The sequence below is a fragment of the Natrix helvetica genome (assembly GCF_964273705.1).
Source record: "Natrix helvetica genome assembly, chromosome: 2".
Lineage (NCBI taxonomy): Eukaryota > Metazoa > Chordata > Lepidosauria > Squamata > Natricidae > Natrix > Natrix helvetica.
The window spans coordinates 35,570,517-35,692,412 of NC_138552.1; the positions used below are offsets into that span (position 1 = coordinate 35,570,517).

At 40.7% G+C, this 121,896-nt stretch overlaps 2 protein-coding genes across 27 annotated transcripts; one reads left to right on the plus strand and one right to left on the minus strand.

Annotated features, from left to right (window-relative positions):
* Positions 1-64,219: 64,219 nt before the first annotated feature.
* On the plus strand, positions 64,220-96,498 carry POC5 (POC5 centriolar protein). Of its 25 annotated transcripts, XM_081944246.1 has the most exons (27): positions 64,317-64,373; positions 64,546-64,690; positions 67,939-68,040; positions 69,935-70,037; positions 75,277-75,387; positions 76,541-76,737; positions 78,077-78,253; positions 78,464-78,580; positions 79,123-79,302; positions 82,651-82,813; positions 83,554-83,631; positions 83,758-83,835; positions 83,950-84,006; positions 84,126-84,203; positions 84,317-84,394; positions 84,514-84,594; positions 84,714-84,791; positions 84,910-84,987; positions 85,196-85,276; positions 85,400-85,474; positions 85,590-85,667; positions 85,784-85,858; positions 85,960-86,037; positions 90,078-90,238; positions 90,466-90,576; positions 92,444-92,620; positions 96,050-96,498. In XM_081944246.1, the coding sequence occupies exons 3-27, from the start codon at positions 67,957-67,959 to the stop codon at positions 96,191-96,193; spliced, it is 2,718 nt and encodes a 905-aa protein (XP_081800372.1). In that variant the 5' UTR covers positions 64,317-64,373; positions 64,546-64,690; positions 67,939-67,956; the 3' UTR covers positions 96,194-96,498. The 25 variants fall into 25 exon arrangements, with proteins under 25 accessions (XP_081800366.1, XP_081800370.1, XP_081800371.1 ...); XM_081944228.1 differs by lacking the exon at positions 64,546-64,690 and having other exon boundaries at positions 64,221-64,373; XM_081944239.1 differs by lacking the exon at positions 64,546-64,690 and having other exon boundaries at positions 64,307-64,460.
* A 1,790-nt stretch (positions 96,499-98,288) lies between these two features.
* Positions 98,289-121,320, minus strand: ANKDD1B (ankyrin repeat and death domain containing 1B). 2 transcript variants are annotated; one of them, XM_081944874.1, is made up of 15 exons: positions 121,106-121,319; positions 119,498-119,601; positions 118,632-118,730; positions 117,326-117,424; positions 117,130-117,234; positions 115,432-115,530; positions 112,315-112,413; positions 111,330-111,428; positions 110,208-110,306; positions 108,788-108,886; positions 107,684-107,782; positions 106,283-106,378; positions 104,062-104,254; positions 100,457-100,588; positions 98,289-98,897 (listed from the first exon to the last, which is right to left on the minus strand). In XM_081944874.1, exons 1-15 carry the CDS (start codon positions 121,230-121,232, stop codon positions 98,839-98,841), a joined length of 1,608 nt encoding a protein of 535 aa, XP_081801000.1. In that variant the 5' UTR covers positions 121,233-121,319; the 3' UTR covers positions 98,289-98,838. The 2 variants fall into 2 exon arrangements, with proteins under 2 accessions (XP_081801000.1, XP_081800999.1); XM_081944873.1 differs by lacking the exon at positions 106,283-106,378 and having other exon boundaries at positions 121,106-121,320.
* Between the last annotated feature and the right edge of the window lie 576 nt (positions 121,321-121,896).

Consider the following 121,896-nt stretch of genomic DNA (forward strand, 5'->3'; position numbering starts at 1 on the left):
ATGCGCAGGGGAGTGTAAGGGGATCATGTGCATGAACTGGGGGGCGGGGGAGCACAGGGGGTCATGCGCGCATGTGCAGGGGGCAGGGCATATTGCATTATGGGTGTGGGCAGTGCATGTGCAATTTCGGCACGCAAGGGGGAAAAGATTAGCCATCATTGGTCTGGACCAACAGAGAGAGAAAATATCTTTAGCGCCTGGCCAAGCATACAAGGAGAAAGTTGCTTCTTCAGGTAGGCTTATTTTAAGATTGGAGGTTTGAAGGTCAAGAGATAAAAGTTCAGTAGGACTAGCTTCATAATAAATGAGCCGATGTTGCATCACTATTTGCAAGGAAATTCTGAAATCAGTGACTGCTCAGTATATATTATCAGGACTGGACTTCTACTTAGAAGTTGGAGCAATTAATCTGTAGAACGACTTACCTCCAAAAGTTGTAGATGCTCCAACACTGGAAGTTTTTAAGAAGAAATTGTACAACCATTTGTCTGAAATAGTATAGGATTTCCTGCTTGAGAAGGGGTTTGAAGTAAAAGACTTCCAAGGTCCCTACCAACTCTGTTATTCTGTTATTTCTATGAAAAGAGCATATTTTTCTTCCAAATAAATTAGGATTATGATACTAATTCACTTCTATCACAAATGTGATAGCAGAATGTAATCTTCAAGTGGAAGCAATCCAGGATTCCAATGATGATTGACTTCAGGATTTCTTGGAAGACAGTAATGTATGTTTTGCAAACTGAAACCCTTTGGGAGCTGCCTATTTAATTTTCATTTCAACAGAGCTGAACTTCAGATCATTTCCTCTGACAGGCTTGTTGTCAAAAATGATTCACAAGCACCAGATCTGGCTAAAGGCAATTTTATGAAGTTTATGAAGCTCAAAGCATCAGATGGAGAGGAAGTCTATGCAGCATGTAGCCGCATAGAAGTAGCTATACTTTATTTGAATTTGATTTGAATATCCATAAGCATGAAAGTAGGAGGAGATCCTATTCCTGAAACTGTGCACATTGTCAAGAAAACTACAAAGACTTGTCCAGGTGGGCACCAAGAGTCCATACTGACTCAAAGGCACACACACACAAACATAAATTAAAAGGCAGTTTAATGTATTGATCAAGACATCAGGTTAGAAACCAAGAGATTGTCAGTTGTAGTCCTGCCTTAGACACAAAGCCAGCTGGATAACCTTGGACTAGTCGACCCTTCTCTATCCTAGGAAGTAGGCAATGGCAAACCACTTCCAAAATCTTGCCAAGAAAACTGCAGGGACTTATTCAGGCACTTGCCAGGAGCCAAGTCTAATTCAAAGATACCCCCTACTCCTTCCCCCCATGAGCACACTAAAACTTCACTAATAGTTCACTTCAAGGATCTTCTTGTTTTATGAATGGAAGGGCAGGAGGAGTACTGATGCAGCAGCCTGTTGGTGGATATCTGCTGAGTACTCATCTTATGGCAATAGCACTTAGACTTATATACTGCTCCACAGTGCTTTAAAGCCCTCTCTAAGCAGTTTGCAGAGTCAGCATATTGCCCCCAACAATCTGGGTCCTCATTTTACTCACCTCAGAAGGATGGAAGGCTGAGTCAATCTTGAGCCTGGTGAGATTTGATCTGCCAAACTGCTGGCAGCCAGTGATCAGCAGAAGTAGCCTGCAGTACTGCACTCTAACCACTGCGCCACCATGGCAAAATATAGTTTTGAGACTTACATCTGTATTTAGAGATATGGGTACCCTCACAGTACCTGCTGGTTAGGCCAGTTACTTCAAAAACCAAAGAGCAATGGAGACAATATTACAGGTTTGTAGGATCTACTGATAAAAAGAAGGGTCTCAAGTAAACATTCTGCCAATGGAAAATCTTTTAAAAATAAACCCTGATTTAATCTCATCTGCTGAGGAGGGGGAGGGGTTTCTCCGGAGCATTTGTACCACCACTTTGGACCTTGGTAATTCCTCCTCCTGTCTATATTGAGCAGCAAGTTGATTAATTTCTATCGCAGCTTTGCTCCATCTGAAATCACTGAAGCTGTGAAGCTGACGGGTAGACGGTTTTTGCAGAGTTCTTGCCTCTCTCCACTGCACAGCCCCAGGGCTCTGGCTTCAGCAGCTCATTTCCAGCAGTAATCACTCTAGGGTTTTTGCCTACAGTCAGACAAATGATCCTGACATGAACAAAAAAGCAGAGGGGTAGGGGAGGGAAATATCCTCTTTCTCTGTTGTGTGTGATAGGAGTAAGGAGATTTGGAGGATCAGTGATAGGTTGGGGAACCAACAATTGATCTCCCGTTTTTGCACTATCCTCTGCATCGACTGGAGAGTACGTTGATTGGGTTATTTTTCTTTTGCATTGAGAGGTTGATGGATGTAAAGGAAATTGCAAGCCAAGTTCAAAAATCTTCTACAAAGCACTGTGGAAATACAATGTCTTTTCCCAGTAGGATGCATTGTATATACAATAAACTGAGCTACTTCCTTTCCATTTAACTTCTCTTCCCCCTTTTCTCTCTTTCTTATACTTGAATTCCAAGTTCTTTCCCTATCTTATTTTTTAGGTCTTTTTCTTCATGGTTCCTCTTGGGCTGGTGGTGTCATAAACAGATCATGACAAAACTATTCCTGAAATAAAACGTGAAGTTTAATTTATTTGTATCCCACCATTGTTATTTTTATAAATAACTCAAGACAGCAAACATATCTAACATAAATGACCCAATATAGGGAAACAGAGAGGACATATAGGATAACTGTATAGGTACATTATTTTAATGGGAACAGTTCACTGTTCCCGAATTACAGTTAACTAATATTATGGTGACTTAATACTAAGTCAACTATATTAGCTTCATACCATGTTGTGCTGGCAATGCACTGATGCATTATTTGTTATTATGAGAATTAATGTAATCATGCACAGCTGGATCTCAATGGCATGAAAGCAACTGTAATGCAATCAAACAAAATAATAGGTTGGGCAGCCTCCACTTATCATTTTCTAAATTACCACTTTATCCAAAGTCAAGCATTTATTAATGGTGCCATAAAACTAATCAAATGCTACAGTTCCATAATTTTGGTGACTTTGTAAAAGATATTTTAAAATGAAAACTGTGTAATAACAACAAAATTTGTTTTCTTTGGCCCAATTAACACAAGAATTCAAAGTTTAATTTCTTAAATATTAAATATCAAGGCTTTGTCTTTGTATTAATGTTTGGTAATTTCATCTGAAAACAAAATAAAATAATGCAGCATTTAAAATATACCCATCATAGTTGTTTGTGAACCTTAAAATAACTAAACAACATTTTTAAGAATAGCCTATCATATGCGTCCGTTGTAAGAATTCTGCCTGTTTCAGTACCCACATAAGAGATCAAGCTTTTTACAAGCATTTAAGGAGCAATTTCTCCACTGAACAGATGATCAGAAGAAGGAATAAAATGAATGCCAAAATCAGAAGGGATGATGCTAAGTCAATGGTTGGCTCCTACAGCATGCTCAGTTATAAACCTGGAAACTTCCAGATTTGGGTTAATGTTAGGGTTCCAAGTAACATCCCCAACGAAAGAAGACTCCGAGGCTTGAGTTTCCTCAAAGTTCCATTTTATTAGAGATGTCATATTGGCACATCTGGGAAACCCCGAATCTGAAAATTTCCAGGTTTTCCCCACCCAAATGAAAATTCAAGTCCCTGCCCAGCACCCGCAGGTCCATCACATGATCCAATCACCATCCAAAACTGGAGATGCCTCCCAGTCACACCATCGCAGCTGCAGGGCAAGGTGTCCTTGACTCTCTGAAAAAAAATTGTTATTTTGACTATATATCACCCATAGTCCATATAATCCCCCGCCCATTTTCCCACAGTAGAAAATGTTGTAGGCCTGAAGGCCCAATGTAAAAGATGGCTTCCAGGCCTGACACTATATGTCTACCCTTAGCATGCATAGACCATGGTTGGGTTGCTCCCGCCATTATTGCCTGTTCGGTGCACGCAAAAATTTTGAAAACCCTTGAACTTATAAAGTTCTTTTTAAATCTTTCCTTCCACAATTCTCTTATCTTGTATTATATCTCTATTCAATATTTCAAGAACTAAAATAAATAAGAGTGGGCTTCCCTGCCTTGTTCCTTTTTGTGTCTCAATTTCCATTAACAACTATTTGTGCTTTCTGTGAAATATAAATTGATTTTACCCATTTTATAGCTTTCTCTTCCAAAACTTTGAACAAGAAAACCTAGTGTCAAAGGCCTCTCTGCACTTAAGAACATTAGTGGGGCTTGTTTTTCTTTAAGTTGCTCAAAATATTCCAAAATGTCCAACACATTTCTAATATTGTCCTTTAACTTTATTATAGGTAAAAATCCACATTGATCCTTACGAATAACTTCTTGCAAATTTATTTCAGTCTAGCTGAAATAAACAGAGTCATTATTCAATAATGATATTGGCCTATATCCGGGGTGTCAAACACAATTTCATTGAGGGCCGCATTAGGATTGTGTTTGACCTTGGGGGCTGGGGTGGGCATGGCCAGGGTGTTCCTAAAATATTCAGCGATCATTTAAGTAAGTAAGTTAAGAAACCATAAAAATATCATAGTTTTCAGTGAAATATTTTGAAAAAACTTCCTTGAACTTTCTCTTGTAATAATTTGTTAGTTTTATTTTTCTGAGCTAATTTACATGTTGCAAAAATTGTTTTCATCCAGTCTCTTATTATCTTTGTACATTTTTTTAAAAAAAATGTATATAATTGAGTAATATGTTCTTTCTGGAGAGACCATGTTGTTTATTAATCAATGACAAATGTAAGAAATAAGACTGATATCTTTGATAGCATAAAGGACTGCAAGAAGAAGTTCTAAGGACCTCAGTAAGTTTAATTTGATTCCAGTGTCACTGTCTGAAAGGCTTTGATTGAGAAATAGAAGCTATCTGAATATTCCAGAATTAGCTTGACCAGTTATGATCAATCCTATACACACACACACAAAAAAGCATCTATCGTCATAAATTCTGCAACCTCTAACAGACCCTATTAAACTGTGTCACATTTTATTCTAATTCTATGGCCTATAAAGATCTTAAAATGCTTTAGTAGAAAATAGAAATCTTTGAAAAAGGTATCCACAACTCTTAAAACAATCCATTTTATGTACAGATGATAAAATCTATCACTTTTCTTTCTGTTTCTAATTTTTTTCAGTTTAATTTATCTCTTCTAGTTTTGCCTCATTGTGAATTTTCTTGCACGTTTTCTTGCATATCTTTCATAGCATGCCTTTTGTGCCTGTTTTTGTGTAAAATGTGTAAACTTTCCCTTAAAACATACATGTTTAGTGCATACTTTTTTTGATACACAGAGTTTTGATACAGAATTTTCAATACCTAGGCAAGTACATATCAACATACATAGGTCGGTTTGCCTATTTACATTCAGGAAGGATTAATGAGGAAAGCACACATTAAAATGTGGGTTGTATTTCCTCATCCCTCATTTAACATATCAAACAAACCCAGATCCAAGAACCTAAAATACCTAAGATCCTGTTTAAATGCTTCAAGCTAGAGTGTGTTGTATTATTAGGTAAATTGACAGAGGTAGAGCAGCTGGTGAATTAGCTGTTCTCATTAACCTACAACTGACAATCAACTATAAACAGATAAGCTTTGGAAATCACTCATTTTTGGCAGTTAAGGTTTGGCTGGAAAACTGCTTTTGCAGATAGTGGATAATGATGATGTCTAGAAACTCCAGAAACTCTAATCAGCTAATGCTGAAATCTCTCTGGTATGATAGTCTCTCAGTTGTTGAATTATTGGAACTCATGTGTTACATACAATGACCGAAGTGGCTTAGAGCCTTAATGTATCATGGGTCACAATAATAAGCTTGTCACCTGTACCCTGATTTACATTAAAATATTGTGAAAAATATTTATTCAAGGGATTTTAACACCAACCATGCTGATGCCCAAATGTAAATCAGATTTTTATAAAGAAAGTGTCTATATAAAGTTAGTTTAGCAGATAGATTAAAAATCTACTAATTTTGAAACGCTCAGTGCTGATGACACCCTGTCGGTGAGTTCTAGGCTGCCTAGGCACAAAGCCAGTTGAAGGACCTTAGGCCAGTCACTGGAAAAAAGGCAATGTCAAGGAACCACTTCTGAGATATCTTATCTTATCTCCAAGATATCTTATCTCCAAGGCACCCGAGGGTAGAACAAGAAGCAATGGGTGCAAACTAATCAAGGAGAGAAGCAACTTAGAACTGAGGAGAAATTTCCTGACAGTTAGAACAATTAATCAGTGGAACAGCTTGCCTCCAGAAGTTGTGAATGCCCCAACACTGGAAGTCTTTAAGAAGATGTTGGATAGCCATCTGTCTGAAACGGTATAGGGTTTCCTGCCTAGGCAGGGGGTTGGACTAGAAGACCTCCAAGGTCCCTTCCAACTCTGCTATTGTATTGTATTGTATTGTATTGTATTGTATTGTATTGTATAGTAAATAAATGAATACAAAAAGGTTCTAAATCTCCACGTGTACTATTTTCAATCTTCTGTCTCTTCTGGCAATAGTTAGTATGGAACAAGTACAATTTGTTGATATGGTCAATGAAGTAAAAAAGATATTCAGGCACCAGTCAGATCTTTTAAGGCAGCCTTCCCTTCTGATTTAGGCTCTGATTTAGGCTCTGATTTCTGTTAATATGGTTGAGCTTCTTTGCAAATATATTTTTGAATATATTTGTGATTTAGCATCATATTTTTTAAAAGATCCTCTTTAAAACAATCCTTTAATTCGTAGGCTATCTATTAGAAAGACTATATGCAAAGTCAATGGGGAAGCCAGCCAGAAGTCAGAAGTTGCTCCAGCTCACAGTGCATTGTGTACTGCAACAATTTTTTTCAGTCACACTACCTCAAATCTGCTAAGAATATCCTTAAAAATTACCATTATGAAATTTCTACACTGTTCAGACCAGTTTTCATTACAATATTCTGGCTGTTGATGTGTTCTTGTAATTATGTGATATCCATTGAAGCATGTATTTTCAACCTTAGGTTTTAGTAAAGTTCATATAAATGTAGAGCAATCCATATCAGTTCAATAAGCATGTGCTTTTGTATCTTCCTTGCAGCCATTGCAAACAATGTGATGTGACCAACATATTCTTCTGAAAGAATAACAGGGCCATCCAGCATTGGGGTAAAAAAAAACATGGTCAGTCTAATTATGCTGTATAAAAAGATGTCAGGGCAGGAAACCAAAGCAATAGCAATAAAATCCAGGGAAATTTAATATTCATTCTGCTCACATCAGACTGTGCTTTTTCTCTCTCTCAAAGGATAACCCAACAGGTCACAGGTTGTCTAGTTATCAACAACTGTCATAATTCACCTTTTGCTATGCCAAAACCATGATTATAGTCTAAGCATTGAAGTGAATCTTAGCATTCTGTCAAAATCTAGGCAAACAGACTTTATATTGCCGGTCAATCATGTGAAATATAATCTAACTACATTGAGAATGAAAAATGGCTAAAACTCACAAATGCAAACAATGTGAGAAGATTTGCCATGTTATTTTAGAAGGGGAAGCAAACTTCCTCCCCACCCTCCAGATCAGGAGGTCAGTTTTCATTAGATCTGGTAATGAATTAGTTAATTTTGTAATCAGTTAACATTTCTACTTCACTCACTGACAATCTCAGCGTTTTCCTATCCTACCTTCTAGAAAATCTGCCATAAACTAGGAACTGAACTCTAAAGGCCAAGGAAGCTGTGGGCATTCAGCATTCAGCCTGCCATTTGTATCTTAGTGGACCATATTGTAGGCGTAGGTTGCAAGTCCTGTAGATCTATGGGTATAAATTAAAAATAGCAAAAAATGGATGATCTTTAATTAGAGCAGAAACAATGTTGGCATTTGATTTGGCATTAAATGTAGTATCATTTATCCACTATATGTAGGTACTCCTATGGAGATATCTTTATAGACAGGTGTCCTGATTTCTGGCTGGGATTTAGTTTAGGTCAGGGGGATCAAACTCAACCGCATCACGTTTTTGCGACATATCACAATCGTTTTTTGCCTTTGCGGAGCTAGGGTGGGCATGGCCTGCATGTGAAGGCATCCGCCCCACGAGCTACCAATTTGACATCCCTGGTTTAGGTAGTTTCTGAGTGATGCAAGTTGATGAGAACTTGTCTCAAAACCAATCTGTTTAGCTAAAGACCAACCAGAAGTCAGGACACCTGGCTGTAAACACAGGCATACAGTCAGTCCCTGTCAGTTGCCTGTGGTCTGTGTAGTAGATCACTTTACCTCTGATGATGCCAGCCACAGTTGCTGGCAAAATGTTGGGAAATCTGTTGTTTAGATCATAGTCACTAAACCCTGAAGCCCAACGTTGCCTAACAGATATTGACCAAGAAAGACTGTACCAATAAACAGCTCTCTTTCCTACTTATTTTTCCATTGTTGTTGTGAATTTTTTAATAGTATGCCAATTTGTCATTAGAAATGCTGAAGGTTGTTTTTCCTTAAACTCAGCCCCGGGTAAATGCAGTGATAAGTCCCTTGCAAGTACTTACTCATTTGGCTCATTTGGGAACTGCAATACAACCCTTTCAACTCAAGTGAGTAGAGAAACAATTAAATGGTGCACTGGGAAACTGATTTTAAAAATTAGCATTACATGGGTAGCTCCAGGAAAGGAAAACTGTAATTAAAGGAAAAAATGTATTAGGGTTTGAACCAGTGTTGCCCTGCATGACAAGCAAATATTACAGCTGCTACACTACAGAAACAGCATCGTATTAGGCACAGCAGAAGGGCAAAGGCAAAGTCAAGAAAATATAAGAATGGGTCTTGGCTTTGAAGCTGGTGGCTGGAGCCACCTGCGAGTGCATTTTGATGCGTTAACTTTGTAAACAGTATTGCACGTTTCAAAAAAAAGATATTTCTCCAGTAAAACACCATAGAAAGGAAAGGAAAGGAAACAGCACTGAAAATTGGGACAGTACATCAGCAGAAGAATTGCTCAGTGGTGATAGGGATTTTGGGTGTGCGGCAGCTGGCAAACTGACTGAACTGCAGCAAGATGCTGCTGAGGCATCCCAATCTGGAGAGAATGTTCTTAAACTAGTTTAGATAAGATCATAGTAGAAACAGCTTGTGATAGTGCATTGCAAATGTGTTCTCCGTGCTGATATTCCAGGGCTGGGATGTCCTACCTTGGCAGTCTTAAGACCTCTGGACTTCAACTCCCAGAATTCCACGAGTCTAAAAGTTGCCAAGAATGGGCACTCCTGTTCTTGGATTTCTGTTGGGAATGTACATTTCCATATTCTCCCTCTTGATCTGTGCCATTGGGCTTTCAAAGGCCTTGATCTGGTATGAGTGCAGGTAATTCTCCACTTACAACTGGTTGCTTAAGGACCATATGACATTACAGACTCAAAAAATGTTTCTTACAACCAATCCCGAAGTTATGACTGCCCCTTAGTTACAGGATTGTATTTCAGGCACTTGGCAACCAGCTCACATTTACGACCAGTTGCAGCATCCTGCGGTCATGTGGTTGGATTTTGTGACTTCTTTGCTACTTTCCAGCAGAAAATGACCACTGGATAAGCTGGATTCATATTTACAACCACATGATTTGCTTCACAACCATTGTAGAAACAATTGTAAAATTGAGCCTGGTCACATGGTGACTTGACTTACAATTGCAATTGATTATGACTAAAATTCGGGCCTCATCTGTGGTCATAAGTTGAGGACTACCTATACCAATGATTCTAATGTATTTTTGTTTGAGTCAGTGATTCTGCTAATTAGTTTTGTGATGCAAATAGACTCTCCTGGATTACATCATTTGTCATACAAAAATGATTAAATCTATTTAGACAAGACATTTCTGATTAACCATTGTTAATCAGTCATTGTTCAATGATCATTTCATTTTTCTGTTTGGGGAATTAAAAATGCACTGAAATGAGAAGCAGAGCAAGGTTTTTGAAATAACAATATTGTCCACCAGTCGCGTGCTCTGAATGGTCTGAAGAACTTAGACGCTTTGATACTGCAGATTGTACTTTAAACCTGTGGTGAAATTCAATTTTTTTACTACCGCTTCTGTGGGCATGGCTTGGTGGGCGTGGTGTGGCTTGGTGGGTGTGGCAGGGGAAGGATACTGTAAAATCTGCATTCCCACCCCACTTTGGGCCAGCCAGAGGTGGAATTTGCCAGTTCTCCAAACTATTCAAAATTTCCGCTACCGGTTCTCCACAATCTGTCAGACCCTGCTGGATTTCACCCCTGCTTTAAACACACAACACTCCAGACCGCAAGGCAAGAGTAACAACTCAGATTCAAAAATACAGAGAAATAATGGCAGCTGTTTATCAAGTGATGAAAAGCAATCCATGACATAACTCCTTTCCTAGATTTTATCCTTTGACACTAATATAAATCTTTTTTCAGCCATTATTACACCATCCTTCCGCTGATGCTATAATAATTAAAGCAAAAACAAAAGGTTATCCTTATATTCTGTAGATTCATGGAAACATTTTAGCAAGAAAGATCAGATGATTCAGCTTCACAGAAACAAAACAGTTTACACTGAATTTTAAGTCCAACCTATCTATGATGCCGTTGTAAGATTGTGCAGGAGGAACGTGAAGGAAAGGGAAGGAAAGATCTGCAGTATTGGGGGCTGGGGGTGGGAATGCAAAGGAAACATGCTTCACCCAGAGCTTAGGCAGAAATTGTCCCCTGGGAGTTGTAAGAGCTGAATGGAGCAATGACCTTCGGTGGAGTAGGGCAAACCCAGAGCATAGAAAAGTCATTGGCTTAATGGGCCGTGTTTGATCAACCACAAGGTAATTAAGAAATGGCATCTGCCAGCCAGTGGGGGACATAAGAGCCCAGCAGTCTAGGATGAAATGACTCTAGGATAGCAATCAGCCCCTGGAGGGGAGAGGGCAAGTCAGGGGTGTAGCCAGTGGAAACCAGGGCTATTACTAGATTGGAAAGAAGTGGTGTGGGTTTCTGCTTGGAAGGCTTAAAGGTAAAGGTAAAGGTTCCCCTCGCACATATGTGCTAGTCGTTCCTGACTCTAGGGGACAGTGCTCATCTCAGTTTCAAAGCCAAAGAGCCATCATTGTCCGAAGACGTCTCCGTGGTCATGTGGCTGGCATGACTAAATGCCAAAGGCACACGGAACGCTGCTACCTTCCATCAAAGGTGGTTCCTATTTTTCTACTTGCATTTTTTACATGCTTTCAAACTGCTAGGTTGGCAGAAGCTGGGACAAGTAACAGGAGCTCACTTCGTTACGCGGCGCTAGGGATTCAAACCGCCGAACTGCCAGCCTTTCTGATTGACAAGCTCAGCATCTTAGCCACTGAGCCACCGCATCCCTTTTTGGAAGGCTTAAGATGGCTTACAGCAGCAATTTTGAAGGTGATTAAAAAGGGGTGTCAAACTCACAGCCCCAGGGCCGGATGCATCATGTGCTGACCCCACCCACCCCGGTTTAGCAAAGCGGGGAAAGTTGTGATATGTCATGTGATGACAACATGACACCGCGAGTTTGACACCCCTGTGATAAAACATGAGTAAGGGGCATATTTATGTTGGGCTGGATATAGATAGGAGGTGATGTCATCCATTACTCCACTCAATAAGCTGCGCATGTCCCCTACTGGCAATTGAGCAAGGACATTTATGGGTCATGATAAAACTGCATATTCTTGCTAATAAGAAGAGTTTGAAGAAGAGTTGTGCTTAAATTCACAGCTTAGATTGTATTTTCCAAGAACATGCTTGATGCGCATTGCACGCACATGTGCAGTACAACAAAAAATTGATCTGCGCATGCGCAGAAGCCAGAAACAATAATTGGTTCATGAGCGTGGCAGGCCTGGGTCACTGCCGGTTCCAGCGACTACTGGTTCAACCGAATTGGTCCATACCGGTAGGAACCCACCATTGCCTAAGGCTTACTTGCCTTATTATTTTGTAGTATGCACCATAGAGAATGCATATGCCTCTTTTTATAAATATCTCTCCCTAGCTTTCCCCCCACCCTTTCTCCTTTTTGTGCTATCTTTGGTGGATAGCAGGGGTGTCAAACCCGCGGTCTGCAGGCCAGATGCATCAAGTGCTGGCCCCGCCACCTGGTTTAGCGAAGGGGAGGAAAGTCCCGATTCGTCACCTGATGCCGCTGTGACAACGCAAGTTTGACACCCCTGATGTATAGGAACCCTTGCTTCTGCAGTAACACTTTTCCTTTTTAAATAAGTAATAAGAACACCCTAAGGGGACAACAAAATTTAGGGCAGTATAATTTCATTCTGTTTGCTTTAGGATTGGACAACAGCATGGCAAGGCAGTTGTGTGGATGTGGGCAGAACCATTGAAATAAACCCTTCTCCATTGGGCCATGTTAATTATTCTTCATATTCATGAGCATCATAAATATTAGATGTACATAAAACTTCAAAGGGGCACCCTGATTGGCAGGGATCTTTCCTCTCTTGGAAACATATTGTACTCTCATATAAAGGTGACAGTGTTGTTTTCACTTAATATGTCATGTGAACGTAGCTATCATAGTTTGTAGACCCAGATCAGTAATTTCTGAACCAAGTATTTAAAAGTTTTCAAAACCAAGCTTCTAACATACTATTCATTCCACTGGGACAAAGACCTGCTGTAGTGAGTTCTGGTCTTCCATACCTACATTATATCTATCATATTGTGTTAGAAGCAGAAGATTCTCAGAGCAGGGTGAGGAGAATGTAAATCCACAACAGCTTCAATGAGTAGTCCAAAGGAGTATGGAAAAATGGTGGGCAAAGCAGTTTTATACAGCGGGAGGCTTGGAAAAGGACATAAAAGAGGAGGTATGGTTATAGAAGAGACTCTACATAAACTTCTATTTGGTCCCAGACTGTAAATTGATTTTAGTAGCCTCCTTTCCTGAATTGCAGTAAAGTTCCTATCCAGGCTCATCCATGTTCTCTGTAAGTTTATTGCTTACCTCCTGCTGCAATATCCATTCCGTTGTTAGTTGTGTCCTACCCATCGCGATCCCATGGACAACATTCCTCCGGGCCTTCCTGTCCTCTACCATCCTCTGGAATCCATTTAATCTCACACCTACTGCTTCGGTGACTCCATCCAGCCACCTCATTCTCTGTCGTCCCCTTCTTTTGCCCTCAATCTTTCCCAGCATTAGGCTCTTCTCCAGTGAGTCATTCCTTCTCGTTAGGTGGCCAAAGTGTTTCATCTTCAGGATCTGGCCTTCTAAAGAGCAGTCAGGGTTGATCTCCTCTAGGACTGATCGGTTTGTTCGCCTAGAGTTATTTTATTGTTCACTGGGAAAGAATAAGCAGATACAGAGGAGAGAGTAAACTGTAGGGAAGCTTAATAAGAGATGCCAGGTATTACTATTTATTTATTTGATATATTAACCACCTTTCATAAAGGAGTTCAAGGTACCCCTTCTCCTATTTTTGCTCATAATAACACCTCCATGAGTAAAGTAAAGTAAAGAACTAACACTGATCAAAGCCATTGATAAATTTACATGGTATTGCTGAAACAAACAATTCACTGCTAGTAGATGAATAGTGTCAAAATGGTCATCAATATCTCAGCAAATGTAATTGTTTTAGTACTTTAGCATTTATACCTATTGGGGAAAGGTTTGTTGCATATTACAGTCTGAAAAAAATATGTCATTAACTTACGTTTTTAGGACCTAATACTGTAAAGTTATTTTAACATCCATCTTAACTAAAATGTGTGTTTTTCCCAAAGTTGCCACCACAATAAACAATGCAAAAATTGGTGGGTTTTTTTTGAATGACAGAAATGATAAAGGCCTAAAAGCATCTGATAGTTTTGCCTTCATTCAGCAAGCATCCTCCCTATTGCCCCACTTGGAGTCTACTCAAGAGCATTGCAAGGAGTCTTCCTGCTTGCTTTGTTTCTAATTATTATAAAGTGCAATGGGAACAATGTGCAGCTCACAGTCCATGTTACTTCAGAAAATGGGACAGCTTGAGGACCCGTGGAGTTTATTGCCTCAAGGAACTCTGAATGACAGGAGAGGTTTCTTATTGATTCCAAATAACGCCAGCTGCAACCCAAGGAAAATTTCAGTTTAATCAAACTGCAAAGGAATAGGGCTCCATCACATGTTCCTTCTGTCAGTCTTGTGTTATTAGTTCTGATGCTTTATCTAGTGAAAATTAAAATGATTCACTCCCCCCCTCTCTTCATTACCCCATTAAGTAGTTTTAGGCATATTTCAAAACCTCCTGCTTGCCTATATAAATATTAATATTACTAAATATGTAATGGCAACAAATAAGTAATAAGATATGGTACAAAAGACTATTGTTCATAGGAATACCTATGCTGTAACACTCTATGCCAGTGATAGAGAACCTTTTCGGCACCGAGTGCCCAAACTGGAACACATGTGCATGTGCGCCAGCCAGCTGGTCTTTGTGGGTGCCAGAGCACCAGAAAACAGCCTGAAAATGGCTAACAACCATGCTGTTTTTCAGCTCATTTTCAGGCTGTTTTTCAGGCCGTTTTCAGGCTGTGTTTCAGGCCAAAAATGGCTGAAAAGGCCCCCAAGATGGCCTGAAAATGGCCTGGGTTTTGGACATTTTTCGGGTCATTTTCTGGCACTCCGATGCCCGCAAAGACCAGCTGGCCAAAAACCAGAAAAGCAGCTGGCATGCATGCCATAGGTTCACCATCACAGCCTTATGCCATGCCCAATTTACTTTCAGATTGGATTACTGCAGTATTTTATATGATATAGAAGCTCTTGAGGGCGACACTAAAGTTCTGTTGGTAATAAATCCAATTAGAGATAGGGACAATTGGTAAGTAATCCTGCTTTAAATATTCTTGTCATGGAATTGCGATGCCTGGCATACGAAAGCATGAAAGCCCAATTCAAAACAAAAGAAAAGCTTGCATAACCCACCCACCACCCTTTACCACCACATTATGTGTGTGTTTTTCTGTGAAGAGTCGAACTTTCAAATAACCGAAAATATATGCTGATATGCTGCAGTGTCTGTCAGAGTACAGAGCGAAATAATAGTACATATAATTAAACTCAGTTTAATGGTTGTTAATTCCACCCACAAGCAGCCTCTAGGGAGGATCTTTCTGTGTTGTCATCCCAAATGCAATCAGTTTCCAACTGGGACTTGTTTCTGAAAGAATCCACCCACTTTATGCAGAATCTCTGCAGCACTTTCTAGACAAAAGTTGGCAGCTTCAAAAAGAATTTTGCAAAGGATGGAAGCTCAGAGAAATGTTCCAGCAGACTGCAAGTGTTAGATACTTGTTCTAACTACAGTGGTTTCCACCAAGGTCCTCTGTTTCGGCGGGAACAGAGGTTTAATCCTATTGGTGGAAGGGTTTGACAGCTCCCTTTAAAAGGGCTGCTGTCAGATTCAACCTTTGCTGGATTGTTCTCACTTGTTGTACTAAATAAAGAGCTGTTGTTACCCTTAAACCTCTGTGTGCCTATCCATTACCCAATCTAACAGCAAGCACTGATCACGACAAATGAAATTCAAGAATAATGTGAATAATTGCTATGTGCAACCAAACCTTGGGGTTTTGTTTGTTTTTGTTTTTCTAGACACAGAGATGGAAATCTTAGAAAAAGACAGAGCAACTCTGAGATGGATTGTCTGGATGCCGGAATCCTTTTCCATCTGAAAGCGACTATTGCAATTACACCATTTTGTTCCATTGTTGGTCAGTGGGGGTATGGCAAGTCATCTAGGGAAACATACACTGTACTTGCAGTACAAACATTGACACATCAAGTTATAGCAATGTCAATGGAAGTAAAATAGAGGTTTTCAATAACTATATAGTACTGCTTCTGATAACTTCCATCTCTCTTCATTTTTGCCCACTGTAAATTAAATCTGCAGATTCTTAGTAATAGAAGTTGTACAAGATTTCAGAAGAGATTTGCCATTGCCTGCTTCCTAGGGCTGAGAGAATGACTTGCCCGGGGTCAAGTAGGCTTTGTGTCTAAAGTGGAACTAGAACTCATAGTCTCCTAGTTCTAGCCTGCTTCCTTAACCATTAGACCAAACTAGCTTTCTCTATGGTGTATGCAAGTACAGAAAAAGGCTGTATCACAGTGGTAGCATATTTTCTCTCATGCTGCATCCAAGCATTTGCTATATAGCCTATCCAGAGGAAAGGAATAGCTGGTTACCAGAATGAGAAAAAATTATGGCTTGTATCCAGCATGTGTTTCAATATGTTTGCAACTTTAATTGATCATAAATCTCCCTTGTCTTGCACTTATGATTCATCTTGTCCACAGTAATGTAGAAGAGCAATGATACAATGTCAAATCTCTTCCTTTGTTCTAGTAAGAAAGAAAAACAGTTCGGGAAGGATAGGTATATAGATATAAATACATAGATCCTCAATTATTCTGATGATAATGTATGACTGACAATGAAATTTCATTTAAGAACAGTTTATTTCATGGTATTCCAGATATGACTTGGGCTTTTGATATTATACTACCGTACATTACCTGGAATACCTAGAATCTTGTTGAGCCCAAGGGAACTTATTTCTTTAAAAAAACTTGTACTATATGGTGACTTTTACAAAAATGTAGCAGACGAAAATACATTTAACATTTATATTTACATTTTAAAACCTGAGCAGTATTGAAAAGACATTCATCATACTGTCCTTTTTTATCAGGATTAACTCAATAACAAATATGTTGTGTCCTGAATTGTATAGCAGTAAATATAGCTCTGTGTTTTTCATATCTGTCTCTCTATCTTTTTTCATCCATCCATCCAGTCATCCATTGATCATCTCGTGTCATGATTCAGCATCAGCATCAGGTTCTCTCATACCATCACTTCCTGCTGAAGATATCCCATGATAAAATTTGAAGTCATGATATACATGGGGTTACATCATCTTGGATCAATCACGGTTATTAATCCAAGATGATTCAGAAAGCGGAGTTTTGAATATGGATCAAACAGGTGGACTAGCTAAGTACTACTTGAATAGCTGTTTAACTAACAATTCTAATGTGGCATTCCAGTGGCTACAAAATGGACAGGGTTATGCAAATTCTCCAACTTCAGGTGACATTTTTAAAAAAAAATCTGAGCCTGCATGACCAAGTTTTCAAATGGAAAAACATCGGACAAGAGGTGAGCACGTTTTTGCGGCTTCTATCTGCATAGAGCAGGGGTGTCCAAACTTGGGAACTTTAAGACTTGTGGACTTCAACTCCCAGAATTCTGGGAGTTGAAGTCCACAAGTCTTAAAGTTCCCAAGTTTGGACACCCCTGGCATAGAGTGATGCATGCAAAAGCTGAGCTTTGATCATATGGTTGTGGCCCGTGGTGGGATTCAAATAATGTAACAGTCGGTTCTCTGCCCTAATAATTTCTTCCAACAACCAGTTCACCAAACTACTTAGAAAGTTAACAACCAGTTCTCCCGAAGTGGTATGAACTGGCTGAATCTCGCCTTCACTTTCACTAAACATAAGGGACTGATTTTCTTCAAACAAAGCTAAGTATAACTGCAGACCACTCTGAAAATTAAATAATTTTGAACAAGGCACTCTCTATTTGATTTATTGAAATTCTCAGAAACATTAAGTGAAAATGTGTTGCCTTAACTTAACATTAAGGGAAACTTAACTGATCAATGCTTTTCTGGCACAGAGGCAATTACAATTAAGAAAGTTTTAAAAGCTGGTTACCAAGCAACTGTATCCAGCCTGCACGTATTGTCTTTTCATAATCTTTGGAAAATAACAGAAAATGACAGGCTGTCATTACAGAACAGAGGCCCACTAAATTATTACATTCTTGCTCCTACAGGCAAAAGGATCAATTATAATCTTCTATGTAATGATTGGACTAAACACTGTTGTAAGTATAAAATGTTAGGCTGCTCCAGATAAAGGCATGAAGAGCAGAGAAAAGTGACATTATCAAAACTCTGATATTATGAAGGGTCCGTGTTCAAGACTCATTTTTCCCTCAAAACAGACTCCACAATAATGTGAGAGGAGGGTTAATTGTCCATTTTGGAGCATTGTGTTGGTTAAACTTGTTGTGTAGTGAGATGCAGTAGACAAGAACAGACCAGCATAGATACTACAGCATTTATTGACTCAATGTGGAACTGTGGAACAACAGGCAAGAACCCACCCAAATATGAATGTTCTAAGTTTCCCTCCAAAACAATTGAAGTTAACAGTTAGGGTCATCTAAAGATTGGATTCACTTTAGCAGGACTATAACTATATGTATTCAATACATAACAACTCTGACAACTAAAACAGAGCCAATACCAGCATTTCTTGGCGGCTGGTTCATAGTATATGTTATCCAGGAGTGATTAAGCAAACATCACATCTGTTCCTGATATAACTTACTAAGAGCTGATTTTTTAAGAATAGCTGAGCAACTATTTGACCACATCAGCAAATTACACAACATTTTCTAGGTATTTGGACTATTGTTCAGTAAACAAGCCTCAGTTTGCTTATTTCCTTCTGCTAACCATGTTTGTTTTCTCCCTTTCTGTTTAATCATGTCTGATTCTCGGAGAATTATCCTGATACACAAAGCCGAGTTATCTTTTTTTAATTAAAAAAAAACCTGCCACATTGTTAGCAATTTTTTTAAAATGCAACTTTTTACAAGTTTCACCTGCCTGTGATACCTGTCTATTGCATTACATAAAAAAACACCTGTCCATCAATAATTGTGCTATCTCAAAAATGATACCATTACAATATTCTGAAAAAACATCCAGAGCTTGAACAAATTCCATTTTACACACACACACACACACACCATTGAATAATGCATTCATATTCTAATTGATGACTTCTTGTCCCAAAAGCTCCGAAAACTCCATGAATTTGCCTTATAGGGGAACTAAAAATCACTACGTTTCCTCCCCATAACTGGGTGCTGCATCTTTGATTTATTGCTGCTGTAGAACAAATGTGTTAGTGTCCCCGTTAGCTTATCCTCAATAAGGTTACCTTTTGTTTTTCTTATACATATACATTCAACTTTTATTTTTGTTAAGAGAGAGAGACAAAGCTGAAACCTGTATCAGGCGGCATTCTTTTTTTTCCTGCCTATAGTTCTGTGGATAGTCATTAATAAGAAATTTTTAAAATGCTCCCAGTAACAGCTGCCATTGATACACACCACTGACTTGCACAGAATGCCGGGAAAATGCTTTCTCCGTAATTGAAAATCTGCAGCAACCTTTAAGAAGAAAAGATCAGCACAGAGGGAACAAAAGGCTTACTCAGTGTGTGCTATCTGTTCTCTCTCCCTGAGCAAAAGAGATTTGGGGAAATGGTACCCTTCTTTAGCTATTTTGCTGTCTATCCATTCTTCAGGATTGATGTCCTGTATCATAGTCGCTTGGGAGCCAGGTATTGTAAACCAGGAGTTGCAGGGAAGAAAATGGATGGGTTAAACTATTTCCCATATCCTGCAGCCTTCAGATCTGATAACCAAAAACTTCAATAATTCTCAGTAAGAGTCAGGAATGTCCATAGGGTATGAGTTTTTTTTTTTAATGCACAATGGCAGCCAAGATGGTGTGGCTCTGCCTGGGTTTTATGTGCAATGAATCTGATGCCAAAATCTTGACGTCACCAGTTTGGGGGAAGGTTTGATTAGAGTAATACTTCCTCTTCCTTGCACGGTTTTTCTAATGAATATTAGTTAAACTCAGTATTATCCTCTTAAGTACCTTAACACAATGCTTCAAATTCCCATTAACATCCCCTAAGAATGAGGATAACCATTTGCATGTTTGAATGTAACTAAACTTAGCAAGATATATTTAGCATCCAAAGCAGGGGTGTCAAACTCAAGGCCCAGGGGCCAAATCCGGCCCGTGGGGTGCTTAGATCTGGCCTGCGGGACTGCTCTGGAAACGGCAAAGGACTGGCCCGTGGTGCTTCGGTGACTGAAAATGGAGCTCAGGAGGGCCACCTGTGGTCCTTCCAAGCTCTGTTTTCACTGGCAGAGGGTTGCAGGAGGCTATGGCAGCTGAAAACGGAGCTTGGAAGCCTGTTTTCTCTAGCAGAGTATGCGGGCCTCCAAAGGCACCCTCGACATGAGTGACGTCGAGCTGGCCACACCCACTCTGGCCACGCCCACTCTGGCCCTCCAAGGTCAAACACAACCCTGATGCAGCCCTCAATTGAAATTGAGTTTGACACCCCTGATCTAAATGAAAAGCGATCCTGGACCTTTATCTACGTACAGTATAAGGGAAAAGGTAGTTGAAATGCTACACGGAGATGAAGAGTTCCATTTTTCTGAACTCTGAAAGAAATTGACTTAATTTGTAGCTTTAAATTAGTATGTACTGTACATCAGGAGGTTATCAAACTTTGGATTTTGCACTGGTGTATTTTGCAATGCAGTGTTCGAGTCAAAATCGTATTAAAGTATGTTTTACACAGTGTTTATGTTATACTAACATTGTACGGTATGAACCATAAAATATTTGTGAAATGTCTATTGTCAGATTAAAATGGATTAAAAGTATATATTTAATGCACAGGAAACTACTGTACGTAGAATTATAAATGAAATGAGAATTTGAGAAGGACTAGAAACTTGCTATCATCTATGTCTACAGACATAGAGCTGGCAACACTTCTTATCTGCAAGGGCTAAGTCTTTAATTTATAGTAACACCATCCACCCCGGGAGTCAACTAATTTCGACAGGGGACTCATTAGACTCCACACGGAGAATGTCTTCCTCTGCAGCTTCATTTAGTAATTATTTGTAGTTGCAGAACATCTGCAAAATGCAAGGACCACCTAAGTTTCTATTCCTCTTCTTCTTGTACCATATCCATCATCAGATGTTGGTGATCATGCTGGCAATTCTATTTTTATCAGCAGCCGCACGAAAAAGTGCTGCTGAGTTTTGCCCCAACCGGTTCCTTAGATTTTGAAGCCACGATGTTCTTCTTCTGCCCGGACCACATTTGCCTTCAATTTTTCCCTGGAGGATTAAGTGAAGGATGCCATATTTTTCCGGGTGTCACATCACATGTCCAAAATCAGTAATGGCGAACCTTTTTGGCACCAAGTGCTCAAACCGGCACATGCATGCATATGCGTGAAAGTATGTGCATGCGCATGTTGGGGCACCAGAAACTTGAAGACGAGCTGGCCGGCACATGCATGCCTGTTTTTTGGGCTTTTTTGGCTGTTTTTAGGCCATTTTTCAGGCCATTTTGGGCCATTTTTAGCCTGAAAATGGCCCCCAAAAGACTGTGAAAACAACCTGAAAATGGCCCCCAAACAGCCCAGAAAATGGCCTGGAAAATGCTCTGTTTTGTGGCTGGTTTTGGTCATTTTGGGGGCTGTTTTCAGCTTGTTTTCCACTGCTACAGCGCCCACGAAGACCAGCTGGCCGGCGCACATATGCACACCGGAAACCAGAAGAGTAGCTGTAGATGGCACGCGTGCTCACAGAGAAGACTTTGCGTGCCATCTCTGGCGCATGTGCCATAGGTTCACCATCACAGTCCAAAATATTCTTTCACTTTTTTATGGTTTTGATGATTTCCCTTGGCTTTCCCAGGTGACTTATCCCCACCCCATTTCTGATTTCTGATCTCATTTCTACGTTTCTATGGAAGGAGAGAATTTACAAGCAATAATCTTATAATCTTATTGCTTATAATCTTCAATCTTCAACGTATGACCGCAATTGAGCACAAAATTTCCATTGCTAAGCAAGACAGTTTAAGTGAGTTTTGCTCCATTTGACAACCTTTTTTTGTCACAGTTGTTAAATGAATCCCTGTTGTTGTTAAGTGAATCATGCAGTCATTAAGTGAATCTAGCTCCCCCCCATTGACTTTGCTTGTGAGAAGCCAGCTGGGAAGGTTACAAATAGTGATCGCATGACCCCAGGACAGGGCAACTGTCATAAATATTCCATTCCAGTTACAACGCGTCTGAATTTTGGTCACATGACTGTGGGGATGCTACGACGGTCGTAAGTGTGGGGAAATGGTCAGAAGTCACTTTTTTCACTGCTGTTATAACTTCCAGTAGTCGCAAAACAAATGGTTTAAATTGAGGACTACCTGTAAAATCCTCATTGAGAAAGGGCACTGGATTGAATGGACCCTAGTGTGGTTTTATTTTTTCTATTCTAAAAAATGCTGTATCTAGATCAGTGGTGGGTTTCAAAAAATTTTGGAACCTCTTCTGTAGGTGGGGCCTGCTTTGTGGGAGTGGCTGGCTGGCCATGTGACCAGGCGGGAATGGCTTGCTGGCCATGTGACTGGGTGGGCGTAGCCAAGTTGTAAAATGTGGTGAAACTCACTTAACAACGCTCTTGCTTAGCAACCAAAATGTTGGCTCAGAAACTCTAGTATTTGAAGCACACAAGTCTTAAAGCTGTTAAGTTACAAGACCCTTGCATCCCTAACCCTTTAGAAACCCCCCCAGGGGTGTTCAAACTTGACAGCTTTAAGACTTGTGGACTTCAACTCCCAGAATTCCTCCTCCAGTCATGTTGGCTCAGGAACTCTGGCATTGAAGTGTGCAAGTCTTAAAGCTGTCAAGTTACAAGATTCTTGCACCCCTAACCCTTTAGGAAAAAAAAACCCCAGGGGTGTTCAAAGCTGACAGCTTTAAGACTTGTGGACTTCAACTCCCAGAATTCCTCCTCTCGCTCTTCATCTTGATGATGTCCGGATGGGCGGGGGAAGGGAGCTGGAACCGGTTCTAAACGGCATGGTAGAGTTGTGGAACCTCTTCTATAGAAGAGATTAGAACTGGCAGGAACCCTCCCCTGATCTAGATGTCTTAAGCCTTATCAATATTTTCTTCTTCAGGAATTCAGGAAACCAGAATAAGAAAGACTAGTTACTGACTAATGGTGCAATGTGTAAGAAGACTGGTAAAAATCTGTTTTTGACTCCAGACCATAAACACATGAATTCATACTTTTATTATATAGTGCTACACTGGGTAGACTTGATGCTGCCTGCAAATCTGGAAAACAGTGCAGAGTTTCTATAGCCATGATGGTGAACCTATGGCACATGTGCCAGAGGTGGCATGCAAAGTCCTCTCTGTGGGTATGTGCGCTGTTGCCAGCTGCTCTTCTGGTTTCAGCAAACTGATCTTCACACGTGCTGAAGCCCCAGAAACCCGAAGACCAGGTGGCCAGCATGCACATGCGCACTGCCCAGCTAGTATTCGGGTTTCCGGTGCTCCGGTGCACATGAAGATCAGCTGGCCGACGTGCATGTACGTGCCTGAAACCACAAGACCAGGTGGCCCACATGTGCATGCACGTCAGGCAGCTGGTCTTTGAGTTTCTGGGGCTCCAGTGCATTCACGCATATACATTCCGGTTAGGGTGCTGAAAAGGTTCACCATCACTGTTCTATAGAATAATGCCATCCAGTAAAGGATTCATATAAAGACATTTTGGTGTTTCTCGCATCCTTCAAAACAAGGACAAGGCTTTGTCGATGTCCAAAAGGCATTTGATCGGGTCTCCTGGGACTTTATGATAGTCCAGATGGAATATATGGATTTTGGCACAAAATTCCTTGGGGCAATTCAGGCCATATATCAAAAACAAACAGCAAAGGTATTGATTGAGGGAGATCAAACAGGGAAGATTGAGATTCATAGAGGTACAAGACAGGGCTGCCCCTTATCCCCGCTCCTATTTGTCTTGACTTTGGAACCTCTACTGAGAGAAGTAAGACGGAAAAGCGAGATACTCAGCTGTACATTTCCACCCCGAACCACCCCAACGAGGCCGTCGAAGTGATGTCCCGGTGTGTGGAAGCCGTACGGGTCTGGATGGATGACAACCGACTCAGGCTCAACCCTTCCAAGACGGAGTGGCTGTGGGTTCCGGCTCCCCGGTTCAACCAGATAATTCCATCTCTGGCCATTGGGGGCATTCAACTCGCCCCCGTGGAGCGGGCGCGCAATTTGGGCGTCCTCCTGGATGCCAAGCTGTCCATGGATGAACATGTGACAGCCGTGGCCAGGGGGGCGTTCCATCAGGTTCGCCTGGTGCGCCAATTGCGCCCCCTATTGGACCGGGACGCTCTACGCACAGTCACCCATGCGCTGGTGACGTCTCGCCTGGACTACTGTAACGCTCTCTACATGGGGCTTCCCTTGAAATGCACTCGGAGACTACAGTTGGTCCAGAATGCGGCCGCGCGGGTGATTATGGGGAGCACCAGGTACTCCCATGTGACACCACACCTGCGCGAGCTGCACTGGCTTCCTGTGGTCTATCGAGTGCGTTTCAAGGTTTTGATTACGATCTTTAAAGCGCTCCATGGCTCAGGACCTAGTTACCTGCGGGACCGTATTCTGCCCCATACATCCCTACGACCTATTCGCTCGCACAGAGAGGGACTTCTCCAGGTGCCGTCCACTAGACAATGCCATGGGGCGGTGCCTAGGAGCAGAGCCTTCTCTGTGGCGGGCCCAGCCCTGTGGAATGACCTCCCCCCGGATATTAGGACCACTACAGACCTCCGCTCCTTCCGTGTTAAGCTCAAGACCCACCTTTTTCAAATATCTGGCCTGGCCCAACCATAACTTCGTTACGCTCCTGAGGGGTTTTTAATTTAGCAATTTTATTTAGGGGATTTTAAACTGTGTTTTAACTGTGTTTTTAGCTGTGTTTATTGTCTTTCACTTACAAGTCTACTCTCCTCCATGCACAAATGTAATTGTCCTTGTTTTTTCGTATGTATGTGTGTCCTATGTGTATTTTATCCTTTTGATTGTACGCTGCCCCGAGTCCTTCGGGAGAGGGTTGCGGCTAATCAAATAAAATTTGATTTGATTTGATTTGATAAAGGGAATGAGGATTAGACGGGAGGAGGTTAAGGTGCAAGCCTATGCTGATGATCTGGCCTTCATTCTAGAGGAACCAAGGGATTCAGGACCGCATTTGTTAGAACTAATTAGGGAATTTGGGAGTGTTGCAGGTCTACTCCTTAATGAAGATAAGACCAAAATGTTGGTCAAAAACATGACCACAAGACAGAACCATCAACTTGAACATCTAGTGGGTCTGAAGTCCGTTAAAAAAATCAAATACTTAGGAATATGGCTGACAGGGAGATGTAGCTCCATAAAGGAGGACAATTATGTTCACCTTTACAAACAGATGGTCCAAGATTTCGGCAGATGGAAGAACCTACAACTCTCCCTTATGGGGAGAATAGCAGTTATTAAAATGTGTACTCTCCCCAAATGGTTATTTTTATTTCAATCGGCTCCTGTAAGATTGGAAAAGAAATTCTTTGATGAAATTAATAGAGCCGTCTCAAAATTTATTTGGCAAGGTAAAAAACCTAGAATCAAACTGAAAATGATGCAGGAACCTAGAATTAGAGGGGGATTTGGTCTCCCCAATTGGCAGCTTTATTATCAGGCGGCTTTATTAATTTGGATTAAAGAATGGATGACCCTGAGAAGAACACGGCTCCTGACTATTGAAGGCTGGGGCCTACAGTATGGTTGGCACTATTATATTTGGCCCGGTTCAGAGCAACCCAAACACTTTAACGATTATCTGGTGCGTAGGACCTTGAGCCACTCTTGGGAGAAGTTGAGGAGGAAGTTATACTTGAAGGTGCCATGCTGGATCTCTACTCAGGAAGCCCTTGTTTATCCAACACGATACAGAGGGGAGAAGATCTTGACATATGAAGAGATCTTAGACTCACAGGGGAATTTGAAGACCAGGGAAGCACTAGCTTCGCAAGGGTACCATATCGACTGGTGGCCATATTCCCAGATATTCTCAAGGTATAAAAAAGATCAGAAGACTGAAGGTATATATCCCTATAAACAAGAAATGGACAAGGTTCTTTTTGGAACAGAGAAAGGGATGCTTTCCAAGTGTTACGGATATCTATTGCTATTGGACGTAGGGGAAGAAGTGGTCAAAGACTGCATGATTGCTTGGGGACGGAATATAGGACGCACATTGGACTTTCAAAGTTGGGAAGAAATTTGGTTTAAAAATATGAAATTGACTATGGCAGCCTCATATAAGGAAAATACATATAAAATGATATATCGGTGGCACCTACCACCGGCAAGACTTGCCAGAATGTTCCCTGGGATCATGCCTAATTGCTGGAAATGTGGTCACAGAGAGAGGACCTATTTCCATCAGTGGTGGACCTGCCCAATGGCGATTAAATACTGGAAAAAATTAGGCGGTGGTTAATAGAAATCACCCAACATCAATTAGAGTTGAAACCTGAAACCTTCCTGTTAGGACTCAAACCCCCAGATATCAACATCGAGATATGGTTCTTGGTGTTGCACATAATCATTGCGGCAAGATTGGCATTTGCCCAGGAATGGAAGAGCGATCAAATACCAATGGATAGGGCAGTAATAAATAAAATTAATGAATGCGCAGAATCGGATAGACTAACAAAATTAATTAAAGGAAAAAAGGACTCAGAATTCTATAACTCGTGGAAGAGGTGGTACAATTGGGTACGGGAACGACCGAATAATAACAACTGAAGCAATAATATATGTTTAAATCAGATACTGGTAAATAATATTAATTAGAAATTAAAGGACAAACAAGAATTGATGATGTAGGTACGCTGACTAGTTGGCCTGCATATAGTGTAAATGTTGGTGCTAAATATTAGGCCTATTATTAGGATGGTAATGTCAAGTTTAGTTATTTAAACGTTATGATTTCTTGCGCTGTGACGGCAATATGTTTGAAATTATGTTTGTATGACTTTATTTTTATAAGAATAAATAAATAAATAATAATAATAAAAAAAACAAGGACAAGGCTGTTGCCCCTTTATTTTGGCTGCAAAAATCTAGCATGACGGTTTTCCATTTTTCTTTGCTCCCATTTGGTGATCATCTGGATTTTGGCAGCCAAGCCTTTCTTTTATTTTTTTTACTCCCCTTTTTTGTGTCTCATAAATTTAAGGGATTGTTGGTTCAATTTAAAGGTGCAATGCTACCTTCCAAGATGGGGTGAAGAGATGCTGCCTAGGAATCGTCAGATCAGAGAAACCTTGGCCTGCTGCTGGATAGTGGGCAAAGCAAGGGGCTCAAAGGGACCCTCTCTAGTTCCTTGTGTTGCAAAGGAGATGGCAGAGATTTCTACTTTCCGACTTGCAAAATTCTATTAATGCAGCTTTACAATAAAGCAGAATTCGTTTATCTGGTCATGTTTCCTGTCTGGTCTACATGGAAAGGCTGCCAAAAGGTCTTTTCATTCCAGCATTCTATTTACCACACTGACAACCAAATATATATATAGGAAGTATTCAAAGAGGAATTCAAATAGCAGCCGTCTCCAGCAACAGGTGGCTGGATTCACAAAGCACAGTATTCAAATCAATGCTAGGAGCACATCATGTAGCTTCACCACCCCAGTATGCCCTAGGACAATACAAGTTCAATGTTAATTGCGACTCCAATTTTCTCCTGGTCAGCCATGTTGTCCAAACCTCCGAACCAGGGGTAAAATCAACTTACCTTCGCTACCAGTTCGCAAATGTTTTGTTTCCCCAATGTACAGATCTATACAATACAATACAATACAAAACAATACAATACAATACAATACAATACAATACAATACAATAGTAGAGTTGGAAGGGACCTTGGAGGTCTTCTAGTCCAACCCCCTGCCTAGGCAGAAAACCCTATACCGTTTCAGACATATAGCTATCCAACATCTTCTTAAAGACTTCCGGTGTTGGGGCATTCACAACTTCTGGAGGCAAGCTGTTCCACTGATTAATTGTTCTCACTGTCAGGAAATTTCTCCTCAGTTCTAAGTTGCTTCTCTCCTTGATCAGTTTCCACCCATTGCTTCTTGTTCTACCCTCAGGTGCCTTGGAGAATAGTTTGACTCCCATCTGCACAGTCCAGAAAGACTAGATTATTTTCCTTAACATCTTCCTTTGTGAATTTGATGTATCTGTCCGCAGAGTGTATATGTTTAGTGAACTCTTCCAATTCCTGTGTTTTGATCTTTACCCAAGTATCATCCCCATACCTGTACCAGTGAGTGGGTGGAATTCCTGTGAAGAAGTTTAGGGATTTGGTTTCTATCTCTTCCATTGGAGAGCTTGGCCACAATGGGGGACACAGGTGATCTCATGGTGCAGCCGTGTTTTTGTCTGTAGAAACTTTCTTTGTATTTAAAATAGGTAGTGTTTAGGCAGAGGTCCAGCATGGCACATATGTGACCTGGGCTCAGGTTGGTTCTGTCACCTAACCAGGGACATGCGGTCAGGGGAGGCAGGGGAGGCAGAGCCTCACCTCTCATCATGAAATAATAATATATAATAATAATATCCACAAGGGAGTTTCATATATATAAGAGGAAGAGGAGGGAGGAGGAGGAGCGCGCTCGGGGCGGTGCCAGCTGGGCAACCGGCGGAGGCAGGAGGGTTCTCAGAAGCACCAATAACCTTCCTGCCTCTGCTGTACTTTGCGCGCTCCTCGTGACTGCAATAGACATCCAGAAGTGGCAGGGGCTTGATGATGTTACCGCAGCTGCCATGCGCGGATGGACGGAAGTAGCCAGAGTGGCGCCGAGGCAGTCCGGTGGACGAGCTCGCTCGCTCTTTCGTCCGCCCGGACCCCTCGGCGCCACTCTGGTTACCTCCGTCCGTCCGCGCCCAGCAGCGACGTCGGTGATGTCATCAAGACAAAGTGGCTTGGAGGCGAAGTGCTTTTCAGTGCTTTTCTGTGCATCTGGTGTTTAGGTAGATAGCCGGATGTCCTAAATGCCAGACGCACAGAAAAGCACTGAAAAGCAGCTGCTGTTGGGGATCGCGGAGCGCGAGCCAGCGGAGCGCGCTCAGGAAGGCGGGGAATGGGATCACCTGTGCTGGAGGCTGAGGCAGCCTCAGCCTCCAGCACATGTGGTCCCATTCCCCGCCTTCCTGATGACATCACCAGCCTCACCAGCCATAAACCTCACCGCACGTCACTGCACCTAACAGTAGTAGTCGTTTCCTCACTTCAATTCTGATCTGTTCACAAAGCTGTAATTACACGAGTCACATATATTTTATGCCTTAAATTTACAAACCATATCAATTTACAAACTAATCTAAATAAACCATAAATATGGCTTACTGCAGTGTATCAATCCAGCCTTTAACTGTAATCTTTCCTATGGACATTACTTTAAAATGATTAATTTTCTATGTGCTCTTTCATCAAATTGATAGATCTGACTTTTATGCCTTGCCTAAAGTATTTCACCTTGTACAATCTCATCTTGCTGAATAGACAAAGAATTAGCTTGATATATTTAAAGCTGTGTGATTCATACACTTCTTGAGAAGAATGTCAACTTAACGAATACACAAAAGAGAGGATTAATGTCCTTTTTAGTCCTTGAGGAAGTCACTGATCATAGAAAACAATTCACTTGACAAGAAAAGCAAAATTGTATCTTGCAGTAAGATGGCAAACCTGATTAACTAAAGAAATACCATGTCAACTCACTGCAAAGCTGTTATTGGGTACTTTTAAATAAGACTATAGAACTCAGACAATATGAAAAGATAGAAAAAACATTTCAGATTTCTTCTGAAGAGAATTAAAAGAATTCATTAAAACAGAAGTGATTGTAATTTGTGAAATCTGTAATAGAAATCTTGCAAGTACTTTATATATATTTCATAATATTCCCTATCACAGATACTTGGATGTATGAATGGGGCATTTCTATTGCAAAGAATTCTGGGAATTGTAGTCCACATTTCAGGACATCCTCAGGTTGGGGAATGCTAAACAAAAAGTTGAAACTAATTAAACTAGAACAGGGGTGCCAAACGGACGTCGTCATGGTGGTGTCACGTGACATATTGGGACTCCCCCCGTTCGCTAAATTGGGCGTGGGCATGGGTGTGACCAGTGGGTGACGCATCTGGCCCGTGGGGCAGGAGTTTGACAGCTCTGATCTAGAGTTTGATTGTTAGAAGAGTCTAGAACATTCGTTTTCAGCTGGGGTTCTAGAGAACCCTAGGTATTTGTGAGAGATCATTGGGAGTTATACAACAGACTATGACTGGAAAGAAAAACATTGTTGTTTTGAATTTCATATGCAGTGCAATGTTATAGTTCTTGTTTCATAGGTTCCTCTAAGGTAAAAAGACTGAGAAAGGCTGATCTAGAAAAAATATATCTAACCAGCCTGAAAGTACTGTAATCATTTGCCAAAAATAATGGACATACTCAGTCCTCTTACATGGCCATCCCTTTATATTGCAATTTAACATTACATTATAGGATAATGGATAAGCAATGAGCCAACTTACTTAAAACCTTGGAATTCTATTTCAGGAATCTATTCTGTTAGTACAGTTCTGGTGTTTCAAGTCAAAATGAAAGTACCATTACTTACTTATATAGAAAGTCAGCACTCACCCACCCTCCTAGAGAATGAAATATTTTGGAGAATATTAAAAAGGCAGGATATAATATTTCCCCTAAAGGAGAAAATGGGGAAAAATCTTAAGGGAGGTAGAAACCAGCCCCAGTCTCCCTGCCCCAAGCAGAAACTGAGGAGGCCAGTTTTTAGAAATGCAGATTTGGTAATCCATTCAGAAAGACTGGGTCAGACAGAAACTCCAGATAAGCAACACAATTAGGCAAGCCAAAGATTGACAAGATTAGTTCAGACAAACACCTATGATTTACATTTCCCCTTTTGCCTATAGAGCCAGCCATGACCCCTAACTGACCCCATAGGAATCAAGAAAATATTTTAAACCCCATCCACTCTCCATTTTGTCAGCTGTCCCAGAACTGCATGCTCCTGGTGTGTGTGTGTGTGTGTGTGTGTGTGTGTGTGTGTGTTGGTTCTGCTCATCAATAAACAGAACCTTTCCTTCCAATCAGCCTCCATTTTATTCCCAGCTTGGAACTGGACCTTGAATTTTTCTTCCAACACTTATGTGGAATTGTATGGTATTGGACCAGGTACTTCAAGAATGTTTTCTCTCATATCAGCTTACGCAGTGCTTCTGCAGATATCCATGATATATATAGTAAGCATATTCCAAGTGCCTTGTAACATATTTGCTTCTGATACCTGTTTATTGCTTATTATGTGCACTAACTACAACAAAAGATAGATTAAAACCTTCATTAAAACAACAAGCTGTAATATTAAGTGAAAAGCTATAGCAGCTAAAAAAAATTGGCAGTGCAGTAGGAGCCTTTAAGACCCAGATCCATTGGTTTCCTTCTATGATTGTCGAGATCTAGACTATTCCATCAATATTGACAGACACCGACAGACAGAAAGAAGAGTAAAAATATTAGTTGAGCTTGATTCACAGTAGAAAAATTTGCCAGGCTGAAGATTCAAATCAATGATTGAAGAATTATATGCATATTGTCATCATTGTGAATAAAAGTTTCTTAAATGCTATGAAAATCAATTTGTCAGTGTATAAAAGCATGATGTTGAAGTCCATCTCTTCAAAATATTACATGTCATATAGGATAATGTCTTACACCAACCTTTCATTTCCTGGATAAAAATTAAAAGTATATTGCCAACGTATCAATAACATATTTTCCACAGTGAAACAGTCTGACAATACAGGAAGAAGCCAAAGGCTTTAAACAAAACTATAAATTCAATGATAGATTCTTATTTACCTGATTGAACTTGAAATTTGGCTTCTAAATTTAGCAGATATGATTCAGGAAGACAAATGGGATTTGGTAAAAATGGGAACATTGGTAAAGATGATGCAAAACACTACAAGAATGGCAGCCCACTGAAATCTAATTATAAAGCCGGCACGTGTGACAATGCATATAGGATGTTAGATTTGACAGTAACTAGCTACTTTTGTTACCAGAATATGAAAAAAAATGTATTTTTCAATATGAACAAATAATAAATATCATAAAGAGAGGCCAGTAAGGAAAAACGCAAGTTTATTGGGCAGGGACAATCATACACTGAAGATTATGGCTGCCATGTATCCTAGAATGATGGCCTTCAATTTTGCTATAAGCTAAAGTCTACCTCTTAGCCAGTACAACATTTCAACTATAAGGAGACATGGACTAAAGATAACAACTACAGTGAGTTGAAGATCATCACTTGCATACTTCCCATGTAGATATGAAGATTAATTTTAAAGTTGTTGTGGCTGCCCCTTCCGATAGACTCTGGGCAGCTTGCAAAAACAAAAATCAGTTGAAAATGCAAGCATTGAAAGCACCAGTAACAATACAAGCATGACAAGGGCCACAGAAATATATTAATCACTAATAATACATTAATCCCAAACCTGGGAATAAGGCAAATCTTCCAGAATCCTAGGAGAAAAGACCCTGTCCATAATCCTAGAAAGATGTTCTTCCAGAGGGAGGACAGACAGATATACTTCTGCAATCCTGTAAGATGACAATGTTTAGCAGAGATAACCCGAAGTAAATCCACTTTGTTGCATGTTCTGGATGCATATAAACAATTGGGGAAAGGCAGTCTTCAGACCTATGCAAGATGGAAGGCCACTAGCAGGATTCTGTTATGCCTAATTTTTATTTAGCCCCTTATCAAATGAATATTTGGGAAATATTTGGAATATTTCTAGATTGTGGCTGTTTAGAAAAACATTGTCATGCTAATATTATGGCTTATTAGTTTATTACAACATAAGAAATTAAAAGCAGCTGTTCAGATTTGAGTGGAAAAGAATATAAATAATTCTTTATTCCGTCTTTCTACTCAACTGCTTACTGCAAGCCAGCTGATGATTTTTCTGAGAAAGAAGTAACACTTATCCACAGAATCTGACACTTATTAATGCATACCAAGTTTTAAGGAAAGCTTAATTTTTCAAGACAGTTTATATCCAGTTATTCTCAGCCATTTTGAGAAAGGCATGTAGTTCTTTTCATGCTAGCATGGTACACATAAATCAGATTATGGGCTCAATTTCAAAATCAAATAATATTGTTAGACTGGGTAATGGATAAGGCACACACAGGCTTAAGGGTAACAACAGCTCTTTATTAAGTACAACAAGTGAGAACAATCCAGCGAGGGTTGAGTCTAACAGCAGCCTTTTTATAGGGAGCTGTCAGACCCTTCGACCAATAGGATTAAACCTCTGTTCCCGCCGGAACAGAGGACCTTGGTGGAAACCACTATAGTTAGAACAAGTATCTAACACCCCTCCCCTCTTGGATGGAATAATCCTACTTGTACGTAGTCACGCAGGTAGGCGGGCTTTTGGGTAGCTCTGCCAGACTTGTGCAGTTCAGTAGGAGGGGTTTCCTTGGACAGGTGGGATGGACCTGTTTGCTCCACAGCTCCGCTTGGTGGAAGCTCCTGAAACCTTTCACAGGCCGTGGCTGGAGCTTCTGGAGTTGGTTCGCTCGGAGCTCACTGCGGGCCTGCAATATAACCAGATAAGTTCCCCGGTACCCTCGGGCTTGAGCTGGCCATGGAAGGAGTGAGTGTTTGCTCCGTTTGGGTAGGGCTTTGGCTAATTCATGCAGGAGTTACCTCTGGTTGTCTAAGAGTGGAGTTGGAGAGGCGGCCACTGAGTTGGTCAATATGCCTTCTCCAATTCCTACCGTCCTCGAGCTCTAGGAGGTAAGAGCGAGGGCCGGTGATGCCTATCATTGTGGCAGGAATCCACACAGTTCCCCCTGCGTAGTTGTGGGCGTATACCAAATCCCCTATGCTAAATTCTGAATCTTACTTTTTTTTTTTGTAATAAAATTTTTATTGGTTTTTCAAAATTTATAGGGAAAAGGGTAAATGGACAGGTATACAAATTTTGGCAGTTGCAAAATGTGAGAGGCATCCCTCCCTCCATACCCGTAACATACATTTATATATAATGCATTAGTATATAATTGATTATAATCAGCATATTAGTTCTATTATTAAATTCGATCAAATTAAACATTACAATATAAAATCCAAATATAATTCCATTTTCACTTTCGGTCAATTTATAATAATATGATTTTCTTATTTATTTCTGTGATCTGAGTCTTCTTGCTATTGCCCCATCTCCCTCCACTGGCAGAGCTCTGGCCCCTCCCGTGTCCTGCGTGTCCGTTGTGGTGTCTGGTGGTTTCTCTAGGAGTGTTTTATTTTTTTCCATAAAGGCCTGCGCCTCTATGGGTGAATTAATTCTAATTCTTGTCTCCTCCCAGAATATCAGCATACCTTCAGGCATCAACCATCTAAACCACACCCCTTTCTGGTATAATTTATTCGCTAATTGCGAATAATTTTTTCTTTTTTCTCTAATCTTCTTAGGGATCTGCTTCAGAATGGTTATCTCCATATCATGATATGTCAATGCTTGCCCCCTTTGTACACCCAGAATTTCATCTCTTGTGCTTTTTCTAAGGAATTTAATGTGAACCTCCCTGGGTACATTGTGTGTTCTAGCGTAAGCTGAGTTCACTCTATAAACCAGGTCTATATCCCACCCCATCTGTTGTTTTTCTTTGTGTGTGTAGTCAGCCAGAATATTTGTCATGATGTCCCTTATATTTTCCCCATCTTCTTCTATAACATTTTGAAATCTAAGATAATAGGACATTCTCTCAAATTCTAATTTCATCTGTTGGATGTCAAGATCTTTGTTCCCTTTCTGCACAGCTTCCACCCCCCCCCCTCACCTCCTCCACCCCCCCTTCCACAAGATTCAGTCTTTGTGAGTTCTTATATATTTGGGCTTGATTTTCTTTAATTTCATCTTTCATTTCCCTTAGCTGTTTCTTGATTTCCTCCTGGCCCTGTAGAATTTGTTGAAGCATTTGTTGAAAGTCCATCTCTGTAGTCTTATGTTGCATCAGTTCTGTTATCTTTGACTGTGTGGCTGGACTGGATGTTGCGGATGTTGGAGCAGAAGTGGCAAAGCCAGGTTTTCCAGGAGGGGGTCTTTTAGATGCCATCCTTTATAACGTTAGAAGTTCAGTCCAAATATGAAGTAAGCAGTTAGAAAAGAAGGGTAGCCAGGTGAATCCGGGAGCAGAAGAACCGGGCAGAAGAGAATCTCTCCAATAAGTCTGGCAATAGATAGAAAATTTCCCCTAGAAGGTTGAAAAAAATACCAATCCACAAGAGATTCCTCTGGGAGACACGGAGACAAAGACCGGAAGCCTGAATTTTAAAGGTGGAATCAGGTTTCAGAGTTCATAAAGACAACGGAAGTGTGCCATCTTGCCCTGCCAGTTTTGGGCACAGAGGCGTAACAAAGTTTTTAAAAAGTTCCAAAAGTCCTCAAATCATTGTAATATATAAGATTAAATTGAAAAGAAAATCATCTCAGCCTAAGTGAGGCTTCATTCGTTGGCTCTCCCCCCTCCTCCTTCCCCGGGGGCTGAGAGCAAAATTGTTTCTCACCGCTTGTCCAAGGGGGGGGGAAAACCCCCCTCCCTCCAGCCGCACCTCCAAAATGCTCCGAAAGTTATTTTAAAGTTTTAAAAGCTGAGTAAAACTTCATGCAAAGTAAGGGATGAAGAGAGAAGCAACCTCACCGCACCGCAGCTGCTTCCTTCAATTGTAGCATTCTCCAGTCGGCTTATAGCGAGGCGCGAGGCGTAGGAACGCGAAGCGCCCTCCGAGCTTGCTCCCCGGTGCCTTGGGCGCGCGAGAGAGCTCCCGCCGGCTGCCGCCGCTGCAGGAGTCCTCCGCGATGCCGCCCCTCCGGCAGGACCCCTCTGCGGGGTGTCCTGTGCCCCCCAAGGAGTGGGGAAGCCCACCGGGGAGCCGGAGCGGGCAAAGAGCTGCCCGTCGCCGCCGCCGCCGGAACCGGAACCAATTCTGAATCTTACTTGTGGAGTCTGGGGGCAATGAGGCAGAATAATTGGGGTGTAGCTGGTCTAAGTGGGACCTTAGCCGGCGACCCATGAGAAGCTTGGAGGGGCTTCTCCCTGTAGTGGCACTGGGTGTGATGTGCTGAATTAGCAAATAGTGGTCAATCCGTGTTTGCCAATCTCCTGGGTCCAACCTAGAGAGGGCCTCTTTTGCAGATCTCAGATTGGAGGCCAGATGGAATGACGCGACCAGGGCATGCCTGATTCCCTGAGCTGCTAAGAGGGTCTCAAATTGCATGGCCATGAATTGGGGCCCATTGTCAGAGATCAAGACATCAGGCAGGCCATGCGTGGAGAAAAGTCTCCATAGCACCTTGTGACCACTTCTGCCGTAGTGGAGGTCATCAGGACTACCTCTAACCTTTTCAAGTAGGCGTCTACAACTACGAGAAATGTCTGGCCGTGAACTGGGCTATCAAAGTCAATGTGCATCCTAGACCATGGTACTTGAGGTCTCTCCCACTTCTTAGTGGGCGCCTCTGGGGGTGCTGGTCTGCACTCCTGGCATGATGTGCAGGTAGCCACCCATTCTTCGATCTCTCTGTCCATGTTAGGCCATCATACGTAACTCCTAGCCAAAGACTTCATCCTGACAATTCCAGGATGCCCTACATGTAAAGCCTCTAATAATGCAATGCGCAGTTTGGTTGGAACAACGACCCAGTCCCCCCACAGTAAATAGCCATTTACAACCGATAACTCATCGCGTTTGGCAAAATACATTTTGAAATCAGCCCCACCAGGCCCCTTGGGCCACCCTCTCCACACCCAGTTCAAAATTTGCTTGATAGTGGAGTCCTTTGCAGAGTGACGGACAATGTCACTGGACGAGACAGGCCCAGTCTCAAGGCAGTCAATGAGGAGGACTGGCATCTCGGGGGTAGGGTCAGTGAGAAGTTCAGGCAGTGGGCAGTGGCTTAGAGTGTCAGTGTGCCCCAAAGTGGAGCCTGGTCAGTGGATGAGATGGTAGGAATAGGAAGCTAGGAAGATGGTCCATCTTGTCATGTGAGATGATAATGACACTGGGGTAGGTCGGTCCCCAGCCAGTAAGCCCAACAACGGCTTGTGGTCCATAACCAGTTCAAAGTCCCAGCCATATGGATACTCATGGAACCTCTTTACTCCGGCCAGTGCAGCCAAAGCCTCACGGTCCAGCTGGCTGTAGTTCCGCGTTGCAGCAGACAAGGTCCTGGAGTAAAATACAATAGGGGCTTCGATTCCGTTGGGCATGCCGTGGCTGAAGACAGTGCCAATGCCAAACCGGGAAGCATCACAGGTCAGCACCAATGGCAGGGTCTGGCTGTATTGTACCAGAAAGGAGTCCGCTGACAGGAGTCATTTTACCACAGCAAATGCAGCAGCCTCGGCTCTGCCCCAGGACCAATTTTCTGCTGAACTGCTTGAACTTCATCTGGAAGGTGCCTTGGCCCACGATGGGGACCCGGTTCCCCTGGTAATCTCGTAGGCGGATGTCAGGGGTGCGAAGATGCTGCTTCTTTAGCCTAGGGATAGCCTGCTTTAAGGTAGACCATGGCATGATGGTCAGTGATGACCTGGTGTCGATCTCCATCTCACATGGAGAGTCCTCGATGAGGACTGTGACCTTCAGCTTTTTTGGCCGCCTAGTGCAGACTTGGCCGATTGACTTATGGTAGGTGACTCTATTGTCGCCCTCTGAGCACCGTAGTGGCTTCTGCCAGCCCCTTGGTTGGGCCTCTGTTGGTGGTTTGGTGCGCTTCTAGGCTGCCAGTTAGTGGCAGGGAATTTGCTCCGGCACACTTTGGCGATGTGCCCCTTTTGCTCGCAGCGCTGGCGGGTTACGTCGCGGAAATTGCAAGCCGATCTGGCATGGTCTCCTCCGCAGCTAGCGCAAGGCAGGAGACGTGGTTTTTAATTTGCATGCTGGCTGGGCATGGCTACTGCACATGCAGCAGCTGTCATCTTCCTTGACCTCTGATCTCTCAGGCTCTGCAGCCTCGCGATGTATGCATGTACTCTTTCATGCGTCTTATGGAGTGCTTTGGTGCTGCAGAGTCTCAGTAGATTTGACAGCTGATTTGGACTCCCTGGCTTCGTCCAAGGCGATCTGCAGAGTGAGGTTAGATTTAGCGAATAACCTCCTCTATAGGTTATGCGGTCCAGAATCAGCTCGTCCAGGTCTCGGAATTCGCAATACGCTGCGGCCTTGCGAAGCGCTGCAACAAACTCATTAATCGACTCGCCCTCTTTTTGGTTCCTGATGTTAAACTCATGCCAGTGAACATGCTCCGACAGCTTGGGGGCATAATGGGTCCTCAGCATCTGCTGGAGCACGGACCAGGCGACTGATTGTAACGGTGTCAGCTCAGAAAGGTCTTTCGCTGTCTTGAACACTTCCCGGCCACAGTATCCAAGGAACATATTCTTCTTGCGGCCTTCAGAAAGGCCCATGAGGTCGTCTGCCTTGAGGAAGCAGTCAAATCGTAGCATGTACGAGTCCCAGTGCTCGGTGACTGGATCATACGGAGTCGGTGGGGCGTGCATGGCCATTTTGTGTTCAGAGGGCGTTTTGAGTTTGCTGCTCAAAAATGGCTGCTCGAAGCCACGCTGAGCTCCGGGCTGGATGTACTTGCTGGATTGCTACGCTCTTTTTGGTTCACCTAGTTGCCTTCCAATCCCACCCTCATCACCAGTGTTAGATTGAGTAATGGATAGGCACACACAGGCTTAATGGTAACAACAGCTCTTTATTAAGTACAACAAATGAGAACAATTCAGCGAAGGTTGAGTCTGACAGCAGCCCTTTTATAGGGAGCTGTCAGACCCTTCGACCAATAGGATTAAACCTCTGTTCCCACCGGAACAGAGGATCTTGGTGGAAACCACTATAGTTAGAACAAGTATCTAACAAATATCTTATGGGGAACTAAAGGCATTAACACTTTGAATATTATAACTTCAACTGAGAACAATTTCTCCTTGTATTTGAGGCAGGAATCCTTTTCCTGACTTCTTTGATTTTTTTCCCCCTCAGAACCTTCTCTTCCAGGCCTCCATCACTGTTATTACACTTCTTTCGTCAGCAACTAAGAAAATGTTTTGCTTCAAGAAAATAAAAAAGTCAGAAACAAGAGTTATAAGTGTTTTAAAAGCTAATAAATAAACTCCAAGTATCTGAATGCAAATTAGGAAAATGTTTGAATTTATATCTATAATGCTCTCAATCCTTGTTTGTAAAACAAGCTTTCCTACTGATTGAAACTGCCTATTTTATTATCTTTATTATTGGTTTAGATCTGACCTTCAGAACAGTATTTATGTTAGAGACAGAGAAAGTGAAGCTTGAAAGTCCATTTTTTAATCTTCTGGCTGCGTCAGTGAATGTGGCAGCAATAGAAAAATGAAGATGGCTCCATAGAGATCTATCATGATGAAACAAGGAGCAGGCACATGAACCATCTTTTCATAATTTCTCTCAGAACAAGGAAAGGAGACAGGATCACCCTCATGCCCATTTAAAGAAGTAACTTCCCACCTTTACAATAAGAATAAACAATTTTTTTCTTCTAATGTATCACCACTTCTTAAAAATACAGCAAACAATCTCTTCTTCCATGTCCCATGTCGCCATAATACACAAAGCATGATTTCAATCCTGATGTCAGCAAAAGTCCATTGTTACCAGAGATAACAACATAGCTAGTTTAACTTTGATCAAATAAACTAACTTTATATTCCTGCCTTTTACTTCTATCAATCTTTACTCCCTTCAAATAACATTATAGAACTTGATTTTTAAAATGTTTTCTCTTTGTCACTTTTCACAAAAAAAATTCAAAATGTTAACAAGCTTCTTTTTTAAATCTAATATAGGAAAATTATCAAGATCACTCTGATGGTGTAGTGGAATCTGGCACTGAGTTACGGGAAGGCGAGATAAAGAGACTTGAATTGTTGTTATGCAAGATCCTCCCTAATTCATCATAGCATTCATCATATAGTTATGCAGACTGTCCTTCAGTCTAGCAAGATTCTGTCTATTAGGCAAACAGCAATAAATAAAATACTATGGAACTATTAGTCATCTTGATCTTGGTTTCCTGCAACTGTCAGTTGGTGTGTTGTTTGTATGTTCCTTTTAATTATTAGGGCATCAGTTAGGGTTTTTTTGCATAACCATGCAACATTGTTTTCTATGTCTTTTCCATAGCCTGCTATTTTTAAATCCACTTCCAACTCATTTTCAATCTTATCAGGTAGAATCTGTTCATCTTCCATAACATCTTTTAAATATAATTTACCTACAAGGAGCAGATAATTGTTAAAATTAACCTTTTGGTGCATTGGTCAAAATATCTTTCAATATATTTAATATTAAAATATTTTGCTTCATGATGTAACTGTAAATCAAGTTTAAGTGTTTTCTTCCTTTAACTATAATCTTTAGTTCCCTGTAGTTCCCTCTAGTGTCCAGTCTTTAAAATAATATATTGTTTGTTTTGTTTTAAATCAAAACCAAAGTACTTTTCCATGGGAAGATTCTTAATAATTAATTCCAAAATCTTCAAATTTATCTGGACCCCTAGTTCATGTGTAACATTCTAAAATCAAAATTTTAATCACCCTTTTGTGTTAATTCCAATTTTCTACAGTTCTTAAACTTGTACTTAAAACTTGTTTCACTAATGATTGAAGGAAACTCACCCAATGCTGTAAAACATGTTGACCTAAAGGTTTCTTATTACAGAAAAGGAAGTGCACAAATATGTTTTTTCAAAGGTACTAACAGCAGTTTAAGCAAGATTGTTATTCCCTTGTCTCCCAAAGCTCTAAAAAGCTATAAATCCTCCAGACATCACTAACTTGTGTCTCCTCACTCACTCTTATTCCACTACAGTCATTGGTTCCACTTGTTGCTCAGCCATCTTCAGTCTGCCATTTCTTCCCAGCGGTCCAGCATCCAAATATTCCTGTACAGCCATCCCCAACCTGATGCCCTCCTCAACCTCTTTCAACTGTCAACCTGGTTAGGGTAACAGATCCAGTTTCCTTTTTCTATCTGTTAGATTATTCCTCTCATCCAGGAATACAAAAGTTGGGAATACAAGGACCATATTTGACTCTGTGTGATGGCTGATATTGGACTAATTGTTGGAGGGGTGAGTTTTTTTAAAGTTTCAACTTCACAATAATTAAGGTACTTGTTTTGCACTTTAAACCACCCAAACCACAAAAAAACAGAAAAGAGGGCCCAAACTGTTTAGCCGACCTATTTTAGAGAGATCTGGAGGCTGCAAAAGAATTTGCTTCTGCAGATCACCTGCTGTCCTCGAACCATTCTTTAACATCTTCTCAAATAAAAAAATCCAGCACAAAACAACGTCCCCAAACTGTCATCATCTATATAATCCTTAAGCAGAAAGTCCATTTTTCTCTCTTAAGGAATACCAGTATTCCCCATTTGCTACCTTCTATAGAAATTAAGATCCAAAGGACTGTACTAACATCTGAAGAAAAGCTGTGCAAAACTTGTACATGTAACAAATATTTCCTACCTTACAGTGCAATATTTCATTGCCAGCAAGGGCTTGAAGGCCTAATATAGGAGACTTCTGCAAAACCACTCTCTTACTGTGTGCCTGTCTTTCTGGTCAGTTTTCCAGCCAGCCAGCTTGTACTGTTTCTCTTCACCTATCCCATTCACTGGCCTAGAGTGAATAGTTTTCATACATGTCTGTTACATGTATAAGTTTCCACTATAGAGTTTCATGCTGCCAATCGTCATGTTGGCTTGGGATTGGAGGAAGTATTCCAATACAGCTGGAGAGCAATAGGTGGCTTTACTATACGTTCAAACAGTAGATTATGGAGAAGATTAGAAGGCTACTATTTAAAAAGAAAAATCCTGATTAGAACTGTGGGCTTAGTTAAGAGATAAGCCTCTGCTGCTGCAATCCATCTCACTCGTGAGATTTTGTGGGTTAAATAGCTTTTCTTTATAGGGATGTTAACTTCAGAAACAGAAACTTGCAAGCAGTGGGAAGGCAGCTTTTGTTCTTTCAGACTGATTCATGCTGTGCCAATCAGTAACAGGATTCATCGTAACTCATACAATATGCAATCACTGTTGTGAAGAAAAACACTTTGCATTCTCTTATGACTCAGGAGCAAACCAAACCTGTCTCTGAGTGAAGTTAGATTTCAAACAGTTTTCTTTGTCACTAGAAAGTTAGGGAACAATTTACCAAATGTAAAATGAAACTTCTGTAATTATTATTCGGTAATTTCCCAAAATGGAATTCATTTAGGGCAGAGGTGTAAAACTTGATTTCATTGAGGGTTACATCAGGGTTGTATTTGACCTGGGGGGGGGGGTGTTAAGCGTGGCCAGGATGGGCATGGCCAGCTCAACTTCACTAACGTCAGGGCTCTGAGCTCTGTTTTCGCTGGCAGACGCACCACGGGCCAAACGTTTGCTGTTTCCAGTGAGGCCCCATGGGCTAGATCTAAGCATCCATGGGCCGGATTCGGCCCACAGGCCTTGAGTTTGACAGCCCTGATTTAGGGCTACTAGATTTGGGCTGCAAAAATGTCCATAAAATGGCAATGAGGAGTAGAGTTTGGGGGGGGGGGGTTCTGCCATCTAGTTGTTGGCCAATTTTCTGCAGGGGTGGGTTCCTGCCAGTTCTAACCTCTTCTATAGAAGAGGTTCCACAAATCTACTGTGCCATTTAGAACCAGTTCCAGCTCCCTCCCCCTGCCCATCCGCACCACACTTGCCCCGCCCGGCGCTGACTGATTAGCTGGCTCACCAATTGCCCTGCCCACCTCTAAGAGTCCTATCTAAACCTTAAAGTCTTAAAGCTGTCAAGTTTGAACACCCCTGGGTTTTTTTTTTCTAAAGGGTTAGGGGTGCAAGGGTCTTGTAACTTGACAGCTTTAAGACTTGTGTGCTTCAAATGCCAGAGTTTCTGAGCCAACATTTTGGTTGTTAAGCAAGAGCATTGTTAAGTGAGTTTCACCACATTTTACAAGTTGGCCACGCCCACCCATTCACATGGCTGGCAAACCACTCCCAGCCATGATATCATTTATTTGGTTAAGCTTATATGTAATGCAAAGCCATCTGTAGAAGTTTGTAAACAATGCTTTGACTTAGCATGCCAAGTTAACCCAGCCTGTTTAGTTTTCTTCAACACAATACAATTCAGTGAACTGTATCCTAGTATGAGGAGTGAATCCAATCTGAAGTTATGAGTGACACCAAATCCATAGGACTTCGGTATTTGGAAAATGCCTCTACATAGGTTTTCACATAAATCTTTGATTCTCCTGCTGAAGATCTAGAGAAAATCCGCACTCTTATCTGACTATGCAGGGTGGTTCACATAAAAGTATTGTCTGATAGGATGCACAAAATTGTGGCCATCTACACGTAAACTTTGGACTTGATGGTTACAGCTGATAGAATTGGAATTCAACAATACATGGAAGGCCTGACTTGTTTGGTCCATTCCTTACTTGCATTTCTCCATCTGTGATATGAAGAATTCCAATTTTGCTCTCCAACAGGAGAGGGGAAAAGGCAAAACAATATAACAAGTGGGTATTTCACAGCCCACAGGCCCACATCTGGCTCTTTGACTGTCCCTGTCAGACCCGTGGCATTGGCAGTGGTGGAGAGGCAGCATTGGCAAAGGCAAGGCATTGGGGCAGGGTGTTGGAGGTGGGGTAGGCAGGGCATCAGCAGGGAGTGGGAGCATCTGCAGCCCTCCATAACTATCACATAATTACTCATGTGGTCCCTTGGGAAAATTAATTGTCCAACTCTGATGCAGACAGAAAAAAAGTAGAATAGTTCTAGGAAGTATCCTATTACGTAGATATCTTGGCATTCAGGATGCTATTAGACTTATGATTCATGCTTGTACCAGTCATTGGACACTATATTTATTTTCCTGAAACAATAATACAGAGCAGAATTATTAGAAAAATATAGGAGCAGTAGTGTTTGAACCCCACTCAATTCTCTTGAGCAAGATAGTTGCTATCCTATTTTAAAGGTTTTAGCTTATGAATAGTCAGTCAAAGTCAAACAGCATAATTTTCAGCCTGTTAACCAGTGTGTGTGTGTGTGTGTGTGTGTGTGTGTGTGCTATCTGTCTGTCTGTCTGTCTGAGCTTGTCAATCAGAAGGTTGGCAGTTGAGCGGTTTGAATCTCTAGCACTGCGTAACGGAGTGAGCTCCTGTTACTTGTCCCAGCTTCCGCCAACGTAGCAGTTCGAAAGCACGTAAAATTGCAAGTAGAAAAATAGGGACCACTTTGGTGAGAAGGTAACAGTGCTCTGTGTGCCTTCAGCGTTTAGTCATGCTGGCCATATAACCACGGAGATGTCTCTGGACAGCGCTGGCTCCTCAATTTGGAAACAGAGATGAGTACTGCCCCCAGAGTCAAGAACGACTAGCACATATGTGCGGGGGAAGCTTTACCTTTTAAACCATAAATATTGTGGTTGACTGACATCACACGGTGAATTAGATTTAACTTGAAACCTGTTTTTTTCTTCTTTTTTCTAGTTGATCCAATACAATGGAATTAATACACTATGGCACACCATGATGTAGCCTGTCACTTACTAAGTATTGTTTGCAAACAATGATTTATGGCCAGTTGGAGTTTATTCAATTAAAAATAGTTAAACCAATTATAGGTTAGTATGATATATGAATCAAATCCATGCTTGAGATCACACATGCTTCTTTTATTTTCCCAGAAACAGCTGGTGCACTACTGTAATAAATGATTGAAGTATTTTTTTTTTGTATACCTACTTCATGGCTGAATAGAATCCCGTATGGTAAAAGGAAAAAAGAAAGTCATAATCAGGACTTAGAAAGTATTCAAGTTCACAGTATGGAAGAATCACAAATTAAACTGCTTTGAAGTCAAAGCTTTAATTTAAAGAAATGCAATCAAAGTACTATTTCTCTTCTTTTAACATTGGCCAATTATAGTCAGAACTGAAATAGTTATAGTATATTTTATAATAGGTATGATAGAAGCACAGTTGTAAGACTTTGGCAAAGATACACATGAAACCAGTCTTCTATTGTGAAAATAGTACTGAAAATGGCTGAAAAATGGCACGAAAATAATGGTTTATACGTTGCTTATACACCATGTTGGGCTCAGTCCTACTGTATACGTGGCCCCTTCTACTCCTTCTGCTGAATGAGGCCTGAGGGTCCCTTCTGAGAACAACATTCTTAATATGCAAAGGTTTTTTTTTTCAGAGGTCTAGTTCCATCATTCACATTGACCTTAATCCAATCAGAGCTTTTTCTCAATGGTTTTTTAGCAAAACATAATGACATTAATTGGGTCAAAAGTTCCCAATTATTTTTTCTAGGAATTGTGTAATATCTCATCAGCTATTTTACCAGTAAAAGCCTGGTAAGATCAGTCTTCCCCACTGATCGAACAAAATATAAGCTTTTCTGCTGCTGGCTTTGCTGAAACTTCTAAAAGAACTAATTCTAATGAGTCTAATGAGCTGTCCAAAATAATTGAGTAACAATATACATTTGTAGTCATGCTTAATCAACTACTAACAACAATAACCTGGTTCGGTATGCTAGACTCCTCCATACCAAGATGCAGAGCCCGTTATATCTAGTATGCTTTTGCCTTTGTATTTTAAAGAAATGCCATGGTGGCTTTTGTATGAAAATAGGATAAAATAGGTTTGTCACTGCAAATAGGAATACTTGGTGCATGTGGAGGTACTGAAGACTATGAAACATTCACCATTTAGGTATCTACTTTAGGGAGAAATGCTATTAGAGATAACCCAAATATTAAATTTAAAGGTCCAAACCATATCAGGTACTATTTATTTAATCTGATGTGGATTTTTCACATTTTTTTACTCTCCAACAACAAACAAAGCAACTAGCCTATTTGTTTGACCATATTCCTTTTGAACATTATTCGTAGCTTTGCCTTTGTAGGAAGTTTCTAAACACAAACTCAGAGCCTCAGCTCTCTGCTCCCTCCCCCCAAGATATTTTGGTGCCAACCTATCTACAAGAGAAAGGCTGGGTCAGTTTATCTACAATACAAAAGAAATGGCCGTCAGGACATGATAGGATTAGCCCTCACTCAAGATCCAAACCAGGACAAAGCCATTAAGCTATAATGGGAATTGCCCAAAACCTCTTCATTACCATTACCCAGCAAGATTCAACCAGACTCAAGACAAAGTTATTCCTGCGTGGCCCCATGGGAGTCTGACAACCAATCAGAGTACATTTCTTACATAGGAACAGGAAGCTCCAAGATGGGGCCCAAGATAGGGTAAAAATCTATTGCCCATGTGCTCACTTTGCTCAGGATCTCAAACCATGTGGTCCTGTCCACCATTAAACCATCTTTCCAAACAGCCTCCATGTTTCCAGTATCTTTCTCCCCACTTGGAACTGAACCCAGATGGACATTTCTTCCAACACCTTCAAAAAATACCGAAAGCCTAATATGGTATATTTGAGCAGATGGTGTAAGCAGAATATCTTTTTGTGGATTAAATATGGACTGTAGTAGATGAGAGTAAACTACTTTCTCTTCATGCATTTAACACTCAAAGCAAACCTCAGCTTCTATTTGATGCATTATTTTTCTTCTTAGTGGCCATTCACTGCTATCTTTCACAATGTGCCTTAAGTGTCATATAGTGAGACATCACAATTCCACTGTTAAGTGGTTGATTGTAACAAGAGAGTACTGTGTCTGATGTCACTTTTTTTCTTTTGCTTTCTGGGAAAGCTTTTTTGCATCGTTTTGTACATTGCTGTTGAAAGAAATGTCCTTCTGGGTTTGGCTCCAAGTGGGAAAAAGACACTGGAGACATGGAGGATCACCAGAAAAGGTGATCACATGCTTCAGTGTTGGTGGAGAAAAAGAGAAGGAAGGGCTGAGATGCTGAGTTCCTGGTTTTATGCCCTTTCTGGCCTTTAATCTGAGCTTGTATTCTGATTGGTTTGCAGACTCCCATGGGGCCATGCAGGGGCAACTTTCTAGGCTGTGTTTTGAATCCAGGTTTGGTTGAGTTCTCAGATGCCATGTGGTGAGTTGGGTAAAGAGCCAATACTAGCATGCCTTGATTCCATCACCTGGAGCTGAAGGGGAGAACTCTTTATTATGTAAAGCGAATGGCTTGGGAAGTTAAAACCCATCCCTGGGAGAGGGATTGGTTTTAACTTCCTACAATTCCTTTTTTTTTCATCTTGTATCATCTTTCAGCAAAGCCCATTTGCCACAGTTTCCTTGCTCTCCATGCCAACCAAGATAGGCATGTGCCTGGTGTGCCAGGCTTCAAGGAAATCTCCAAGGGAAATTTCCGTCACCCACGAGCTAACACTTCCCATGATCCTTTACATGTAGGACTCACTTTGGCCTAGTCAGGTGACCCATTGTAAGTTTCCGGGGGGGGAAATTCCGGGAAGGACTTCAATTCCCTCAACAAAGTATTTGGCCCCTTTCCTCATAAGGAATTCCGTTAAGGTTTTCCGGATCTGACAAGGTGATCCGGGGAGGACCTCTGCCCTTCTGCAGTGAGTACCAACACTCCCTTCTCTCTTTACGCACCATGGGCCTTTGCTTTTTTTGCTTTCACAGGTTAAAAGCAACAACAACAACAAAAATTTCATTCACTTTTCCATCCATTTTCACACACACACTCTCCTTTCCCTAACAGAAGGTCCTGTGCTCTGGCCTGACCTTACTACTTTTTTTTAATTCTTTTTTTAAAAATTCTTTTAGGGGTTTAGGGGTTGGGGGTGGGTGGGTCAGATCAGGAGCGATGACAGAGCCAGGTCACCAGGTGGGGTCACGAGCAGAAGGAGCGGAGAGGAGGAGGGGGGTGAGGATATCATTCTTATACAGGGCTCCTTGATTCCAACAGTCGTAGGGAGGGGCAGATACGAGGACAGATTAACGACTCGCAGTCGGTTGGGAGACCGTGGGTTCTGGTTACACCCGGTCGCTTGTACCAACCCCCACGTTCTAGGTGGTCAGGATCTGTAGGCCCAGGGCCTGAGGCTGTTGTTATGCAATGTGAGGTCCGTTGTCAATAAGGCCCCCCTCATTCATGATCTAATTTTGGAGGGGGAGCCGGACCTCGCAGGAATAACGGAAACCTGGTTGGGCCACGAGGGAGGTTTACCACTCGTGGAAATGTGCCCACCAGGTTACCAAGCATTTCACCAGCCCCGGGTCCGGGGAAGGGGCGGTGGGGTAGCAGTGATTATCCGGGAGGACTTAGAGCCGAGGGAGTCCACTGTGCTACAGATGTCCGGATGTGAATCCCTTGTTGTGAAATGGGGCCCTGGGAGGCAGTTGGGTCTGCTGATAGTATACCTGGCTCCCCGCCATACATCAGCGACCCTGCCTGAGCTCCTCGAGCTGATCGCATTGGTGGCGGTTGAGACCCCCAAACTTCTAGTGATGGGGGATTTTAACCTGCCATCGGTGGGAGAAGCATCAGAGGGGGTTCGGGAGTTCATGGCTTCCATGATAGCCATGGACCTGACTCAAATGATTCAGGGCCCGACACACGAGGGAGGTCACACCTTGGACCTTGTTTTTGTCTCTCGCCAGTGGTTGAGTGATCTGGGAGGAGTGACTTCAACCATCACTCCTCTGTCATGGTCAGATCACTCACTCCTCCGACTTGACTTCCCTGGTGCTACCCCTCGCTGCGGGGAGGCGGAACCGGAAAATACTAGATGGTTCCGCCCCAGGCGCTTGATGGAACCAGATAGGTTCCAGATGGAGCTTGGGCCACCACCTGCAGCCCTGACCCGCCCTGGGGTAGAGGACCTGGTGGCTGCGTGGAATAATGCGACTACCGGGGCCTTGAACCGGGTGGCGCCTTTGCGGCCTCTCCGGCAGCAACGATCCACCCTGGCTCCTTGGTTTACCGAGGAGCTAAGGGTGATGAAGCGCCGCAAGAGATGCCTAGAGAGTCGTTGGAGATCCTCCCGATCCGAATTTGACCGAGCACAGGTACGAGCCCATTTAAGGACGTACCTAGTGGCATTGAGAACGGCCAAACGCCAATATTGTGCCGCTCTCATTGCATCTGCAGAGAACCGCCCTGCCGCCCTGTTTCAGGTGTCCCGCTCCCTTCTGTTTCAGAGGCCGCGGGAGGCCCCTTTACAGGGTAGGGCAGAGGAATTTGGGAAATATCTGCAGGATAAAGTCGCTCAAATCCGGAAGGATTGGGTCCCCTTCAGTGGCCCAGTCGAGACGCCAGTAGCGAGTCTTGAGAAACCTTTTTGGGAGGAGTTTGACTTGGTTGTCATCTAGGATTTGGACAGATTGCGTGGACGACTGCAACCTACCACATGTTTACTGGACCCGTGTCCCTCCTGGCTTGTACTGGCATCCTGGGAGGTTACACGCGACTGGCTCCTGGGCCTAGTGAACGCTTCGCTGGGTGAGGGGTCTCTTCTGGCCGCCTTGAAAGAGGCGGTGGTGAGACCCTTGCTCAAGAAGCCTTCCCTGGGCCCCATGGAGCTGGCCAATTATCGTCCTGTCTCCAACCTTCCCTTTTTGGCGAAGGTTGTAGAGAGTGTGGTGGCTTCTCAGTTCCCACGACATCTGGAGGAGAATGATTATCTAGACCCGCGCCAGTCCGGCTTTCGCCCCGGGCACAGCACAGAGACGGCCTTGGTCGCGTTGGTAGATGATCTCTGGAGGGCCAGAGATAGGGGTTGTTCCTCTATCCTGGTCCTATTAGACCTCTCGGCGGCTTTTGATACCATCGACCATGGTATCCTGTTGCACCGACTGGAGGGGTTGGGGGTCCGGGGCACCGTTTTGCGGTGGTTCGGCTCCTACCTCTCTGGCCGGACGCTATGTGTGTTGGCAGGGGAGCAGAGGTCGACCCTAAGCCCCCTTACTTGTGGGGTGCCACAGGGGTCGGTCCTCTCGCCACTCCTGTTCAACACATACATGAAGCCGCTGGGTGAGATCATCCGTGGCTTCGGGGTGGGATATCATCTGTACGCTGATGATACTCAGCTGTACATTTCCACCCCGAACCACCCCAACGAGGCCGTCGAAGTGATGTCCCGGTGTGTGGAAGCCGTACGGGTCTGGATGGATGACAACCGACTCAGGCTCAATCCTTCCAAGACGGAGTGGCTGTGGGTTCCGGCCCCCCGGTTCAACCAGATAATTCCATCTCTGGCCATTGGGGGCATTCAACTCACCCCCGTGGAGTGGGCGCGCAATTTGGGCGTCCTCCTGGATGCCAGGCTGTCCATGGATGAACATGTGACAGCCGTGGCCAGGGGGGCGTTCCACCAGGTTCGCCTGGTGTGCCAATTGCGCCCCCTATTGGACCGGGACGCCCTATGCACAGTCACCCATGCGCTGGTGACGTCTCGCCTGGACTACTGTAACGCTCTCTACATGGGGCTTCCCTTGAAATGCACTCGGAGACTGCAGTTGGTCCAGAATGCGGCCGCGCGGGTGATTATGGGGAGTACTAAGTACTCCCATGTGACACCTCTCCTGCGCGAGCTGCACTGGCTTCCTGTGGTCTATCGGGTGCGTTTCAAGGTCTTGATTACGATCTTTAAAGCGCTCCATGGCTCAGGACCTAGTTATCTGCGGGATCGTATTCTGCCCCATACATCCCTACGACCCATTCGCTCGCACAGAGAGGGACTTCTCCAGGTGCCGTCCACCAGACAGTGCCATGGGGCGGCGCCTAGGAGCAGAGCCTTCTCTGTGGCGGGCCCAGCCCTGTGGAATGACCTCCCCCCGGATTTTAGGACCACTACTGACCTCCGCTCCTTCCGTGTAAAGCTCAAGACCCACCTTTTCCAAATAGCTGGCCTGGCTCAACCATAACTTCATAACGCTCCTGATGGGTTTTTTAATTCAGTAATTTTATTTAATGGGATTTTAAATTGTGTTTTTTAATTGTCTTTCACCTTTGAGTCTACCTCCTTCCATGCACATGTATATGTCCTGTTTTTATGTATGTATGTTTGTCTTTATCTCTATTTTATCTGTTTTTGATTGTACGCCGCCCCGAGTCCTTCGGGAGAGGGTTGCGGCTAATCAAATAAAATTATTATTATTATTATTATTATTATTATTATTATTATTATTATTATTATTATTATTATTATTATTATTATTATTATTATTATTATTATTATTATTACTTTCCAGGCTCTCTTGGTAAAACACACAGAGAAACCAACATCCAGATGTGATTGGGAGAAAGATTTTATCACTCACACACATGCAGGCATACACACATTTCCCATGCTTTGTCATGCTTTAAAATTAACTTTTAGAGAATTAAAATTTAGAGGTACTCACCTTCTTTCCAGGCAGCCTTTGAGCTCAAACTCAAAACCCCTTTAAAACCTACTTCCAAATGGCTACGGCCAAGATAAAGTCCACGCAGAGACTCAATGGGGTCTGCGCCGGCATGGAGGCTTACCTGGGCCATATCCATTGGTTAGGCTAGCTTGGAGTCCCATCTCTGGGGTGCCAATCGTTGAAAGAAATGTCCTTCTGGGTTCGGCTCCAAGTGGGAAAAGACACTGGAGACCTGGAGGCTGCTTGGAAAGATGGTTTAATAGTGGACAGGACCACATGGCTTGAGTCCTGTACAGAAAAGGTGATCACATGCTTCAACTGTATTAAAGGGTCGTGGCATTAGGAAGGTTGAGACCCATTGTTATAGAGAGAAACACTGTAGAATTTTCCTCTATTTCTATGCATGAGGTAACAAAAACACCTCAATGCCATTCTGTTGTATGTCTAGCAGCAGTTACCTTGGAGATAACCATTTTAAATGATACATTTATCTCTATTAAGAATCTATTTTTAATGCTTTCTTTCAAAACTCCACAAACTAGTCAAACTCTTAATATATCATTTAACTTTTCACCAAATTTGTAATGTTTGGACAGTTTTTAAAATTTGGTTGCATATGCTGCAAATGAACTTTCCCTCTTTTGGCTTACACTTATGAAATCTGAAAAATGCTCTGTAATCAATAGAGGTTTTGTTGTCAAATGTCCCTGCATTCTTTTTCCTAGTTCTAAAAAGCTGAAGTATTATAATTTTAATGAAAGAGTTAAGTATTTTAATAAAGCTATGCCTTTCCTTCAATACATCTCAGTAAAACAAGCACTTTTCAACAACCATCTCTTTTCCTTAAAAAATATTCAATTCTGTGTGTATATATTGTCAAGTTATCAGCGGCATTATCAAAACACATTCATCTTCCCAATAAGGAAAGATATTGCCCTATGCTCTTTCCCCCTTTGTCTTCATCTACTATGGTCAGCTCAGTGATGGTTTTTTTTCTCCAATTTAACTGCCTTTTTCTCCCTGTCTGAAGGTAAGGGTTCTTTTTATAATTCCATTTGGTTATCACTGTATCTTTTTACAAATGTCAGGCATAGTTTCTGCTGTTTGTGCAAGGGGCCAAGGTAAATCTGTGAGAATACTAGACCTTAAAAACCAATAATCAACTCAATATTCTTACAAGGCTTCACTACAGCACTCACACCAGAGGTGGTATTCAGCAGGTTCTGACCAGTTCTAGGGAACCGGTAGCGAACATTTGGAGTAGTTCGGAGAACTGATAAATACCACCTGACTGGCCCCATCCCCATCTACTCTCTGCTTCCTAAGTCCCTGCTGATAGGGAAGGAATGGGGACCTTCCCCTGGGGTTTGGTGGGAATGAAGATTTTACTGTATCCTTCCCCTGCCACTCCCACCAAGCCACGCCCACAGAACAGGTAGTAACAATTTTTGAATCCCACCACTGATTCACACCTTATCTAGTGGACAAGCAGGCAACAATGTGTCTGATGTTACAAGTAATTAGTCCTAAGCAGGCATGGTTTGAAATTGAGAGGAATTCTGCCAGTGACTTCTATAAATGTCTGTCTGTCTTTTTTTCATACAGTTTATTTGCAGTTCAATTTCTCAGAAGAATGATTACTCATGTTTTAACATTATCCAACTTTGGGCTGAATGATGGTGTTCACAATGCAGACCACTAAGTAAAAGTGGTTTAACCCCCAAACAAAATGAAAATTAATCTTCTCTTGCCCACTGCTGATTGTAATATATTTGCACAATACCTTTGCCCTGCCATTGACCCATTAAGCATATTGTATGTGAACCCAGGCAAAATGAACTTTTTGGCATGTTACCAAGTTTACATCTTCTTGAGGAACTAACTTTACTAAAGTATCATGTTTATCCATTTTTGCTTGTTTTTTCTTTAGTGAGAAGTAAAATCTTTTTAGTTTTTATTAAAATGACTACAGTTAAGCAAAATGTCATGTAAATAGAAGTAAAACCCCTGTAATAATTCTGCCAGCTTCTTATGTGAACATTTGGGAACAAATTTCTGCTTCTGCAGCATGCACACACACACAGATCTACTCTATGAAATGTAACTGGGAGCAAAGACTACAGGGAGTAGAATTTAATGGATTGTGATTACTGTTCTGGAACAGAGCGTACCTCTTTATAGCCCATGAGAAGACAATGTGAACTGAATTCAAACAAAGGACTGATCAGATTCTACTACAAGCTATAAAAATGTTCTCATAATTTATCTTTTTAAAATAGATCCCCAAGTTTTTGCCTTTTAAAGATTTAAGTAGAATAGAACTAATTTTCCTTTACGATTTATTCCCATGCAAGAAATCCTGTATATGACCTTTTGGGGTGAGCTATAATATTTTTATTTTTGGATTTTCTGTTAATTTCACTTCACATTGCTTTTTGAAGGAGTACTTCCTATATACATCACATATTGTTTGATTTCATAATGAGGCAAGTCAATTGTCCCTCAGCCAATGAATTCAAAGAAGACATTGTAACTTGAATGACAGTTCTATCTCGTTACCTATTCTTGTCCAAACTAATCATTCAAAAATACGTCATTACATCATGTTTTCTTCCATTTCAAGGCAGAGAGAAATTCTAGACTAAATAGACCAACTTTCTTGACATGTGCCTTCTAGATATGGAAATATACTTCCCTATTTCTTTATTAGCCTATTGACTGGATGTTCTACAGCTATAGCTGTGAGGACGAACCTATGGCACGCATGCGGGAAGTGGCACATAGAGCCATATCTCTGGGCATGCAAGCCATTGCCCGTTGCTCTTCCGGGTTCCAGCGCACCAGCAGCTGGTCTTTATGCATCTGGGAGCGCCAGAAACTGGAAGAGCAGCCAGCTGGCTGCATGCGCGCCAGGCAGTTACTCTTCCAGTTTCCGGCACGTGCGTGAGCACCGCCCACCTGTCTTCCAGTTTCTGGCACGCATGTGTGCACGAAGATCAGTTGGCCGGTGTGCATGTGCATGCCAGAAACCAGAAGATCATATTTCAAGTGCATGCATGCACACCGGACGTCTGCGTGCATGCTCCTGTTTCGGCACTCGGTGCCAAAAAGGTTCGCCAACACTGAGCTATAGTCTAATACATCAGGTGGACCTAAGATGGAGAAGGACAGAAATGAACCTGGTCTGAGCATGGACTATATTAATACTGAGATCCTTGAAAGGTATAGAAATGGAACAATGCTTGCTTTATTATCACGTGTTATTTGAACAAATACAATCCAATACAAGTTCATCAACAGAATGTATTATGAATTATTTCACTGGAATTTTGTTGTGCAGATCTCTCTAGGATAGAAAGTAGAAATCAAACATGGTGCAACAAGCTTCAGATTTGCAAACATCAAGTCAAGGTTTAGCAATGCCACACCAGAGATCAATAACAAATTGGTTCCAAGGGCAAAGTATAGAAGTAGTATCAGCAGACAGTTCAAAATCAGTAACAAAATAATTACAGAAACTAAGCATCAGTGGGGCCAAGTTATGTGCAAGAAGTATATTTATGACCGTAACTGAGCCCAGAATTATGGTTGTAAGTCTTGGCAGTTGTGGAGCAGGTCACCAATTTTACAACCTTTTTGCAGTGGTAATTAAGTGAACAGGGTGGTTGTTAAGCAAACCTGTTTTCCTCAGTGGGCAGTTTTATTTGCTGGAAATGGGAAGTAAAAACTAGAGACCAACAAAACGCACCAAAAATGGCCATAAATGCCAGCTTTTTGGCAAATGCTCAAAATGTAATTACATGAGTATGAGTGTTGGTGGTGGCCACTGGAACTTTAAAAATGGGTTGTAAGTAACTCTGGGGAGGTCTGGTGTAACTTCAAACAGTTGTTAAGTGACCAGTCATTAAGTGAGGACAACCTCTAGTCTGACTAGAATGAGGCCCAAGATCAGGAGCTAGGCAACAGGAGCAAAATGTAACAATTTGGCTGATATAGTTATTGACAGGATCCCAACAGTGGTTTATAGCATCTTCTGGAGTCACTCAAGCATAACAGTAAGCAGAGTAGGTCTTATATGATCCTAAAATGGCTAGATGTTGCTAAAGTCAATTCACTGATGGTGAAATGGCCATTATTTCAGCATTCCATGTTTTGGTTTTACATGAAGACATCCTACCTCATACATCCCTGCGACCAATTCGCTCTCACAGAGAGGGACTCCTCCGGGTGCCGTCCAGTAAGCAATGCCAGCGGGCGGCGCCCAGGAGTAGGGCCTTCTCTGTGATGGGCCCAACCCTCTGGAATGACCTCCCCGCCGATATTAGAACCACCACTGATCTCTGCTCCTTCCGCAAGAAACTCAAGACCCACCTGTTCCAATTAGACGGCCTGGCCCAATTATAGTTTATTCTTTAATCCTCCTGGCAGTTATTTTAAATTTCTGGGGTAGCTTTTAATGTTGTTTTAATTTCATCATTATTGTACAGTTTTTATGTAATTGGTTTTTATGTGCCTCCTCTATGTATATGTATATGTATATGTATATGTATATGTATATGTATATGTATATGTATATGTATATGGTGTTTTAACTTTTGATTGTACACCGCCCCGAGTCCCTTCGGGGAGAGGGAGCGGTTTATAAATTTAATCAAATCAAATCAAATCAAATGCACCTTTCTTTAGAGATCCACTAATGTTCATCAGAAAGCTCAGCAATTCGGTGGTTCGAATCCCTAGTGCCATGTAACGGAGTGAGCTCCCGTTACTTGTCCCAGCTTCTGCCAACCTAGCAGTTCGAAAGCATGTTAAAATGCAAGTAAAAAAATAGGAACCACCTTTGGTGGGAAGGTAACAGCGTTCTATGCGCCTTCAGCATGTATGCTGGCCACATGACCACAGAGACCAGTGGTGAGATTGAAATTTTTTACTACCGGTTCTGTGGCTGTGACTTGGTGGGCGTGGTGTGACTTGATGAGTGTGGCAGGGGAAGGATACTGTAAAATCTCCATTCCCTCCCTACTCCAGGAGAAGGTTACTGCAAAATCTCCATTCCCTCCCAATCAGCTCAGACTGGGGAGGCAGAGAATAGATGGGGCCTGGGTCAGACATAGGTAATATTTACCGGTTCTCCGAACTACTCAAAATTTCCGCTACCAGTTCTCCAAAACTGGTCAGAACCTGCTGAATATCACCTCTGATGGAAACATCTTCAGACAGTGCTGGCTCTTTGGCTTTGAAGCGGAGATGCACACCGCCCCCTAGAGTTGGGAGCAATTAGCACATATGTGCAAGGGGAACCTTTACCTTTACTAATGTTCATCCATGCCTAAAAATTAATAGTTTAGGCGGGAACAGGGGCTTTCTCTGAAATAGTTCTTTCTGCAAAGTATTTCCTTATAATCAAACACTTTTGGATATCTCTGGATCAGTTTTCCTAAATTTGGCAGGTACTCCATCTTTGAGGCAGAGTTCACTATCTATTTGTACCCTGAACTCTGCTTTACTAAGAGAGTCAAAACAAAGGATAATATGTACCAAATATCCAATTAAGAAACAATCTCTATATTTTTGCTCATTGTGTCATTATTTCTCCAACTGTCTGTTATAGTACTAAAACAGACAGCAAAGATCTTTTACAGATCCTGAGTAACCATCTGGTTTCAGTGAGTTACTAAAACTGAAGAATATTGCCTAATAAATTGATGTATCCCAATGGAGACCACACCACAATGTCTCTGTAGTGTTATCTTATCAAGAAAAAACGGCTTGTGGCAAACCATTTTGTGGGAAGCAATCCAGCGGCATTCAGGAGTGGATTGATGAATTTAAACCATCTGGTTCAGGATAATTACTAGGAATCAGTTCTCTGTTTTGGCTAGCTGTGTCTATTAATAATGTTTACATGATGGCAGCAGATGTAACCTATGTTGATAGCCACATAAAATAGGTTATGACTGACACTGCATAAACATTTATCTAATCTAAGTCCATTAATAGTTTATATTTGCGTAGATATGGATAAACTTGCAGTATAATTACAGACTTTCAGCTGTGTACCTTCAACAGAAAAATAAGTTCACTTTGCTTTCATATAATATATTTATTTATTTATTTTCTTTAAAAAGTCATTTTAAGAATATATATATATATATATATATATATATATATATATATATATATATATACATACACACACACACACACACACACACATACATACATACATATATACACATACATACATACATACACACAGACAGACAGATATAGATATACACATACAAAACCTGTTCTAAATCTAAATATGACAAAAAAATGGCCCCAACACTGGGAAGACAAAAAAATTGAAAGGGGGAGAATTCACCCACAATATGTTTAATTCACATTACACGCATGTACGTGCGCACGCACACACACACACACACACACACGGTACATACATTCTGGTCACAAACACTTCTGACCTTAACCAAATCAGGTTCCGACCAAAACATTCACAAACATTTTTTTTTGCGGCCCATTTCCCTTTCCACACCATTTTTTTATAAGCGTCAAATTTCCAAAATTAGGTTCAGGTCATTACCAAATCGGGAACTTGACTTCAGGTGACTTCAAGGCTATATCCAAGGTTTGTTTGGCTATGAAGATAATTTGTCATTTTCTTTTTCTGTGATGTTTTTCTATTTCCTCCTCTAACTTAAAGCCCTGGTACTTGTTGGTTGGTACTGTGGTCTAATCAAGACCTGGTCCTACTTAACTTTCCAGTCCTGATAAGGTCAGCCAGATACTGTTTCCCTCTTTTCTTACTGTACAGGTAGTGCTTAATTTATGACCAGTTGCTTGGCAATTGGTTGTAGTTACAGTGGCCTCAGAAAGGATGCTCTACAGCCCATAAAGCACTTCTAGAAGCTGTAAAATATTGCACTGCTCCCAATAGTCATGTAACCATATTTTGGGTGATTGGCAACCTGGTTTCATTTATGATGTAAATGGTAACCCCTCTAAAAAGGGAGTCGCTTTAAAGGGGTCTACAGGATCACAAAAATAGTGCCCACTTGCAGAATGGGAGGAGGTAACATCTGTAGAAAAGCTGTGCCTTGCATCAGCTGGGTGCATCCATCAGAAATTACAAAAAAAATGGAAAGGTAAATTGCATGCTGCTGGACCTTGGAGCTGACCAAGGGCACCTATATGTGACTCGAGAGGGAGCAGGCAGAAGGCATCCAGGACCACAGCAGCTTTGTGCATGTTGGTACACCTGAACTGTCTGAAGGCTCCCATGTATGGCAATTGGCTGGGTAGTTAGCATTTAGGGTCACCAGGCTTCCCTCAGCTCGAAGTAACCCATGCTCCACTTAACTACTGCAATCATTGAAGTGGTCATGTGATATCACACTTAACTGTTTTGCTTAATTACCAAGATATATAAAGTTGGCGTGGCAGCTGCCTGGCATCCTAATATTTAGGATGCCGGGCAGCTAATTCTGCTCTCTTCCAAGAAATTGTGTTCCATTTTCTATCTTTTTTGCACCCACTCCTCACTGAAGTCATCCAGTCCTCCGTAGACATTGAACAATTCTCCTGAAGTTTGCAGGGATGATAGACTAGGCTAAAATGGATTTCAGTTGTTTGTGGTTATTCGTGTTATGTGAATCAGGCATCACAATGAGCCATATGTGTTTGGGCATAGCACCTTATGTGAATAGCACTTTCTTTTGTTAATTCAGATTTTTTGTGTTGTGTAAATCTAGCCATGGCACAATATAGGTCTTTCCTTTTCTATTTATGGCCCTTCTAGACTTCTTGAAGTTCTTTCAAGCTTGCAAATACATCTGCCCCAGATGTGAATGGTATTCTTTAGGCATAATACAACCAGCACTTGAAAAATTGAGTTGCTATTATTGTATGATAATTTATCAAATGGGGTTTTTTTAAGTCCTTCCTTCCCTTCCTGTACAAGACTGAGATTTCTCAGAGTTTTTTGTGCTAATAAAACATGACAACCCAAATGATTGCATTTGTCATATACCTAGTCACGTTGAGGTTTTCTCTGTTCCAGGGAGTCTATTTTCTTTTTTACTTAAGCCTGCAGTCTCCCTTACTAATGGCTACTCTTCTTTAGACTTCTTCCCCCATTCTAGCCCAAGAGACATTTATTGAAGAAATACAATTACCTAATGGTGCAGAACAGGCACGACAGTCCCCTTTGATGAGTGCTCCATTTCAACAAGATGTTGCGTATGACTCATAATGAATCAGACCGGAGAAAGAGAACTGCAGTCTCAGAAAGAAAGGATGGCAGCCTACAAGCTACAGCCAGAATGCCGCACTGCCTAATCATCATTACTTGCCAGTCCAATTGTAAACTACATTATGCATCTGTAATAGAATTAGCGTATATACATCAATGGCCATGCTCAGAAAAAGCTGCTAATTAGCAACGGTGAAGCCTAAGTAAGTCATAATCTGTAGTTATTACATTATCTGCATTGTCATTTGAAAGAGTAAATGATAGCAGCAAAATCAAATTTTTGGAGTAAATGGTTCTGAAGAAGCAGGGGAAAACCAGGAGGGGGCAAAGGGAACATTCATGTTCCCATTTGCCACATTTACAATTAGTATGTAAGTTACAGTCCATTGCTCCTTTCATCTGCAACGCTGCAAGTGACACAGGCTAGATTTGCACAACAAACTATGCTAGGGTACAATGGCATTGGGGGGGCTATTCAGTGTATTAGGGGAATCTAGCCATTGTATCACTGTATTGCTGGAACCAAGCTATCACATTTAAAAATGGATTGTTTTGAGTATTGCATGATCTATGAAAACAGCATCAGCCAGGTTTTGATAACCTAGGTTTTTGATTTAGCAAGTTGTGTGAATCCAGGCACTAGTTCCAGGTTTTTTAAGCTGAACTGGGGGGGGGGGGAAGCTAATTAAAAAGACTGTGCCTCAGCTTAATACTGTACAGGGAAGGTATTTATTCTATTTGTATAGCCATTCATCTCAGAGTGAAACTCTGGGCACTGCGCAAGCGCGCGCGCACACACACACACGCACACAAACTCCTAATAAAAACATTGTAAATTAAGAACACCAACCAGAATGTTCTAATGCCATTATTTTCTAGATTATTTAGATGGCCTATTTATATAAACCTCTATCCCTAACAGTGGCTATGAGATGCAAACCTACTAGGGTTTTACTGCAATTATGGCACTGCAGTGTGATACCACTGCTGCTGAACTTTTGGAAGAAGAAAGTATGAGAATTGCCTGAACCCTAGAGGTGGGAGGCAGAGGCAGACAAATCCCCATCAAGTGGGAAATGGTCCACCCATGAGTCTACAGAGCTTTCAATCTTCCAATTTTTTTCAATACTTTTTTTGTTATATGTATGCTGAACTAAATGAGTTTGGTTGCAAAGCACAGCAAGTGCAGAACTATTTCTGAAATGATGCAATGATATGAAGAGAAGCTGGTGTCTTCCAAAAATATTGGTCATGCATGCTGGAAATAGTGGAAGTTCCTGTCTCTTGTGGAACAAGACTGGAGAAAGCTACACTCACTGCAAGAACACACAGGCCAGCTGCTTGTTTTAATGTGAAAGTTCACAATGCATAGGTGTTGCAAATATTTTTAGTGTTTAATTTTCTGTGTAGAGAACCAAAAAGTGTAGAGCAGTTTGCTTTGTTATAGTGATTCCTTAAGAATTTGCTTCTCTCAAATGTACTTATTTGGGAAAGAAATTTGGCACAATCAATAGCACTTGCTACTGTGCTAAGTATTCAGGTAGTCCTCACAGTTCCTGTTGCCATACTTAAGTGAGATTCTTGTGCAGGGGTGGGTTCCTACTGGCGTTGGTACCAGTTCGCTTCACATGTGTGTACGCAGTTCACTGTAAATTGTTCTGCACATGTGTGAAGACCATGAAAGACTAATAAAAAACAATGGCAGCAGAGACCGGGGGACCGGTTCAGGGGCGTGGCCAGCCTGGGTCACTGACGGTTCTGCAACCCAGGCCAAATTACCACTACTGGTTTGCCTGAACGGGTAGAAACCCACCTCTGATCTTGGGTCACTAAGAGAGGACTTCACATGATCACAACTTGCAATTTCCTGTCAGTTCCAAGCAAAATTAATTGGGAAGCCAACAGGAAGTTGCAAGTCCTGGTCACAAGCCTTTTCTTAGGTGGTTCACAAGCAGTGAGTGCTACAGAGTGCAGGTAGGCACAAAGATGGGAACTGTAGGTGAACACTAGTCTAATATGAATGGGGCTGGGCATATGCCTGCTCACCTGGAGAGGTGGGGTCCTCAGGAAAAACAGTGGGAATGTGAGCGACTGCAACTTCCTGCCATCTTCCCCAATGACTTTGCTTGTGGGAAGCTAATAGGGAAAGTCACAAATTGCAATCAAATGACCACAGGATACTGCAGAGGACAGAACCAACAGGAATACAAGGGATAAAAATTCAGACCTACGTTTTCTCCCAGTTTTCCTGGTTTGCAGCCTATAACCTAACCCTAACTCCTTGATGATTTGATAGGCATTTGAGAAAGCCTATTTTATTAGTGGAGCTCTTTCTATTACAAGTATATCAATGCATTAATTCCTATTCATTAGGAACCAATAACATTTATATACAGTAGATTTAAACCTTAAAAATACAACATATCCATATTGTAGGAATGAAGAGAAAAATATCATGATGTATTTATCTGATCACAAACTTCTCAAAGGAGAAGTGATTTATATTTATTGTAATTGTGTGTAGTCTCACTGACATTATATACAGCTGTGCTATTCATTTGCTCCTGTTCTTTGTTATCTTCTGGAACCTCACACTTGCATTATTACAAGAACAAAACCTATTTGATAGTGATACAAAATCTTTATCAACACTGCTTTAGTAACCCTCAGTTTACAATTGCTTTTTCTCAAGGTTGATTATGCATTCCAATCACTTTATTTGCTCCAAGTGATCATCCATCAATTTGCTGGTGCCTTACATTATGATGTGTTGCCACCTGCTGTAGAAATGTTGTAAATTCCTGGCAAAAAAGAAAAATACAACGATCATACAAGTTGTTCAGTTTATTCAGAAGCTGTCTGGCAGTTATCTAGAAAACAAATTCCTTTTCATTTTTAAAGTAATATTTTTTTCCTGTTATTTGGTATATTTATATGCATTGTTTAGCAATGTCAACTACAGTGACCTATGTTTTTGAAATAAATAAACTGTCTTACTGTTAGTTTCTGATTTGGATTATATGCTACCCAAAGCCATTGTTTCTTAACTAAAGGCTTATTACAAAAGTGAGTGTAGTGAGTCTGTTCTCTGCCAAAATGTCTTGCTGGTTTTCACATATCCACACATACACCCAAACAAAACAGTTTGGACTTGCTTTGCTGATAATAAACTGAGTAAAGAAAATAAGAGTTTCTCAGCTTTTTTACGTCATGTTGTTTCTGGGGCGCCTGGTGTTTTTTTCCCCCCCAGGAAAGACGATGATGTGAAAGGTTGCTCTAATAAAACAGCATCAACAGAATTGTATCACAGCAGCCAGTTGTTTCGCCGGATTTGGCATTGATTACTAGTCGGGCCCCACCCAGGGGCCTAGGACGTCGTAACGTATTTTCGTAATATATGTGCAGATCCAAGCAGTGCAGCTTTTTGCACTTGACTGATGGTGATTTTGTAGTTTTAACTGTTTTAAATGTAATTCCAGTGCTTTTGGAATAGCACCCAGTGTGCTGATTACCACTGGAATTACCACTGCTGGTTTGTGCCATAATCGATGAATTTCAATTTTTAAGTCCTGGTATTTCGCGACTTTTTCATGTTCCTTCTCCTCGACCCTGCTATTTTCTGGTATTGCGATGTCTATGATTGTAACCTTATTTTTCTCAACCAGTGTGATGTCTGGTGTGTTATGCGCTAGTATTTTGTCTGTTTGTATATGAAAATCCCACAGGATCTTGACCATCTGATTTTCGCTGACTTTTTCAGGCTTATGTTCCCACCAGTTTGTTGTTGTTTTAATATTATAATTTTGGCACAAATTCCAGTGGATCATTTGTGCTACTGAATTGTGCTGCAATTTATAATCAGTCTGTGCGATTTTTTTACAGCAGCTGAGTATGTGGTCAACAGTTTCATCAACTTCTTTGCAGAGTCTGCATTTGGCATCATCAGAGGATTTTTCGATTTTGGCCTTAATGGCATTTGTTTGGATAGCTTGTTCTTGCGCAGCCAGGATTAGTGACTCTGTTTCTTTCTATTATTATATACCTTATTCATTAAACATGAAACTCAACTGAACACTCAAAAATGCATCATAAATACCATTGACGAGTGCTAATGGTTGATACCGGTTGCTGCCAGCGTCCTAGGTATCAACCAAGTATCTTTTTAAATTTTTGTGTGTGGGGGTGTGGTGTGTGTGTGTGTGTGTGTGTGTAATTATTATTCATTAATCATCATCATATTTCAGCTACCTCCTTCACAGTAATTTCAAAAGTCCCAAATGACTCAAACAAGTCGCCAAACAATGTCTCTGCCGTTATCACGTGACATCCATTAAACTGTCTCCTCACTACCCGCCTCTTGAGCCCGGGCTTCCAACCAACGGACCAATCAGCACGCCCATAGGGCAAATTCTATTACGGCTTCATCTTTGTCCGAGAGTCCTGAAAAATCCCAGTCTGCAGTTGGGGCGTTCTGTAGTTTTTCATTGGCTTCCGTCATCGGCGAAGCCCTGCCTCCGAGTTTCTTGCCGGCTTGTCGATTGGTAAGTCAGCGGCTTTGGAAAGCTTTGTCCTGTCAGGGGGCCTTTAACAAAAGGACTGGGACCAATCGCGGTAGCGCTCTCTTTCGGTCGAGTCGGTTTGAAACTGCCAGGCTTTTGCTGGGGAAAAGAAGAGCGGCGGCTGCTCTTCAGGTGAGCAGGGGGCGTCTGGTTGCGACGTTGGGGAGGTAGGAAGCCCGAATGAGGTGCAGGAGAGAAAACTTAACTGGGGTGCAGAAGGTAGGACAAGAGATCTTCTCCTCTCTTCTAGACTCTCCTGCATTTAGCGTGTATCTTCCGAAACCTGGAATCTTTTTTTTTTCAGCTTCTTTCTTCTTGCACTTCCTCGCAGGCGCCGTTCACTGGTGGAATTGTGCGTCGAACCGAAGGGCGCCGTTGTAGATGTGCTGACCCACAACTACAGTTACGGGTGGGGGGCATCAGTCTGCGAAGGATGGTTTCCTCATCAGGTCAACTTTTCTCTCGTCCCCAACTTAAAACACCCATTCGTTTAGTGACTGATGGTTTGACGTTACAATAGCACTGAAAAAAATAACCTATGACCAGTTTTCACGCTTAATGACCATTGTAGCATCCCCATGGTCATGTGATCAAAATTCGAAAGTTTGGCAACTGGCTTGTACCTATGACGGTCGCAGTGTTATGTGATTTACATTCAGATACTTGACAGCGGGTTCATATTTATGACAGTTGCAGAGTCCCAGAGTCATGTGACCATCTTTTGCACTCTTCTGACAAGCAAAGTCGATGGGGAAACCAGATTCTTTTGACAGCTGTGTTGCTATCTTAAGAACTGCAGTGATTCACTTAACAACTGTGGCAAGAAATGTTGTAAAATGGGGCAAAACTCAACAACTATCTTGCCTAGCAATGGAAATTTTGGGCTCAATTTTGGTCATAAGTTGAGGACTACCTATAGTTGAGGACTAACTGGCACAGCCAAAGACAAAGAAATGATGGGAACTGTAGTCCAGCTATTCATAAGCATATCATTCTCGGCCTCTGGACATATGAGTACGACTGGGAATTCACTTCATCTAAAGTGCAATTCTCAGAACACAGCAAGAAAATATTATATAGTGCAAGTTTGTCACAAGAATATAGACAGGCATATGGTGGTATTGATTGCTTAGGGATTTCAAATTCTCAGACAAAATATGCTGTTTGATAATGTATCAATTCATGTCCAGAATGCCTTTGTAGAATCATGACTTTTTTACATCTGTTGAGACAGGTCCCAAAGTGACCTATCTTACTCAAACACAATTTTCCTTCTTTTCAACTGCCCTTCTTTGAGAGAAGTATTAAGGATATTCATTTAGCTTAGTAAAAATAGTTGATTCAAATTTTATTTCAGATAAGCATCAACATTTATTAATATATACAGGTGAAATTTAAAAAAAAAATAGAATATTGTGCAAAAGTTCATTTATTTCAGTAATGCAACTTAAAAGGTGAAACTAAAATATGAGATAGACTCATTACATGCAAAGCAAGATAGTTCAAGCTGTGATTTGTCATAAATTGATGATTATGGCTTACAGCTCATGAAAAACCCCAAATCCACAATCTCAGAAAATTAGAATATTGTGAAAAAGTGCAATATTTTAGGCTCAATGTGTCACACTCTAATCAGCTAATTAAGCCATAACACCTGCAAAGAGTTCCTGAGCCTTTAAATGGTTTCTCAGTCTGGTTCAGTAGGAATCACAATCATGGGAAAGACTGCTGACCTGACAGTTGTGCAGAAAACCATCATTGACGCCCTCCATAAGGAGGGAAAGCCTCAAAAGGTAATTGCAAAAGAAGTTGGATGTTCCCAAAGTGCTGTATCAAAGCACTTTAATAGAAAGTTATGTGGAAGGGAAAAGTATGGGGGAAAAAAGGTGCACAAGCAGCAGGGATGACTGCAGCCTGGATAGGATTGTCAGGAAAAGGCCGTTCAAAAGTGTTGGGGACTTTCACGAGTGGACTGAGGCTGGAGTCAGTGCATCAAGAGCCACCACACACGGATCCTGGACATGGGCTTCAAATGTCGTATTCCTCTTGTCAAGCCGCTCCTGAACAACAAACGTCAGAAGCGTCTTACCTGGGCTAAAGAAAAACAGACCTGGTCTGTTGTTCAGTGGTCCAAAGTCCTCTTTTCTGATGAGAGCAACTTTTGCATTTCATTTGGAAACCAAGCACCCAGAGACTGGAGGAAGAATGGAGAGGCACACACCGCAAGATGCTTGAAGTCCAGCGTGAAGTTTCCACAGTCTGTGTTGATTTGGGGAGCCATGTCATCTGTTGGTCCACTGCTTCATTAAGTCCAGGGTCAACGCAGCCGTCTACCAGGAGATTTTGGAGCACTTCATGCTTCCTTCCACAGACCAGCTTTATGGGGATGCTGACTTCATTTTCCAGCAGGACTTGGCACCTGCCACACTGCCAAAAGCACCAAAAAACCTGGTTCAATGACTGGGATTACTGTGCTTGATTGGCCAGAAAACTCGCCTGACCTGAACCCCATAGAGAATCTATGGGGCATTGCCAAGAGAAAGATGAGAGACATGAGACTGAACAATGCAGAAGACCTGAAGGCCGCTATTGAAGCATCCTGGTCTTCCATAACACCTCAGCAGTGCCACAGCTTCCATGCCACGCCACATTGAGGCAGTAATTTCTGCAAAAGGGGCCCAAACCAAGTACTGAGTACATATGCATGCTTATACTTTTCAGAGGTCCGATATTCTATGTACAATCCTTGTTTTATTGATTGGATGTAATATTCTAATTTTCTGAGATTGTGGATTTGGATTTCATGAGCTGTAAGCCATAATCATCACAATTATGACAAATCACAACTTGAACTATCTTGCTTTGCATGTAATGAGTCTATCTCTTATATTAGATTCACCTTTCAAGTTGCATTACTGAAATAAATGAACTTTTGCATGGTATTCTAATTTTTCGAGTTTCACCTGTAGTTCAAGTAACATAAATGAATGCTATAGTGAAATGATGCATCACAAAAATCACAAGGACAAAGACCCATCCTAATATAAAAACATTTTAAAAATTGTTAATTGAGTTAACCTTTCCATACTAAAAGCTCGCTTACAGGGTTGTAATTAATGTAAACATTCTGGATTTCTTTTTTGTTTTTAAGTGCTAGATAAAATGTTTTGTATTTCTTTCTCATTTCTCTTTTTCTATACTTGGTTTATATCTATCTTAAGCAATATATAGATAATTAGGCTAAAATTTAAATGAAAGCGAGAAAAGCTGTGGAGTCTGCTTTTGTAGGCTACTAATTATTCTTGCATTTGAGCAGGGCTTCCTTAAGATCAGTGAGTTAGACATTTGTTTAGTCAAAGTCTGCAGATTTTTCTCTTGGGGTTTAGAAGACATTCTTTGCTGTGATAGAGCTACAAAGCACAGCTAAATAGAATTCTCCAGATTTCTAACTTACAGATAACTAGCAGTTTTTGTAGTACCAGCAGGTTTCTAGCTTAGTGGCTAAACATGCCATAGAAACTTTTTTCTGTAGTTAGTTTACTCTGGTGTATAAATTAAGAACAATGGTTTATTCATTACTAGCAAAGCAGATTCAGAAAACAATTGAGTTCCTTTTTCTTGGCTTGATTTGGAAAACACAAGTCAACACCCCAGTTACTGATTGCAAGTAAAGTTCAACTTCTGGAACTTTTTACAGGAAGTACTTTAATGCAAGATGTCATCATCTGAAGAGAAAAGTGCAAGTCCTGTTCTACCAAAAGATTCTGATCGAGGCAGTTCTGTCTCTTCTGATCTTCAGGTAGGACCCAAAATGAATGTTTTTTTCTTGTTTATTTGAAGCTTGTACAATATCTTGTAAATGCTGGTCTTAAAAATTATTTTGTAAGAAGCTGCTATTTTTATCTCACAATGACTTTTGTATAAATCAAATTAACTTGCAAAGTTAATTTGAGGGACCATCTCTTGCCGGCCACATCTACCTGACCCATCAGAGCGGAGAGCCAGGGAATGTTGTGGGTCCCATCCCCTAGGGAGATACACCTGGTGGGACCCAGAAGAAGGGCCTTCTCCATGGTGGCTCCCTCTCTCTGGAACGTCATTCCCCCAGAGATTAGAATGGCTCCCACTCTAATATTCTTCTGGAAGGTGCTGAAGACCTGGTTCTGCCAGCCGGCCTGGGGAACCCAGAACGAGATGGGGCCCATTAAATGGCTTGTGTGATCTGCTGTCACTGGGCCGGGGGATGGGAGGTGGGGGTGATTTTGTTATATTGTATTATATTAATGTGTTTGATTCTTTTTGTTAGTTTTTATTGTTTTAAATGTGGTTTTATATTCTGTAAGCCGCCTTGAGTCGCCATGGGCGAATAGGCAGCAATATAAATTCAATAAATAAAGGCAACAGTATAGAAGAAATGTATAAAAAATAAGACATTAGATAAGCACATTCTTAATAGACCATGGATTTTGAAATCACAGTTGCATTAGCATAACATGCTAATTATAAATCATGGTTAAAAGCCTATATTCTTAGTGCCATGAATGAGCACAATAAGTACTGTGAGAAAAGAGTTCAAAAAAAGGGTATCCTTTCTCTGCAGAATAAGATGTTTTTTCTCTAATGGCTGAACTTAGATAGGTACAATTTAGTTGCTGGATGGTCCCTGCTGCTTACCTGAGTTCACAATCAATCTTCACCCAGGGTTGTTGTTAGGATGAATTATCACCAAGTGGGAAACCTAGCTTGCATTCCACCTGTTTTTTCTCTATACTGCTACTATCATAGCTCCTACTAGGTGTGGATACAAGCCAGATGAAAATTAAAAAGAGCATTTAGGGTTGGTCTTTTCATCTTGTTTGCTTCTAGATTTTCAGCAAGAATAACAACTGAAGTTAAATTTCAGGCTTGGCCTAGCAATGCCTAGTTGCTCAACAACTGTTGCCTTGGAAGCTTTTAATGTGGCTTTTTTTTGAGGCTAGCTCTGCTTATTGTTGACTTACTAACATTCCTGCCTCTTTCTATTTAAACAGTAATAATGGCAAAATAATATAGCAACAATGCAGCTTGTGTATTTTTCCTTCTGTTCATGTCCAGTTCTCAGATGGAAGTAAAGCATATATATATGACCTATGTATGACCTATTTACGTGATGGCGAACCTATGGCACATGTGCCACAGGTGACATACAGAGCCCTCTGCGGGCATGCGAGCCGTCACCCCAGTTCAGCTCCACTGCACATCCGTACGTGCCTTCCACCGGCCTACTGGTTTTTGGGTCTCTGCTGCGCATGCACAGAAGTGGAGTGCATGCAGGAGACACACGCATGCACGGGGGATCGCTGGGGGTCATGCACACATTGCATTATGGGTGCAGGTGCATTGTTGCATGTCTGCTTTCAGCACACGACAACAAAAGGGTTAGCCATCACTGACCTATCTTACTACATATTTGTGTATGTGCATATACTACTATATCCTGACTGTGAGTGTGTGTTTCCGTAAGGTACATTTTCCTATGTACCTATGATGATGGTGGAATCCATGACTACACTTGTTTTTATGTTAGCAAGAAGATGAAAGCGATGAAAACATATCTTATTTTTCCATAAATCTATATTTTTAGTATGGGAAAATAACAATAAAGCATTTGTGTAGTTTTCACTTAGCAACAAATATTTATCTTTTTATTGTAGGATGAATATGAAGAGTTGCTTCGTTATGCAGTAGTTACCCCTAAATTTGAGCCAAGTGGATTACGACAATCAGATCACATGGAGGGTCATCAGATACCTGCAGGTAACATGTTTGAAACTGAGCTTTTTTCAACACATAAAGGCCGGCTTATTTTATAAACAAATTAAAGGTGCAAGACCACCCATGCTGAAATTTGAGAATCCATGTCCCAAAGGCGCTTTTTCAAGAGGCAACTGGAGGTTTTTCTTTGAAGACGTTTCACTTCTCATCCAGAGCTGAAGAAGCTTCTTGGATGAAAAGCAAAACATCTTCAAAGAAAGACCCTAAAGTCCAGTTGCCTCTTGAAAAAGCACCTTTGGGACAACTATGACCTGGATGACTAAGAATCTCCATAGATATTGAGAATCCATGGCAAAAATAGGGTTTCTAATTGAGTAGGCTGAAGGCCTTTTTTATTTTGGTATGTGGATTATGCTATGTAGTTTAGTGCTTGAGAGTTATATATATGCTTTTGAGCTAGCCATTACCCTGAACTATCTATCCACTAGTGAAACCTGCAAAAATTATAGAAAATTAACTTCTAAAATCAAGCACTTAGTTCATCTGGTTCATTTTCATCTGTGATGATTGACTGAAGTTCTTCAGGATTTGGAGAGTCCAGAAAATTGGAATTTGACGAGTCCTGATATTTATTCTGAGATATTTTTTATTTTATCACCCAGCTATAAGTCCTTTCCATAACTTAATTACAATGTTGTTTTCCAATAGAAATATACTCACAATTTCTATACAATTATTTGTAATTTTCCTTTACTAAGTCATCCAAATCAAAATGCTTTGTTAATTTATAGTAAAATTTACATCAAAAAGGTTTTGTGGCATAGTTTGACAGCTTGTGTACGTCCTGTATTTTTTTACAAATATCCTAGATGAAGTATTGTTGGCTAAGCTAGATATAGAATTCTTCATATTGAATCACACTGTGAGTGTGATTTACTTACATGAAATATATTTAGTAACTTGCACAAATCACTGGTTTTTAGCCAGAAAAATATTTTTGAAGCATTTCTAAAAGTATCAGTTCTATGAATATCTACTTTTCTCAAATGTTAAATGCTACTTTAATGCATGCAAAGACATTCAAAATATGTTACATCATTATAGTTCTAATGTTTGTAGGCACCTTTTATTTAAAATAACACTAGTGGTTTTTTTTAAAATTTTGAAAAGAAAAAGCAAAGTTACAATTATTTTCAGTGTCCATACTGGCATAGAATCTAAGATTGTTGTTGTTAGTTGCAAAATCATGTCCGACCCATTGTGACCCCATGGACAACGTTCCTCCAGGTCTTCCTGTCCTCTACCATCCTCTGGAATCCATTTAAGCTCACACCTACTGCTTCAGTGACTCCATCCAGCCACCTCATTCTCATCCCGTTCTTCTATTACCCTCAATCATTCCCAGCATTAGGCTCTTTTCCAGTGAGTTCTTCCTTCTCATTCGGCGGCCAAAGTATTTGAGTTTCATCTTCAGGATCTGGCCTTCTAAAGAGCAGTCAGGGTTGGTGTTCTCTAGGACTGATTGGTCTGATCACCTTGCAGTCAAGGGACTTGCAGGAGTCTAAGAATCTAAGATGTAGTAGGCTTTAATAAAATGTTTGTTTCACATATGTGGTTGTGTAACATCTGCTGTATACTTCAAATGGACATAATGTTTAACATCAGTTTGACCCAGCTGCATAATGGTAGCCCTGGACCCTGGCTGGAATTCCAATTTCTGTTCTTCGTTCACAATTTAGATTTGCATAAAAAGAAAACCTATTTGTTTGTCCAAGTAACAAAAAAAAAAGCTTAAAGAAAAACTCTTCCTCCAAGGAACCTATCTTCTGTAAAAACATTTATGCGCATGGTGATTTATTTATTTATTCTGCAGATTTATACAGCTGCCCATCTTAAATCACTCTAGGTGGTTGACAAAAAATCTAGATAAAAACATAAAAAATGGGAAACATTCCCAATTTAAAAATGATTGTGACATCTTACAACTAGTGCCAACATAATTCTCTGGAACTATGAAACTGTCTTTTATCCATAGAAGGTTAGCTTTTTTGGCTGTTATACTCTAAGTGCCATATATATCTGTTATGAAAACAAGTCTTGATTTGGCAATAATATTTTTTCTGCCCACTAGTAAAATAGTAGGAAGGTGATTACAGATGTCCATTTATAATTAGGGAACCCCAACCTGCAGCCAAAACAAGTCCCATAATCTGGAGCTAAAAAGGAAAGCAAAGAATTGGTTATGACTAACTGTAGAGAAGCAGTATGAAATTAGTGACAAAGGGCTCCATTCATTTACATATCTAATGGAAACAAATGTTCTTTGAACAAGGGAATTCATGTCTAAATATACTATGTAAAAAGGATTGTATTAAGTAGGAAGGGAAAGGACATAGCTGCCACAAATTTTGACCAGCTCAAACTCTTAGTCCTCCTTATAACTAAGTAGTTGCTTCTTATATTATGTTTTATCTCATTTTCTGTTCAAGAAATTTAATTTTTGATACTATTTACCCCACCCAAGCAAAAAAAACATGGGGAGTCTAGGAGAACAAAAGGCAGATGGCCCAAAGTTAACCTGTAACTTTTCATGATTGAACCTATTGAAACCTATCTTCTTCCAGACCTACCTTGCTATTTTGATTTCCACACAAACCTAGTTCCTAGATTGTACCAAATTTTTCACTGTTCCCAGTTCTTCTCCTCTTTACCTACTGAACCTGCAGACATCTCACATTTCTTTGGTGCTTAATATAAAACATAATTATGAGTAAAATATTTTCTTTTGCATTTTTTAAAAAGAACTCTTCAGATTATGTCAGATTAATAATAATGTTCCACATAACTGCATTTATAAAACCTTTAGGAATAGAGTGCTGAATGAGGAACTAGCATGGCTGTTGAAATGCAGCTTCTTAATAGCATATTGCAGAAACTGCTGAGATTCAAATAATGGGAAGATTCTAGAATTTTTAGTATTCTAAGAACAGTGTCAAGACGTCTTGACACTAATGAGAAAAACAGTATTTTGCAAGGCTAGCACTGATCAACTTCGTATTTAAATCCTAACCTATTATGACAAAATACTGCCAAAAAATTATCTATTTCCTCTTCTCTGAAACCTTCTGGAGAGGTAGCTGCAGAATTCTCAAGTATTAGAGGTAACAATACTTCTCTGCTTTAATGGTGATGTTGAGGACCAATTACCATTCTCCTGGATGAGTCTAGCACATCTGTGTTGGTTAAATACTTGTCCAGAGAAGTTTGGACTGGACCTTCTTAAGTGTAGATCAGGGGTGTCAAACGCGATTTCATTGAGGGCCACATCAGGGTTGTATTTTACCTCAGGGGGCGAGGTAGATGTTGCCAGGGTGGATGTGGCCAGCTCGACATCACTCATGTCAGGGGTGCCTATGGTGGCTTGAGTGCTTTGCCAGGGAAAATGGGCTCCTGAGCTCTGTTTTTGGCTTTGACAGCCTCCTGCAACCATCTGCCAGTGAAAATGAAACTCAGGAGGGCTGTGTGCGACCCTCCCGATCTCAGTTACCACTAGCAGAGGCTCTGTAGGCAGGACCTTCGCTGTTTCCAGGGTGGCCCCGCAGGCCAAATCTAAGCACCCCGCGGGCTGGATGCACCCCCCAGGCCTTGAGTTTGACATCCCTGGTGACCCTAGCTGTGCAGCCTATGGTAAATGGAAGGCAGAAAGTCTTTGTATTAAAATGGATATTTTGAGAGGACCAAGTATAGAAAATCATTATATCCATCATGTTTGTTACATGTGTTTTTTGTAGGAGTTGGGGGGGTGTATTTGTTTTTGGAAATGGTAGGATTGAATGCAAAATAGCCTACCATAAAATACATTGACCAAATGTGTGCTGTTACATTCAAACATACAGGATATTAGCTTGTTGATTTTGGTGTCTCCTCTATTTGTGAATGATTCTGAGTGGCATAGTGTTATCCGTCAGTGATAGATTAGGTTCCCAAGAAGGAAAGCCATATTCCCTTATCAGGCATTTATAATATAAAATGCCATTTGTGCTCCCACACAAATGTATGCACAGGAAGGTCCATGAAAAGCTTTAAGAATAGAAAGGAGGAATGTAGACAAGTTGAAAGAAGAATGAAAGTAGAAAGTGATAGTTTTGAAAATATCCCAGCTAGGTAAGTAGATTGCATTATAACTAATTATATTTTTAATTTTAGGAAGCCCTTACATCTCAGGGTATTTTTACCTTTAAAAATGGCTTGGAAAATTGGGATGCCATCATGTTTTGCTGCCTGATTTTCTCTGGTACTTTTCATTTTATGAGGTAAATCATAGATTGTAGACTTTCTAGTTGATTGAGCACATAGCGAAGTTGATATCTGCAAAAAAAAAAAAATTAAATTGAATAAAACAACAGTCTATGGATTAGATGTAGTGCATTTTGAAAGATGGCTCTAGTTACTAGTCAAAAACCTTCCCTTGAATTTAGATTTAAGGACGATTATATTTAAAACAAGTTCTGTTTCTTGATGGGGGAAAATCAGAATAAAGTAGGCCATACTGTTAAATCTTGCATTTGAATGTTTTAGCACAAATTTAATTTCCTGCTCTGTGTTAATCAACATAGTTAACTAAATCTCAAAATGTGTAAGGCTACAGTAGCTACAGTGGAACAGTGGCACATGTATGTATGTTTTGTATTGCTTCTCAGCGAGGTGATGATATTCCAGTAAGGAGCACTTGTGTTTGAATGAATCTGCCCTAAAGCTTGACCACCTTCTGAAGTACTTCATCAAACTTGTGACGGTGCTATTATCTATAAACTGGCACTCATTCAAATGGCTTTTATAAAACTGCAAAATACTATTAGAAAGATGTTCCATTCAGGAAAGACTAGTTGATTTAGAGTCATCATGTGAGAAATGTCTCACATAATCTTGTATCCCCATTTCATATAAACTTAGTAGATAAAATAAGAGACACTTCCTCATGCAAATATTTCTGCCTGATTGCAGTCTTTCTACTTCTTGCTTCTATTCCTGCCTGTATTTCACTCTGACTGCAAGTAATAAAAGTCTGTGCATCTGTTTCCCTAGAGTCGAATTCTTTTTATAGGTAGATTCTCTTCTCTTTTTTTGTACTTATTGATAGGTGACGTAGTCCAGTTAGGTATTACCAATTGCTAGCACTAATATTAAAACAGAAGACTTCGGATCAATGGCGTGAACAGTGCAGAGCTGAGTATTTGATTCTGCCTGTCTAAATATAGCCAGTCTTTTTTATCTGAAATAGGAAAGAGTCCAGGAATGAGTGACTACAGGCATGAAAGTGCAGGAGTGAAATGGAGGTGCCATGGAAGAACCCCAGAACTTGCAGCAACTAGTCGAACAACAAGGATAGAAGGTATAAGTACTAGGATGAGAAAGAGGATAGCCTTAGAAGTTATGTTAGCTTCATATATAAACCTAATCTGGTGGTGATTTCTTTTGGTTTTTACAAATGAATTCCCATAGTTATAACCTGCTTGTACCCACATACACCTGTATTAACGTATGTCTGTTATACCATACTGTCTCGTTTAATCAAGTCCACTATGGTCTTCAGGTGCATTTACTTGTAAATATGTACAATTGTAAATATGAACAATTATTATCTAGTTATTAAGTTACTAATTATTACAGTATATGGAACCCTTTTTATTCAAAAATAGCTTCCCTAATGAATATGAAGCTGCCACTACTTTTTAAAAATAAGTACTTTTTTTTTGAAAGAAAGGAAAAGTAACACCAAAGAAGCTTATTACATATATAGCTTTTCTATTCCATAACACACATGTAAATAACAAAAAGAGTTGGAAGGGACCTTGGAAATCTTCTAGTCCAAACCCTGTTCAGGCAGAAAACCCTATACCATTTCAGATAAATGGTTGTCCAGTCTCTTCTTAAAAACCTCCAGTGTTGCAGCACACACAGCTTCTGGAGGCAAGTTGTTTTATTCATTAATTGTTCTAACTGTCACAAAATGTCTCCTTAATTCTAGGTATGTTCTCTCCTCGATTAGTTTCCATCCATTGCTTCTTGTCCTGCCTTCAGATGCTTTGGAGAATAGGTTGATCCCCTCTTCTTTGTGGCAGCCCCTTACATATTGATATTAGACAAATATTCACATATTATTATTGCTCTCCTTTGTGGCAGAATTTAAAAGACATTTCTCTTATCCAACACAAATTATATATTTAAAAAGATGTGTATTCTTTACAGAAGCTGCCAGGTGTTAAAATGTATTACTTTAAAAAAAAAAAAAGAATTAGTTTTTTAAAATAATTGGAGCTATTCGTGTTAAAGTCTGTTATAGCAAAAAGGATATTTTTAGCCCATTAAAGATTAGCAAATTTGTTGTATCTTAAGTCAGTAAGATGCTACAAGATAGCATTGGTCTTTTGCAGAAGCATTGGATTTTCTATACACTTTTGTTTTCAGTTTATACTCTGCAAATCCAACCAAATCTAGTACAGTAATACAATATTAGAGGCATAGTTGGTTTTCTGTTTTTAAAGTTTCAGCGTCAGTAAAGGAGGCAGGTCATATGGATATGGAACGACTTTGCCCAATCCGTTCAGAAGAAACTACTTCACCAGGGTCCTCATCTAGTCAAAGAGATCTTCATGGGACATACGTAACTGACATAAGTCTTTCAGATGATAGAGTGACCCACATAGAGAGCATTCTTGATCTGTGGAGTGGTAGCCTTAAAGTAAGTAATTTGTGTACTATGTGTTAAATTCTGCTGTGGATAACCTGGTTCATTGTATCTTATTTTCCTCAGTCTTTGCCTGGAATATTATACCCCCAAAGACATCTCCTTTTGACTACGTGGCTATACCGTTGTGTGTGTGTATAAAATAAATCTTTTAAAAATCGAACTTAATATAATTATGTTTAAATTTAAAGCTAGCAAAAAAAAATATGGGTATAAATGTTGCTGAGATCTCATATGACTGATCACAATCTGATTCTTTTAAGAAATAGCAAAAAAATAATAATTCAGGCTATACAAGGTATAGAACAAGGAGGGAGAAGCAACATACTGTTTCTCCATCCATTGCAATTGTGTGCAAAATTGTTGATCTAATTGTTCTTAAATAGTTTGGATGTCAGGTGGCTAAGAAGGTCCCAACCCTTCCTTGTTACTTTTGGAATTCAAAGTGCTTAGAATGCTTTCATTTTAAGTTACATTAAAGTAACTTAAAGTAAAGTAACTTAAAGCTTAGCAGTTACATAAACGACCTGAAACTATACAGAACATAGGAGAAATTTAAATAAATATGTACAGTAAGTCCATACCTTAAACAGAAAATACCGGTATCTTTCTTCTAATTAATTGAATTTCACCTTGCTTTGAATTTGATATAGTAATGTGTAGCAACTATGAAATAGAGCCACCACCTTCATATAAGTGGTAACTTACTATTCTTACTGTAAAGAAGTATTTTGTAACTATTGTAACTTTTCTTCCCATAATTTAAATGCATAACTTGTGCCCAGCATTCTGGAATAAGACAGAACATGTATTTACTTTCTTTTTCACCTGCTTCCTTTCAGATATTTAAAGAGTTCAGTTGTATCTCCCTACAGCTGCTTTGTTCCAAGGCTAAACATACTAGGGCTAGGCCCTTCAGTCTTTCTTCATAAGATACATTACCCTGCTACAGTTACTCTGTACCTTTTCCAATTTCTCTCTCCTTTAAAAAGTGCAGTGCCTGGAACCAGACATAATACATTTAAAGGATGTTGCTACTTAATTGTCATTCATCTTGTTTTGGGACCTAAATATGTTATTTGAATACTTTCCTCACAAACCAGTTGCCAGAGGAAGGCATATATCCTTTTTTTGTTTCTTGCATATTCCTTAGGATAGCATTGATAATTAACATCTGTCGTGGAAACTCAACATTTCAAGTGCAGCACTTTAAACCGTTCTATGTTTTACTAAAAAAACACTTGTGTCCTTAGCCTTTAAAAACTCAGACAGCCTTTAATAACTCAGCCTGATCTTTATTTGTCTACTAAACAACTCCTTCACTTCTTTTAAGACTAATGTTTTGACTGAGCTGAGGAAATGGAAACTTCATTTTATTGAACATCATACCTTAGAGATGAGACAAGAAAGAGAAAAGCATGCAGCCGATGTGAGACAATTGACTAATCAGATGGAGAACTTGAAGGAATTGTTACATACATACGAGATTTCCTTAGGGAGAAAGGATGAGGTAACAAGTTCTAATTTACTGGAGGAATCTTTACATGGTCCTCATTTTCCTTGTTGGTTACTATTAAGAACTGCCTTTGCAGCAAGTAATTGTTTGGAGAGCAATATTTCTCTATCCTTAGTCTATGTACTTAATTTTAATGGCCAAGTTCAAACAAATTAATTTCATAGTTAATGTTCTTTATGCATTTTCTAATTTCTTTTTGTTCAGGTAATTGCAAATCTAACACATGCAATTGAGAAACAAAAGGACAGGATAGAGTTAATGAAAAAATTCACAAAATGGCGACTTCAGCATTTTTTGAACAAACAAAAGGCCAGAGAACAGGTATATATGGATTTGCTCATGTTAATCAATATATATATATATATTTTAATCCTATTTGAAAAACTATATTTTAAAAAACTGATCAAATTACAGTTCTATGTGGAATCCTTTGTCCTTTTCTATAAATAAACTTGTCACAGTAAACTGCATTTGCATTTAGTCTAAAAATAATGTTTTGTGCTTTAGGATCATGTTATGGCTGTTTAGAATTATGTTACAATCATCCCATGAACATAAAAAGTGTTACAACATTATTCATCCCTTCTGGTTTGTAATGCCAACAAAGCATAAAATCTGAATTTTAACATGTCCAATGTCAATTCAAGCTTTTGTTTGATTTCATGCTGAAAGTTAGGGTTTGTTTATAATTGTATTAAGGTTTATACAGTATAAAAGTACTTTACAGATACTGCAGTATATACTTCATACTTTTTATCAAATTCTGGTATGGTACAACTATAGTACAGGTAAAGTCCTGTTTTGGGAAGAGTTAAATAAAGTGTGGTGAAACTCAGACCTGCTTTGCTGACATTCCTTTCCAGTTGTACGCAAACAAACTGGCTGATCGGCTGTATAAATTAGTCTTGCTGAGGAAAGTTTGGGTGATTTGGCGATCCAGCTTTAATATAAAATGTAAAGAAGACATGGAAAAGGCTGTTCAGTCAAGTGTGGAATCTATGCGTGCTGCACTCACCAATGAGTATGAATCCAAACTTCAAACGGTAAGGAGCTTGGAATATTTGAGAAAGTTTAGCCTTGAGGAAAGAAGTCTGATATGATAGCACTCAAGGGTGTTATTTAAATTAGACAAAAACTGGTTTTGACAATATTTGACTTTAGGAGAAAGGACCCATAGGATTTACTTCCAGGAAAATTTAAATAGGGTTATTGTAGGCAAAGGTGACATTCTGATTATCTGCTCCATAAAGCAAAAGGACAAGTAAGTTTAAAAACAGTAAGCGGCCTACACTTCTGGTTTTCTTTTGGGTGCAAGACAGAGCCTCATCCCCAAGTGGGAAAGGGTATACAGCAGCGATGGTGAACCTTTTTTGGCTTGCGTGCCATAAATGGGGGGAGTGCAGGGGGGCCGTGTGCGGGCGTGCCGCACCCATAATGCAATGCGTGACCCCCCCAGTGCGCATGCGCGCACTACAGGCGCGACCCCCCCCCCGTTTTTACATGCTTTTTTCGTCCTCCCCAGGCTCCAGAGGCTTTATAGGAGCCTGGGGAGGGTGAAAACAGCCTCCCCCGCCCCCCCGGACGCCCGGAAGTCACTTCCTGTTTGCTCGGAGATCGTTTTGAGCGCTCCGAAGGCGTCAGGGAAGCTCATGAAGCCTCCAGAGAGCCTGCGGGGGGGCTCTTTTTGCCCTCCCCAGGCTCCTATAAAGCCTCTGGAGCCTGGGGAGGGCGAAAAATGGCTTTAAAAAAGGGTGAACTCAGCTAATGGCAGTGCCTCGCATGCCCTGACAAATGGCTCCACGTGCCTCCTGTGGCACGCGTGCCATAGGTTCGCCATCACTGGTATACAGTTTTAGGAAGGAGCCATTCTGCTTGAACTCATCCCATTTACCATTGTAGTCACACCATTTCTGTAATATACATACTGGTACTGTCTCATCTTTAAAAAATAAAACATTGACTATTGTTCCCTTCCCTTACAGCAGTCAAGAAGCAAAAAATTATTGTAACTCAGTTCTTATTCCATTTTACTTCTTTCTTTTGTGTAAAGGAGCCCCAATTAACTACAATTTCCCCTCATCTCAAAATTGTATCAAATATCCTACCGTGTTTCCCCGAAAATACGACATGTCCTGCTAATAAGCCCACGCCTGGTTTTTGCCTGGTTTTTGAGGTGGGTGTAAATATACGCCCTTCCCCGAAAATAAGCCCAAGTGAAAGGGTGCCATGGCAAGTACAGAAGGAAGCCCTTCCCTTCCCTAGTCACCTCAGCGCTTCTCGGCTCCTTAATCAGATCAGTTGAGCTGATCCGGCTTCCATTCAAAAAACAGCTGATTTGCGGGTGCTGCTCAGGCTGTGGCCTCCGGCATGTGCGGCTGCCTTTGCCATCGATTACGGCCACAAAAGCAGCAGGAGGCCAATAATGCACCCGACGCTCCTCGCCCCGGCCTTCCGAAGGGTACTGTAGCAGCAGCTATCCACAATTTTTAAATCATTATTTCGTCCCGACCCACGTGGCCCAGTGAGCCACGTGGATCGGGACAAAATAAGGGTAAAAAAATTGTGGATAGCTGCTGTTACAGTACCCTTCAGAAGGCCGGCTTGAGTCTCCTGCTGCAAAAGTGGCTCCGCCCGAGACTGCTTTTGGGAGAGGAGGCAAAGGGGAAGCAATCAGTTTCATCTCGCCCTTGCCCTCAACCCCCCCCCTTCGGCTGAGCTCAAGCAGAGAAGTGGCCCGCAGGGTTTCAGGAGCAAAGTTGAGGCTGACAGGAGTCAGGGCAGGGGGGAAAGTCCAGTGCGGCCCCAGCGCTCTTCTTTCCTTGGAAACGGAATCTTGGGAGTGGGAAACGGCATTCCCAGGAAGGGTCGGTATGTCGGTATGTGTATAAAAAACAAAAAGCAAGGGAGCCAACAGCCGCGAATTAAGGAGCTTTGTGAAACGTTACGTCTACACTCAAAGTTTGGCAAGGAAGGAAGAAGAGATACTTCCCTCTCTTGGCAGTGTTTTGCTTGAAAATATATGAGAATCGGCCAAAGAGAAGGAAGAATGAGACCTGCGAGGAGATACTGCTGCCTGCAGAGGCACAGACAGAGCGAATTTCATTGAAGACTTCTCCGGCCAGCCCACAAGACTATCTGAAGGGGGAGGGGGATGAGATTTCCTGCACGTTGGCAGCAGCGTCTTCTCACAAGGCTTCTTCTGACATCCCCAGTTGTATGGATTTCCATGCCTTCCTTTATGGGATGTTGCTTCGCCCCTGGGACATCGGGAGACGCCACTGCCAATGTGCAGGAAATCCCCCCCCCCCGGCAGATCATCCTTTAAAAACGTAGTTTCACCAGGATGAAGAGGTGGCTTGAGGCGGCGTTTGCATCGGGTTGGGCTTTCTTTGCAAGGCAGACAATCTGGGGAGCAAGAGATTTAGGAAGCCTGGGCTGGCGTGTGTCCGTTTCTCCAGTGAAGCATCTGATTCATCCCCAGGGGTGAACGTTTCACCCTTCGTCATCTCTCTGCCCTGGCTTGGAAGCTGCAGAGGAAGCCTGCTATGCCCGGGGAGGGGAGGGAGAAGTGACAGCAAGAGGAGCACATCTCGCTCCACACCTCTCACTTCTCCCCCACCCCACCTGCCACCCGTCTCGCTAAAAAGATGGTGGGGAAAGGAAGCAGCCTAGATTCTGTTAGCATTGGGGCGGGGTGGGAGGAGTTGGGCTGCGAGACATGCGTCCTGCCCGAGACTTGCAGCTCCGTCGTGTTCCTTGCTGTTTTGTCCAGGGAAGTTGAACTCGCGAGATTTTTTTTTACAGGGTGCTTCCCTGTACAAAACAGCGAGAAACACGATGGAGCTGCAAGTCTTGGGTAGGACGCGTATGTCGCAGCCCAACTCCTCCCACCCCGCCCCAATGCTAACAGAATCCAGGCTGCTTCCCTTCCCCACCGTCTCTTTAGCGAGAGGGGTGGAGGAGAAGTGAGGTGTGGAGCGAGACCTGCCTTCTCTTGTCGTCTCTTCTCTCCCCCTCGCCGGGCATGGCAGGCTTCCTCTGCAGCTTCCAAGCCGGGGCAGAGAGGAGGCAAAACTCTCACCCCTGGGGATGAATCAGACGCTTGACTGGAGAAACGGCCCCACGCCAGCCCCGGCTTCCTAACTCTCTCACTCCCCAGATTGTCCCCCTCGCAAAGAAAGCCCAGCCCGACGCAGGGCGGTAACAGGACACATCAGAGCAGTGCCGGCCACTCGCTCGGCTGGCGCAAATAAGACCCCTACCCCACCCACCCCCGATAATAAACCCAAGGCCATATTTCGTGGGTCAAAATAAAATAAGCCCCTGGCGTATTTTCGGGGAAACACGGTATGTGATTGTCATTAATTAAGTGTTTTTATTTCTTGGTTTAGGTAAATAGTGCACTTGAGGAGGCCAGATCTGAAATTATTGAATTGCAGAACCAGAGACAAGATTATGAAGATGCCATGAAGAAGGCTTTCATGCGGGGTGTCTGTGCACTGAATTTAGAGGCAATGAGCATGTTTCAGAGCAAAGATTTCAAACTTGACCAGGGTTTGTATTATGAGGGGAATGAAAGATTGTTTAGCATGCTGGCCTTATGTCAACGAGTAATCTCTGCTGATTTCCCTAATGTGGTAGATGTGATAAGACAACAGTGCCCAGAATTCCTCAGCATGTTGAAAAGACTGAATTGATGTAAATTTTTCAGGTTTTCTAACTGTACTGTACTTTTATGGAGGATTAACAGTGTTGCCTTGGGGTTAAGAGGCCAGTGAAGGAAATAGAAATATGTAAGGTATATTCTAAGTTTCACTTTTGTGCTAGAAATAAATGGATTTTAAAAATTCCACGGGATCTATCTGTAGAGAATTATAACTTCCACAAATAATAATGAGAGACCAAATCAATACTTTGTCCCCCTTTTTAAACCATTTTATCACCTTTTGCTTCCTTGAAAGGAAAAAAAGAAGTGTTTTTTTCCCTCAGTTTCAGAGGAATTACATTCTTTTCAATTATATTGAATTTTTCTCATAGATTTGTGACTGAGTTTATTATGCTGTCAGCATAATTCTAAATACTTTCTGACAATCTCCTTCAAGAACTGAACACTTCGCGCACTGTGGCTTAGGGGGTGCTTTTAGTCGTCCGTCCCCGTCCCCGTCCCCCCCCATTTTGAAATGTGAAACTAGCCCCCACCTGGCCCAGCAGCCAGGCCCAGCAGGGTGAAAAGAGTGTTTTGGTGCACTGAGGCTCAGGGGCTGCTTTTAGCTTTTATTTTTTATTTTTTGCAGTGCGAAGTCAGCTTCAGCCTGGCCCATCAGTTAGATCAAGCACATTTCGTCAGCAGCAGGAGCAAGTAAACAGTGAAGGTCAGCTGGACTGATAGAATTGAAGGGCTGCAGGGGTGTTAAAGTGTAGGATGGCAAAAAAAAAAAAAGCACTTTGGTGCACTGAGGCTCAGGGGCTGTTTTTAGCTTTTATTTTATTTTTTGCAGTGCGAAGTCAGCTTCAGCCTGGCCTATCAACCAGATCGAGCCTGTTTCGTCAGCAGCAGGAGCAAGTAGACAGTGACGGTCAGCTGGGCTGATGAAACTCAGGGGTCTTGGAATGCAGGGTGTCAAAAAAGCACTTTGGTGCACTGAGCTTTACAGGCTGCTTTTAACCTTTTTTTAAAAAACTTCATTCAGGCCCATCAACCAGATCCAGCATATTTCGTCAGCAGCAGGAACAAGCAAACGGGGAAGGTCAGTGGGTTGGTGGAACACAGGGCTGCAGGAATCTTGGAGTGTAGAATAGCTGAAAAAGTGTTTTGGTATAAGTGAGGTTCCTAGGTTGGTTTTAGCTTTTCTTTTACTTGTTGCAGTGAGAAATCAGCTTCATCCTGGCCCGTCAAACAGACCGAGTGTGTTTCGTCAGCAGCAGGAGCAAGTAAACGATGAAGGTCAGCTAGGTTGACGGAATGCAGGGCTGCAGAGGAGTGAAGGATGGCAAAAAAGTATTTTGGTGCACTTGAAGCTCCTAGGCTGGTTTTAGCTTTTCTTTTACTTGTTGCAGTGAGAAATCAGCATGATCCTGGCCCGTCAAACAGACCGAGCTTGTTTCGTCAGCAGCAGGAGCAAGTAAATGATGAAGGTCAGCTAGGTTGACGGGATACAGGGCTGCAGGGATCTTTGGAGGAAAGGATGGCAAAAAAGTGTTTTGATGCACTGAAGCTCCTGTGCTGGTTTTGGCTTTTATTTTATTTTTTGCAGCACGAAATCCGTTTCTGCCTGGCCCATCAGTTAAACCAAGCCTAGTTCAGCAGCAGGAGCAGGAGCAAGTAGATGGGGAAGGTCAGCTGGATTGATGGGATGCAGGGCTGCAGGGATCTTGGAGTGAAGGGTGGCGAAAATGTCTTTTAAGTGCACTGAAGCTCCTAGGCTGGCTTTAGCTTTTCTTTTACTTTTTGCAGTGAGAAATCAGCTTCATCCTGTCCCATCAAACAGACCGAGCGTGTTTCGTCAGCAGCAGGAGAAAGTAAACGGTGAAGGTCAGCTAGGTGGATGGAACGCAGGGCTGCAGGGATCTTGGAGTGAAGGATGGCAGAAAAGTGCTTTGGTGCACTGAAACTCCTAGGCTGGTTTTAGCTTCTATTTTACTTTTTGCAGTGAGAAATCAGCTTCATCCTGGCCCGGCAAACAGACCAAGCATATTTCGTCAGCAGCAGGAGAAAGTAAACGGTGAAGGTCAGCTAGGTTGATGGAATGCCGGGCTGCAGGGATCTTAAAGTGTAGGATGGCAAAAAAAAGCACTGAGGCTCAGGCTGCTTTTAGCTTCTCTTTTTTGCCGTGCAAAGTCAGCTTCAGCCTGTCCCGTCAGTGAAGGGTAACAAAAACATCTTTTATTGCACTGAAACTCCTACACTGGTTTTAACTTTTATTTTATTTTTTGCAGCGAGAAATCCTCTTCAGCCTGGCCCGTCAGTTAGATCAAGCATATTTCAACCGCAGGAGCAGGAGCAAGTAGACGGTGAAGGTCAGCTAGGTTGATGGAACGCATGGCTGCAGAGATTTTTGGAGTGAAGGGTGGCAAAAAAAAAGGTCTTTTGGTGCACTGAAACTCTTACACTGGTTTTAGCTTTTATTTTATTTTTTGCAGCGAGAAATCCTCTTCAGCCTGGCCCGTCAGTTAGATCAAGCATATTTCAGGAGCAGGAGCAAGTAGACGGTGAAGGTCAGCTAGGTTGATGGAACCCAAGGGTGCAGGGAACTTGGAGTGAAGGGTGGCGAAAAAAAGTGTTTTGGTGCACTGAGGCTGATGGGCTGCTTGTCGCTTTTCTTTTTTGCAGTGCGAAATCAGCTTCATCCTGTCCCATCAAACAGACAGAGCAAGTTTCGTCAGCAGCAGGAGCAAGCAAACGGAGAAGGTCAGCTAGGTTGATGGAACGCAGGGCTGCAGGGATCTAGAAGGGTGGCAAAAATAAGTGTTTTGGTGCACTGAAGCGCCTGTGCTGATTTTAGCTTTTATTTTATTTTTTTGCAGCGCGAAATCAGCTTCAGCCGGTCCCATCAGTTAGATCAAGCATATTTCAGCAGCAGGAGCAAGTAGACGGTGAAGGTCAGCTGGGCTGATGGAACGCAGGGCTGCAGGGGTCTTAAAGTGTAGGATAGCAAAAAAGCACTGAAGCTCAGGCTCCTTTTAGCTTCTCTTTTTTGCAGTGCGAAGTCAGCTTCAGCCTGGCCAGTCAGCCAGATCGAGCATGTTTCGTCAGCAGCAGGAGCAAGAAAATGGTGAAGGTCAGCTGGGCTGGTGGAATGCAGGGGTCTTAGAGTGTAGGGGCAGCCAGGGTAACTGGGACTGAGCTAATGCAGTTGCAGCTTCCTGGGATGTGTGGCAAGCAGCCCCAGAGCCACATAGTTTGGGTGCTGCTTGCCGCCTGCAAGGCAGAATGCAGGTTGACCAAAGAGGCTGGGGGTGGCAATAAGTGGATGGGGAATTTGGAGGCACTCACTTCCCTCCCTGAGCTTGATCCCACCCAGCCCCAGGCTCAGATGGCTTATATTGGAGCCCATAATGTGAATCAGTGCTTTTCTTTTTTATTTCTCTTTTTATTTCCGGCTTTTTTAAAAACCTGAAATAATTAATTGACCACAGGGTGGCACTCCAATACTTTATAACATTCAGTGGCAAGAATCCCACAGGTGTATATATACTGTATATAGTCTTCAGCTTAAAGACCACAACTGGGACTGAATTTTTGTCACTAAGCTATGTGATAGTTAAACAAATCACCAGGTGACCGGAATCACATGATCATTAAGTGGATCACACAGTTGTTAGCAAATCCCGCTCCCCCAACTGATTTGCTTGTCAATTCACAATCACATAAGACATTACAGCCCTCAGAAGTACAAGCTCTTTGCCAACCATCACGAGATTGTTGTGGTGCTGCAATGGCTGCAATTTTGGAGACAGGTCATAAGTCACTTTTTCTTAGGCCGTCATGACTGTTAAACAAACAGTCACAAACCAAAGACTACTTGTATATGTTTGGGAACATGGACACTCCTGCTTTCATTAAACCTATGCCTCAAGCTGCTCATTAATGATAGTAGCCAGGGATGGGATTCAGCCAGATGGTAATTTTGCATCTGGTTTGCCGAACCTATAGTTTCAAGGACTGGCTGGCCCTGCTCACCTCACTCCATCTCTCCCAGGGGTCCCCACGCCGCCCTCTAGGAGGTCAAAAAACTGGCCTCCTGGAAGTTCCAGAAGTCCAGAAACAGGTCTGTTTCCAGCCTCTAGAGGGCCTCAGGAGCCCAGGGGAGACCATTTTCACCCTCCCGAAGGCTCGAGGAAAGCCTCCAGAGCCCTAGGAGGGCGAAAATCCTCTCCCTCCCCCCCCCCCGGCCGTGGTGCAGGAGTCCGAGTAGGCCATGCCCCCATGACCACGCCCACTCAGCAACCGGGCAGAGAACCGGTTGCTAAAAATTTCATTCCCACCCCTGATAGCAGCCCCATACTTTACTGTGTCTTTATACGTATGCCATAATTCAGTGATGGCGAACCTATGGCATGCATGCCACAGGTGGCATGCGGAGCCATTTGTCAGGGCATGCGAGGCGCTGCCCTGTCAGCTGGCTAGCGCGCATGTGCGCGCTGGCCATCTGAGTTCACCCTTTTTAAAAGCCATTTTTCGTCCTCCCCAGGCTCCAGAGGCTTTATAGGAGCCTGGGGAGGTTGAAAAGAGCCTCACCCGCTCCCTCCGGAGGCTTCATGAGCTTCCTTGAAGCCTCCGGAGCACAAAAAATCAGCCCTACAGGCAAACCAGAACTTCGGAAATGGACTTCCAGTTTGCTTGGAGGTTCGTTTTGACTGCTCCGGAGGCGTCATGGAAGCGTCCTGAACGTCCCTGAAGTCTTCGGAGCGCTCAAAACGACCCTCTGAACAAACTGGAAGTGATTTCTGGTTTGCTCAGAGGTTCATTTTGACTGCTCCAGAGGCTTCAGGGATGTGTCCTGAAGGTGCCTGAAGCCTCCGGAGGGCTTCCGCGGGGGGGAGGCTGTTTTCGCCCTCCCCAGGCTCCTATAAAGGCTCTGGAGCCTCGGGAGGGCAAAAAAAGCATGCAAAAAATGGGGGGTCACACCTGTAGTGTACGCATGCGCACTGGGGGGGAGTAGCGCATTGCATTATGGGTGCGGCACGCTCGTACACGACCCCCCTGCACTCCCCCCACTTATAGCACGCAAGCCAATAAAGGTTCCCCATCGCTGCCATAGTTGATGCCAGAAGAATAAGAAATACCAAAAGAGAGACAGTTGTTCCCACCAAACATCCTCCTTGTGGGAAAACGACACTTTGTAGACAGAACTTGGAGAGGAGATTATCTTCCTCTCCATAAATTTCAAAGAACCTATGGGACTGAAATGCTAATATTGCTACATATAGTTTAGCCCTGGATTTCTAATTGCTGGAGCATGGAATAAAGTGAAGCGTTTTGAGGAAATAATCCTCTGGAAGCTTGGCTGATTTGCATGAAGCATTATTTTGTCCTAAATCTATTTTATTATTTATTTATCTATTGAACAAATGTATATGGCTGCCCAATTCATACACAGTTTCTGGCCGGCTTACAACATTACACGTTGTAATTTTGCAATGTTAATGTTTGCTAATATTATTTGGCAATGCTGTAAGCCAATTTCACTTTTGAATTTTCGTGGGTCTGATAGTCTATTAAGTATCTTGTTACAGATATTCCTTGACTTACAACACTCCATTTAGTGACCAAAGTTAGAATGGCACTGAAAAAAGGAACTGCTGATCATTTGTCACACTTAGGACCATTGCAGCATCCAATGGTCATGTGATCAGAATTCGTATGCTTGGCAATTGGTTTGAACTTATGACAGTTGCAATTTCAACCTTCTGACAAGCAAAGTCAATGGGGAAGCCAGATTCACTTAACGCTATTAACAACTGCAGTGGCTTACTTAAAAACTGTGGCAAGAAAAATTGTAAAATGGGGCAAAACTCACTTAACAAATGTCTCGCTTAATATAAATTTTGGGGTCAATTGTGATCAAAAGTCAAGGACTACTTGTACTGCAATAAGGCACCTTTATAAAACATGTATGTTATTTATGTCTTTACACTGCACAATATTTTTTCACTCTTAGGAATAGCCATTCCTTGATCTTTCAAGAAATATCTATTGAGTAATGCTTCCTTTTCGTTTTAATCTCAAATTTATCTTACCTGGAAAGATGTTGTATTGAACCTTAAATCTTATCCACTTCTCCATGAAACAAAACCATAGTATTTTTTTAAACTGACTACTCTCTCCTGTTTTTAGGCCAAATCAGTTCCCTCCTGCCCCAACAGCTGCTCCTTTAAAATTGTGTATATTTGTGTGTATGAAGAAGATATTGTGCATCAAAAATAACAACATTAAAAACATGATAAAAGGGAGGGGGAAATGCAACACAAATACATAAATACACACATATATTGCTTTATCTAACATCCAGTCTACAGGGTAAATTAAAATGTCTTTATAATTTGTGCCCAAACCCCTCAACATAGATGGTAGGAAAATGAGTTTTTCAATTTAAATATACATTTAAAAACTATTTGGACTTGATTAGCTAGATTAGATTTTGGATTAGGGAATAATACACACACACACACACACCACAGGGTAACTCTCATTATATCTCTTATTCCCCTATATTGAATTTAGATTAGGGTCTTTCCTGGCAAAGACCTAGTAAGGTTACCTATTAAACCTTAGAACTTATCTGAATAAATTATCATGTACATATAATTTTAAGACAGCCACTATACCATACTGAATAAATATTGCAGGACTATTTTAAAATTAAGATGGCAACAAATAGGGCTGGTAATTTCTGTAAGTCTCTATAGTTCAGTTTTAGTTTTATTAAATTTATAAACCGCCCCCTCTCCCCAAGGGGACTCGGGAAGTAAAAATTATACAGCTTTTAAAAATGTTATACAATTCTGTACTTTTCAGTTCTGTTTGCAAAATTATATAGATACATAGTTATATACAGCATTCCGTGCGCCTTCAGCATTTAGTCATGCCAGCCACATGACCACGGAGACGTCTTCAGACAGCGCTGGCTCTTCGGCTTTGAAACTGAGATGAGCACCGCCCTCTAGAGTCGGGAACGACCAGCACATATGTGCGAGGGGAACCTTTACCTTTACTTATAGTTATATAACAAAAATAGATATATACTATCTCAATATTAGCAATATTCATCCCTTTGTTATTTTGTTACGTTCTGAATGTTTGTTAATTTGTTTATAGTAGTTGATCTACCAGAAAAAAGAGCAGAATCTGGTGCTGGCACTGGTGGACCTACAGCAAAATTTTCTTCATTTCAGCCTATGCCATCGACTTCCTCACTGCCACAACCACCACCTCATTTTGCTCCAACGACAACTGGGTCTGCTCCTGCAGAAGATCTGGTAAGCGTTCATTTAACACTAACCTTGATCCGTAACAGATTTCAATTCCATTGAACTGAATCTTAGGGAAGTTAATAAATTAGGATAAGTTGTTAAGTCAACATTACAGAGCTATTGGGCCTGAAAATCAGGACAATATGTTGATATTAATATTTTGAATTAGGAAATGGGTGTTACGTATTTCATCTAAATCAGACTATTGCAATTTTCTTCCTGCTGTTTTTCAGTTTTCTTCTCACCAAGGCCATGCAGTAACATCGCAAACCAGATTAGACTCTGCTACTGCAATAAACTGCGGTGCTGCAACAGGATCAGGCACAAAGTGCATTGCAAAACTGGTAATAAAAAACCCCCAACAACATTATTTTTTAAACTACCCTGTTTCCCTGAAAATAAGACCTCCCCGGGATAATAAGCCCAATCGGGCTTTTGAGCGCATGCACTAAAGTAAGCCCTCCTCCAAAAATAAGCCCTCCCTGAAAATATTGCAACACAGCAAGAGCCATGAGGTGACCATGCTCACCGTCTCCTGCACCTCAAAAATATAAGACCTCCTGGAAATAAGGCCAAGCGCTTCTTTCAGGGGTCGGGGGGGGGGGGAAAGACCCTATCTTATTTTTGGGGAAACACGGTATTTTTCTTCACACAATTAATGGAAAATTTTCTATAGAAGTCACTGGAACGGTTTCTGGAAGCTACAAGTTTAATTAAAATGTTATAATTCATTTTTATGCCATTTTTCAATCAAAGTTGAGGATCGATTTCAAACGTGTGAAAATATTAAGCGACCATTCATGTGGTCCTCAGCACATGACAGCAATTGGGACAGGAATTTCCATTGCTAAGCAATGCAGTCATAATGTGCAACTGCATCTCTTAGCTATCTCTAAGCAAAGTCCTGGCTGTTGTTGTTAAGTGAATGCCGTGGTTGGCAAGGCAACTTCCTGTCGGCTTTCCACAACCAAAGTCATTGGGGAAGCTAGCAGGAAGTTGCAAATCCCAGGCAGGCAGGTTCATGGCTGCTGCCAGATGGAGAAGGTAAAGATGGGTGTGGGAAGAATGTGCCAGGGTGTGGTGTGGGTTGGGAAGGATGCATGGGATTGTGGCGCAAATCAAGGTTACACAAAGGTGTGGCATGGTTTGGGGAAAGTGCAGCACAGGTTAGGAAGTAGGTGTGGGGTGTGTGTGAATGACCAGCGCAGCATGAAAGCAGAGAAGAGAGGATGTACAGGCGGAGGAGACTTACCCAAGGACTTTTGACTTTCTCTGCCAGCCTGCCTATTGATTTTCTGAGAAGCTGGCAGAGAAGGTTGCACATAGTGATTACATTACATGATTGCAATGCACTGCAATTGGCTATAAGTCCAAATCAACTGCTAAGCTCCAAATTGCGGTCACATGACCATGGAGGGGTGCTGGGATTGCTGGAACTAACCACCATTTTGCTCAGTGCCATCTTAACTTCAGTCTCTGAATGAGTGATCATAGGTGAAGGGTTAACCTATATGTCCATTTTCTTATGACAGTCAGTTCTTGCAATAGGGGAAGACAAAAAATGCCTGTTGTTGAATCACTGATGTTGACTCGATAACAACTTCCTTGTATTATCAGTTAATCAGTGATTATGAAATGATTTAATGCTGCCCTTTCTATGAAATATTAGGAATCTCTCAAAAATGAAATTCTAGACAAGAAATGAGATCAATGAACTGCTGCAAAATATGATAAGGAAAAGGACCCTGAAGGTGTGAATGCCTCTGAAATATTTACTTTTGGTGAAGAGGGCACCAGAAGCTTTCATAAGGCTAATGTCCCCAGGGTTTCCTTTCTAGCTCAAAATTTTTCAAAAACTCTAGTAGCTCTAGTAATTAGGGTTTTTTGTTTACCTAGAAGTAAAGCTAGTGGGCTACAATGGAATCTTCTAGTCACCTTTTCTGAAGAAATGCTTATGTCATGATACAAATCCATAATCTACAAATAGGACTGTATTTCCAATTATCACAACTAATAGAAAGAATGTGCCCCATTGTTGTAAGAATATGCTGTTAGTATTTAATGAGCCAGGAACCAAAAACTTATATATTCAGTTTTTCCTAGCCAAAGATAGGAAAAAAATAATGTTAAGTCTAGCTGATAATTTAAAACTGCTCTGAGAAGTGCTATGTGTTTCTTATATAATTAGGATTTTTATTTCGTTTGCCACAGCCTATGACTAGAGTGGTGACATCAGCTCAACAAAAGCCTGGAAGGACAGTCACTGCGAAAATCACCGGTCGTTCAGACTTTTCAGGAAAGAATCGTATTTGCAGCAACTTAGATGTCTTGGGTGTTTCGCCTCCCATGAATTCTGTTGTGGTGGAGAAACATCATCCTGTCACTCAGGTAAATGAGTTCTATAAATAAGTTCTGGATTTTATGTCTCCTTTTGATCAGTGACTTTACTTTAGGATTCTTATCGGAGTTATTGTGGAAGTTCAGATTAAAAACGCTTACTAATTTAATTTGTCTACACTTTTAGGTTACTGTATTTTGTCTAGCATGTGATGGAATTCTATATGTCCTATTAGGCAGGTACTAACCAATCAACCAAACATTGTGATAGTAGATAAGGAGTGGAAGATGGCAATAGCGATAGATTGTGACAGCCAAGTGACAGCAGCAGAATGAAGGAGGAGTACATCTAAAAGCTGGAAAAGTACCAGGGTCTGAAGAAGGAATTAGAGAGAATGTGAAAAGAAAAGACCAAAATGATCTCAGTATTGGTAGAAATATTTGAGACTGGGGCTCCTAAACTAGGCGAACGGCTCCAACAGATCCCAGAATCAACATCAGAGTTTTCTGCCCAAAAGAGTGCAGTGTAAGAAACAGTTAAGATACTTCACAGAACCATCAAACTCCAGGCCTTTGATAGAGGGTCCAAGATTAAAGAAGACACAACCATCCACAGGTTGAAAAGGGAATTAAGTCTATATGAAAAAAGTTAGAAACTAGAAAATATTATTCACATAGCTGCAAAACTCACCTTAAACTATACCACACCCACTTCCTAATACCAGGTAGAACTGGTCAGCCTTCTTTAACATTTGCCGGAAGCTCAAGAGGGATTTATGAATTTGGAAATAAATCAGCATTATCTGTATTTGGTTTTGGTATAAATTTTGTATTTCTCGATATTCAAAAGTATATATTTTGTCAATTTCAAGAGTCATAAAAATAAATAGGAAGGAATCCCAAATAGCTTGTGTGATCGCTGGGGAGTCTTGAATTTGGAATGTCAGTTGGAAGCAAGAAACAGGAGACTGGATGGGATGTATCTTAGGGCTTCCTTGCACTCTAAAGAGTCTGTTCTGTTAACTGGAATGTGGAAATAGGAACATACAGAAGGTGCCAAATTAATTTTGAGGTTTTTCAAATGTGGTTAGGAAAAAATGCTGGTCTGAAATGTTTCCAGCTATTAAGAAGACTACGGAGGAACTAGGTTGTCTGATTTAGTATGAGAGAAATACCAATGGGGATAGTTGCTCTGCTTCCAGAGTAATCATATGCTTCCATTTTCCTTGATTTTCAGTTTGATTTCCATTATGTAAGAATAGTGTCTCTCAAACTCAGATGAGAACATAGGGAACTGGTGATGCAGTCTTCCTACACTGTTCTTGTACCCCCTCATGAATTTGACCTCATTCGACAACTGGTATTATAGGAAACAGTTGAAAACTAAGGAGAAATGTCTCCCAAGAGAGGCAAGACTAGAGAAAATGAATGGAACTTGTGGAAGCCAACAGGCTAGATACTTCTGCATTCTAGATCTGAATTAGAATTCAGCCCTGAATCCCAACTAAATCTTAAGTGCCTTTTTATTGTACAATGGTACGCCAGAGTACAAGCACCACCTAAGAGAAGGCCTGTTTAATACTGACCAGGATGATATTGTCATCTTGTGGCAACATATAATTAATAATTGGCCAGTTCTTCATCACAAGCTAAACAAAATTTTCTAGCTTCTTTGATGTGTGGTGTCTATCTTTTTCCTCTCCTTACATTTTGGTATATTCACAGCAGTGGTGGGTTCCGGATCCCATTCCAGCCGGTACGGTTGGCACGGGCCCAGCGGCATCCACATGGACGCACACAGCACTCGCGCACACGCACGCAGCACGCACATGTGTCTTAGCACCTCTGCAAGCCTCCGCGATGCTCCAGCTGCTCCGCAGAGTGTCGCACAGGCGCTGTACACGCCAATCGCAGAAGCCTTAAAAGACAGATAAGGAGCTCGGGAAGGCGGGTGGGCCCTCCGGAGCACCGTACCAGAACAGTATCTGGTGCTCTGGGCAGGCTCCGGTATGCCCGGACCAGGGCGTACCGCCTGCAACCCACCACTGATTCACAGATTTGCCTGTTAATTAGTTTCTTTTCTGTCATTTCTTTTAAAATGATGCTGTAAAGAAAAAAAAAGGAAGTCAGAGAAAGCTTTTGAAAGCAATATCTCTTCAATTCATTTTAAACTTTGTGACAGGTTATAAACTAGTATTACTTCTACCATCTGGGACCAGGCAAATTTTGGCTTGTTAATATTCTTGCTGTTGATGGGTCGAGTTCAGTGTAGCAAGCCTAGCTGCCCTCATTTCTCTGGCTAGACCAGGGGTGTCAAACTCGATTTCATTGAGGGCTGCATCGGGGTTATGTTTGACTTTGCGGGGGGTGGCCAGCTCTACACCATTCATGTTGAGAGCATCTGTGGTGGCCCAAGTGCTCTGCAAGCTCCGTTTTCGGTTGAAATGGCATCCTGCGGAGTTCCATTTTTGCTGGCAGAGGAACCGCGGGCAGGTCCTTTGCTGTTTCCAGAGCAGCCCCATGGGCCAGATCTAAGCACCCCGTGGGCCAGATCTGGCCCCAGGGCCTTGAGTTTGACACTCCTGAGCTAGATGATGCTGGTTGTAGGATGGCCCCATGTTTGCTTTTTTCCTTGCTGTGATGTTTCTTTTGGGAGACTGGATGTGAACTCCCAGTGATCTTTGGAAACCTGACTGTTTGCAAAGACGAGAAGAAATTCCTTCGTCTTCTATGTTCCCATGGCAACTCATCAAAGCACTTGAAACATGTACAGTACACAACTTTTATTATTAGATCCAACAAGATATGAGATTTACTAGTAGGTGAGGGAGGGATGAAGTTTTGCTTTTGAGAAGAATCCTATGCTCATTTGTGGATTCTCTACACAAGAGCTGCAGCTATGTGAAAAGGCTGAAATTTTTTCATTTCTATGGGCTGACACATGGAAATCTGGGGGATGGCTACAATAGATTATTACCACTCCTTTTTCAAATGAAAGCAGGGGATATTTGCTTCATTGCATAACTAGGTGCTAGAAATAATTACTTCTTCCTATAGCTTCAGCCACAATAATCCACATCTAAAATGGCCCAGAACAAGACAGAAAATTGTACTGTTAAGGCAAGTGGGCTGCTGGATGATTTCCGTACGGAGGATTTTTGATTTTTTGTGGTGGTTTGTTTCTTTTTGTTTCAAGAATATCTTGAGAAAAGCTGTTAATATGGATTCTCAGACTATCTAGGCTATAGTTCATTTTAAATGGGAGTGCTGGAACCTGTTCAGCAATATTGTTTGACTAAACAGGTTTAACTGGTTTATTTAAAAAGCTTGGAGTGGCTTAGCAAAATCTGAGGATATTGCCTGAGTTATGGAACAACTTCTGGCAAGCCCTGGCCATGTTCGTCCTTTGTGTTCAATTTTTTTTTAAATATCGTTAAAATTATTTTAACTTATGGAATTGAATATGCTTATATTTTTCAGCAAACTATATCTCAAGCTGTTGCTGCTAAATATCCTCGAACTATGCACCAGTCTTCTAATGCTATTGGTGTGAGACATTTGGGACACAATGGGAAAACTCCTGTCCAGACTCACAACATCCAGTCAATAAAGGTAGTGGAGTAGGTTAGCCGGTTGAAACGCCTGTACTTTATTTTAAGCACACAAAGAAAATTTCCCAGGTTATTGTTTAAAATGTGCTCCCTGGTGTTTGCAGATTAATGGAATAATAACCCAAGATGCATCATGTTTTTCCTCTCAATAATATTGTACATATAGAGATATTTGAAGTGTAAAAAGTGTGCCACTGAAGATGGCACAATGTAGTTCTGTGTAACTGCAAATAAGGTATACTTGAAATTTTTACTTTCTTAAACTTATTATATATCCTTATTTAATGTTTTTAATAAAAATGAAGCGTTGAGCTTGTATATTCTAAAAGGTATTTCTGCTTTATATGTGAACGAGAGCATAGATCATTTTGCCACATTCTGAACTGCTATCTAAATTGTCCATATAGCAATCAGACTTAATATTCAGACATTTTTTGGTTCTGCTATATTTTATCTTCAGCCATTCATAGAACAGGAACATACATAGACATTTTACTTTGTGCAACATAAAACTGGTTTATTAGCCTTACTCCACTATGGAAAATCTAAGCACTTATTGCTGTTGCTGTTTACTATGGTGGGAATCCAGTTGTGTGTTTCCATTAGTAATATTCACTGACATCTCAACCCCATTTGTACTTTCACCAATTATTCTAAAGCTCTCTCAGGTGTAGCTTTTAAGAATGTACAAAAATACCCCACCCCACCCTGAAGAGAAAAGGACTGTGACATTCGATACCTTAATACCCTAAATCTAAATGAATAAATAAATGCCAATATTTATGTAAAATAGCAGTGTGGTTAGCCTTCTCCATACTGGGAACATTTTTTCCCATTGCAATTTGCAGTGGGAGCAATGAAGTTTTGCAGTTTTATGTTAATGGATTTTATCTTTTAGCTCCAAATACTGCTCCATTCTTGTTATCTCTTATGCTAAGGGACCTCAGTTAGGAGTAAACACAATAGAATGTGGGAACTGAGGTCAGGGTTTAGAAGTAGACAAAGAAGCAGCAATGAAGAAAGCAGTGGCTGTGGTGTGCTAATGATGCTGTACTAAAGATCTCTCAATCTGAGAGGAGTTGCCATGATTCTTCCAGCCATATTGTCCACCTTTAGTGATCAAATAGGTGCACCAATAGGGAAAAACAACCTGCTACATCAACTTGCTTCTCCCTAAGGTAATTCTTAAGTATACCTCACTTGTACACCTATTACTAAATGGCTAACCGCAGCATGGGGAGGTAATCTGCGTTTGTAAAATGGATGCAGGAGCTTAAGTAGTAAGGCAGAGGTAATGAAAGTGATCAGACAAGTAATATACTATGGATTGGGCCATGTAGCTATTCAAGCTGAAAAGGAAAATGCGATCAGGGTATGTTAGCCATGTTAGCACCTTAGATGCATTTTTTGTATCTCAACAAAACATATAGCTGATGTTATTACATTAACAGTCCTGTCCACTCAAATCACTTTTTCTCCTTCAAATCTGAATGGCTTCAGCTGTATCTTACGTGTATATGTTCAGGACCAAACCATATTTACTGAGAAGTTTTCTTTTGTTACATTCAATAATTGTTGATAAAGGTGCAAATGTGGTTTAAATTTACACTAGGAACTCACACATGATATTCTCATTTGGGGGTAAGCCAAGTCTCAAAAGAAATAAATAATAAGCAAAATAGGTTTGAGGCAGAAAATAGTGAAAAACAAATCTATGTTTTCTCATATTTTCTATCCTTGCGCACCAGTTTTATCTTCTTGTTTTCTAATTTTCTGTTCAAGCATTCTTTTGTTTATATAACTTTATTACCAAATAAATGTGCCTAGGATTGCAATTTAAATATATGGCATTCAAGGATGCACTTTTTTTGCTTGGTATGGCTGTCTGCCATATTTCCCTGTACAGATTTCTACTCAAAGGGTCTCAAACACAAAGTCAATTTGATTATGTGATGACAGTGTTTGAAGACAGAGTTTGTCTTATCCTTTTAAATCCAACTTCATTTGTTTTGTTCATAATACAATGTGCTAGTTTTCACACGAGTGTTCTTAGAAAATACTTTATTTAAAATATCAAAAGATTTTTTGAAGTATATTTGTGGAAGCAATGTGACTATCATATCCAGAAATATTTAATTCTGGGGAAAAATAGAGTGAAGCAGTATTATGTACAGATTTCATGGCAGAGTTGCTCATATGCCCTCAGGTGCAAGTGGATTCCTACAGGAGTTATCAGCCATACACAGGAGAAAAAATAATAATCTATAATTGACTGAAATTATTTTCAAGCAGATCTTCAGCTACTGCCACGTTCATTTTCCCATTGCTTTTGGAACCCAAGAAGTCACATAACCCCATATTCTTTTTCCACCTCCAAATATAAGTCACTCATGCTGAGTGGGGTATAGCCACTCAAAATTTTTAAAAATGAATCAGAAAGCTGGAAATTTCTGAATGGTGAAGTGGGATTGGAAAAAGCCAATGGAGGTGGAAAAGTCCTAGTTAGCATAGGGATGGAAAGTTGATGCGCTGGGAGATATTACAGAAATGGTGAAAAGATAAACTTTCTTTATAGAGAAACATTGGAGAATTTGGTTATAAATAATATTTTAATACTCATTTATTATCCTATTTCATTGCTTCAGATTCCCTTGAATTTCATGAAACCGAACATTTCTTGGATTCTGTGCCAGCATTATTTTCTGCTCTGAATTTTTCTGCAAGAGGAAATATTCTTGTTAGAAATCAGAAAACACAAATATGCCTTTAATCTTTTTAAGGTATGAATAGGTTCAGGCATACAAAGTTTAATAATATACAAAGTTTAGTAGCTACTCAAAACCATCTGCTGCAATTTTAAACAAAATATATATGTAGTTATTTAAAATTAAACTAAAATTATTAGATTTATGAAGCTGATAGAAACCCCTCTCAAAATAAAACTGGCTTCTTTGCTTTTATTGTACTAAGAAATTGGATGAATATATTGACAAACTTATTGCCACCTTGTTTCTTATATGCTTACAGAGTCAACAGGCTTTTCAGTTGCAATTCTGTGCTTGCCTAAAATCTATTAAACACACTGAGCGTGGGTTTTGCCTAGAAATATATTCATGCATCCATAATTACAGGTAGTCCTTGACTTAACAATAATTCATTTAGTGACTGTTTGAAGTTACCAACAGTACTGAAAAAAAGTAACTTATGGCCACTTTTCACACTTATGAACCTTACAGCATCCCCCTGGTCACATGATTTTACATTCAGATGCTTGATAGCTGGTTCATATTCATGATGGATGCAGAGTCCCAGAGTCATGTGACCATCTTTTGCGACCTCCTGACAAGCAAAGTCAATGGGGAAGGCAGAGTCACTTAACAACCATGTTACTAAGTTAACAACTGCAGTGATTCACTTAACAAATGTGGCAAGAAAGTTCATAAAATGGGGCAAAACTTGCTTAACAAATTTCTCACTTGGCAACATAAATTCTGGGCTCAATGATGGTTGTCAAGTCAAGGACTACCTATATTTTAGAGCCTCTTGTTTTATTTGTTAGAAATTTTGATTACACTTCTGCCTGTCCAGCCTACTTATGTTGCCTCTTTTTTTTCTTTTTGCTTAAAAGAGCATGTTCTCCCTCTCTGCACTGCCTCTCCATTTTTGTATTTGATTTATATCCCCCTTTCATTCAGCAGCATACCCAGTGCTCTCTCTCCTATTTTCCTCCATAACAAACCCACGTGCGGTAGGTTGCGCTGAGTAAGTGAATGGTCTCAAGTCACCTAGTCATGCGGGCTGGGGAATTCTGAAAATCCACAAGTCCACATGTATTAAAATGGCTAAGGTTGAGAAACATCGGTCTAGAGACTCTCCCTGTTTGAAATAGGGAACCTCCTGGCTTTTACCATAGCAAGCTATTCTGCCGGAGCAGGACTGGATAACAAGAACTAGGTGAATAATGTCATTTGGGTCATCATGTTGAAACAAGCTGCTTCAAATGTTTTAAGGGGCTTCTCTTAAGATTTTAAGGTTTCCTGCCTAGGCAGGGGGTTGGACTAGAAGGCCTCCAAGGTCCCTTCCAACTCTACTATTGTATTATTATTGTATTATTGTATTCTCACTATGAAGTATTGTTTGAAGACCCTTTCAGGTAAGAGCATGTCTGTAAATCAGCTCTCTAATCTAATTTTGTTTGTCCTGAATGTTTTCCAAAAGGGAAAGGTGAATTTCTCTAACAAGCTCTAAGTGTGATGCTCCTACAACAATTGCTCACCAGCCAGTTGTTGAAATCCCAGAGTTATCAGATCCTCATATAAATGTTTAATAGGATTCTGGCCAGCCATCAGAACACCGTGTAACCAGATAAGAAACATTCTGTGTCCATGTTCCTTGTAGCTCTTTCGTCCTAAAGGATAATATACAAAATGTTAACCTACTGTTAGAAGTAATGCTTCTATGTTACATTTTTGGCTGCAAAGATTTGTTCCAAGAGTTAACTAGATCCTTGAACTTTTTTGTTGGAAAAGGAAGGTGGAAGAGACTAGTAGGGGTAGAGCATAATGAAGATCAGGCCTATTAACCCTCTTTTGTTCCCTCCACTAATTCTTATGGGGAAATATGAAGAGATCTACTAATACAGAGATCGCAAAGACAGAAATGTTGAGGACAATATACAAATGAGACATAAAAAAACTGATGACGTTAGTCTTTTTGTATATTAAAAAGCTGTAGGAGACTGTTATTCAGACCCCCTCCACAAAATGTTATTTTCTTAAATTGCTTTTGCTATCGAGGATGAAAGTTATGGGAATTCTGTATCTTGCTGTGGGTGAGGCAGTGGTTTTGGCAAGTATGATTTTTGAGAAAATAATAACAGGAACAGAAAGGATTAAACAGCTTTGGTGTTCCAATCTACAGTTGGATATTAATTTGGGAAAGTTCTATTGTCCCTCTCCTCAGTTAGGTATTTTACTGCTCTATGGAAACAAAACAAAAATAGTTAATTTTCACCTCAGAAAGTATGCTCCGGGACAGTAGCTAAAGTTTAAAATGTCAACTATATAAAATAATAATCATCTAAGCTGCGCCACAATATTAAATAGGACAGAATTCAACCAGCTGAAAGATGTACAAAGGACATCAACGTATAAACAAAATCCTGGGGCAATAAAAACATTTTATTTTATTAAAAATTGAATCTCCTTTGAAAAATCAGAGTATGTTCATGTCACAGAAAGCACCTCTTCCTAATGCATTTATCTTAGCAAAGCATTTAGAGAAAGGCCTCCTCTTAAGATATAAATAAAACATGGCAGGTTTAAGCTGGTATGGGGAATCTATAAATCCAGGTGCTGAAAGGGCAATCAGTTCAGATGCAAAGTAGCTTATTATAGACCGTAGTCAAGGGGGAAAGTTTATATGTGTTTTTAATCAAGGGTTAAAGATGCTCTGTCTGTTTTTATCAGTGGAGGTTCCTAGATGTTCAACAGTAAGGGAGGAATGGTCCTCTATAGTGTTTATATGCCTAGTCCAACTCTGTAGTTGAAGAGTAATCAAGTAGACAGTTTTTTCATTTAATGTAATGGAATGATGCTCCTATTTCATATATATTAATTGGATGTTTATGAAATCTTGATGATGGAATATAATTGTCTAGAGATTCTCAGTCTTCCAGGTCATAGTTGTCCCATAGGTTCTCAAAAATCAACTGGACTGCCTTTTGAGGAAGTACATTTATTACTCTTCCAAGAAGCTTCATCAGTTGTGACTGGATGGTGAGGGAAGGATAGATTCTGACAGGTTGGTGGGTGGTGATGGAAGGATTGTATTTCTTTGCAGTCATCGGATTGTTGTCACTCTCTGGGAAAGCTTTTGAGGCCACATGGGGGCTTCTCTGTGTCCTCAGGGACACCTGAATCAGAGTACAAATGGTTGTGGAATCTTCTTGGAACTGCTGAAAGGACTCCATTAGGAGATAGGTGGCTTGAAAGAGGTGTAAGAGTCCATCTATGTTAGAACTGCCCTCCCTCAATAGAGTGGGAGGAATATGACACCACCTATCTCCTGTCTACAATGCAGTCCTGTCTTGTTTGCAGCAAGAACTAGAAGAATCATCAATTTCCAAAATGCTTTTTACATAATCTATTCATTTGTGCTGATAAATAAATAACGGGAGAATAGTATAGATGTATTTCAAGCTATTTAGCTCTCATCAGCTAGCCATAACCTTACTGGGATTTGAACCTGGGTTGTATTACATATTAGGCAGATATATTAGCCACTAAGCCACAGGCTCTCCTCCTTATCAGCTGAGCCAGGGAAATAGGTATGTATTTGTGTTACAACCCCTGGTATGCCCAAATATGCTACAAACAAAGCAAAGGCAACATTAAAAATAAAAATATGGTTTTCTGCCTGGATGGTCTTCTGTGATGAGCCAAAAGACAGAAAGGGGGAGTAGTGAGCTCCCTCCCATATTTGGGCATACCAGGGATTGTAACACAAATACTTCCCTGGCTCCAGCTGATAAAGAGGAGAGCCTGTGGCTTAGTGGCTAATATATCTACCTAATATGTAATACAGCCCAGGTTCAAATCCCAGTAAGGGTATGGCTAGCTGAGGAGAGATAAATAGCTTGAAATAGATCTATACTAGTCTCCCTTTATTTATTTATCAGCACAAATACAACACAAACATAGCAAAGGCAACATTAAAAATAAAAATATGGTTTTCTGCCTGGATGGTCTTCTGTGATGAGCCGAAGGACAGAAAGGGGGAGTAGTGAGCTCCCTCCCATATTTGGGCATACCAGGGGTTGTAACACAAATACATATGTGTGTGTGTGTTTTATTTTTTCATTTTTATAGCATATAACCACATGTACACTATTACGTAGCCAACATCGTATTGTATTATTAAATGTTTACATCAATTCATCTTAGCATCAACTCCCAAAACAATTATTGGCTCTTCTGCTCTCCATACACCATATTCGTCACTTTCTTCTTCCTCTCTGCTCCCCCTCCCTACCTCCTTTCTTCCCTCTGTCACCCTTCTCTTCTCTACTTCCCCTTCCTCTCTCCTTCTCCTCTCTCCCCTTTCCACTCCTCCTTTCTCTCCTCCTCTTCCCCCCTCCTCCCCTGCCCTCTCTCCTATCCCTCTCTTCTTCCCTTATCTCTCTCCTCTACTTCACACTCTTCATCTCATTTACTCGGTGTATTTCAGCTTCTGAGCGAGCTCCATTTTATGTTGATGGTATTTATAATTCCTTTTCAGTATACATATTTAATTTTAACATATCTCTTCCTCTTTTTTTTTAAGAGAGAACAAAAGTATACATATATAGTCATTATATATTATGGTCATTATTTAATCTATTCTGAAGAAGTGTAAATATTGAAATAGACACCTGATATACCATATATTGAAAACTGTAGCTTTGATAGTTCATAAAGATGGGCTCTACATCCATTTTTTTTAGTGTCCTGAATTTTGACTGGCCTATGTAGTGATATACTCTTTGTTTAAGAAACTTCACAAAATAAAAGCTACAGTCTCATTAAAACTGAAAGTAGAAGTATTTTTAATGATATTAAGTCCTAGTCTCTAACACATTCAACATACTGTAATGAAATTGTGCTTTGTTTTTCTTTAGGCACACAATCACATATCAATTTTTCTGTTAGCTTAGAAACAACATTTGCAAGAATATCCAATAAGTATTTTATTCTGATTTTCTTCCCAATTCAATTCTCACTGGCAGGATTCACATTTATAAAAAAGAAGTCTATATCACTCAGAACTACTATGTTGGAGTTTAGTTAGGTTTCCTGTATTTGGAATGGGAACACTGGATTTTTTTTAAAAAAATCAAGTTACCTGTCCACTGTTCTTCTATTGCTTTGATTTGTTCATCTGTAAACTTCCAAAACTGTGCCAGTTTTACCCATTCTCGCATTTTTAACCCATTATATGCTAGATTCCAAAGAGACGCACGGATCTGTTTGGTCTGTATGTTGTGATCTTGTTTAAAAGATAGGTTAATATTTGACACATCATTAGAGTGATTCTCCTGCAAAGAAAATTTCAGAGATTAAATCATGCATTCTTCGAGTAATTTACTTTCACTTTCAAAGAACTATAATGTTTGGATATTATTCTAAATATTTTACAAATGTTAATAATGTCAGAGACATGATATTCTTTCCTTATGTTCAATTATGTCCAATTGAATTATGTCCAACAAGGTTTCTCGTAGATAGTTTACCATTGCATCCTTTCTAGGACTGAGAAAGTAATTGACCCAAGTGCCAAAGGCAGGACTAGAACTCAGCTTGCAGCCTGATGTTTTAACCATTACATTAAACTGGCTCTCTCTAGGTATGGTACTGAATGTCAAATCCTTCAGAGGTATTCAGTTCTTCAGTTTTATATGCCTTGTTCACCAAACTTTGGCTGATGCATCTTGGCGTACTAGTAGAGGCTTGACAATGCTGAAATCTGCTCACAAATCATGCTTTGGGACTTTAAAAAAAAAAAACATGCAATATACTCTGCTTCCCCCCAAATTGTCCTCCTTCTTTTATACGTTCTATTTATCTGCACAAAGTTATTTCATATCTCTTTTCCACTGATAAGGAAATAGCTTATAATATCATAGGGAATATTGTGAAAGTGCGCTCTCCTTTATTTGCTTATAGCAAACATTTATAGAGAGGCACTTTCTTTGTTCAAAAATCAATACTTGTTCTTATTTTCTTTGGCTACTCTTCGTATTGGAATATCATTTTTCTCCTTTGCCTCTGTTTGTAATAAGATTAGCAGATATATTTATCTAGCCTCCAAAGCAGCCCCTTCTATTCACTTATGGTACAAAACAGTTGCTAAAAAAAATCTTATCCATACCAGGTTCACACTTAAGACAACTGGGAAGATGTATATTTCCCTATCAATATGGTTAATATTATCACACGGCATTAAGAAAGCCAGGTAAGAAAGACAAATTAAATCTATTTCATTTGCAACTCCTACTCTGTCCTCTATCTTTAGTTGTTTTCAGCAGGAGAAAGTAATGCCATGCAGTACACAGAACAGAGCCTCCTTGGTCTCTTCAGTAAAAACGGAGGGTTTACAACTTCATACAGTAACAGACTGAATAGATTTGCAATATTTCTGTGGATTCTATTCTACAGACCTTTGCCCAATAGTGTCAATGAAAGAGGCATCTAGGGCTGGAACATGGAACAAGTCCAGGTTCCCATATTACCAGGATGGGAAAAATGCAATGGCCATGGAGAAGTGGGAGAGGGGGTTTGCAAATAATAAGCTGTCAAAATCTTGCACTAGTAATGACACAGATGACACCTTAATTCAAGCAGGTAATTAGTAACTAGATTAGGTAGGCTGATGATACTGAATGTATTTGGTATTCTAAGTACATTGTTGCTTTATCTAGCTTTCTGGTTTGTAATATGCACAATGTAGGAAGAGTGGCAGAACCTGAGAGTGGAGTCAAAAGGGAGATCAGCTTAGAATCCCTATGTAGCCACAAGCAGACTAAATCCAACCACCCCTTGAATTTCTGTGGATACGTATCTAATCCCAAGCAGGTGCTGTTAGTTGAGAATATCCTTATGCACAGGCTGCAATAAACCAGTTTGTTGGATCTTCACATATGGACCTGGTCTTTCATGCCTGACAGTAGCCAACATATCCAAGCAGACACATTTTGGATTACACTTAGGAAAATTGTCTTTGGAAACTACCAATTTCTACAAATACAATTATTTCTTCTGTCAGTTTTTAACATTATCAGCTAAGAAAGAAAACTGGAAAGTCAAGACTTCGTTAGTAAATAGAAGTTAAAAAGCAACCTAAGAATTGAACTTCTTAATATCTTATCATGTTGACATGTTGCTGGGCAAGGTGGAAAAGAAAATAAAGAAATAGGATACTTCTGATCTAAGATTTCCTACCAGTTCTGCAAGGAAGCTTCAAACTCCAGAACTAAAAATAAGTTATTTTTCTCACGAAATTTGATATAATGGAGTATAATATAACATAATGCTTTACCAGAAAAGCTAAATAAGTTTTACCCTACCTGTTTCCAGATATAGTATCTCTGTGCTTTTATAATCATGTCTACAACTAAGGCATGATTGCTTCTGGATGCTACAGCAAGTGCAGTTTTTCCTTGCTAAAATGTAAGCATTGTCAGTTATTAAATTAAAGGTACACACATACACACAACATCTGTGCTAAAGTACAGAATATATTGCAAAATTCTCTAATCTCACCGTCATGTATCTTGAGAAATGTTTTTTAAATAGTTTTATAAAAAATCATTTTGGCCAGCAACAAGCAATTTTTATAGCAATCTAAATATAATTCTGTATCTAAGTAAGTAAAATGTTTCCATGGATTCTCTATTTCCTCTTTAAAAGTTAAAAATCTTGCAAACCAGCCAACTATTACCTTTTTACCATTCCATATAAAAGTGCAAATATTTCCATTCCTATTAAATTTGTAGAATGTTGAGTAGATTCTTTAAAAAATTAGCTACCAATGGCTAATTGATAATTCATGGCGGAAGCAAGGGTTTGGATTCAAATCTCCCTAGTCAAAGCCCAACCAATTATCTGTGGTGATGCACTGCTTTAAGACGTCCCTCACAAAGATCTAATGAATGGCCCTGCTTTCTCAAGTTGCACAGGGTTTATTTCATTTTCCTGTAGACAGTCTCATCTAGGCAGCTATAATGTTGTTAACGAAGCTGGTATTAAATCTGCCTTTGGGTAGATCAAGAAAATCAAGGCTGCAGACATGACTGTTACATCACCTCTATCATCATGCTCATCATCCACAAAGGCGGTGTTCACACACCACCTTTAGCCTGGGTAAACAAAACCTAATGGTCTCACTCACTGGACATGATTACATTTGGTAAATTTAACTTTGATTTGATTTTGATGTAATGCAACCTGACATGGTTGATTAGTTCATACTTAAGGTTGTGTGTGATTTTAGAAAATGGATCATTTTGGTACCCCAGTTAAGTATGCCGGGTGAATGTAGTCAAAATGTTAAGAATGGGGTTCTGTAATGGGAAGTCTCATAACTATAGAATTCGGCTACTTAGATTTAGAAGCCAGATTTTCCACTTAACAACCCACGTGTTCATTTAACAAAGGCATTGGGGAGAGCACAGATGGGGATTTCGTTAAGATTAACTTAATGTTCACTTAACTGTCCTCCCAACTTTCAATCATAACGGGCGGGCTCCCTTACAGTTGTAACTCGAGGATTACCCATACTACTTTATGTCACAAATACAAAGAACAAGTACTGTTATTTTATGTCTGACACCACAGGTCTTATTCCATTATCCCTGTTGCAAGTTTTAAGGGATAACCTAAGTCAAGAATTCTATTTTAATAAGGGATAATCTGAAAACCAAACTAAGACATGCAGGAGAAATGCATTTTAATAGAATCACGAATACCTTATCTACCATGCTGAAGTCACAGCCTGCCTTTAGCAGCGTTTCTATTATTTCCACATTTCCAAGGTCTGCTGCCAGATGTAAAGGTGTTTGATGTCTCTTGTAGATGTAAAGGATAATATTATTCAGAAATCTTTTGCATTAGAAAAATGTAACAAAAGTTAATATTTGCACTATGCAAAGAATGGAATTAATATGGCAATGAATAGGTTTGGCCCAGGGCCTGTTGCAAATTTCCTCTTCTTGTAAATATAGAGATATATGGACCAGGCAGTGCATTTTCTCAATGGCAGTCCCTTATCTCCTGGTTCAGCAGCTTCTGACAGGTTCTGGAGAATCAGTAGCGGAAATTTTGAGTTGTCCGGAGAACTGACAAATACCACCTCTGACTGGCCCCAGAGTGGGGTGGGAATGGACATTTTGCAATATCCTTCCCCCAGGAGTGGAGAGGGAATGGACATTTTGCAATATCCTTCCCCCAGGAGTGGAGAGGGAATGGACATTTTGCAGTATCTTTTCCCTGCCACGCCCACCAAGCCACGCCCACAGAACCAGTATTTAAACAAAATTGAATTTCACCACTGCTCCCATCCAATTTCATTCCAAATGTGTACCCATCCAAATCCGTATCTGTATTTTTTTTAATTATAATTGTTTATATGTATTAATTTCTGCCTAAAATATTCTGGAATATTTTAAAAATCAGAATAAACATGTTATTATTCAAACTTTTTCTAAAAATAAACGTGGCAATGTTGTTATTTGCTTCTCTATGTATTTATGTGGAAATTAAGAAAAATAGCTGGATGTCTCAGGAGCTAAGAAGCTGAACTTCTAAAATGGAGATTTTCTCTTTACTTTTGTTAAAAATTCAAGGATTATTTCCCTGATAATTTTGTCTCGGGGGTCGGTGGGTATATTGGTTTCATAGAAATATGAGAGTTGAAGTCAAAGGCAGTAGTATGGACAATAAGCAGCCAAGCCATACATCAAATTATAATGCTGATATGTTAATATCAGCATTATAATATTTACGCATACAAACACACACAAAAATATTGTGACCAATATTCAATTTATATGATTCTAACAGGAATTTCTTACCTTATTTAGGCAATTTATGTTATGGTTTGCCTTTATTAAACTATTGATCACTGGTAAGTTGTTTTTTGTGATAGCCAAGTGTAGAGGAGAATTATTTTTCTGTAAAGAGAGGAGAAATAACATCATGAAACTATACAATTTATTCATAAGAAATCATGACCAGGTCAAAAAGTTTTAAAATATGATGAATACCTGTATTAACAAATCAAGTATATTATTCCAATAAGGTTATTCAAGATTTCCATTATTCCATTAAAAGCCACTATTCAAATGGAAAGGCTTATTTTAAGCTAGCCATTGAACTTTATGAGTGCTTCATCCACTACAAAACTCGAGTTTTATTTCAAACATGATAGAAATACCTCTCTCTTGATCATAGATATTTTAATTTCAGATATTCAATAAACCTCTCCCATGGTATGTCTATTATGCTGGTGGTAGAGCGTTTATAACATCATAGAGGAGATCAAGGCTGTCCTCCAAGAGGTGGTCAAAAAGTCAAGATGGTGATCACAACTATGCAACTGAAACACACCCTTTTTTATATCCATTGCGACCCAAGCGCAAGGCAAGGTTTTGATCACATGACTGGCCATCATCTTGACTTTTTGGAGCCCTCTTTGTAGACGTTTCTGATACAGACTATTTGGCTACAGTCCTAAATAAATTAGGATTATTTAGTTCCGAAGTAACAGCAGCATATAAATTGCTAAAAGTTTTCTTCTCTTTAATGTTCTTGTTAGAAGATCAGTATTGCCAATCAACTTTTTTTTGCTATTTTGTTAAATTATAGAAAATCTCTTAATTATTTGCATATGATGTATTTCATCACACAAACACATTGACTGTTTACCACTTTTACTTCTTTTTATTAAACAATTCTGCTGAATTTGCCCTGCCCATTTTTCAAATCCAGGTTTTTTAAAACTAATTTCATTCAACCTTTTTTCAAATCACAGCTATTGCTGTTTGCACAAAACTTTCATCATGTACCTTTTTATAGTTAAATTCTGTGATGGATTTTCGAATGAGGAGGACGAGTACTTTTGATTCTAATATTTGTTGCACTGCTAAAACAGGTGCAAGCACATCACCCAAATTTATTTGCAAAGGAATCTCTTGCAATGGTAGCAAATATATGAGGTAGATATATGGTATTTCTAAAAACATTAAGGGACGGTTCCTCCAGCTAAACATTTTTACTTATATTTATTTTATTTATATTTATTTCTAAGTTATGCATATGTTAATATTCACTCAGCAAAACTGAAAATAGAATGCTTAATTGATTTAGGCAGACTGTGGTTCTTCTCTTTTTATGTCTTCAATTATGCATAGCGGCAGCTATCACTACTTTCAGGGAATGTCAAGAAATGTCAGGGATATGACATATGAGAAAATAATAATAACAGAAAGTCACCTGAGACTGAGCATCCAGATCAATATTACGACTGATAAGAAATCTGACCAAAGGTGTGTGTCCATTTTGGGTGGCAACATGCAATGCACTAACATTGTGCTGAAAGAAATACGTTTAAAAGGGGAAATAATTTTTAATGTTAGTAGTACAATGTAATTCAAAGCTATGTTTTGGCAGATATGCAATTAGCTATGCTAATAACAAAAATTGTTTAAGAAAAACTAATTAGGCCAGTCTCCAGAAAACACATTTGGAGAATAATTCCTTATCTTTTGCCACAGTTATTTCATGTTTCATTTAAGTCTACATCAAATACATGAATAATGTTTTTATACTCTCTTCTACCTCATCTCCTTGTGTATTTAGTTCTGATGGAGAAACTCTGGTACTTTATGCCATTGTTTCTAATGCTATTCAAATAAAGGAAATATGATTTAAGGTGCAATATTTTCTGTGAATGTGGGTGTGTTGAAATGAGAAAAATGGTTAAGAAAGGTGAAAAAGTTATAGTTCACCAAATCAAAATCATGTCACGTTAGCTAAATCTATCAGGCTAAAGTTGCATTTGTATATTCACTTCATAGTAAACAAAATTACCTCAGAAAATATGCACTGGATTATTGCTGGATGACATGGAAAGCAGAAAATGAAGTTTAAAAAAAACCGTTATGGCAATTTCCCTAATAGCTCTTCAATATCATTAATTTGAATTAGTGGAATACTTAAGGCATACTATTAGCAATAATTTTACTACTCTCACCTTCATTTTCCTTGAACTTATATATTAATGTCGCATCACGATACTTTTTATTAGAAAAATAAGTAATAAAGAGGACACAAAAGTGAGATGGAAATGAATTAACTAGGACTATAAAAATCCAGGTGAATACCATCAAATAATAATAATCCGTTAGTGTCAACGCACAACATATTTACAATGAGATCGGTTATAGAGAACTTGAAATCTAGTGATCATCTGGATTTTGTAGCCCAGATCTGGATCCCTATTATACTTTAATACAAATTTCACTAAAAAAATTATCTGGTTTTTAATTCACAAAAAAAATTCAAAAAAATATTATCTCAGTAAATTAATTAAAAACACCATGTGTATCTACATACTTTGTTCAAAATATTGATGTCACTTCCTGCTTCCAGTAAGAGGTCAGCACATTTTTCATGGCCTCCTTCAACAGCCATATAAAATGGTGTTTCGTCGTTCTGAAGAATAATAGAAAAAGGAAAGATGTCATTAATGTCAGATACAACTGCTTATACACAGCTACCCAATATTGGCTCATAGGAGATAAGAACATTTTTTTCAGATAATTTCTATAAAGTTGAAGAATTATCAAAGAATGTTTCTATTGAAACTTTTGATATGGGATTGCAAAATATGTATATTTCACTTCAGCAGTTATTTATTTTCAAAGATGGTTCGTGTTTAATAACTGATAAAAGAAAAATATCATAAATGATGGTAACCCTAGCACCGATTATACACAATGATTGATTTTTCTTGTATATTACCAAATCAATATAGACTCATGACCATTTACCAAACAGTCAATAATAAAACATCTATAAACAAAACATCCACAGCAGATATAATTGCACGGATTACAGTAATGAACTCCACATAGGGCTATCCTTGAAGACTACTCCAGAGAAACGGTTAGTCAAAATAGCAGTGCTGTAGGTGATGTTGGCCATGGCTCTGTTATGCCTGTGTGACCCCCATTGCTCTGCAGTCAGCATGGATAATCAGTTGGCTTATTACAATTCAAGGTGCCAGGTATTACCTCAAAGCCATTCATGGTATAAAGGCCTAATTATTTGAGGGACTACCTGTCTTCAATTGTTTCTGCCTCCTTGGTATAATTGGGCAGAATGGGCACACTGGTCCAATTGATTGTGGCATCTTATAAAACCCAGGAAACAGGACTCGCTTCTCCTCTACATTCTTCTCACCCAGTTCACATAGTAAATGCCTGTCTGAATTTTGAGCAAGAGTTTCCTTCTTTATTTTTGAATATATACTTCATTTATTTATTTATTTATTTATTTTTGCTTTATGCATCTTTCAGCCTATTTCTTGCACTTTTACCTGATTGAATTCGTTTATATCTTCCCACTGTTGAAGAAGAATCTCTACCACATCACTGTGGCCATTTTTGGCTGCTAGATGCAATGCAGTGTTTCCTTCCTACAAAAACGGTCAGAGACAACTAAGAATGTAGGCTTGAATTGTCACTAAAAACAAACATTCTTGAACCAAGAATAATAAACATAATGCTAGATCTTTAATAAAAGAATGCATACACCTGGTACATTGGTATTTTGATAAGTATGCAATCTGCCATTTCAAATAAAATTGGCTTTTTAAAATATTTATAATTTTAAATTATTTCCACCTCCGAACATTTCCACTCCGAACCACCCCAATGAGGCCGTCGAAATGATGTCCCGGTGTCTGGAGGCCGTACGGGTCTGGATGGATGGCAACCGACTAAAACTCAACCCTTCCAAGACGGAGTGGCTGTGGCTTCCGGCCTCCCGGTTCAACCAGGTGCTTCCATCTCTGGCCATCGGGGGCGTCCAACTAGCCCCCATGGAACAGGTGCGCAATTTGGGCGTCCTCCTGGATGCCCGGCTGTCCATGGATAACCATGTAACAGCCGTGGCAAGGGGGGCGTTCCATCAGGTCCGCCTGATGCGCCAATTGCGCCCCTTATTGGACCGGGATGCCCTACGCACAGTCACCCATGCGCTAGTGACGTCTCGCCTGGATTACTGCAATGCTCTCTACATGGGGCTTCCCTTGAGATGCACTCGGAGACTACAGTTGGTCCAGAACGCGGCCGCGCGGGTGATTATGGGGAGGACTAGATACTCCCCTGTAACACCTCTCCTGCGCGAGCTGCACTGGCTTCCTGTGGTCTACCGAGTGCGTTTCAAGGTTTTGATTATGATCTTTAAAGCGCTTCATGGCACAGGGCCTAGTTATATGCAGGATCGCATCCTGCCCCACACATCCCTACGACCAATTCGCTCACACAGAGAGGGACTTCTCCGGGTGCCGTCCGCCAAACAGTGCCGGGGGGCGACACCCAGGAGCAGAGCCTTCTCTGTGATGGGCCCAGCCCTGTGGAATGACCTCCCCCGTGACATCAGGATTACTTCCGATCTCCGCTCCTTCCGTGTACAGCTGAAGACCCACCTCTTTCAATTATCTGGCCTGGCTCAATCGCAATCGTAATTTTCTCATTCCTCCTAACTGTTTTTTAAATTGTTCTTAAATATTAATTTTTAACTGCATATTGGGTTTTTACAATTGGGGTATTTTAAAGCTGATTTTTAACTATCTAATGTTGTAATTTGTTTCCTCCTCCGTGTATGTATGTGTGTTGTGTATGTATGCACGTTTTTGTGTTGTTATATATCTTTTATGTTTTATGCTCCATTGTACGCCGCCCCGAGTCCTACTTGGAAAGGGAGCGGCTAATAAATCCAAATTTATTATTATTATTATTATAATTTAAGACATTGTTCAATATGTTTGCAAATTATCATTTTATTATTTGGCTAATTAAATTCTTGAGGGGAGAGGTAAAAATCAGTAGGGAATAAATTGCCTTGTGGGACACAAAGCCCCCCTCACTTTTTATGTGATTCCTTATCCCAGAGCCATTCAGGATTGACTCATCTGTTCAGTGAAAACTGCCATATAACACCAAGATGACTTTCTACTGATTTTTTCAAAGACAATGCAATCAGACTTCTGATAGACATAATACAAATGTAAGACATTGAAAAACAATGCAGATTCTGTGGCCCAGTTCCAAATGGCTCACAAGCCCAGTAGTAGGCCACGGCCCGGGGGTTAGGGACCACCGTTCTAGCATCAGTGTCCATTTGATACTCAATAAATAGAAAATATGGTTTCACCCTGAAAAAAAAAATCTCCCTGCTGATTTTGGATTTTTTTTTTCTACATCCCAAGTGAAAGTTAGACAAATCTTAATAGTAAGGACAGTGAAGTGATAACTGGAGAAGTGGTGGACTCCCTTTCACTGGAAGTGCTTAAATGGAAGATAACAGATGCTTAATATGCACTAAAACAAAAAATGTACTCATGGCCCAGTGCGTGAGTTGGACAAAGATTCTTGTCATGTGACAAAGCAGGGGGAGAATTTGCAGAATATTGTGAGGAAATGTAGTTAAGTAAGGAAGTGTGAAAAAGGAGCAGGTATGGATTCCAGCAAGCCAACAGCACAGAAACTGAAAGAAGAAGCAAAGGCCAGAAGCTACTTCACTCCACCAAAGATGCTGACAGCCTACAAGCATATAGCAGCTGTTCCCACCCACACCAACACAGTGCGAAAGCCACTTCAGCAGTTCAGAAAAGCAGCTGACAGCAACAGAAGCCAATTAACTTCAAGATAAGATACTGTACAGGACGTCTAAAGACGCATTAACTGTCTTTAGTTCAACATAGCTCAACAAAAGAGAATAAAAATGTTTATAAGACTCTTTAAATGAGAAGGACTTTGGCATAGGTGTGGCATAGCATATATTATAGCAGGGAGGGCTAACCTTTTTGTTGTTGGGTGCCAAAAATGCAAGGGCATGTGCGTGATAGCACGTGTGCCGGCACCCATAATGCAAAGCGCCTCCCCACATATGCATGCACGCACAACTGCCTCCCACACTCGCCCCCCCCCCACGTGCCGCACTACTTGCCTCCAAACTGAGCTTGGTATTTCCTCCGGGGAGATGAGGGAAGCCGTTTTCACCTGCCCAAGTTCCAGGAAAGCCTCTGGAGCCTGGGGAGGGTGAAAAACGGGCCCAACGGGCCTACTAGAAGTTCGACCCATTGGGCCCGTTTTCCGCCCTCCCCAGGCTCCAGAGGCTTTCCTGAAGCCTAGGGAGGGTGAAAATGGCCTCCCCCGGCCCTCCAGAAGGCTGAAAATCAGCTGGCCAGCATGCGCGCTGGAGCTGATGGCACGCATGACATAAGTTCGCCATCACGGTATTGATTTAGTGATGAGTGATAAATTTCAGAAATAAGTTTAATTTTTTTAATATAATAAAAACCTCTCTAGAAGTGCAGGAACAATAGCAGTAGTCTATTCGTGGTCTGCACCATTTCCCCAAAGAACCCTCTCACAATTTAACTATACGACATACAAAATCAAAGAACCATCTTTATAAATAGGTTTACCTTATCCTTTTCTGAGGTGAATAAATTAAGGCCAATCAACTCATTTATCATTTCTTCATGGCCCATTTCAGCTGCCAGGTGGAACGGCTTTCTCCCTTTCTGTGGGAAAAGTGAAGTTAAAAGACACTAAGGAAGAAAATTGGTATTCTTCAAAGATAGGTTACCAAATGTTTTAGCCCAGTTGGAGGTAATTGGTCCCCTTGGAACGCACATGGTCCCCAGCCAAACTACAAAATTATCTACAGGTGATCTATAAGGATGCTGAGCAAGAAGATGCTCAAACTCTGCATGAATATCTTCTGATAGAGCTACAAATGCCATACAAACATAAGACACACCAGAAGGGTATTTTTCTTAAACAAAACTGATTTCAGGATGTAGCAACGGCCTTCCAGTCCCATCATTTAACTCAGAGCTCCCCAACCTTTCCAGCTTTGCAAACCGGCAGGGGGGGGGGAGAGGGGATGGTTCCACCCGAGCAGCGAGCAAGCGCACATGAGTGCACAGCTCCACATGCCCACTGCTTGTGCAAATGGAGCACGCTTTCACAGTCCAGTTCCAAACAGCTTATGGCCCAGTAGCGGGCCGGGAGTTGTGGACCCCTGATCTAACTTCTTTAAAGTGATGCTAAAGGAAGACAGGGTCTGTGCTCAAATCAGAAAACAAATATTTTAATCTTCTCGTATTGGTACGTTTCCCCGAAAATAAAACCTCTCCGGATAATAAGCCCAATCAGGCTTTTGAGCGCATGCACTAAAATAAGCCCTCCCTGAAAATATTGCAACACAGCAGCAGCCATGAGGTGACCACGCTCGCCTCCTCCTGCACCTCAAAAATAAGTTATCTTCCCGAAAATAAGACCAAGTGGTTATTTGGGGGGGGGTGTCAAAAGAAAATATGAACCTGTCTTATTTTCTGGGAAACACAGTATATATGTGATGTAACCCACAGTATATGCATAATCTTTTAGAGTAGATTCCTCAGGATCACACAAAGCCCCTAGAAGCTTTTGAGGTAAATCAAAAGTAGCTATCAGTTTGTAATCTTTAAAGAAACAAAAGAAGAAAGTCATAAAGTACGAAGCCAACCATATCAGTTACATTGGGCTAATTGAATGTTATTTTTATTAAATTAAAATTAAATTAAATTAAGTTTACATTTTTGAGCCAAGACTTTTGGAGTGTAACCCCCAAATTTACAGGCCAAATTTAGCCCAGCAACATACGGGTATCTTGAGGCACGCTCAGAATTACTGCACCAAATATTAGTTATGAATACATGTAAGATCAATTGATATAATTAATAATATATGTTTAATCAAGAGGCGCTAGAAATACACAACCCAGCAAAATCTATAGGCTTGTCTGTGTGCGCATCTAAGATGACAAAAAGATGGGCATAGCATTGTGGTGCAGTTGTGTCCCTTATACTTGTACATGTAATATTAACTCACTATAAAAGGAATGAGACTTGCATAATGATGCTGCACCCACCATCATCTCTGACAGATTTGACTCACTCTGTAAGCAACACTCAATAAAACAAAGGTCTGTTCTATCAATATTCATGCAATACAGATAAAAGATTAATGGTAACCATATTTATAAGCATGCACAGTATTTTAAATAAAAGTATTCCCAGAAATATTGCTCATATCCATTGTCTATTTGCTTATAGTATTCTTTGCACTCGTAATACCTCATCAGGTTTATTGAGCTCCATCAGGTGAAGATCTCGGATAAAATAATTCACTATTCTAACACTATTGTTCTTCGCAGCAAAATGTAGGACATTCATGCCTTCCTAAGAAAAAGAAAGGTGTTACTGAAAACAGAATTAGAAATCTTTCTGTTGTATACATGTTGTTGCTGGTTTATATCTTGGAATAACATACCTGGTTCTTTGCTTTTTGATCAGCTCCTGCTTTAATTAACATCAGCATTATTTCCAAATTACCAGCCCATGCAGCTAGATGAATTGCAGTAAGGCCATGCTTCAAAAGTAAGTAAAATAAGGAAATATAAACTCCGAAGAGACAATGAAATTCAAAAGTAGTCTTTTAAAACTCTGTTTTAGTGGAAATTAGGTGGACCCCCTCATCTTTGTGGCAGCCCCTTAGATACTAAAACACTCCTATCATATCATCCCTAGTCCTTCTTTTAATTAAATAGACATATCCAATTCCTCCAACCGTCTTAGCCTCCAGTGCCCTAATCATCTTTGTTGCTCTTCTCTGCACCCTTTCTAGAGTCTCACCATCTTTTTTACACTATGGTGATTAAAACTGGATGCAATATGCCATGTGTGGTCTTACCAACTCTTTATAAAGTGGTATTCTTTGTGTGATCTTGATTTTATACCTCTGCTAATGCAGCCTAGGACTGCACTGGCTTTTTTGGCAGCTGCAACACACTGCTGGTTCATATTTAAGTGATTGTTCACTAGGACTGCAAGATCCCTCTCACAGTTACTACTATTGAGCCAGGTACCACCTATTCTATAGCTATGCATTTGGGGCTTTTTTTGCCAAAATGTAGAACTTTACATTTGTCACCACTGAATTTTATTTGTTAGATAGGGCCCAGTGTTCAAATCTGTCAAGATCCTTCTGTATCTTGAGTATTGGCTATTCCTGCCAGCTGGGTGTTGTATGCAAATTTGATAAGTTCCCTTCTATCCCTTGTCTAAATCTTCAATGTTTCCATCGATTCTTACACCACTTCAATTTTGCCGTTAGCCACCTTTAGAATGACTCTATCACTTTATTTCTTATCTAGTTAGCAGGAAAACCCTAGATGACATATTATTAATTCAATTTTTCCAAAAGCCTGGGCATGATTAATCAAAGATATTAGAATTAATGTTTTCATTAAATGTATTATAGGAGGAGAGATGTTTAGTCTATGCTAGCCAAAGATAAGAATGACCCTAGTAGCCTCTTTTTAAACTAACACAGAGGTCCCCTACTCCCAATCAGCATGCCAGAAAGTGGGCTACACAAACAAGTGAAGCCCCCCAGCCCACAGAAAAACCTCTCTGGCACCCAAAGGGCTGGGACTAACACATATTATTAAAATTCCTTGAAAGAAAATATGTTGTCCAAAATGATACTAGCGGATTCCTTCCTTTTCATAAAAGAGCCTCTAAGTCTATTTCCCCTATTATAAACCTAGCAGTAAGAAATCAGTTGCATATACTACCTTATCTGCAATATCAACTCTAGCTTTGTGATGGAGAAGAAAGTCAACTGCTGATATATGACTTCCTGCAACAGCAAAATGCAGGGCAGTGCGCTTCAACTAAAACATGAAATAAATCATTGGGAATAAACACAGACAATCAGAAGCAAAACTGAACATAGGAAAACATTTAAATTGAGTTAATGAAACTATGGCAAATACGTAAGTTTGTTTAATGGGTCATCACCTTCCTAACACTTTCCCCAAAACAGATTATTTTGTAAGCCTCCACACCTACAGTATAAGCCCAAGAAAAGGCGTAGCGTCTGTTTTATTTTTAAAATTAATAATGTAGATAGAAGATAGAAAAAGACAAATTTCAGTAAACAAATGATTCACCATTACACAAAATGCCCAATTCATTGTTTCATTCATTAATTAAATGTATAGAAGTACGGTAGGTTCATTATATCATATTAAGAAAAGTTTCTATAAAACTTTAAACATTAATATTAATGGTGATATTGCCATTATTTGTCATTATCCCAGAAATAAAGTATATAGAGCCCTGATGGCGAACCTATGGCACATGTGCCACAGATGGCACCCAGAGGCATTTGTTAGGGCACACGAGGCATTGCCCTGTCAGCTCCAGCACCCATGCATGGACTGGCCAGATGACTTTGACCTTCTTTTTCGACTGGTACAGCAAGACAGTGCTTCCTTCTGCATGCCTACATTCTCGGAACTGCACAACTTTAGTGCAGGGAGACGGCCAAAAAACCTCCCAAAGACTAAATAATAAATACTATTTTTCCTAAATTAAATGAAATAATGAAGAAACAGAATCCGTTTGTTAGAGAAATTCACTATACTTTTATACTTACAATATTTACAGCATTAATATTAACTTTTTTCCTAAATATCCTTTCCATAGTGTCCAGATTATTAGTTTTAGCAGCATGCTGAAATTCTCTCTCATCTGGAAGCACTGCAAAATAAAGAGCACAACTTCTGTGTTACATAGGAAATTCTGATAAGCTTGTATTTTTACCCTTTATATTGTTTTGATGTTCCCTAGTATGATTTGAATGCTTATTAGTAACCTAGTTTCATGATGATTTTGGACAGTTACTCTTCCTCAGTCCAATCTACCTCACAGGGTGATTGTTATGGATGACAGGAGGCAGGAACACCATGTATGTATATTGCCTTGAACTGATCAAGAAGAAAAATATTTTCCCCCTATCTATATATGTCACTCTGAATTGTTGGTAGAACAACAACATGGGGATGGTTTAATGAATGAATGATTTAAGAAATTACAATGAAGGACGGAGGAGGAGGAGATAAAGGACAGAGGAGATAGCTTACTTGTATTGATATTTACGAAAATAATTTTGTGAATGAGTAAATCCTTGGCTGTGACTACCATGAAAAAAGCTGCAATACAGCAAATAATGCTACCAGTCAAAATGACACTGCATAATGTTCACAAGCCTTATGAAATAGCTGTTTCCAATTTACATCATGCAATCTAATTAATTTTAAGGTTTGTTTGTTTTTTGAGTATGTCTTTGGGTGTTGAAGGTTTTTCTTATTTCTTTAGGTCAGTGTTGACTCTGGGCAATTGCCTGGACTAGCCCTTGCAGTTTTCTTCAATAAGAGTTCAGAAGTAGTTTGCCATTACCTCCTTTCTAGGGCTGAGAGCGAATGACTACTGGCCCAAGATCACTGGCTGGCTTTGCACCTAAGGCAAGAGTAGAACTCAGAGTCTCTCCCTTTTTCTAGCCTGATCTCTTAACCATTTCATCAAACTACCTCTCCGATTTTAAAATAAATAACTGTACGTTTAAGTTTCCTGTGCATTCAAATGAATTTTTAAAAATGTTTGCCACCTAATATGAAATTTGCTTCACCTTGGGCAACCCCCTCCTCTCAAGATTCCAAATGTGACATGCTTGAAGTTAGAATGAAATATATATATTTCATTCTAACTTCAAGCATGTCACATTTATATATATATATAGGAAATTGGAAGCTTACTCTACCTCCAAACAAATTTCAAAGGGTTATTTGAACACTTAGTAGTTCAAAGAAAGATTATTCAAAGTTTTCAGAAAGCCCTGAGAATTTTGAAATTCAAATCTGGGCTGGATAGGATTTCAAATGTCAATTGGAAATTTCGCATAGGAAACGAACCGCTGCCCTGTTCGATCCGTCTCCCTGTCTGGAGGATTTCCTCCGGGGCGGCTGTGCTCTTTTGCCTTCTTTTTAACTCTTCGGGATCAGCGGAAACCTTTGCCGAAAAGAGGCCAGACAAAAGCACCCCACTGAAGTAGCTCAACGCCTCGCCATCCCCAAGGGCCCGTGGGGCTGCGCTCCACGCTTCGAAGAAGAGAGCTGCGTGCCGGATGAGCCCCACAAACCGCCGGTCTTGCCCAAACTAAGGCTTGGAGAGACCCGCCCTCCGCCTCCCTCTCTCCGACGCTCACAAGTCTCCGCGTTGGCCGCTTCTGCTGCGGCTGCCGCCTTCGCGCTGCCGCCTTCCTTCGTAGTCAGGTTGAAAAAGCCCCTCAGATCAGTGAGGCCGTCGACGGTGAGGCTCCGGAGTTTCTCCATTGCGGTGCTTCCCGAAGCAGCGTCCTGCAGAACGGCCGGTGGAGGAAGCCACCCCAACCAGGGCGGAGGCCACTTTCTAGGGACAACTCCCGCCAAGCACCTGCCGGACACAACCTGGGGTGTTACGTTTCCTTCGTTAGAGAGCGAGGGAGATGGATTTGAGGAGGAAACGTCTATGGATTAGTGAAGCACTTTCTGGATTAGTCCGCTTTTCATGTTAAACTTGATGACGATTCCTCGACAACTTGAAAACTTGCATACTTCTGTGGTGTCTCAGTGGATCCCAATAAATATAGCCCAAACTTGGATTTTGAATTTTATTTTATTCCATTTTATTTTATATCCCTGCTACCACTCATTGTTCAGACCTAAATCCCAATGAGAGGCTTGCCCAAATCTACAGCTTCAGGACATTGTGGCTCAAAAAAAACAACAGCCAGTAGACACTGTCAGTTAATGGAATTAAGATATTTATTTAGTTTACACTGGCAACATTTCCCTATACGCACATTCTTTGTGTGCATTTACCTAAAATGTAGTTCGTATTATTCTGCTTGGTCAGCATCAACCAATTAACAATGAATTGCAAAAAAAAAATCCACACAATGCCAAACTTCTTAGTAAGCAGATGTTGAAAATGATGCTGAGAGTGTTCCCAGTCTCC

Coding starts and splice junctions, on each gene's coding strand:
- ANKDD1B (XM_081944874.1), bottom strand. CDS start 121,232: ATGGAGAAACTCCGGAGCCTCACCGTCGACGGCCTCACTGATCTGAGG. Junction 117,235..117,325: donor ATCAAAAAGCAAAGAACCAG/GTATGTTATTCC, acceptor TCTTTTTCTTAG/GAAGGCATGAATGTCCTACA. Junction 107,783..108,787: donor ACATAAATTGCCTAAATAAG/GTAAGAAATTCC, acceptor TACATCTACAAG/AGACATCAAACACCTTTACA.
- POC5 (XM_081944228.1), top strand. CDS start 67,957: ATGTCATCATCTGAAGAGAAAAGTGCAAGTCCTGTTCTACCAAAAGAT. Junction 84,595..84,713: donor GGAGCAAGTAGATGGGGAAG/GTCAGCTGGATT, acceptor TACTTTTTGCAG/TGAGAAATCAGCTTCATCCT. Junction 86,038..90,077: donor GGAGCAAGAAAATGGTGAAG/GTCAGCTGGGCT, acceptor ATTTGTTTATAG/TAGTTGATCTACCAGAAAAA.